At 29.0% G+C, this 126,583-nt stretch overlaps 1 protein-coding gene across 7 annotated transcripts; it reads left to right on the forward strand.

Moving 5' to 3' along the window:
• The first annotated feature begins 38,050 nt into the window (after positions 1–38,050).
• LOC129915428 (uncharacterized) lies at positions 38,051–121,210 on the forward strand. Of its 7 annotated transcripts, none has more exons than XR_008772302.1 (13): positions 38,052–38,480; positions 73,706–73,743; positions 102,796–103,024; positions 103,098–103,552; positions 107,275–107,393; positions 107,509–107,729; positions 107,802–108,238; positions 114,373–114,792; positions 114,859–117,543; positions 117,599–117,775; positions 117,836–118,003; positions 118,305–118,475; positions 120,725–120,866. XR_008772302.1 is itself a non-coding variant. In XM_055994961.1 (13 exons), exons 4-13 carry the CDS (start codon positions 102,850–102,852, stop codon positions 120,897–120,899), a joined length of 5,043 nt encoding a protein of 1,680 aa, XP_055850936.1. In that variant the 5' UTR covers positions 38,361–38,480; positions 73,706–73,743; positions 88,663–88,879; positions 102,796–102,849; the 3' UTR covers positions 120,900–121,209. The 7 variants fall into 7 exon arrangements, 5 of the variants coding, with proteins under 5 accessions (XP_055850931.1, XP_055850934.1, XP_055850936.1 ...); XR_008772303.1 differs by having other exon boundaries at positions 38,053–38,480; positions 117,836–118,014; XM_055994961.1 differs by lacking the exon at positions 118,305–118,475 and adding an exon at positions 88,663–88,879 and having other exon boundaries at positions 38,361–38,480; positions 117,836–118,014; positions 120,725–121,209.
• The last annotated feature ends 5,373 nt before the right edge of the window (positions 121,211–126,583 follow it).

Raw genomic sequence — 126,583 nt, forward strand, 5'->3', positions numbered from 1 at the left:
GCGTCCACAACGCGTTCAAAACGCATCCAAAACACGTCTGAAACGCGTCCCAAACGCGTCCCAAACGCGTGCAAAACGCGTCCCAAACGGGTCCCAAACGCGTCCGAAACGCATCCAAAACGCTTCCAAAACGCGTCTGAAACGCCCAAAATGCGCCCAAAACGCGTCTAAAAGGCGTTCGAAACACGTCCGAAACGCGTCAAAAACGCCCAAAAAACGCGCCCAAAACGCTTCAAAACACGTCCGAAACAAGCCGCGTCTAAAGCGCTTCCCAAACGTTTCCCAAACGCTTCGAAAACCAGGCCAAAACGCGTTTAAGACGACCCAACTAATATTTTTGCTTCCGAGTTTCGATCCCAAAGGGCTATTTGCACCTATAAAGCTGGTGTACTACCCACGGTAAAAAATTATCAGTAAACGCTGATTTTTATACTTCTAAGAAATTTCTTAGAAGTATCTTCAAAAACTAGTCCATTAAACAGCTATATTTTAAAATATATGTGTTGTGCAAAATGTTCGCTTCACTAAGCTCTTTCAAATGTTAGTCACACCTTATGCGAATCACCCTGTCTCGCCACATTTGATTTAAGATTTTTTTCCTTAAACCAAAATCAACCTTCCCAATAACTCTTAACGACGAATAAATTTACACAAAAATTTTGTTAAATATTTAAATTTGTCTAAAACGGCTTATGTTACGCACATTTACAGTAAATATTTTGATGGGTTTGGCGAGCGCGCACTTAAAAAAACTTCTGCTATTACAATACAAGTAATTTGGTGATTTTTTTTTTTGTTTTGTTTTCATTCTTTTTTTTTTCTTCGTTTCTTTTTGAAATACTCAATTTTACTAATATACCCGCTAAGTAAAAAAGAAGTAAAACAAAAAAAAATTAAAAGGTATAACAGCGGGAAAGTTTTTTAAAGCAATAATTACAATGCCTGCGTGGCGTTGTTGGTGGTGGTAAGAAAATGAATGAAAAACCGAAGACAAACGAGAGAGGGTACCGGTGCGGTGGTGTAAGGAGATCTACTTAACTTTTAAATCAACAAGATGGCGGTAAGTTGTACTGCTAAATAAGAAAAGTTTTGTATTTTTTTTTTTAACTGTTTGTTGAAGTAGACTATTTAATGCGTTTCGCATTTGGTTTCATTTTAACTTTATCTAAAGGTCAAGTAATGGTTTTATGAAAATTTGAAGGGGATGCACTTTAAATTCAGGAAGAAACTAAAATATCCTTCCAAAGAAAATGATAGAAAAATGAGATTTTGAAGAAGAAAAACTACCATTTTTTGAAATTGGGTAATTTTTCGAAGAACTTTAAAAAGGTTTAAATCTTCATGAGCAAGTCCTTGCAACCTTAACATCCATCTACCCTGTTTCCTGTGTGTCTTTGTGTGCATTTCAAGGTGTTCCTTATTACACCCGGCGCTATTCAACGCAGCACAATAAGGCAGCCATGGTGATGATGATGATGGGGGTGAAGAAGACTTTAAATCTTAAAATTGTTTCGTCCTCTCAGGATGTTCCTGTGATGACGAAGGAAAAAACGAAACCATAAAAAAAGTAGAAATGAAAAAATTAAAAAAAAAGGAATACGAACAAAAATAAAGTGTTCCTCATGTCCTCCGCGACAGCCAGCGTTAGCTCTCGAGAAAGTCGTTAAAAGTTTTTGCCTCCTGTAGTGATTTATATTCTTTTTCTTTTCAGCTCTTACTTATACTCTGTATATTGTAGGAATAAAGTCTGTATAGTGAGTGTGAGATCTAGAAATGGAACTGAAACTGGACAAGTCATTCTAACATTAAGGTGCATTTCATTTTTAACTTTTTTTTTTTTCTATGCGATGTTGTCGTTTCATCGTCATAGTCCTTCGTTTGCTATATTGCTACAAAAAAGCTTGTACAATGAGAAAGCATTATCTTTAATTCGAAAATTAATTTGAATAAAAAAATATATATAATGAAATGAGACATTTCGCGCATTGAGAATATGTCCGGCACAGGACAGATCTAAGTGCGAACGTTGTACGGAAACGGAAATGATTCGGAAAGAAATTTTTGAATTAACTTGAGTTTTTCTTGTCGCTAATGTGTGGACTTGAACAAAGCTATATAATAATATTCAAATGAATATTAAAAGACAAACTTTTCATTTTTTTTTTTTGTTAATTTCAGTTTATTCAACAATTTGAATTGGAATTTATTTTTATTGTTTTTTATTTGTCTTTTGTGGTATAAGACAATTTATAATCATGAAGAAGCTAATTTTTTTTTTTTGTTTCAAATTTGGTATTGTCTTGGAAGATTAATAAATTTCAAACAATTTTTTGCAGAATTTTACTTTTAAATGGGCATCATGATTAGACACAATTTTGAGGTGCAAGAAAGGGATTACCTCAATGACCATTATTCAACATTTTTGTTTTAATATAGAAAATATAAAAAAGTTATAGATTTCAAAATTAAGGATTATATTCACATAGAAAAAATTTTAGGTGCAAAATATTGTTAATAAAGACTGAAAATATACTAAAAGAATTCAAAGTCGTATTCATTTAAATTTACCTCAATCTGTACAACGGATATCAACTTTGCGTTTATCAAGTTTACCAAAAGACTATGAAGTAAATAAAAACTTTTAAATCTTTGTCACCTCAAAATCAAAAAATAATTAAAATTTATATGTATATACCAGGGATGGCGAACCTTTTTAGAGCCTCGTGCCATTTAATAAAAAATATTTATTTAAGGTGGCTTCGGCGTGCCTACAGTTTTGATCTAGTTTTTTTTTGTGACCACTATCAGCAAAAATAATTAATTTTAAACTACGCAGCGTTTTATTTATAAACACACCTATCAATTTAAATTTGAAAATAAAAGATTACACTGGTTAACAAGGGTTCTGTTGCCGAAACAAAAAATACTTTTCTGAAGGTTTTCGGTTTGCTGAACTCGAATCCGTAGTCAGAAAAAATTGATCAGCTCCCGTTTTTGAAATATTACCGTTAGAAAATGCAAAAAAATTCAGCACACCGAAAACCTTTAAAAAATGTTTTTTTTTTTTTTTCCGGCAACAAAAAAAAGTTTAATTTGTTAACCAGTGTTATTATTGTAGTTCGTTTTAATAAAAAAAAAAAACAACATTTCAGATTAAAGGTATAACTTATTGCCACTTTTTGCAAAAAGTGGCAGATTTACAAAATTATTATTTCTTTATAGGGCTATTTGTTTTGAAAAAAACTACAAAAATTGTTTTTGGAACCAAAAAATAAGCTTTCTGCATCATTGTTTCAAATTTTACGTTCGGAAAAACTGAGTTTGAAAAAATGAATTTGAAATTTTTCAATTTTCAATTTTTAGATGTACCTCAACAAAATTAAACAAAGAAATAAAAAGTGAAAGAAATATTAGGGGTATTCACGATCCGGTGCAACAAAAAGGTGTAAAAATGCGAAATTTTGTTTTCTACTACTACAACTACAATAAACAAATTTTGCACCATTCTAAAAAAAATTTAGTTTGTATATTTGGTTGTTTTATTTTAAGAAAATTTTACACTTTTGCACTTTTACAACGATACAAGACCATTTGCATCGAATTGTTAATACCCCTATTGTAGTATGATTTCTCTTGTTGTGAACTCGATGCCAAGTAGTTTATATCAGGACTACGTTTCGTCACTTTAAGCAAAATGCAGGCTGAACTGAAAGATAAAGTCGGAATCATCTGACAATATACTTCTAAGCGAATCTTTAATGTTATTCAGTTGGACAAATTATGGCTCACAGGCGTAAGTAGGTGAAATTTGGAATTGTTCTTCGTATTGCCCTCCACCCTCTCTAGTTTGATTGATTCCAACTCTTTCCTCGCTTCGACTAATTTTTGAGTCGATATCGGACAAATTCGTTCAGCTACATTTCAATTTCTTACCAGTAAAATTTAGACATGTTAAGTTTATCAAATAATGTCGTATCAGGGTCCATAGTAGACCAAGCATTTCCGATAATTCTTTAACTTGTGAAAACCTAATTACCTACCGATAAAAAAATGTTCAGTTAATTTTACTTCGTCTGGTTTTTTATGTAAATTCAATCCGTTCTTCAGAACGTGAGTATATTCTTCTGAGAAAAGAAGAGATTTTTACAGTTTTACAAAATCTCCAGAAAAAATTTACTGGAAAAATTGTTGAATGTCGCTCAAATGGCAATTGAATTACTTAATTGGTGGCGTGTCGGAAATATTTTATGGCGTGCCACCAATGGCACGCGTGCCATTGGTTCGCCATCCCTGGTATATACCATTCCGAATCAAGTAGTTCCGGAAAATTCTAGGAAAACGAAAACGCTTTGAGTATTAGCTGCACATCATCAATTGCAGTTTTCATATCGTTGGAAACTTACAAGATTGAGTTAATGCACATTGATTTAAAACCAATATCAATTTAACATTTTTTAAATATCAAATTAACATTTTTTAAATATCAGCCAAAAATGCTCTATAAAAAGTGTTTTATGGTACCTATTAAAAATGTTAAAACAATATTTTTGTCACATTTTGGAAATTTTTTTTGATATTTTATTATCATTTTTTCATACCAATTTCTCATTCCAAATTATTGAAAAATATTAAATAAAAAATTCTTAATGTGTACTAATTTAAAGGCGCTTTGTGTTTTTTCGAAGTAAAATGTATAATTTACTGAGAAAATTTGATCGGCAATAAGATTTTACTTCACATATTTTGGGAGAAAAATAACAAAACAATTATATCACCTATAATAGAAAAAATAATATCACCACTATTTTGTTAAGAATATTCACTTTCAGTAATGTTTTGAAAAAAGAAAGAAAATACTTAAAATAATAAAAATAATAAAAAAGAAAAAGAAAGAAATAGGTTTCATTAAAATAAACTAAAACGTAAAATCTAGTCAACATTTATATTTTAATTGTCAAAGTGAAATTTTCACTATCCATTTAAACTTAAAAAAATGTCAAAATGATATTATAAAATATTAAAATTGATATTTTAATTGTTGGACGACTTTTGTCACTCAAAAATGTTAATTTGATTTTTGATAGCTGTTAATATCATTTTTTTTTCGGTGCAACTGTGATGCTGTCTAAAATAGGATTTTTAGAGGCTTAAAAGTTTGTTTACCCCTAAGAAAACTGGAATTTAGTTATTAAGGATCTTTTCAAGCGCTTTTTAAAAACCACAAAATATTAATCTCATTAATTGTAGCTAATTATATGTTAGTTTGTTGCGCAAACCAAAAATATATAGCTTGCATAGGAAAATTATACATTTTTTGATGTCCAAAATTAAAGCTAATTAAATCCTAATTTGTTACACAAAAATTAATATTGTAGCTCGCACCAGTCATGTTCTATTTCAACTTAAAGTTTCAGAAGTGCACTTCCAGTTTGATCAGGCCAGTGGAAACATTTAAAAAAAAAAACAACTTTTTTCTTTCTCCAGTAATTGTAGCTTTTGAAAAACAAAAATGTTGATGCAAACTTAAATTTTTAAGTTCCAACACTTTTCAAAATATTCAAGGTTTTGTTTTAAAAAGCTCAAAGCAAAGTTTTCAAATTAAAAAAAATGCGAAGTTCAAAGTTTTTTTTTGCAGAAATTTGAGGTAATCAAGACTCAGATCAAACATCAAATCTCGATTTTATAGTTCGATCAGTTTTCTTGTTATTCAAGATTCCGCTAACATAAGACTCAACCTCATGTTTAACGGTAATAATTTTCAAAAACATCAAATTAAAATAGAAAATGACTGAGGAGTTACAAATTAATTTTTGACCAAAAAATTAAAATTTAAATAGCTTCAATTTTGGACATCAAAAAATAATATCTGCTAACTTCAGTTTTATTTAAGCGGTATTTTGAATAACAAAAAAACTGTTGAGGCTATAAGAACTAAATTTTGAGAATTAAAAAGCATTTAAAAAGCTACAAACTTGGAGGTCAGCCAAACTGATTGTTTTTCAATAATTTCAGATTTTGTCCGCTAACTTTAGACTTATTTTGGCCAAAAATTCAATAACTCAAAAACAGCGTTGTTCTTGGAAAATAAATATAAGGGGCCACTTTCGGGGCCATTTCAACATTTTAGGGGCCATTTCATTTTTCATGTAAAAATTTTTTTTTAAAACACATATCTAAACACATAAACCAGGTATATTTTGTTTATTTAATTATTTTTTCTAATAAGTTAAACACAAACTAAATATATACATACATAAGTAGGTACTATAGTCTATAGATACAAGTAAGCAGTGTCAGCGTTACCGTTTATATTTTTAAAAGGTCGCTAAAAAAGTCGCTAATCTAAAAAATTGAAAAAAAGTAGCTTTTTTGTCGAAGAATTCGCTATTTAAAAAAGAAGGTCACTAAACGGTTTTCATATGTTTTTACATAGAAAAATAAACTCAAGTTGTCTTGAAACAAAGTTTTTATTAACAACAAAAAAATAACAAAATTAGAAACAAAAAAAAAAACAGTCTTCATTTTAGGAACTTAAATTTAGTTCGACGCTACGCTTGGACCGTTAAGATTTGAAGTATGAAACATTTAATTTGAACAATGATAAAATATTAAATGAAAAAAGACTTTCAAGTTTCCCAATATATTTTTTTCCCTTTCCAATTTCACTGAAAATTCCATCTTTTTGTTCTTTGAGTTTGAATTGAAGTTGTGGGTAGGTAAAATGGATGAGTTTATGGGTAGGCGTTTTTCTTTTTCAATTCAGAAAAAAGCTCTGAACAGAACCAGAACATTCGGAGCACGCTCTGAATAGCCTCTGAACATTTGTCTATTTACCTTAAATTTTCTTTTACAGAAACAAGAAATTAAATTTAAAACTTAAATTAAAATAAAAAAAAAACTAGACCGACTACTGCACTTTTGCACCATTATTTTATTTGTTTGAAATTCTTTTTTTCAATATCACTTGCTAAATGCTTGTGTTCAGCATTCAACTCGGTCTGCTCAGTTATTTTATTCGCGCTCTGAACAAGTTCAGAATACTTTCGTAACGAAAAAAGAAATTGAAGCTCTAAATATTCAGAGGTAAAAAGAAATACAATTTCTAGAAAAAAAAGTCGCTATTATGAAATTGGTGAAAAGGTCGCTTTGAATAAAAAGTCGTCGCTTGGTCGCTAAGGCTTCAAAAAGGTCGCTTATAGCGACTAAAGTCGCTTAGCGGTAACGCTGAGCAGTGTTGCCGTTGGGAAACTCAAAACGGTCGCAAAAAAGGGTCACTAAATAATAATAGTCTAATAAAAGGAAGGTAATAGAAAAACTAAAGCCTTGGTCTTTGGATCATTTCATCACCAAATGGCGAATTCCGCAATGTTGGAAAACTGTAATTGATCTATAACTCGCAGCCTATTGGTTTGACCGAATAAGTTATTTGATCCAAACTGTTTCTTCTATGTTAGATATAACTTTATAAATAAAGTCCCCAAATTTGTTTTCATGAAGATCGAACAACCGGGGCTTCCGAACTACCGAACTAGGCCAGGAAAATTGGTTCTTAACAATCTAATATATTTAATTTATTTTGGATTTTATTAAATGTTTTTGTTTTTTTTTTTGGCCATAAACTTTTTAAAATCATTTTAGTCTTTTTCCCAATGAAATAAAAATAACAGTGGACTGAATACTTCAGAAGCCTTTATCAATCAGGTTTAAACTAGATATAAAGATAAAGGAAAACAAATATCATTTGTCGTCCTTTCTCTTCAGTGAATGCATTCGCAAAATATTTTGACAATCGATCTTTAGTCGATAACTACTTAAAAAATCATCAAATTGTTAATACAACTAATTTATTTTGTAAAAATCCCTGTATTAATTAAAGAATTTCATTAAATGGGGCCATTTGCTGTTGGCCCTGGGCACGGGGCCAAAATATAAATTCTTGGGCCAAATGGCCCAATTGGGCACATTTGCACAACGCTGCTCAAAAACTATGCGAGCTACAAATGTTTGATAACGAAGAAAAAAATAACAAAAATAATAAAAAATTATTAAAATTATTTTTATTTTAAGTGGAGTGATTGAATATAATCTAATATAAGTTCAAGTGACCTCAACTCCAAAAATTTTTAAAGCGTTTCGCCCAGGTACGACAGTGGTTAGATCTGTCGTACCCTTACTAAGACGCCTTATTTTGGTCGATGTTTATCTACACTATATGAAACTCACAGCATGAATATACTGTGAATTATATTGGATTACAAATGTTTGATTTGTGCAAAAAATTAGCATTTAATTAGCCACATTTAATGAAATTAATTTTTGTATTCTGCCACAAAAGGTCCGCCAAAGTATATTCTTAAAATTATTATGTTCCTTTCTTCTAAACTTAAATTTTTCTAAATTTGATGCCTAAAACCCAGCTGCGATTGCAAGTCAAACAATTGTTCAATTCAAAGAAAATAAAACCCTGACACTTTTTCTGTAAATTTTTAAATTTATAGTCCAAAGCGCACCAGTGTGTTCAGTTCACAACTAACTCTTAACAAACATTTTACACACCATAAGTTATCAATAATTTATTACCTTTCGCCCAGTATAAAGTCAAAAAGTATTGCAAGTATTATGGTATATCTTTAAAGTCTTTCACTGCGTATGTGTACCTACTATAGTTAGTTGAGTTTTTCCAATACTAAAAAAACTTTTTTATCCTACAAAAGCCTTGTTAAATTCTTCTTACCTGAGTTTCCACTCTATTTAAACCCCAAAGCTCCAATATCATCGGCGTAGTGTGTCACTCCCTTTTTACACGAAAAAAGGAAGAACAAAAAAAAAAAAAAAAAAACCAAAAGAAAAGAAATATAGAAAGGAAAGAAACTTTCTTTACGAAAAACCAATTCCAATAAGTTATTTGATAGTCCATTTTGTCACAGGCAGTTTCACAAAACTACAATCTATAAGTTCTGCCAAAAACCATTCCAAAAGGATACCTTTTAGTGCGTATATACTATATAAAAGTATACATATATGTCTGGGATACATACACCCTCTGGCTTCATTTTTCCATTCAATTTGTCCTTTCAAATTCAATGAATCCATAGGTGCTTCGAAGTCGGTTGCCTTCATTTGGCAATCCTTCTTCAAAGAATTATACGCCCGTTTTCGTCGACCACCCACTTTTGTTGATTTCGGTAGGGGTTAAATGTACAATATTTCCAACTTTCTTCTTTGTCATGTTTGAATGCCAATGTCTGCAGGATATTCTATACTCGATCTCTCTCTCTCTCTGGTACACCCGCATACACCATAACCATAACCTTCGTGCGTAAAGTACCCTTCAACTGGAATAGTTTCGAAGGCACGTACTCTGTGGGAACGCTGTGCTACTGTGTGCTGACTCTGAACGTGATTGATTTCTTTCAAAAAAAAAAAAAACTGTAAGCCCTTCTTCTATATACCAAATACAAATACAAAAAGTCCTAAATTTCATGTAAATGTTATAAGTCCTCTTGCATAAAGGATATACCTGTTATACACATTTCTTGCACTCTTATGCTTGCCTCTTAACATTTTGCAATTTTCCCAAGAACAAAATTGCTTTACTTCAGAATATTGGAATATTATATAGATGAAGCCTTTAATGCAGAGCTCTATGGCTTTGTGTGCTTGGGATTTCAGATATTTCTCAAGGCCAATTTGCTTGAACAACTCTTTTGTAAAATCAATAATAATTAATTAAATGCGAAAACGGTCCCGATAAATAGTTAATTATAAGTAATTTACCAATACCAATCAGTTGGATTAAGGAAATCGGTTCAGATCAGGTCGTGAAAGGAGGGAGGGGGGCTTGACATAAAAGCTACAAGTCCTTGTTGTGCTGTGAACTCGGCACTTAAGCAGTGTTCGTTATGGGTAAAATGCTACTATTTCGGAGACATTCAGCAAAATTGTGGTCGTTAAGTCAATGGTTTGCTGCATGCCAGACGAGATTGGGGATGACGATGACGACCAATGACGACGTCAACAACACGATGTCAAACAAATAGACGAACTAAAAAACTCTACAAAATTATATGTGACGAAGGTAAAAGTTAGAAATGTGATTTTGTTTTGAGAGTTGAAAAACAGAGAGGATAACAAGCTAAACCACCACATCCCCCAATTTCATTCAACATCATCCACTTCTCTATGCATGCATGGTTGACATGAAAGCCAGAGTCCTGGGAACCTACACTCATTAAGAATGTCCTGTCCAACGCCATCAGTAGCCAATAGACCAAACCAGACCATACCCATATCAGAACAGACCAGACCAGACCATATACCGCCTGTAGATTAGAACAAGAGTGTATTCGAGTTTTAGTAGCAAAACCACCACATCGCTATATCGCCATCGCTATTGCTATCGTTGCCATCACACAGGACCTTTGCTTAGCTTGGGTCAATTTGTGAAATTCTGAATCCGAACACCTGCTGCTCCTAATCCCATTATTTATTTTTGTTGATTGGGGTAAAATGTTGTTGTGGCTGCCTTCAGGAGGGGCGGCGACTGGTCGGATTTAATGCTCCTCTCTCAGGTATTCACTGTGTACTACTGTGTACCCAGCTAGGAATCTCTTTCGGTGAAGGTTAATTCGATGTTAGAGCGTCACCATATTCAATGTGCCAGAAGCGAGTTTGTTGTTAAAGCTAAATATACGGTGTACCTAGTTTAAAAACCACTAAACGGGTACTTGCTTATAATGACCTTTGATTTTACTAAACAAAACATCATCAGCCAATATGTAAATTTTGGTTAAACATGTGGGACTATAACGATTTGACGTTTTATAGAAGCCATTTATTTTAAGTGCTTATGGATGCATAATGTTTACTGTCAAAAAGGATGAAAACTGGATTGAATTGCTGTTTCAAAGTGATAATTTTGTTAGTTCACAGTTTTTAGGCCAAAAATCGCTTAGAAATGTAAAAAAAAACAGGAATTCATTTTTGCTTAAGACTTTTATAGGTCAAATTCTTTTAAAAATCGATTTGGTCACTGTGGCGTATGTGTAACATTTTTTTTTAAATTTTTGTTGGTTAGGTATATTTGTCGCTTGCTAAACAACAAAGCAGCAGGAAAGCAGGAAAAGAAGTTACATCTATGTAGGTCACAAACAACAAGATGACCCAAATAAATTGTTAAAAACATAAAACTTTCCTAATCATCCTGGACAAAGCAGAAATGCTTGCGTTAGAGATATTCGGATATCGGGAACTAGCATATTGAAATAATGCAGATTTGACTGATTGAAGCTTCAGGCTTGAAAAGATGCTGAAAAAGAAGTCTAGTGGACATTCTGTTTGTTAAAAAACGAAATGGCGAAATACGGGAAATCGAGCTTGTTTTGCATACTTATACAAAAACCTGTAAGATGTTTTGCTATGGAACGGAAAAGAGTAAAAACAACTTATAAACGTGTCGGTAGATTTTGAAAAATCGATTGACAAGATATATGATATGGGGAGCCCTCATGGATATTTAAGCTAGAAAAGCAAAAAAATACAAAAAGTATAAAAAGTACAAAATAAACGAATGAAAACCCTCCATCTCTACAACGAGCCAATAGGTTCCCATTTTTTGCTTCAAAGCAGGACTATTCCAGAATTTATTTGAACGAAGTTGTGTTTCCCAAGTGTGCAAAATTTTAATATCTAGTATCTATGATCAACAGCGATACTACTTGTAATCAAGATATTTTTATCATCGCGTAAGTGACGAGAAAACTGCGTTATTTTTTGTATGATTTAAGTACAAACCATTTGGTTTCGTGAATAAAGAGGAAACAAAAATTGAATAACCTTTTTTTAAAAAAATCATTTTTTTATAGAAAATAATAAAATTGCCATTTTAAAGGAAATGTTATTCAACGCATAAAAACAAAATATCGAAAAAAATCAAAAAATTGATTTAAAAAGAAAACATTTGAAGCATTTTTAAAAAATCCAAAATTCTGTTTTCTAAAAATTGTATACAATTTTAACTGAAGGTATTCTACCTTCGAAGTACCTAGTACCTAGGTAGTGTGTAAATATTAACACTTTTGTTTATTTTTTTAACGACATCGAAATTCAGAAATCAAAAATTTTATATGGCAGGTAGCGTAAAAACAGTTAATTTGTGTTCAAAACATGTAATGTAATGGTCATCTTTAAAGAAAAAACTGAAAAATTTCACACTTTTTAGGCCAAGTTAAAATACAGCTTAATGTGAATAAAAATGGAAGGCAAGCCTAAAAACTACTGGTAAATAAAAATCTTAAAACACCATGGGCCAAATCAGTGGTAATCGATAGTTGATATAAAAAACCGAAAATTTATGCAGCCTTATGTAATGTTTTTCATTTTTTATTGCGAAGGTATTTGAATTCTTATTTTTCATTAAATCATAGATTGTGTTTTCGTTTCATTAATTAATATTAACATTGGAGATGATTCTCTACTGAAAAGTCATGGCTTCAAGCTTTTGAGATCACAACGATGTCTGCATAAGTAGAAAAGAGGCCATCAAAGAGAACAGAAGAAAAAAAAAATCATGTGTTCAATTCACACGTGGTAGAAGTGAAACCTCTTTTTACAGTTATCTCAGGATTTTAAATATTAAATTAAATGGAATCTTGCACAATAATAGTTTATTTAATTACCTATCTACAGTAAAAATTTCATTCATCTATCTATTAAAACAAAAAAGTTATAATCAATTGATTTTTCCTACCGCTTTTTCGTTTCATCTTGTTTCAAATCACTACGATACTAAAAAAGTTGTCACTCCAAAAAATTACACCATTAAAAAGCTTATACAATTTTCTGAAGAATAAAGCCATACTTAAATTTTTATAATGCACAAAAAGTATAAAAATAATTTATTGAAAACTATCATTTTCATCAAAAAAAGCGAAAAAACACGTAATTTTATCTTCTCACGCTATTAAATGCATTTTTCCCTAACAACCTATAAACAATCTGAAAGCTTATTGTTTCACCTTTCATATGACTTATCAATTTCATTTCAAAGATGCCTACAAGAGAAGTTAGCATTTTTTAAAGTCAACCATGTCGAATTTCCAGACTGAGATTACGGTACATCGCCAACAGATCTCCACAGGTGTTTTGAGGTATTTTTAAATTGTTTTCAATTTAAGATTGTGTAACTTGTAGAGCACGTACCGTTATGTGTGATATATCAAATAAAAGGTTATGTTATCAGCATGCGTATTAAAGTTAAATCAAATTTGTATGTGCACTAGATCAAAAGATATAACGTGTGTAGGAAAAGAACATCTTTTTACAGTTATCTCAGAATTTTGAATATGAAATTAATTGAAATTTCGTACAATTATAATTTATTTAATTACCTATCTACAGTACAAATTTCATCTATATATTTATTAACACAAAAAAGTTATAACAAGTTGAAGTCGTGTCGCGTTTTCGTTTCATCTTGTTTCAAATCACTACGATTCTAAAGAAGTTTTCACTTCAAAAAGTTTACAAAAGGGGACCTGGTTTTGCAAGATAACGCTTCAATTCTCAGGAGCCCTTTGGCGACGACTGCCTTTTAGACATATGGATTTGGTATATTCAATCACCCACTCTAGAATTCAAATATGGGTTTTCTGATTATGTTTTATTCCAAAAACTTTAAAAAAAAACTTCAAAAAAAATTGGTTCAAAATTGCCGAAATAACAAAATCTTATCAATTTTTGAAATTACTCACTTTTAAGGCTTCAGTTGAAACAGGATATTAGACTTGGAACATTCAACTTTATAACTTATTTTCATCGTTTGCTAGAATTCATGGTTCTTGATTTGTGTCGGTCCGCGATGAGTGTATGTAGCTCTTTTTTCGAGGTGATAACGGCTTGATTTGTTTTATATTTGATTTAAAGGCGCAACAACCAATTAGGTTGCATACTCATTTTACGAATAACACAAATATATGAATATTTATTAATTAGGAATTTAGTTCAGCCAAATAAAATTTAATTTTATAATTTATAAAAATATTTTAATTTAGAATAATAAAATATGAAAAGTTCAATGAGTTATAAAGAATGTACTACAAAACTTTTTTCAAGCTAAATAACAAGTGTTTTCCGTGAAGTATTAAAAAAATTCAACTTAATTTATTTAATCCCCTTCTTTGCCTATTTCAACTAAAATACATTTTCTTTCAAAACTTCTCAAGTACATACAATTTACGACTTCAATCAACAAAACAAAACCATTAAAACTTATCCTGGTCATTATTTGTACGTTTTGTCATGTAAATCTTTCAAATAGATTCCAATTTTTCGTTCCCTAAACTTATTTTCACACCTTATCGGCGGACATTATTTCCATCAGTGAGAGCGGCTATTGTCTATATCGCATTGACATTATTCGTGAACCTCTATTTAAATCCACTCTAATTCAAAGTTATTTAAACTAAAATCCCTTTTTTATCGTCTGTCACTAATACATTCAGGGATCGATTCAAGAAAATTTAATCGAATTAATTTTAGTACCGAACCGAAACTTTTTTTTCCAATTTTTTTTTCTTTTCATTTTTCTATATCATCAGCAGAAGAAAAACAAAACAAAGCAGCAAACAAAAAAATTACCTTCACAGTCTCATTAACTTTGTATCCAATTTTCATTTTTGAGCCAGTGTTTCTGTCACCTTTTTGCCAGGAGGCATGTTTTCAGTTTTTGGACATTAATTAATTTGGACTCGCGCGTAGTGCCTTTAGGCTTCTAGAAAAAAGTTGTGTGTATATATTCGCAATCTGTGAGAATGTGAATGAAATTTAAAATAGTTAGTTAGAGAGAAAGGAAACAGAAATGTGTTTGATTGCCTCAAAGTTATGGTTTGGTGGTTAATTAATTAATATTAAAAATCTAAAATAGGAAAATGAATCAACTTTTTTTGTGTGTGTTTAGTTGCCTTTGCAGAATGAATCAGAGAGATGAATATTTTACTCATGTCTAACATCTTAATTTGATGCGGTAGAATATTATTTTTTGTCATAGAATAGAAACTGACAAAGTTTCTTAAAATAAAATGATTCACACAATGTCTGATTAAAAGAACATATTTTAATTCTGTTATACGCATTGATTAACTTTATTAACTTTTACATGGTTTTTATTTTTATTTTTTTTTTTTTAAATAAAATAAACCACTTGTCATTCTTGTTTGTAAAATACAAGCAACAATATGCAAAGTAGCAATTAAAGGGCACTCTAGAAGTTGTACACATTTGAAGAAAATAGTATTTCAGATTTCGGAAGATTTATCAGCTGGGATATATAAAAGTATGCTGCAAGAAGATCTTGAAAAACGTTTGGGTCATGATGAGGCAATAACGGGCACAAATAATGGTTTCTAGCAAATCTAACAAATTCTTCTAAATCCCATGACCTTCTAAAAAAACCTACAACCTTCCTATATGACTAATTCCTCCAAGAATAAATTTAAAATTCTTTTGTCAGATTTGGATTCAATGCCACAATTGGTAAAGGAATATAAGATTCTTTTAGTGCGACAGTCGTTAAACGACATCGCTTCCGGAACTCAAACTTTTTTACTTTGTAGTTGGGAAGAAAACGGTGCTTAGGAGCGTTAGATTATCCGATCCTGATAATCCTGCATTTGGCTGACCCTGATGCTAAATAAACGTAAACTGAAAAGACAGTTTTATCTTGAGAGAAATCCTACGAAGGAAGAAATGGATCCAATAGGTGTTGGTGACGAAGTATCAGGATTCACAGAACCACCACCAAAAAAGCTTTAATTGACTCAAGATCTTTTCCAGAAAGTGACTTAAAAACATCGCTTTTCCGACAGTTCTATGTAGATAAAAGGATAGAAGACATTGTCACGTAGAGGAAGAAACTAATACGAAAGAATGCATTCGAAGATATACAGAAATGTTTTAACAAAAATCAGTTGCGAAATTAGGGAACTAATTCCACTGGAAATAAGTCCACTGAAGGTTCAAAGTCACGTCTCTCAATACGACCTTCCGCAGTCCCTTACTTTGGCGGACACTTTGTAACGGAATCAAAAAAAATGTATCTCATTAATTGTAGCTAATTAAATGCTAATTTGTTGGGCAAACCAAAAATTTGTAGCTCGCATAGTTTTTGAATTATTGAATTTTCCGCTAAAATAAGTCTGAAGTTAGCGGACAAAATCTGAAATGATTGAAACTAATGAGTTTAGTTGACCTCCAAATTTGTAGCTTTTTAAAGACTTTCCAATTACATTAACTTGGGTTTTGTAGCTTGAACAGTTTTTTTGTTATTAAAAATTCCGCTAAAATAAGACTGAAGTTAGCGGACGAAAGTAGGAAAATTAATATTTTTTTAATGTCCAAAATTGTAGCTAATTAAATGCTAATTTGTTGCGCAAAAATTAATTTTGTAGCTGCACCCAGTCATTTTTTATTTCAATTTAAAGTTCCAGAAGTGCACTTCAGGTTTGATGAGGCCAGTGGAGACTTTTAAAAAAAAAAAACTTTTTTAAGTTTTTTCTTTTTTCATTAATTGTAGCTTTTGAATACATTATTTTTGATACAAACCCCAATTTTGTAGCTCAAACCGTTTTTGAAATATTCAAGATTTTGTTTTAAAAACATAGCTCAAAAGTAACCTTCCAAAATCCAAAAAATGCGAAATTTAAAAAAAATTTTTTTGCACAAATTTGAAGTAACCTAGACTAAGACGAAAGCCAAAAACCTCGATTTTGTAGCTCGATTAGTTTTTTTTTGTTATTCAATATTCCGCTACAATAAGACTCAATTTCATATGTAACGGTCAAAATTGTCAAAAAAGTTGAATTTTCAAATTTTTTTCTTTTCTAGAAATTGTAACTTTGCAAAACAAAATTTGTCTTATTTGAGTCTTATTTTAGCGGAATTTTGAATAACAAAAAAACTGTTTAAGCTACAAAAACCAAGTTAATGTAATTGAAAAGCATTTAAAAAGCTACAAATTTGGAGGTCAACTAAACTCATTAATTTCAATCATTTCAGATTTTGTCCGCTAACTTCAGACTTATTTTAGCGAAAAATTCAATAATTCAAAAACTATGCGAGCTACAAATTTTTGGTTTACGCAACAAATTAGCATTTAATTAGCTACAATTAATGAGATAAATTTTTTTTGATTCCGCCACAAAGTTTCCTTCCGAAAAAGGAATAAACCCTCCAAAGGAAAGACTTTTGAGGGTTATCCATGGAAGTCGGTTTTGTTTTTTGATAAAAAAGATTATTTATTGTTAAGAAAATAAAATAGCATAACATTTTTTCTATTGAATTTTGTGCCTCCTTTATTATTTTTGTTTTTTAAACAAATTAAAGCATAAAATTACGGTAATTTAAAATGTTTAAAATGTACTAAATAAATTGATTTCAAAGAAGAACTGATGATTTGCCTTCGCCATGTACTTTTAAGCTGGGCGACATTCAAGACATCCACCCAAAACGAAAATAAAAACGAAGTCAATGTTATTGCTTCGGACTTCAGCAAGGCATTTGATAGAATCTAACATTAAATATTGTGACCTAAAACGTGGTCATTAATCTAATTTCTCAATTTTGCCCTTCAGAATTAAGCTTATGTCCCATAACAGTCCCATGAAGTCTATCTATAAATTAGTCAACCCATTTCGCCACACCATCAGTTGCAAGTTTCACTATTTGGGTAAACACGAATTTTTTTTCTAAATTTCATCCTTAAATCTTAATTTCTCAAAAACTACTCAATGAAACAACTTGAGTCAAAAAGCAAAATAAAGAATAAACTACCAGCTTTAAGAAAAGTTATAGCACCGGACTGTACATTTTTTGATTATTAATCATTTTTTTTTCATGCCTAATCGGGAGGTAAGCAATTAAGTGGGTTTTACTGTACCAAGAAAATGAAAAATTTTCTTCCCAAATAACTTTTTAGTCATTTGGTACCTATTTGAGGTGAAAAATGTGCAAATATTTTTGCTCAGGTTTTAGCCCAAAATACCGCACTGTGCTGCGTAGTATAATTATTTAGAACTCCATTTGTCTTGTCTGAAAAAAAACAAATGCAATAAGAACCTTATGCTGTCAATTTAAGGGTTTATTTAAATATTTTCAATGAAAACTAAAATTAAACATTCATTAACATGCCAAAGGCCTAAATAAGCTCATCAGAATTTCATCATCAATTCATACTGATGGTAAGGATCATAGAACTGTGTAACAAACATTTTCTTTGAAATAGCATTCCTGGAAATGCAATTAGTTGATTGAGAGATAGAAAATAGTTTTCTTGTATTGAAACTGAATTTTAATACTTGGCTGCTATATAACCTACTCTTGGTAAAGACAGCTCTTTGAAACAACAACTAGATTAAAATAAAAATTAAATAAAAAATATCATTCTACATTCCATTGGAAATGGAGGTTTGTATATTATTCTGTGACAATGTTAACAGTCCTTAAACAACGTAAGTATCTTTATTGTAATTAAAAACAAACTATACTTATAGAAATGTCAAAGCATGCATATTTGAATAGTTTTAAAAGAAAAGTACTGTCTCTGAAAATAAACTAACATAATTAATGCTGGCTCACAGACACAATGCATTTTATTTTTATTTTTATTTATATTTTTTTTTTTTTTGGCTTCTTTCAAAACAAACACATTTTGTTTCTAAGAAAATTAAAATAGAACTAATAATTAGTATTGTAAATGTCTTTCAAAGTTGTTCACTTTTCTTGACTTGAATATTTCTATGCAGTCATTAAAATGTGTAAATAGATATAAATTCGTCCTGCATTTTGCATATATTTTGTTGTTTTCTTTTAAAAATTAATGAACAACAATCTTGAAGAGTCATTAATTGATTTATAGTTACAATTAAATTCTAAAAAAATTATAAATGCAACATTGTCAAGATTATGTTTTAATTTAATTGTGAATAATTGCTCCTCTTGAAGGTTAATTATTATTTTATATTTTGTTTTAACAAAGGAAGGAGATTCTTCCTTATAGATTCAAAGTTGATTTTATTTGTTCTATAACAAGTTGTTTTATGGTATTTTTTAGGGAGGAAACATTTATTGTTAAGGTATAGAGCATATATAAAATTATTCAATTTCTTAAAAATGATTCTTTGATATTTTTATTATTTGTCATTAATTCATTTATTCTTGTTTGAATCTTAACAAATACAAAATTGAACTTCTTTTACAGACATTTATATATTATTTTCTCAATTATTTTGTATTCCGAAAGTATTTCGGATGTATTTTGTTGCCGTTTTAAGGAAAATATATTTTTTCTTACTGTGTTCTTGACATTTAAGTATTGTTTTCTGCCTTCTCTTGACAATTTTAACAGGTATTCTCAAGTAGAAGAAATCGCACAGCATGATTTCTACTCAGCTTCACAGTAGGTTTTCGCACAAGAAATGAAGAATATTTTTGCCCTTACTTGCAAACATTTAGGTATAGGTAAATGAGAAGTTATGATCCTGTATTTAGGGTAAAGGGTTTGGAGAGATAAATTTGTATCCTGTTGAAGTACAATGATGTCACATTCAGTTATTTGGAAAAGTATAAAGAAGAAATAAATTATTGAAATTGTTCATTTTTGTTTAAAATTGACTTGTAATATGAATATCGAGCACATATGAAAACTATGGATTCCTGCGGTTATTTTAAGGGGAACGGGTCAAAATTCTGGCTTCAAAATTCTGATTTACAAAATTCTGCTTTTTTTCAAGAAAATTCTGCTTTTTTTCTTTGCTGTCTTTCAAAATTCTGCTTTTCAAAATTCTGCCAGCACTTTTTTTTAATAAAAAAATTCTGCTAATTCTGCTTTTTTTCATAGCATATGCGTTTACTAAGCCAAAATGCACCTTATTAATATTTTTTTAGGTTGGTATTTTTTTAACTGCTTGCTGTTTAACCATCACAAATAATTTTCAATAATTTTATTTGGCTAATTTAATAATGTTCAATTATTATTTTTCGGAAATATTTATCATTAAAAACTTTTTCTCAATATTTTTAAATGTATCGATTTATTTTTAATAATAATATGTATAAATATTACAAAAAAACGATAAAATACTTTAAGTAAGTAAGCTCAAATAGGCAGCAAATTTGCTAGAAGATAGTTTTACAAAATACTGCCAAAAATTAAAAAAGGGTTTGGAAAATGTTAAAAAGCGCGCGCTTTTTAACATTTTCCAAAACCTATTTTAATTTTTGGCAGAATTTTGTAAAACAGAATTATGAAAAGCAGAATTTTGAAAAACAGAATTTAAAAAGCAGAATTATGAAAAGCAGAATTTTGATAAAAGAATTTTGACCCCGGCAGAATTTTGACCCCAACCCTATTTTAAGTCGAAAAACTTAAGGGGTAATTTTCTAGTTTTCGTCCCATTTTCGAGTTATGACGGTTTTTATGATTTTTGCTCTCCTTTCTTTTAACCAATCAAGGATTTATTACAGTTTTAGTTTGTCTCAAAACTTTTTTCTGCGGACAATCGTTTCTCCGCAATTTCAGATCAAATTGTTTTTTTTTTTTTTTCACTTTCATATCATTTTACTCAAAAAGCACGTAAATTAGTATTAATTTTTTCGCTATGGTTTTAATTAACAAAAATATGTTAAATTTTATTTTATTAAAAAAAAATTTATTCTCTTATAAAAAAAAAATACTGAAATAATTTAAAAAAATAAACAAACTGAATGATTTAAAAAAAAAAACTAATTTTTAAATACAAAATTAATTCAAATGAATTAAAAAATGTTTATAGCTTCATTTAATTATTCTTTTCTTAACCACAAAAGCTCAGAAAAAAATTATATTTTTAGTAATTAAATAAGAAATGCCATTTTCGAATCTTTACCATATAAATATAAAACAGAATAGTACATAAATTTAATAAAAATTGTCAGAAAAAAATTCGAATAATATCCAATTAAAAAATAGATACAAAATACTTTTATCTTCCACCCCAGTTTAGGTTAACTAGATTCTTCTTTCGAAGGTTGCCAGCCCGCTCATTTGTTGGTGCCGTGAACCAAATTGGGAAGGCTTACCTCGGTTTTCACTGTTAGCTACACTCCATCAGGAAGTAGAATTGTGATGCTTCTACTATCCATAGCTGATCTTGAGCATCTTACCATTGATCCTGTTCATCTAAAGCAGACTTATTCATTTGGCTTTAGTACCCCTTCGCGCAGTAATTAGTATGATGGACTTCCGGAGGTTCCATTCCAGCTTTTATCACCTATAAAAAAACATTTCAGGCTTACTACCTTTTGCAACGAATTGTAACAAGTGTATCATTGACTTCGGACTTGTTGGTAAACTGTAGGGCCCTTCCATTCTTAAATTACGCGTATAATAATGGTTGGGAGTTGTTGTCACTAGTCGTTAGTCCTTCATGTTGTGTCGTTACACAAATTTATTTATTAATTTTTTAAGTTTTGATTTAACATAGTTTATTTTAAAGCCCTAATGATCAAGTTGTAGCAAGGATCGGAAAAAAAGGTTTGACGTATACATATCGTCGGCCTCATAAGGAAACCTCGTAACTCCCAAATCAAAATTTTACAGGAGAGACAAAAGAGTAGAGAGACTCAAGAGTAGTTTGGGGGTAACGTGCAAAATTTGAATTTAAGTCAATTAGAGTTTTCGGAATGACCTCAAATTTTTTGGGTTGCTCCGCTGACATATTTTCTAAAAAATGTCATTCAAAAGTCATTTTCGAAAAGAGGTGCAGTCAAGAGGTTTCCTTATGAGACTGACGATATTTCATTCTTGTGAAATTTTGGCCGTAAAAATACCTTTGAAATTAAGGAAGTTGTTAATTGTTTTGATAATAGGTTATGAGAAAATTAAAGATGGTAGAGATGGTGAATTATTTATTTCATGCAAACACTGTCGAATGCATTCGAGATATCAAGATTGTATTCAACATGTGCCGTTCGAAAAATGTTGGTCAAACTTTTTTTTGGTTCTTTTCAGGCGCAGTTTTTGGAATCCATGAGGAAAAGTAATTTTGTCAAGCTCTGAAAGGAAAAAGCTTATGACAATTGAACACGTTTGCGAGGAATCGAAGTTGAAGCTGTATTTGAGTGATGCGATAGAGTGAAAAATGAAGGTACGATGGTCTCGAAATATTTGTCTGGAAATTAAAAGATAGAATGGTCTGGTGCTCCTAGAATTGAAAGTAACTATACTAATATATCTACGGGTCTTGGAATTGAATTCGTGACAATAAAAAACTTTTTTTCAAAACAGAATCGGAAGAAATTATGATTTTTTTTCCTGTGAATAAGTCGTTAGTTTAAAACCGTGGTTTGTTTGCCCAAGGTTAGTCCAGGATAGCCCATTTCTAATTTTCGCTATCCTACCCTTCGTTTAAAAATTATATAGAAGCATTATTTTTTATTCACCTAAAAAAATAGTACGCACAGTGACCTTTTTAATTTATAAATAGGAAAAAGTAAATCTGCTCCACAAATGTTTTTGATTTGACTAAGAATTCTTACTTGATTGAATGTAGTTCATATAACATTCCTGTTAAGTAGCTTAAGTTTATTTGTTTTATTTTACATTAAAAGCACAAAAAATCATAGATATTTTTGATTTGCCAAATGAGCACCTAGAAAATATACATACTTTTAGATAGTATTATCTATCCAAACTTTTTTTTCAAAAGTAACAGCAAATAATATGAAATGGGGTGTGAGGTGATTTCTGTTTTTTTTTTTTTTTTTTTTTCAAATTACCAACTTCTTAAAAATCAAAATTAGCTTTTTTTAACCCTCTACCGCATACTAACCCATATATGGTTTATCGACTTCATATCGATTTATTCCCGTTATATTGCACCAAATGTCAAAAAGAAAAAACTTTAATAAAACTATGTCTATTTTTTTATAATTAACCGGTTTTTATTATCAGTAAGAGAGTCGTGATTCTGAAATAAACTCATTGTTTCAAGAGCATGTCTAAAGTGCAAATGAGTGAATAAAAGTGTGAACTTTTCAAGTGTTTTTTTATAATAAATAAGTAAGTTGCATCCAATTAAAAATAAGTTTCGTATGAATTTATTATACTTTTATATGTTTACGAAGTTTGTTTTTTGTTTTTTTAATAATTTTTGTCTTTTTTTTGCGTTTTTTCCAAAACACCATATATGGGTTATCATGCGTTGGCGACTTACATTACTGATTTTTGTGGGAATTTAATTTTTTTTGTAAAATGAATTCGAAGACTTTCTATGGAAAAAATAAGTGTGATAATGCTAAAACTGGTGATGGCTTTCGAAGTGATGACGATCTAGCTTCAGATTCTGACCCTTTTTAACATCAAACAAGCCATCTCCGAGCATTTTTGCAAATCTGTAACACCTACAATGTCACGAAAAAGGGGAGGCCCTTCAGCTTTGGCAGGTGATCAAAGCAGAGATGGAACAAAACAAAGCTGAGGGAGTTATATACAAGTCACGGAAGTCCAGCCCCATCTAATCCCGAAATTTCAATTCACTCACAACAACCAAGGGCCAAAGCCGTTGAATTCAATGCTAACTGAAAGCATCGACCATATCCCTGAATGGCAAACAAAAACACCGATATGTCAAATTTGCGGACTGAAATCGTTTTGTGTGCGTGTAGAAAATGGAAGGTGTTCTTCTGCAACAATGATAAAAGAAAGACTTTGAATAAATTCCATGAATAAGGAAAGTCCAATGTAATAAAAACATACTTTACAAAATATACCTTGAATGCATACTAAACCATATATGGGTTATTAATTGTTTGCTGGAAATCGACTTGCTGCATACTAACCCATATATGGTTTATGTTTCTAAAAATTTATATATATGTAAAAAAATAAAAAAAATTATGTAATACCTTTTTTCAACTCCTAATAAACCTAAAAAGTTGTTAAAAAATTTTTTATTTCATTTCGTTCATAATTCATGCAGTAGAGGGTTAATGTAAAAATTGTTGGGAGGAACGAAAAAGTTGTTGTAAAGGTGAATTGTTGAGAGTGAGAAGGACAAATAATTTAAATGGCTAAAATTTTCTTTTACAGTTAATCCTGTAAGAATAGACGAAAAACTCGTTAAGGAAAGAAAGGATTATTCACAGCACAGGCTAAAAATTCCTTATTTATTTAAGGGCCAATATACATAGGTCATATTTTTAGGATTTTCAAAATTAGTAAAATCTTATGTTTTTGACTTTTAACATAAAAATATAAAAATGAAAACACTGTCTATTTTTTAATGCAAAATTTTTCTCATTTCTTAGATCATTGTTTTTATTAGCTTTTTACAACAAAAGCAGTGGTCGAACTACGGCATACGTACGTTAACGTATTGACGCTTTATTGAATAAATGATAATGAAATTTGGAAGTGGACAGGTATAATTTTTTTTTTTTTTTGAAAATAACAAAATAAATTAAAGTTTTGCCTTTTTCAGGTTAAAAAAAAAATATTTGTTGAGTTGGAAACAGAAAAAAATTTTATTTCCATGTTTCTTGAAGAAAAAAAAAAAAATAAAAACAGTAAATTTTTTAACAAACAATAATCAGATCAAACCTCTTCACCTCCAAAAGAATTCATGTCGATAACGAGAAAGAATGAATGAAAAAAATTCCTTTTCCTAACTTTTAACATCAAAGCAAACAAAAACCCATAATTTTTTTTTTTTTATTTTTTTTTCTCTGTAAAAGGTCATTTGATCAGAATTCTGGTTTGATTTCAATCATGGTATTTGTTTTTGCCTCCTAACTAATTGCCAAGCATGTTAAAAACCACCTCTCTCCTCGCTACTATAAACATTTTCATTAAAATTGAAAATTAAAATCATTCCTCTCTGATACCTTCCTTCTCCCTCAATCATCTCCCCCTCTTTTTTTTTTTTCATACAATAAAACACAAAATATATGCTCTCTCACTCTTCACCATCCCCTCTTCTATACTCTGCAATTAATTCAAATATAAAAATCAATACCAAATATACCATAGCAAAAATTTTAGCAAAAGTAACTACATTAAAGGGTCCTTCGCTTCCTAACCAATTCAAACAAACAACCAACTATTACATAAAAGTAATAGAGAGGGAGAAAAAAGAGGGGTTAGAAGAGTGAGAGAAGCGACCGAATGAATTGTAAATAATGTTCCAATTAATTACAATTATTGTTTTTATGTGCGGTGCACTGTACTATGAAAGCTTAAGTGGATTATTTAATTTGTTAACTATGTAACATTGGCATTTTTATTTGTACTAATTTTATATGTTTTTGTGGTTGTTTTTTTTTTTATTTTTATTTTTTTTTTTTTTTTTTTGTTAAAAATAAAAATAAAAAAAATAAAAATTTATGATGAAATTAATTAAAAACTAATGAAAACCTCGTGTGTATGTCATCTACCTGGTAAAATGATAATTAAAAAAATTCCTACAACATAATTTGTTTGAAGATTAATAACTAAACCACTTCATATTGGATTTCAAAAAAAAAAAAAAAATAAAATAAAAAAAAAAAACAATAAAAAATAAATTCTCTCTAAAATTAAATTTAAACAAAAAAAAAAAAAACATCTGTGAGATAAATTTAAAAACAAAATAACGACCACAAATAAATGACATTTGCCGTTTGATATTTTTAATAAAAAAAAAAAAACGATGTTTTTAGTATTTTTTTTTTTTAGTTTGGCGCCCTTGTGTTAGATTATTTTTGGAGTTTTTTTTAATTTTTTTTTTATTTCTAAATTAATTAATGTTTTATTTTCGCATTTTGGAATGTGAATGTGAAAGAGTTCTCCATGTTTAAAAAAAAAAAAATGTATTAGGAAAGCAAAATGCCCACAGTCAACATTTTTGTAAAAATAGACCACATGCGTAGGAGCTAATAATTTATTACAAAATGTTTGACAAAAAAAACTTAATTTATAAAAAAAAATAAAACTTTGGAGAAACAACTTAAAATAAAAAAAAAAAAATAGTCAAAACAATTAAGTTAAATGTCGTCGGTCGATGATGATGATGCTAATTAATATTTTTTTTTTTTTGTATTCTTGTGGTCGACCATAAATAACGTCTGTAATTGCCACAATTCACAATAGAAAAGAATGTCAACGCTAATGGAAAGTGAGCTCCCGTTGACGTTTTAAAGTTAAATTTACTTTAAGATAAAAAATAACAAAAAAAAAAATAAACATCATTTTCTAATGATGTCGTCCTTCAGCAAAGATACCGACAGAGTAGAGTAAATCTATGAGGCGTGGGTCATTCTCATCCTTCTAATAAATGTGGTACTTGTCTTTTTGATTTTTAATGTCCTTCGAAATGGCAAAACCAAACAAAGCATTCAACGCTCAACACACCACAGCATCACACAGCACAGTATAGCATAACAAAACCATCCATCCATCCATCTACTATCCATCTACAACCAACAATCCCGCACCCAAAAAACTCTGACTCTAAGCAAAAGAAAAGCCTTCAGAGTATAACCAACCAACCCAACATACCCTACATTCTACATACATATCTTTATATCTGGTCCTGAAAAAACAACAACGTTTCTTTGAGATTTTTGTTATGATTTCGAAAGAGTTGAACATTTTTCCACTCCAATGGCTTTTCACAAGTGAATGACTTTAATGGAAATATTTACTCAGATACACTATACACAATAAAAGGGGTGAAGAGGGGGAACAGGGTTATACCTACTACATATCTTTAGAGAGGGTGTGTGGGGGAGGGAGGGGGTGGAGATGATATTTCACTTTCAAGGATTGCTGAGCAAAAAAAAAAAAACATAATAAATAATAAGAGAAAGGATGAAGCAAAAAAAAAAAATATTATAACGGGTGTGCAGAATCCTTTTTCTTAATTTGCCCTATGATGACACTTTTTGTGCTAGGGGTATTGATTTTCTATGGCAAAATTCATCTCATTTTTTTTGTTGTTTTTTTTTTTTTAGACCGGATTCAGATCTCAAAGAATCTTTTTTACCTTTTGTTATGCTGGAAAGATTAGAGGAATTCTGTAAGGGCATGTTTTGCATTTGTGAAAAAAAAAATTAAACTTTTTTCAAGAGGGTGAATGAGGGTGTACTGAACTATTTTTTTCACGGGATTCGTCAATTATTTCAATTTGGGCGGTTTTTATCTTTTGAAAAGCATCAATAACTTTTAAAGCAGTGGTCATCTTGTAAAACTTTAAGATCGAGGGTGGAAAAATTTTAGACTTTGAAATTTCCATCAAAAAGTAAAAATGTTGCATTTGAAAACCATGACATGGATCTGTCTTTATCAATCTGTTGTCTATATTATTTTTAAAAAATTATTGAAAAATGTCAATCTTCTCAGGGGTTATGCATAAATAAAAACACTTAACAAAAATTTGTTTTGTTTTCGCAATAATTTATATATTATTTATGTTTTGAAATTTTTGAGATTTTTTTTTGACAAGCAAATTAGTTTTATTTTTAATTGTGTGAAAGAATGTATTGAAATTTATGTGATCAGCCTTTTTGTGGTTTGGTGTCCAATGAATTACTGCTTGAAATATAAATATTTGCATCATGAAGAAATTTGATTGAAGATAAGCTAAATAAAACCAAGACAAAAAAAAGGGTAAGTTTTTTGTTTTTTTTTTTAAATTTATTTTTTGAAATTATGCTTTTGGTATACGGACTTTTGGTTATTTTGTTATATGAGCCCACCTACCTACAAAAATTCTATATGTATGTATGTACCTACATGATAAATGCGATTTAAAGATGAAATTAATTTAAAATTGTTGGGGGATTTTATGCAATATTCTGTTATATGTACCTGCCTATAGTCTGAAATTTTGCAATAGAGCTGTAAAAATAATAGTTAAAGTTGATTTTTTTTTAACTTGCCATTGCGGCTATTTAATTTAATATTAAAAATGCATTCCATTTTTAGAAGATTAATATGAACATGAACAAATCTAAAAAAAGTTTTTAAACGATTTTTTTTTTATCCAAAACCATATCAAGATGATATGACGCTTTAAATAAATTTCATTTTAAATTGTTATAGTTTTAAAAGTCTCTTTCAAACATTGTACTCCAATTGGAAATTGAAATCAGAATTAACGCTATTTGCTATTATCAAAATACAAAAGTTTGTTTTATATTGAGAAAAGGCTCAGATTTCCATTTTTTTAAATGTGTATGTGTCCCACTTATGAAATAAAACGAATACTTTTTAACAATGGCTATGTTCCTTTGGGCTCAGCAAAGTACTTTTAAGTACTTCTGAATCCATTCAAAGACATTTTTTTTATAGAAGAATTGGAGTTGAATACAACCAGAAGTACTTAGCAGTAGATACTTTACAAAGGAACACCAGGTAATAATTAAAATTCTTGTCATTAAACCGTTTTCTTGATTTCTGACTTTCTCGTATACCATTTGACCCATTTCTGACGAAAACTTATTAGACCCATTTGATCAAACGAAACTTAAGAATTTAAGCTATACATAAAACGCTATGTGACAGTTGTTAACGCAAATAAAAAATATAGACAAAAAGATTATAGCATATTTAACTTTTTTAGTTTCAGCTTAAAAATTAAAAAGAATTAAAAAAAAAAATCAATTTTTTTTTGGGAAAAATATTTTTTCAAGACACATTAATGCACTCTCTGGAAATTTTGATTTAATATGTGGACAAATATGTTCTTCGAAATGCATACATTTTTTTTTTTAATATATTTGAAATTTTGTATACTAATATAAAAATATATTTAAAAAAAAAGCTCTAAAAATGTTCAAAAAAAAAATCATGAAATTCTTTAACAAAAGTTAAATGGCATACTTTGTTTGGAGATTAAAACCATTTAAAAGGAGGTTTTCGCAATTGAAATAGGAAATACATAATACATAGCTTATAAAATAAATTTAATTTAAGATAAGTAGGTAAGGCGAGCATTTAACTTTTTAAACTTTTGTTGGCACGAAAATTAATAAAATTTAATTTTGTTTATCGAATGTGTTTACAATTGATAATATATTTTTTTAGCCAGTTTTTTTTTTAACCTTTGTCCCCTGAAAACTCAACCAAAGCACACTTTTTTTTGGTTATTTTATTTATATTCTTTTTCATTTTCTTTTCCATCGATTTATGCAAAACAATGTGAACTATAGAGGTTCTTTGCTGATGCTGTAATTTTTGAATTCATTTTTGGCATTTTTGAAGCTTTCTGCACAGTAGTTTTGTCATTGAACTGTAATATAAACATTTCAAACACTTCATACCTTATTTTCCAGTTTTGTTCTGCATCTAAACGAAATTATTTATCTTCAGCAATATTGCATTTGCAGATTCAACATTAGCTGGAATCAAATCTCCTTATGACAAGTTTGAGTCTGGCTAAATTCCATGGTATTCATGTCATTTTCAAACTAATTTTATTTTTCTTGTCTATGACAAGCAGTGTTGCCGGAGAGAAATATTAGAAGGTAGTACGGCAGAAAAAAAAGGGGAGTATTTTGAACAAAATAGGAGTACAGCCATTTTTTTGTCTTGAAACTTTTTTTTAGTTTTATTTTTAATAAAATATATTAAGTTAAACATAAAAAACAAAACATAAATAAATAAATTATTAATTCAAATAACAAAAGTAATAAAATATATGTCTTATGGTAGATAGCTTAATCTATACCTATTAATATTATTTTTTTAGAATAAAAATTAGGAACTTAGATATTGTAATCGCAAGATATGTATTAAATACATTAAATAGAAGTGGTTTTGCAAAAATCAAGGTATTTTGATTATATGGTACCTAAGTATTTTTTATACGCTTTTAAAAGTTGTTTTGAAGGATTCCATTTGTGGCAATCAATTCTATTTAACAATTCCTTGCAACTCATAATTGCATTTATTGTATTTACTTCCAATCTGTTTCGTTTTTTATCTCTGATGATAAAGAGTTGGGAAAAAACTCGTTCTGCCGCTGCGCTGCTAGACTTAATAAAGCACTAACAAAATCCTTTGTCAGATGGAAAAGTGTTTAATTAAGAGCATTTTTTTTTTTAAATATTTCTGACCAAAAATCTTCTATTTCTAATGAATTCGAAACCATAGTTTGGCTAAGTAGTGTTCGCCATTCCATGTCGAGGTTTTCAATTTCATTTTCGCTAATCAAATCGGGAATGGAAGAAATTATTGAAGTTGCACTTTCTGCTAAATTTAAAGGGTCAATGCCTTGAATATGTTTCAGAATTTCGTCATCAAAATCGATTCGGTGTGAAATTTGAGCACACAGGGTCTTATAACATTCTCGGCAAACACCTTTAAACTCAATTATTTCATTTATTTCAATTTTGTTTGTTTTAATAAAAAGTTCAGCTTTAGCCCCAACGTATACAGAGTTAATATTTTTTAAATAAATTTCAGAATAATTCGGATTGGAGAGAAACTCGTCGCTTAACACATCCGATTTGATTTGCCAAATTTGCATTAAATTTAAAGTAAATTAAATTTATTAAGGCTGACACTTTGCTACAAGTGTAAAATATTTTATGTCATTAAAAAAAATAGGAGTACGAATGTGAAAGGAGGAGTACGGGAGTACGGAGGTTCTGAAAGTAGCACAATACTCCTATGGGAGTACTTTCGGCAACACTGATGACAAGGCTGCAGATGGCGCCAGTTAGGTATGATCCGTATTTGAACCATAGCTATATAAAATTATTTTTTGTAATGCATTTGCTTACCATTACAAATTTAAAACAATATTTCTTGAAAATAAAAAAACTTTAATACAAAAATTGCAACAAAAATATACTTTTCTAATAGATTTTAATGTTCTAAATTCAAATCTGAAGTCGAAAAAACCTACGACATCACGTTTTTGAGATATAAGTAGTTCAAAATAAATTTTTATCTACGAAAAGTGACGTCATAGATTTTTTTCGACTTCAGATTTGAATTAAGAATATTAAAATCTATTAAAAAAGTATATTTTTGTTCACAGAAAAAATTAATTCTCAGTTTTATTGAACATTGAAACTCTTCATTATATCATGTTTTCTAATATTTACTTAAAAACATAGTTGGCAACCATATAGCAGCAATATTTTCAATTTTCTTATGAAACATAAATAGAAGAGATCTCAAAATTGTGCTAATTAAAAAAAAAAAAAAATCCATGAAATAGCGTAATAAGGGGTCTTAAAATGTGTTTTACTAATTTGGCATTTTTTGGATTTTGTTTTTAAAATTTTTGATTTTTGTTAAAAGAATATGAATCTATGAATCCTAAATCTAAGATCTGACACCTTTTTGTTATGAATTTAGCCCAATTTCTAGCTTATATACTGTTTTGAGAATGAAAATTATATTTTAACGCCCATTCTTTCCGCCATTTTTGAGCCGCCATTTTGAATACAAAAAAAATTTGGCAGCTTTTTCTTATTCTCCACACTATTATCATTCAGTGTACCAAATTTCATAACTTTTCGTCCAGAAATGGCCGTGCAAATGAATTTTGACGCCAAAAAAGACCGATGGCACCACTGTCCATTGTTATATTCCCTTTTAATTCATGGTTTTAAACAAAATGTAGTGATTTTCAATAATGTGTGTATTGCATTTTATTTATAGGGTGTTTCGGTTCTAGGTCCTATTTCGTTCCAAAACTTAAAAAAATATATTTCTGTATTGAAGGATATTCTTTCTCTGCGTAAGCTATTACTGAAGGGCTTATGTTGCCTATGAATTACACTTTCTTTGTTTCAAAAACTGCTCTTTGTTTGTAGTTTATTTGATCACAAGTACAGTCAGAAGTGTTGAAACAATTTCTTAGGATTATGAGAACACCGAAATCAGGAGTAAAATTTGAAAATATTCTACAAGATACCTTTTCCGTTAAAAGATCAAAATCGTGCGACCCATCTTTGGACTTGTGTTATCTTAAAGGTACACATTATATCCAACACGTTGAAAAATTGGGTATTTCTTTCTTTCATCTCACTTCGTTTCAAGATGAGCTGAGCCATAGCGATCCAAAGGAAACGTCTGGCAGCAGAAAGCAAATAAAACAATATTATATCCTTTATTGCATGCACGAATTTGCCTCACTTGAGCTAATGTAAATTCAGGATAACATTTTGTTTTGTGCACATTTGGTTTTCAGGTAACGTCTTTGCTTCAGCTTCGTCACGTCTATTAAAAAGTTTTTCCTTGAGAACGTGCTCGATTTGTTTAGTTTGAGTTGGCCTGACTGACATTTTTGGTGTTTTTTGTTGTTGTTGTTGTGTTTGTTGCTTTTTAGTATAGCATCCAACTGTCGAAAGTTTTCCTTCTTCTTCTTCTTCATCGTCCTTATTATATGGCATCGGCTATACGGTTTCTTATGATGATGGTCTCTTCTTTCCAAGATGATAGTCTTAAATTTTTGTATTTTTATTTATACATTTTTCACCATCCATTTAAGGAGGGATGTTGCATAATATACTTAACGGAGAGTTTGTAATTTGTGGTCTAGTTTTAATGGGTCTACTGGTCTGTGAGAAGTATTAAATTGAAAATACATAAAACATACAAACAAAAAACAAGAAGAAGAAGAAAGAAATGTTAATATTTATCCTTAAGAGGTTTTTAAAACTTTTTTATTAGCATCAAAATTGAAAAAATGAAGAACACAAAAAAAAAATAAAGAAAAAAAAGTCGTTAATAAATCATTTTGGGGAAAATAAATTAAGGTCAGTTGGAAAGTATTTTATTCTCACGATTTAAGAATGGTTAAAGCTATCAATCAATATCTTTTTTTTTTATTTTTTTTAAGTTAAAAAATTATATTAGTTCTTTTTTTTCCAGGGGAGATACATAATTCTTTAAGGAGATACCTAGGTTTTTTTTTTTGTTGGAAGATTAGTCACCTTTCAAAGCAAAAAGTCAGACAGAATTGTTAAGTAAACAAAGTCGTTACCCTTAAAATTCATGGCGAATATACAAGTATTCTAGTTAAATTTACTGACATCTAAGTAATTGGATGTTTTTTGAGGAGGCATTCAATTTGATTAAAAAGTATGTAACATCGTTGGTTTAAGTATTTTTTCAAAAATAAAATAACTGATTAAATCATTACTTTATTTTGACAAGGACATGACCGATATTTTGTCTTAGATTAAACATTCTTAAATTTTGTTTAAACAGTTGAATTTGTATGGTAATAAACCATAAATTAGGGATCAGGATGTATTAAAATTACTGCCGCAAAGGACAATGGTTATTTTGACCCTGAGACCAATATCGATGAGTCATATGTCATTGGAAAGGTATTTTTGCTTAGATCAATTGTTTGTATAGCGCCAAGACTCAATTCGCTGTGATAAAAAAGTTATAGCCATAACAGCTAAAAGTCAGTTACGACCGTCGAGTTACAAAGCCCATAAGTTTAGAGGTTGTAATTGGTGTCGAATGAGAGATTAGTTAATTGTGAATATGAAAAAAATAAAGTTGATACTTTAAAAATGGGAACTTCTATGTGGCAACTCTATTGCAAATAAAAAAATGATAAATAACTAATACCGTCATATCTTTGAAGTAATATCAAATAAGAACATTTTTGAAATGCCAATCAAAAGCCTAATAGTGTAACAAATAAATAAAATAATATAAGGAATTTAGGCCTACAAATGTGGCAATCCTATATTTAACTATAATTTTTAAATAGATAAAAAAAAATACATACAAAAATCTTCTTTGAATAAAAGAGAATAATTTTGTATGCACTATGCTTATACACCAAACTTTAGCTGACACATTCTTAAAATTGTCGGGTAACACCTCAAAAACACTGACAAGTACTCGGCAACCCTATGCAAATGCTAAGAAACACTAAAAATAGTATTTATTTTAATCGAAATGTATGATTAGAGCTACTATTTACGAATGCTGCAACAATATGTATGCACAACAAATTATATAAAAAAACTCTCTTCTTCTATGAAAAAAATTTAAGGCCAACAAAAGTCAAAATTTTCGAATTCAATTCTATGCCAATATCTCAAATAAAATCATTTGTAGCTACTTTTTTTTTCGAATTATGTGTAATGTTTTTCACAACATCAATTATATTTTGGATGAAAAGAGTACACAGAGTATTATAACCTTAAAATATCTTAAAAACGGCAGGACCTCCTTCTCAAACACAATTCTTGGCGAAACTATACTGAGTTCTAACATTGCTGTGATTAAGTTAATAGTCTGCGTGGTTAGTTGATGAGTTTTTTTGTATTGTCTTGAAAAAGTTGCAAAATAACAGAGGAAACGTCGGGAAAAGTTTTAAAAATGGTTTAATTTTTTATTAATCGCATACAAAATAACAGATCAAAGAGCCCAATGAATATACTTAGTGTAGTTGATTTCAAATCAATTGATCAATTTTTGTTATAGCTATAGCAGGTACCTATAACACAAGTAAAATGTTACGCATACGCCACAGTGATCCTTGAAATTTAACTTTAAAATTTGATAAGAAATTTGTGACCCTGCTAATTGTTTGTATTCTCATGGCATTTAATTAAAGAGCGAAATGTGAAATTAAAAGAATGGAGTGATATGTTGTCAGAAAAATTAACTATATTCAATATAATGTCGTTTTCGATTGGCTCTCCGGAAGCGTCCGGAATCATTCAGAAGACTTCTGAAACCGTTTTATTGGCATGAAAATGACAGCCAGAACGCTTCTCAGAAAAGAAATTCTCTTCTTGATTTCAAATCAGAATCAAATTCAAGAAGCACTAATACATGAATACTCACATGTCAAAGATACACTCAATTATTGTTTATTATTATTTTTCATTCAAATTTTTTTCGTTTTCTGAAATTAATTTGTTTATTTATTTTCAAACAAATAAAGAAAGCTTTTAAAATATTTTGCAAAACGAATTCCCGATTAATTTGTTGAATATTAGGTACTATTTTCTTCACATATTAATTATTTTTCAAGTCTTATGCCATATTTGACATTTTAAATTTCACAGAAAAACAAACACAAACACAAAAAAAATAGAATTGAGTGGAAGCAATTCAAACTGTTTTATTGGATTTCAGAATGAGTGAATCCTTGAGTGATTCCAATCGAAAACGACATAAATAAATAATAAAATAAATGGCATACAATTCTGACGAGTGGCGTAATTGTCTGCAAATGACAAGCTTAAAACAGCTTACAAATTAATGATAAGTTACTTACAAGTCTTTATTATTAACACCAACTTGTTTTAAGATGGATTTTAGATAATTTTCAGGAACAGTTTTTTTTTTATACTACACATGTTTCAATCCCATCAAAGGGGTATTATACAATCTGACGTTACTAAAAGTTACTAAGCTTGAAGTTCATTCCCAATAATTTGGTACATCTATCACCCAGATAAACTGATTTCATATTTGTTTTTTTAAGCAAACAAAAATTATTAAAAAAAAAAGTTACACATACACCACAGTGCATGTTGAAATCTAAACTTTGCTAATTGATACAAAATGTGACTTTTTTGTCAACTCCAATATCCACAAAAAAATCTATTGTAAATAAACACATTAACATTTCCATTTAAAAAACAATCAATTGATGATGACAATTATTTCATAATAAAACAAAATTCTCGAGGGCATTTTAAACCACACAAAAAAAAAACGACACCTCCGTGGGGAAAGCGACCGAATCAATTTATTTAATTTTCGTCTAGGGAATTTTTAATTCTTGCCCTTGAACACATAAATCAACACAAAATTCAATTAGTCACTGGGACATCAGACGTAGACAAAATGTGACGACTCTTCTTCACATTTTGTCAATATAAAAAAATAAACTTTTAAAATATTAAAATTAATAACAATAATTATCTTAATCATTTTGATTATATTATTAAAAAAAACTAAAAATCGTTTAGAAATTAGAAAAAGAAAAAAAAAACCTAAACAACAACTTAATAATTTTTCTAATATAAAACATAAATTCCCCACCAAGCAATTTTTATACTCATTTAACTTGTTAAAAAATATGTTAGTTTGACATTTATAGTGGTTTTTATTTAGATTTATTATTATAAATTGAAAAATTCTTTTAGTTATTCAACAACAAAATAACTTAAACATATTGTTGTGATTAATATGACAATATTGTTAAAAAATAAATCATTCACAAAAAAACAAAAATAACAAAAGAAAAGAAAATAATAAAAAAAAAATTAAGAAGAAAAACCAATATATTTAATCTTATTATTTAAAAAAAATTTAAAAATATAAAACAATAAAATAATAGATTTGTCATATATGGACTATTAAAAATGTGATGGAACATCTTTTTCTTTTTTTAAATTTAAACCAACAAATATTATTTATAAAATTCTCTTTTTGTGTTTTTCTTTTCTTTTGTTGGTACTTTGTACATATTTGTTTCTTTAATTAATTAAAACATAACCAAAATGACTATATCCTACCATATTACACACTTTTTTTTTTATTTTTAATGAAAATATCCTTCCCTCTTATAAAAGATCTCTCTTTCTACAATATTTTACACAGCAAAAAAAAAAAAAAATAAACGTTTTTTTTTATTTATCATGTAGTACGAAGAATACAAAAAAAAGAAGAAAATTATTCACATCAAAAGCTCTTTAAAAACACTTTAACATGTTTTAATCGTGTGCTATCAAAAATTATAAAATGAAATTTCCTCTCACTCTCTTTTTTTTTTGTACTATAGTTTCTCTTTCAATTACAAGCGCGCACATCACGATTCATGAACCATCTGAAACACCACCAGCCTCAAAAATCTTCTACCATCCCCTTCTTACTACCCCCCTAATATTGACAATCCCCCTAAGGGAATTCTATACATTTCACAATAGCACAATATTTCGACAACAAACCGTGTAACCTATTTATATCTTTATATCTCTCTATACACAAAATATACACCAACCATCAGCAAAAAAAAAAGAGATAGTGACAGAAAGAGAAAGAGAGAAAACGTATTTCTACGTTATACAAAAAAAAAATCGAAAAAAAAAAAAATACTTTCCTCGTGTGTTATCTGTAGAAAAGGTACAACTTTCTAGATATTCAAAACATCAATCTGCTCGAAAACTACCCGAAAATTTCGAAAAGATAAAAAACACACCACAAAGATACATTTTCTCAAAACATCATCATTCTCGATAAACAGCTGAATAAAATTTCTCTCGAGAGAGGTTCTCATTTGATGATAAAGAGAGAAGGAAAATGTTCGAGATGAAAATCTCCACAGTTGGAAAATTCAGTTTTTCCTCCCATTCAGCAGCACAGTGGTCCACCATCATCGTGTGAATACAACACAGTATTGTATCTCTCCTCATGTGCTCCGTCGCGCCGTGACTAAAAAAAAAAAAAAACACCAAAAAAAAAAAAGAAAATTTCAAAAGAGATTTTCTCTCTTTCCCCATTGTTGTGCCATGGTCTAGTGTCCTATCGCAGTTGGTTCGCATGCATACGCAACATACCAACATTTTTTGCACGGCGCGTTTTATTTTAATTTTTTTTTACTATATCAAAAATTAAAAAAAAATTATGTGTATAAAATATATATATATTTTTTTCCTTTAAAAAATAATTAAAATATAAATAATTTACTTTGCAAAAATCAAAAAAAAAATATTAAATTATTTGTTAAATTAAAAAATAAAAATTGTATATAAAAAATTAAAAAAGAAATAAAAAATAAATAAATACACAACACCCAACAGTGCTCTTTAATCGTCGATTTTCGTGTCTTATTTGTGTTGAAAGTCTTTCAAAATGAAAATATAATAAATTTGCAAATGAAAATAATGAAAAAATTGCAATTGTGAAAAAAAAAATATATAAGAAAAAAATCCTTATAGAAAAAAATTAAAAGGAGTAATCTAAAAAAAAAATAAAAACGAGACAAAAATGCTTTAAAATCGTTTCGCAGAAAAAATATTTTTTTTTTATTTAAGTTTAAAACTTAATAATAAATTATTTATCTATCACTTTTCACTTATCAAAAAATCTAGTTTATCTCGTTGTTGTCGTCGTTTAAAATCCGTCGGTAGTCTTCATTTTCTTCCTTCAAAAGTTTTTTGCATTTAATTTAAATTAATTTTTTTCATCAAGAAAAAAAAAATAAAAAAAAAATTATAATAATAAGGAAAATGTGAAAAAAAATACATATATGTATCTATAAGATGTGTTAGTGAGGATGTGGATACCTGAAAGCAGCAATTAAGTTCTCAAAAAAAAAAAATTGATGGTTTATGCAGGATACTATATCAATTAAATCATATTCAAATACACAGAGAAAAAAAAAAAGAGTTTTTAATTTTAACATCACAACATCTCAACATGGATATGGATAACGATTTTAATATGCATACATGGATAAATCGAGGTGTGTATAGTAAAAAAAAAAGAGATGAAAAAAAAAACAAGTTAAAATGTCGCAATTTAATATTGCAACATCAATAAAACAGGATCAGAGTAAAAAGGAGAGGGTTGGTGTTGGTTGGGTTGATTTTTATGGTTGTTGAACGAAGAGGACATAACACAGGACACCATTGTATGGCGATGTATTAAAAAATCCGACCTTCACCTATTTTTGTTTCCTTGGGTGGCATTGCTATGCTCATGATGATGATGCTGTGTATGTCCTCCGAAATGTATCCATGTGTGTATGTATGTGTGTTTGTGTGCGTACTTTTTATACTACACCTCTCTGTTACATTCCTTTACATTACTGAGTTTTATTTTATTTTTTTTTTTTATATCCTTGTAACAGTAAAAATATTGTTATAGATACATCAATTATTACTACCAAAAGAGGTCCTTAGAAAATGAATTTGAATTTAAGCCCACAAAAACAATAAAAAAAAGAAGGATTTTTTTTTTAGTTGTTGTTATTGTGTTGGTATATCCTTTTTAGAATGAGATGTATATTGTATGATTTTGCGCGCCATCTTTATCGCACTTGTGCTATCCTGTAGTAGCATCCTTATGGAGCATCGAATTCACCATCATCATATCAACATCGATGAAACGGGTGAATTGTGACACTATTACCTTTGATTGTAAATGTGTGTTAGTGTGTGTGTGTGTTTAGTGCAAGCAAGTGCAATCGATGTTTGTTCGACAATAATGAATTAACCATATTCAAACATGTGTCTGTGTAGCTGCTGCCAAGAAAAGGAGAAGAAGATAATGATGATAATTATGATGATGATGATAATGAGTGATTCACTGTTGATGATGGATGAATTAATGGAAGAAATTTAAAGGAAAAGAAAAGGATTTAAGGATATATTTTTTTTTTTCATCTGTCTAAAGCAAGTGTATATGTGCACATGTCATAACTTTTATAAATGCACACTGAAAAGCGAGACAAAAAGAGAGACTTAGACAACACAGAATTTTGATGAAGGAAAGAGAGAAGGAGAGAAACATAGAGAAGCGAGTCTGTCTGTCTACCTGTGAGATGATGATAAAATGTAGTTTGGGGAAGTTATTGATTTTTTTTTTCTATTTATTTTTTTTTTTTGCTTTATTTTTGAGATAATATTTTATGTGTGTATAGGATACTCTCTTTTGCATCATCAATTAATGATTTTTTCGTAGGTACATCATAACATCTACATCAAAATATAGAGCCCCAAAAAAAAAAAACAACAACAACAAGAAAACACCAACAAGAATAAAAAAGAGATGTAATTTTATCCATTGTAAAACCAGCCATGGGCATGCTGCCAATTAATTGATGTATTTACTTAAGACTTGCAAAAGACTGATGATAATGATGATGATGATGATGATGACGATGGTGGTGCAGAAGAGAAAGAGTGCAAATGGGGGGTTTTAGGTACATATAAAATTAGAGGGAATATTGATATTTATAATAAATGCATAACAAGAAGAGAAATAATAATGATAATAAAAATAAAATTTAATTTTAATGCACGCAAAGTAGTGGGTATCTATAGAATAAATAGAAGGTCTTGAGTTTGGTTTATTATGCAAAATTAATTTAAAAAAAGAATATTTTCATGTTTTTTATTTTTTTTTTTTGATGGCGAGATGGCGCTCGCGCCATGTCGAGACACACATGTGCGACAATTTGTCATTTTTTTAATATTATGAAATTGCACAAATTTAATGTATGCAAAATCGCAAATCATCAATTTTGATGAGATGAGATTGGTTGGTGGTGATGGTGTGGTAGCGCCTTAAATTCTTATTCAATTACGATATAATTTTTTTTTTATTTAAATTTTTTTTATTGAATTTTGTGGGGAGGAAGAATTATTTATGAAGAAAAAAAAAAAATATTACGCATACGCCCGAGTGAGCTATATAATAAATCAATAAATTAATATATTTCTTTATCATTTTTCATTCATGAAAATTATTTTGATGATCAGTGAAGATTTTGTTTGTTTATTTTTTTTTTTGTTGATATTCATGGTAAATAATTGATGTGCGTAGAATTTTTATGAAAAACACAATACAGATTATAAGAATGAGTTTGTATTTTTTTTTTCTTTTTATTTTGTTCAAATTATTTACTTTTTTTTTTCTAAAGTCCTTTTTCTTTTTTTTTTTATTCTTTATTTTCTAAGAAGTCACGAAGTATGGTGTGATGATGTTGAAATTGAACCCTTAGTTTATCTCTTTACGTGTCGTTAAATTTTCCAATTGACTTCATTTTCTCGCCAAAGTATGGAAGATGGTTGATATGGGATATTTTATTATAAAATCATTCATACATACTCCAGATATAGGTATATTTATGTATATCTTTATTCTCGTTATACACTTTTTGAAGTGTTGGATGGATGGAAGAGGATGTGATTATTATGATGGTATCATTTTATTTGATTAAATATATCTATCTATATATCTTCTTAGCACCTTTCAACTGTGTGTTTAAAGATATATAGGGGAGGTATAGAAAATTAATACTTCTTAATGGATATCAGGTATACTTACTCTCTTATTATACACCTCCTGTCTCTATTGATGATGATTATGGAGGAGGAAGAAGTTCAAAATTGAGGTGTTTTGAAGTTTGTATTTTTTTTTTTTTTTTGTTTTTTGTTTAATAAATTTAATTGAGATAGGAAGGTTAAGATGAGTTCACGGAAGTAATATGGGAAATACTCGTATAAGTATATTGAATTACTTTTGTATTCACTTTTGGTAAAATTAATTTTAAGAAACTTGGAGGTTTGAATATTAGTTACAGTTTCTTTGAGTTAATGTATCTTTTACTGAAAATTTTCATTTGAAGTTTTTCTTTTTTGTGTGAATTTGTGCCAAGTTTTTAAATATTTTTAAAATTTAGAAATTTATTGAAAAATAAATATTATTTCAATGAGATATTAAATTTTGTTTTTATGGAAAATATTTGAGTTGTTAGCTAAGTTAAATACCTATGTGATTTATTACATTTTTGTACATATTTTTTTAATTTCACAAATAGAACTCAAATTATAATTTTTAAATGACTCTCCGTCGGCAAACGAAAAATTCTTTTTTCTTATTTCTATTGTATATTTATTTTTTTTTTATACAAAATTGTATTAAATAGCATAGAAAAAATATTCTTTTCTGTTATAGTTACTCCAAAGTACCTCAAAATCATACACAAATTATGTTTTATTTAAATCCGTCGGAAAATTGTTCCTAACAAGTAATTTCAAAAGATTTAACTATTTGTTTTGTTTTTTTTTTTTTTTTCATTTTTCTATTATGCATAACTCATTTCTGTTTGAAGGGATGTTGGAATTACAGTGAACTCCCTTCTTTTTACTTTTATATCCAAATACTATTTAGAAATCTCGAATCGATGATTGATAATTTAACATACCTAAGTAAATTATTTTATTTTTTCTAACGTGGGACCAAAACCGCTATAATTTTTAATAGGCTACCGATTTGTACGTTGCTAAGAAATATTGATCGTGTAAAAAATTAGACCATATGATTTGCTATTGCAAAATTAAGAGTTAGTCATCAGCTAGGTACTACAACAGAATTTACTCCATCCTCGAAAAAAAAAATACCCTTTCATACAAAATATTTACTCCATCCTCGAAAAAAAAAATACCCTTTCACCCAAAAATAAGTCCTTTATTCTTGGTTTCTCTCCCAAATGCAACGTTGTTACAAAATTTCGTTAGTAAAATTTTTAATAAATTTCGCTACAATTCTTAGGTTTTTAACGATTTATCGCAAAATTTCCCCTTTTATCGAAATTTATGCAAAAGTTGTAGAAAAATGTCATGTTTTTTTTATTATCTTGAACGAAATTAATTGAAAAATAACGAAGGTTTGTAAAAATGTACGTTTTTATGTTGCAATTAAGCTTGAATTTTAATCAATGATATTAATTTTTTGATACAGCATTTTTGTTGATAACAAACCGGGATGTACTTGAACTTTAAGATCTTATTTTTAATTAATATATTTAAACAATATTTATTTTAAAATTATACGATACCTAAATTTTTTATTAAAAATTAGTTGAAAATTGGTTTAAAAAATTTTTATTCAATTTTGACCGAGAATTTCCAATATTTTGGTAAGAAAATCAAATATTAGTTTCGTTCAACAAACGATTGGGTGGTAGTTTCATACCGAAATTCAGCAGTTTATCCATTTTCAAATTTTCAAAATTCAAACATTTTTTCATCAACTTTTTCAATTTTTTTTTTTTATTTCTTTTTATTTTTTAATTAGTATTTTGCTTTAAACAAAATTCAAACTTACTTAAAAATATAAACGAAGTTTTTAATACTACATCTTTAATTTTTCACATACCCATTTTCTGCTAATTACTTAATTAATTATATTGCCCTCCGAAATTCTCTTTGACACTGATCTATTGGCTTAGCGAGTGATCAAAAGTTTATTAATTGGAATTTAATCAGCAACTCAAGGATTAAGTCAAAAATCAATAAATTTCTGAGTAGAGAAACATAAATCTGAGATATTTGTTTTAGAAAATTAGAAAATACAATTCTCTGTTAATTGTTAAATTGTTGGCTACAAAATTTTAAGGAATAAAGTTATTTCATATAATTTCAAATAACGTTCATATATTTAAAAGGAACACATTTAATTAATTATCTTAAGAGAATTCGTTAAGTGTGTGTGGCCGATAAACTATCGTTTGGCTGGTTCGATTTTGGTAATTTTTTTTGTGTTTGAAAGGTATTTATACGTAGATGGTTTGTATCAAAAAAAAAAAAAAAAAAATACCTTTTTCCCCATTTTTACATATCTGACAATTTGTACGAGTAAAGAAACACTCTGGCTTTTTAAAATTTTTAACTTAGCTTAATTTGTTAACAAATTTATTGAGACAGGCTTTCAAAATAATTATTTCAAAAATTTCGGCAATGGCAAAAGTATTACAAAAGTGTCAGATTATTGTGTGGGATTAGAGCACAATGGTGAACAAAAAGTAACTTGAAGCCTTAGATCGCACCTTGAAGGATTTGCGAGGAAAAATCCTGTATGATTCTTTTGGCTGGTGACTTTTGACAAACTTTGTTGGTTATACCAAGTTCCACTGCTGCAGACGAATTGAATGCCTGCTTAAAATCTTCGATTTTGTGGCGATACGTCAGAAAGTTTACGTTGACCACAAAGGTTCGTGTGCAGTTACAAAACGATATATCTGCACAAATCGGTTGACACAATCACAAAATGAAAGCGATGTAGTGAACTATCCAACTGAGTTTTTGAATTCATTGGATATATCAGGACTACCGTCACATAATTTTTGTAATGGTACAAGACTTGCCGTGAAGAAGTTAATGGCAAATCAAATTGAATCTACCATTTTTTGTGGAAAATTCAAAGGCAAAGATGTTTTGATTCCTCCAACTCCAATGATTCCCTCAGATTTGCCAGTTGTTTGATTTTGATCACTTTCTGTTTAAACTGTCATTAATATAGGTAGAAATATCATTCCAAACATATCGGTGCAAATGTTATTTTATAATAGATTAAAGTATAACCATTCTACGTCAACTAAAATATATGAAAATATATTGATAAAAATGTCCATATTTTTTTTCAAGATTCACTATCTAAAGGGACAACTTTTTAGATGTATTTTGGCCCGTATATTAAAAAGCATTACAATCAATTGGTTAATGTTCACTACAATAAACAAGTTCTTTTTTTCGGTTTTAATTTATTTTCAGATAGGTTCAATTTTTTCAAGAGTGGGGGTTAGCTAGTATTTTAATAAGCAAAGGTATTTACACACGGTTTAAAAAATTAATTGTTTCTTTATAAGTTACTTACCGTAATTTTGAGTTCGTCCCTATAACGCCTTTGGGTCAATTTTTTTTCTAATTTAATTCCATTGTTCTTAATTTTTTTTTTTAAATTAAATTACTAATCATCTTAAAATTACAGTATTTATTCCAGAATCAATTTGAAATTCCCTGAAATATGTATATAAATTTTCTTTTCTGATAGCATTACAAAATAACAATGCAAATTAAAACAAGCTCCATCCATGTGCAATAAAATTTCTCAGAAAATATGTGTACTACAGGTACAAATATTTTCAAAGAAACATTTTGTAAACTACGAGAAATAACAAAAATCAATTTAACTCCTGTCATGCATTTTATTCAAAAATAGATTTCCATGTAAATTAAATTTATTTCTGAAAAATAGTATATATCCACCTGCTAGAGAGATTTTTCTAGGATATAAAAAAAACCCTTTTTACTATCTTCACTAAAGAATAAAAAAAATATGTTTTTTTTTATGAAAGGATTACATAATTTTCAATGAAAAAAAAAAAAAAAATAAATAAAGAAAAGTTGTATGATTTCAATAAACTTGGTAAACTAATGGATATTGATAACCTACACAAAAAAAAAATAATATTTTTTATTTTTGTAATCCCTTTTTAAGTTTGTGAAAAAAAAAGTTTCTTTTCATTTCAAGTTTTCATTAAAAACTTTTAATTTCAAGTCCTATTTTTCATTCAATTCCATAATATAGTTCTTATTGCTGACTATAATGTGTCTCTCTCTTTTGCCTTCTCTCATTTTTCGCAAACTTACAAACAAAAAATTTTTTCTTCTTCCTTTTTCTTGCAGCACTCAGCGGAGAAAATCGTTTCCATCTAAAATAAATTTAAATTCCACAAAAAAAAAAAAAAAACAAATCTAAAAAAAAAAATGATAAGAACTTGAAAATAACAAAAAAATCCCAAATCAAAATATTCATATAAATTAAAATAAAAAGAATATAAATCAAATAACAGTGGTTGTGTCTTACAAGCAAATATATATAAAAAAATAAAAAAAAAAAAAACAATTTAAGAATGTTTATTTATTCATGACGACAAAAGAATTGAAAATTAAGTTACGAAAAAATATTATGTGTAGAGATACAAATCAAAAAATAAAAAAAAAATATATAAGAAAAGTTTTTTCATTGCGCAGCACTACAGTGACAAGCAAATCCACCTTTTTATAAGTGAAAATAAAAAAAAAAATAAATAAAATTAAAACTAAATTACAAAATAATATTATATTCTAGATATAAATGTAATAATATTAACACACACTCCAAACTAATCTTTTACTAACTGTCTTTGAATATAATAAATAAAAAAATAAATTCTGAATCTCTCGTGTGGTTGTGAAAATAAGTTGTATAGAAAAATAAAACAAAAAATACATATTACTAACAAATAAAATTAATAAAACATCTAAAAAAAAATATATATACATATATATTTTTAAATGCAGTCATAAAATTTTATTATACATAAATATATATATATAAATATATCTATATACATATAGAGAAATGAAACTATAAGAAGTGTTATATACGTATGTAATATATATTACCATGTGCTATAACTGCTCCATGATTAGAATATAGTATTTAAATTAAAAAAAAAAAAACAAAAAAACGAATTGTTGTTGAAGTAATAGTTTTAAAATTATTAATTAAAAAAATAAAATAAAAAAACACATCTCAATCAACCGTCCTCTATACAAAGTGTTTAATTTAATTTTTTTTTTGACAAAAAAAAAATCAAGTTATTTAATGGCAGTAATAAAAAAATAAACGTTACTAATAAAAAAATAATATGCAAATAAAATTTAAGAAATCACATTTTCTATTATAATAAATATTCTCAATAACCTAAAAATCTAGAAATAAATGTTTACAAAATAATAAATATATATATATTTCATATGTGTGTAAAAAACAAAAAAAAAAAAAAAATAAAAACTGTAGATAAAAGTAGTGCTCATGTTACATAAATTTTCATTGAATGTTGCGTATAAAATACACCACATTTGGATTATCAACAAGAATAAATTCAATAGAAATATAAAACAAAAACCTGATTGACTTCAATGTTGAGAATCAAATGGATAATAGATAAGGAGTAAAATTAATTTACATTTTATTTGAGGAAAACAAAGGTATGTTACAAATTTTGTTTTAATATTTCAAGTAGAAAGTAGCTTTATGTAGTGTAATATCTCCATAATATTGTTTATGCAATTGTATTGGAAATGATTTTATCAGGGGCTTATTCATTTGCCCTTTGGAATAATTGCAACAAAAAAATTTAAAAAAAATTTGAAACCTTACCTCTCCAAAATTACGATCTAGAAAGTATGAAACAAGAAAATATTGTTATCTAAAACTGGCATCAATTTCATGCAACGTCATAGAGCTTATAACTTGTGGACAAGCAAGACGCTTCTAAAGATATCTAATTTGTCAGATTACGATAAGTAGCTTAGAAGCTATAATGCCGCATTAAATACATATCGGTTAAGCACAAAACCTTGATTTTGACTTTGGCGTAGTCAGGTAAAAATGAGTTATGTTTTTGTTTATTTTTTTTTTTGCGAAAGAGCATTTTCACTATATGAACAATTTATTAACAAAATTTACAAAAAAAAAAAACAAAAAGAAATGAAACAATTCGAAAAATTACTTTTGAAACATATTTTGGCCTCTAATTTTTTAGTCACAGAAATTGCGATCACTTCCAAAAATTTATAATGACAATAAAAAAATAAAATGGGTTAAAAAAGACGGGGCTGCAAATAATTAATTATTTTGATCTTTACAACATTGTATTTAAACTTAGCAGAAAAGGAGGTTAGGTATGAGCACAGTAAACCGATTTTTCATTAAAGGATGATATTTTAAAACTATTATAAAAATGATAATTTCACAAACCATTACCACCAATAAACAATAATTTTCAAGTATGTATCGCTAAATGAAAATTCCGGTCACTGCGGCGTATGCGTAACATTTTTTCTAGTGAACAAAATTTTCTTTATCTTACCAAACTAATGCAACATTTTATGGTACTTTTGAAAACCTGCATCAAGTTAAATTTTCCAAAATGTTTGTTTTTATTTCCTTCAAAAAGATAAGAATACAATAATTTCTTATTATATTATATTTCTAATTCTCTTCATATGCTTACGGGATATACAAATTTTCAAACATTTTTGTAAAGAAAAGGAGACTGGGCATTTTGGCCCATTGGTGTAACACATTGATACATACATCAAATAAAAGGTCTCGATGAGTGTACTATTTTTTTTGTATGGGCACAAGTCTGTATCTCGTGCAGGGAAAGTGCAGTGATGCATTTTATGTTCAAAAGTGTATGAAATAAAATTCAGAAAAGTATACATTTTGATTAGACGCTCGATTAAATTGTTTCAAAAACATTACATAACTGTGTTGGAAGTTCAATTGGGCTATTCCATCACCAGTTTTCACCCATGACGCAATACATTTTTCGGTTTTTAGAACACTTTTGTATGGGACGTGGCTCATTTGTGTAACACATTGAGACATACTTCAAATAAAAGGTCTCGATGAGTGTATTATTTTTTTATATGGGCAAAAGTCTGTATCCCGTGCAGGGAAAGTGCATTATCTAATAAAATTCCGAAAGGCATACATTTTGACTAGATGCTCGATTGATTTGATTCAAAAACATTATAATAACAGTGTTCTATTGGACTAATCCCTCACCTGCTTTTATTTTCAAAAAAATGCATTTATCGATTTTTATGGGTTTATGAAATTGAGTAATTAAATGATTTTCAGTACTTTGAAGTCGTGTGCGAAACTACCTTGTTGGTTTTAAAATAATTTAAATATACGAAGGTTGTGACTAATTTTTCAAAAATGCAACTCAAACTATAAGTTTTATTACTAATAAAATGTTGGTATATATTATGAATTTAAACGGCATGGATTTAGTCTTTTCTTCACCTTTTTTTGTTCTAAAAACACAAACATTGTAAAATAACCTTGAATACTTTTTGAACATAAAATGCACCACTGCACTTTCCCTGTACGAGATAGAATCTTTTGTCCATACAAAGAAATAATAAGCTCATTGAAATCTTTCATCTGATGTATGTCTCAATGTGTTACACCAATGAGTCACGTCCCATACAAATGTGTTCTAAAAACCGAAAAATTCAAACTGGTGATGGAATATTCCAATTGAATTTCCAACACCGTTATTATAATGTTTTTGAATCAAGTTAATCGAGCATCTAGTCGAAATGTATACTTTTCTGAATTTTATTACATACATTTTTGAATAAAAAATGCATCACTGCACTTTAACTGCACGAGATACAAACTTTTCCCCATATAAAAAATAATACACTCAACGAAAACGGCAAAAATTTCAAAAAAAAAATTTAAAAAAATAAAATTTTTGATTTATGCACAAATTTTTGAATGCAATATTTGAAAAGAATTAAAAACCAATAAAACTGCATTTAAAATTATGTGATAGGTGAAAGCAAAAACTACGAAAACAGCTAATAATTTCAAAAACCGAAAAAAAATATAAAAAAATTTTTTAACGGGAAATTTTGAATGTAGTCTTTTAAAGGAACTATTTTCCAACCAGAAACAACACACATTTTAAAAATAGATGATTTAACTCGAGAGAAAAAAAATTTTGTGTATGAGTTAAAAATTTCCCATACAAATTTGTATGGGGAAAGTATGACCTTAGAGGCACGGGTTAATGACCTCCAAAAAATTTATTTTTGCTAAATTCCCCGTATTTAGGCCCTAAACTTTCGATCTGGGGGGTGTCACCCCCGAAAACATCACTTTGGGAAATAACGGACACCCTAATATGTATCCTTTAAAAAAATTTTAAAATTAAAATATTGTAAAAAAACTAACGAAAAACTATTCGATAAAGAGAAAAACATGACATTTTTGGTGTTTTTACTAAATAGTCCATTTTTATCCTTTAGGCATTAATAGATATTGAAAATGTAACGGAAAAAAGAAAATACTTTATTTTTCAACATAATGGTCAAAAATTGAATACGGCTAAAATTGGATAAAATATGGACTTTCAAAATCTACTGTTTTTGGTCTCTTTGAGCCATTTTTCTATGAATTTGCAAAACGAGTAAAATTTTCACTGCTCTCGATTACAACAGTTTTATGGACCGTTTACTGTCATTCCGTATGAAAGCGTAGGGATGTTCTCTAGAACTGTAAGGAAGCAAATCCATGATGATTTAATTTTAAGTTGCGTGGTTTCCCCGCTACCAGCTTTTGAACTTTTGCAAAACGTCATTTTCATGTTACTATATTTTGGCGTATTCATCGACTTTCCCTGGATTCCGAGATTTTACATATTTTATGCTTAATTTGACTCGACTAAATAGGAACTAACATAAATAAATTAATAATTTTAATATAATTTTTTTTTTGTTTTTTTGACTGTCAATATTTTTTTAAATTATAAATTTCTTGAGCCCAAACTCTATACTATTTTTGAGCCCGTGCTAATTTGACAACCGATTTAGTGAACAGACAAATAAAATATTTCTTTTTCACTATTAGCTTAAATTAAAAAAAAAAAACATCACAAAAAATAAGAATTTAGCAAATAAAATACCAAAAGAGAATCAAAAATTTCTTCAGTGAAATGACGCATGGACTATGTATTTAATATCAAACAAAAAAATCTAATGATTAATCTAAGATTCTTAATTTTGCTAACACATTATTCTTTAACTATGTGATTTTTCTTCTTTAACATGATTTTTTTTTTCTTCCTCAATAACATCATTGCGTGCGTTAGTTAAAGCTTTTGGCCATTTTCATTGCTTAAAAAATCTATTTGACGGCAAGTGTATGACATGCCATCCCATCTCATTTGTCTTAAAGTCCTTGTTTCTTTTTCTTCTTTTCGTCTTTTTTTTTCTATTCATAAAAGAGGCTTGTTTTTATATTAAATTTAATAATAAAACCCATTCATTCATTTATTATAATATAGAATGTCACAAGAAGAAAATTTTTTGTTGTTGATTTATTCCTTCTTGCTAAAATGATAATTCCAAAATAGCAAACCCACGCAAAAATCATCAACTCGGAAATTATAAACGAAACCAGCTGTGCAAAGGAAGATTTTCCGCATGTATCTGTCAGATTACAGAACAAGTAACATCAATTTTTGCTTCAAGAATTACGTAAAACAAATAACCAAAAAAAAAAAAACAAAAAAATATATACAAAATTACAAAAAAATGAAATCCAAGTGACAGTGCGGTTTGTCAAATGCAGATTTGTATTTCTAACCTAACTCCAGGGATGCTTTTGCTCTGCTCTGATCCTTGCAAAAGGTGAAATTAGAATGAAGTTTAATACTTTGATTGATGTGACACATTTTATATATATACGAAAGGTATAGTGTACCTGTATTTCCACCACATATGCATTGAATCCCATGGCAATTTATATCTTTACGTAACGTATATTTTGTTTACTCTAAGCTGATTGATGTTTATACAAAATGAAATGAAAAACAACATAAAACAGCGAGTGGGTTAGGTACCACTTCTCTTTAAAAAAAAAAATGTTTATTCCAATTTAATTACAGTAAACACCTTTCTTCTGCTCCTCAAAACCTCAACAAAAAAAAATTCTCGTCACATGGACGATAAAGAGACTGTTGATGACATTTAAAAAAAATATATCAGAAAACACCAAATCTAACATTATTGTTTGTTTGTTCAACACTCAAAAGATGATTTTAATTAAAATGTGTTGTAAAATTTGAACGAAAACACACGAAAGCATCAGAAAGTCGTTAACATTATTTGATTGTGTTTTTATTGATGTCACTCAGCAGAGTTTTTGGTTTGAAATTAAACAAAAAAAAATTGAATTTTTAAATGTATTTACATGACAACACGTTTGTAGTTTAATTAATTGTTTCTCTTTTTTTTCAAATATCAACAACGGCGATAAAAATTAAAGTTAAATGGAAAGACTTTTAGAAAGAAAATTCAAATAAATTTTTGGTTGAAAATTCACACAGTAAACTTAGAAAATAATGGGAAGTTATTAATATACTATTGTTGAACTGAAGTCAAAATACCGTAAAGATTAAATTGCATTTGCAAATAAAAATGATAACGTAACGGTTCCTGCTGCAGTTGCAAACATTTTTAACAACTATTTTACATATATATGTGTAAGGTCTCATAAGAAAACCTCGTAACTCCACTTTTTTTCAAAAATGACTTTTGAATGCCATTCTTTAGAAAATATGTCAGCGGAGCAACCCAAAAAATTTGGGGTCATTCCGAAAACTGTAAATAGACTTAAATTCAAATTTTGCACAGCGCGTTTCTTTCCAACTACTCTCCTGTAAAATTTTGATTTTGGGAGTTACGAGGTTTTCTCATGAGACCGACGATATGTATGTCTTTCAATCGTAGTGATTTTCCAATGTCTTGTGATTTATGCTCAAAATCAGTAGGTAGCTAATTCCTGAGTTTAGGTACTTAAAGAAAAAATAGAAATAAATATATTAAATTCCCTAGAAATTTCCAATTCTTCTGCAGACGATAGAATTAACTTTTCGAAAAAACTTACCTACTTTTTATTTTTAATGTGTTGAAGGATGCTTTTCCTTAGTCACTTAAAATTGCTTATGTTATTTCTGCCTTCAAAAATGGAAATCGTAAAAATATACGCGAGCGGAGATCTATCATGTTTTGTAGAGCTGGTCGCACTGATTACGAAACGGTATTTAAAAAGTCTCAAACACCCCCAAAATCTGGAGTTAGGGGTAAAAAACGGTTTTTTTGACCTTCACCCTTTGAAAAAAATCTAGCTTCGTCAAATTTTTACCCATTTTCGATTTTACAGTTTCTGATAGGAGATAAATATACATTTTCAACAATGTATAAAACATGAAACTCGGTTAAACCACCTAGAATTTATAAGCTCTCAAAGTTCAAAAATTCCATTTTTTTCGACATCAAATTAAAGTATATATTTTCACAACAACATGCTGTTTTAAAAATACACTGCCGGTCACTTGAATACGTCCACATTTTAGTTCAATTTTTGTCCCAATGCATCGTTGATTTCGGCCTAATTCAAAGACTTCTTTTATTTTCGCCATTTTTTCCGCGCCTAATGATTTTTTCCGACCCGTTTTCGTCCTTACAGGTTATACACAATCAGATTTATTGCCAGTCACAATTTTGAGACCAACAGACCCACGCAACTCATCATTTATTAACATTTTTGCTTATGAACGTATTCAGATGAGCCATAAAATATGCTTGTTTTTTATGAATAGATTTGGTCTAGCTACCGTGTGAGAAGAACGGTAGGTCCCAAGACAATTTTTTTTCTCCTAAACTAAGCGCATAAAGATGTTCTCTCGTTACGAATGTAAAAAAGATCTACCATTGCAATAAATACCAAGACAGGCTAAAAATAAGATGAAATAAAATGTGGACGTATTCAAGTGACCGGCAGTGTATATTCTAAAATAACACTGGTCAACAAGGTTTTTGTCACAACAATCAAAATATACTTTTCTAGTAGTTTTTGATGTGCTGAACTCGAAAAATTTAAATAGCGGTCTTTGAATCAGAAACAACACTGGCCAACCAAATTAAACTTTTTTTGCCACAAAAATCAAAATATACTTCTGATACTTCCGCAATCAGAAAAATTTTATTAGCCTTAGTTCTTGAAATATTACCGTTATAGAATGCAAAATAAAGGTTTTTTTTACAACGGTTATATTTCCAGAACGGAGGCTAATAGAATTTTTCTGATTGCGGATTCGAGCTCAGCTACCCAAAAACCTTCAGAAAAGTATATTGTGGTTCTTGTGGCAAAAATTCTGTGACCAGTGACTTAATCTTTAAATTAAGTTTAGTTTCTCTTTGGCTTATTAACTGAAACTTACGATATCTCGAGCAATAAAAGAGATATCAGGAAAATTTAAACAGTTTTTGTTCTTATAATCACCGTTACAAATTTTTTTGTAAAACATATCCTCGAAAAAAGCCTAAATAACGTTTTTTAGCATTTTATAACGGTAATATTTCAAAAACGGAGGCCAATCAAATTTTTCTGACTTCAGATTCGGATTCAGCACCCCAAAAATAAGAAGTAAAATTTTGTTAAAGAGTGTAATATTTATTTCCAAATCAAACGAGGTATTTTTTTATGAAAATCAGTTTAAAATTGGCTTAGAAAAAAAAAATTTACGATTTCAACCCAGATACAGAAATTCGAGCTTTTAGGTATAAAACAGAAATGCTGTTTTGGCACGAAGGTAGGATAACTTGGGCGCCAGGATTTGATAACGGGTTTTTGTAGAGGAGTTCAATACAAACATTTTTTCCCCCCGTTTAGGTGAGAGGGGCAGTTTTCTGAAAAAAAAAAATAATCAAAACAAAAAAAAAATATTAAAAAACAACGACAACACTTACAGTAATAAATGATACCATCGAAAGGCGAAATTGTACTTTTAATTCTAATTTTTAAATCAATACAATATAACCAATAGTTTTTATAATAATCTATTTCAAAGTTAAAAATATAGGCGAATTTTTTTTTTAAACTCATTTTATACTATTTTTGTCCAGACTGTGAATTTTAATTAAAAAATTACTCACACAAAAAACTGCCTAAATTGATTCCTTATCGAACAGTGAAAACTATATGATTCAATGTCTTCTAGTTTTTTAGAAAATTGAAAAATAAAAACAAAAAAATATTTTGAAAAAAGAAAAATCTGGTAAAATAATTTTTCAATTTTCTCAAAAACTAGAAGACATAGAAACATAATAGTTTTCACTGTTCGATAAGGAATCAATTGAGGCAGTTTTTTGTGTTAGTAATTTTTTTATTAAAATTCACAGTCTGGACAAAAATAGTATAAAATGAGTAAAAATTTGACGAAGCTAAATTTTTTTCAATGGGTGAAGGTTCAAAAAACCGTTTTTTGCCCCTAACTCTAGATTTTGGTGGTGTAAGGGACTTTTTAAATACCGTTTCGTATTCAGTGCGACTAGCTGTACAAAACGTAAAAGGTCTCCGCCCGCGTATATTTTGAGTGTTACACCGTGATTATCGACCGATCTCTTTACTGTATACCTTGTCAAAGTTATTTGAATAAGCTATGACCTATGAAGAGCAAGATTTTGAAATATCTCACTAAACTATATAGAGAAATTTGGTTTCAGACAAAACTGTTTCACTGAAGATGCTTTCCTCAATTTTTGTGAAAATATTTCTTAACCGCCGGGTACAAAGGGATTAAGTCATAAATGATAGTTTGCCAGAAAATGCGAAGTTGAGCTAATCGATGAATTTTATTTTTATAGGAAAGAGTTATTGTAAATTTATGTTTTTGATACCAAAGAAAAAAGAGGTTATTCTTATTAAATCGAAAACCGAAAAGTGCAATTTTGTGACTTTACCCCTTTGTGTACCCGGAGCAAAGATTTGTAAAGGTCTTGATGACAAAAAAACACTGTGCGAAGACTTTTTGTCAAGATAACCAAAGCTTTTGATACGATTGATCATGATATTCTATTGAGTAAACTGTATTGGTAGGGTTTTGCTTGCTTCGTTCTAGCATGCTTTTATTCTTTCCTAATAACAGAACTCAAAAAGTTTAAATTTTAAACAGTGTTTAAGTGATTCCATGATCGTAAGTCTCAGTTTTCCATAAGGATCTGTGTTCGCAGCGATTTTGTTTCTGATTTATGTCAACATAGTTTTTGAACTTTCTTTTGTTGGCAAGGCCAAGGCCAAGGCTTTTGCGTATGATCTAGTGTTTTACTTTTGTTTCAACTCACTTTTTGGAATTATGTAGTTATTAATATTGTTTACTTATACTCGATTTCTTAACAAAGTTCTAGGTTTTGAATCTACGATTAAAAGTGCATTTTAGTTCTAATTTATCTTTTAAGAGCTAGAACTTTGTGAAGTCTTTCAAAAAGTTTGGGATTTCTACAAATATGTCCAGATGCGATATTATTCCCGAGTTCGATCAATTTGAGTCTAATAGCTCAAGAAAATGGATGATTTAAAAATAAAAATTAAGTTCAGGAAGTGTAACTGCATAGACTTAAAACTAGTGTCATATCAACTTTGATTCGCCAAACATCTAATTTTCATGAATATTTGACCCAAGTTTCAAATAATAACTCATTCCCTATAAATTCGAACTGAAAAAGCCACAATCAGAGATGAAAATTTACAAGTCATTTCGAAGTAAACTTTTAAACATAAATTTTCTGCGAAATCACGTGCCAAAATACATATAAATAGCAATAAAAAGCATAAAAGTCTTTTTTAGAGATGTCATTCCAATAAATGATAAATAAATCATCATGACAGAAATATTCGTCATAATTCTTTTTAAAAAGTATAAATTCAAACCAAAAAAAAAAAACCCCTAACATAATACCCTGAGATCCCTCATACACAGAAACAAGGAACACAAAAAGTAGTACCTCTAAATCAAGCCCAAATTGTGCAAACTTAACAATAATATATACCCTCAATAAAAGAACTTGAATGGCGGTAAAAATTGTGTTGCCCTCTCTTACATCGATATAAGCGAACACACATTCTGCATTTATTATTTAGGGGCAAAAAAAAAGGGAAGAAGAAAAAAAATACCACCGTGAAAATACTGAAAAACCCCACAGTTTATGAGAATTGGAGCTGAGGGGTCATTCGTTTTATTTTTTTCTAAAACATTCATGCACAACGAATTCCATATTTCATTCTTCGATACGAACTTTTTTAATACTATACAACTCGGGTAATTTTTTTTTTCTCTCACGATACTTTTATCCTTACAAAAAGGAACCTTTTGCGTTGATATACTGTTTGCCAATTTTCGGTATATATTTCCAAGGTGGAGTTTTTTGGTTGTATGTATTTTTGTCAGAATTAATGGCTCTGGTTTTAGAGACGTTTCAATATTTTGTTTTTCCAACAAAAAAAATTTTTTTTTTGAGGTTTGAGGAAATTAAATTCGTTTCGATTTTGTATTCGTATTGATTCATAGTCACGTCGGTTGCTCTCGTAGAATTGGTAAGCCGTGTGGCCGTTTCGCTTGTCAACATGAACAATTTTGTAATGGTAAAACTCTAATGGATCCCTATGGAGAATACTAAAATACCTCAGGGTCGCTTATATCATTTTTATCTGACAGAATTTTCACTTTCGATAAAGAAATTATTTTAAGGGCAAGTTATTGGTTGCTAAAAAGCAAACGAAATTTTGTACTGAGGTAAATGGAGGGATAAAACTTTACTTCTAATGTATTTAATTATAAAATAGTTAAATTTACCAGAAATTAGTTAAATATACAAGAATTAAAGTTAAATATACCAGATGTAAGATGTTATCCCTTCGTTATATTCGCTATGTGTGTTTAAAAAAAATCTTTTGTCCTTCGAATACTTTAGAAAATGGATAGAATAAAATTTGTTCAATCCAAATACATTCTAGTAATAAATTCTACCAACTGCTAATTTATTGTTTGTTTAGGAGTTGGAGGTAACACAGTTATTAGCATTTGGAGAATAAACAAAACATGTTCCAATTTCCATGTTTAAACTCCCCAAGTTGGTTATTAATAAAACTTTCTAGAAATTAAAAATGTTAATGACACAAATACAATCACATTGTGAACATTTACAAATATTAACAAACATTCAAAATGTTTCCAATGTCCACCATTTTAAATTCTGAAAAATTTTCGATTCACTGCTTTGTGTTAAGCACTTTATTCATGGTTTATTTTTTCCTTAATTTATGTTTGTGATTTGTGAAGTTCAAAAAGAAGGCAATTTATCGATGCCATGAGCAAGAAGAAATCTCAACATAAAGATGATGATTTTCAATTAAATGAAAAATAACCCTCCTTGTTATGATTGAGGGCTGTGTTGAAAAGAGAAATGAGTAAATGAGTATCTTTCAATCTTTCATCGATTAGTGGTTCATATAAAAACCTCGAAAAATTAATTATTTCTCATTATTTCTTAAGCATAACCCATCGATTTGATTTTTTTTTTTTGTTGCTTGCTGTTGTTTTTGTATTCTGTAATAAAAATTAATTACTCTGAAGTAAAATTTTGGTCTGGATACATTTCTGATTTTTCGTGGAAGCTTAAATGGAAAAACCAAACTGTATCATGTTACATTGATCGAATAGGAAATTAACGTGAATGAAACTTTGATGAAAAGCATTCATTATATAGAAGAATTCTGAGAACTGCACTCTTTTTGGTACGAATAAATTCAATTTTGGTTAAAGGTTATATAGGATTAATTGATTTAATATAGATTTTTATGACCTTAAGTTTATATAAAAAATGTTTGACATTTCATCAAGATGGAGTTCACTTGAACTCATAAGTTGACTTATCTAGAGATACCTCCTATGTCAGTGTTCAGCTTAACATAGAAGGATTTTTTTTTGACAAATATTTAATGTGAACTACATTAACCCAAAAAATTAAGGGAACAAAAAAAAATCGTGATTATTTAGTGATTTTTTGATATCTCAGTAACAAATGGTCGTATCATAACAAAACAAAAAGCTACATTCCTCTTATTTTAGGATTTTATGACTAAATATTTTATAACAGTTGAATTGTGGGAATTGTTCAAAAATCCAAATTTTCCAATTTTTTTTTTGTCTTTACTTTTCTCTTAAAAAAGTGGGAAAATTTTTTTGTGATAAAATGATTATTATTTCTAGAAAGGTTTATTTATTTGGCTTCAAGATTCTTTTTGTTTCAAACTTCTACGATTTTTTCAGTCATCAAACCAAAAACCATACATTTGACTTTGACTGTCAATATCTCAACAACGGATCTTTTTTACAGTAAATTCAAGGATTCATTTAAAAATGATATTCGATTCTCTACAAAGAAATTAAGCTTACTTTGTAAAGAAAAGTGTTTTCTTACATTTGAAATCAACTTAGAAAAGCTATGAAAATAAGCATTTTTATGGTTTTTTAGAAAATGTACCCCTATCTTATAAATATGGGCGATAAGGTAAAACTGAGGCTTAATTATTGAAGCTTTATATAACTGAAATTTATCTGCAAAGTTTTTATCTTATTCATTAAACAGTTTTTCTGTTATGAGGGTTTGAACTTTTGAGATAAAGTTGAGTTGTTGTAAATTACTTCCTTTTAATCACTAAATTTTATGAGCAAAATCAAACTCTTATGAGTTTATTTGAGCATTTATTTATAAATATCGTTTAAATTTTAGTTAAACAAAAATAAAAAAAAAAACGTAAAAATAAGGATATAATATCCAAATGGTATGAAATGAAGACTTGATCTCGTTCGTGAACGCAACAAAGTGGATTTAAGACTTGTTTTTCCGCTTTTTAAAACAGATTTGAATTTTATTTAAATGAATCCAGTTATCACTCACGGGCTTCATGAGTTTCGGTATCAAAACGGCGTATTCTGCGCTAATTGGATCATCAAGCTCGGTTTGAAAACTTTTTATTTTTCTTTGCTTTATCAAAAATGTTCTATAATCAGGCCCTGAGGCGCTGCACCCAATGTGGAAGACTCCGTTTTACTATTAAAATGTTAAAAATTGACAAAGAATTCCAACTTCCCTGGATTATTTGTGCATAAACATTTTTTTTAAACAAAAAAAATTACGCATACACCACAGTGACCCTCGAAATTAAAAAGTAAAAAAAAAACAAAAATCTCTGTTCAAGTTTTAACTATTTTTTTTAGGTAATCTGACAGCTAGAATTTAAAGTTAATCTATAATTGAAGGTAACGCCTGAGGGCAAATTCACCAGCTCAGAACTAACTCTCGTTTAAAGAAACTATTGCTAGCGAAAGTGCCATTTTCATAGTTTCATCAGTGAAGTCGTAGATTGTATTGAGTGTAATTGTTAACTGAATATTGTAGCATAAAAATTAAAAAAAAAAAACATGAAGATAAGAGTGCAGTCATCTAAGTTTTTAATTTGGAAAACATAGCTAAAAAGTTAGTTGTTATTTGTTTCTCGAAAAAATCCATATTTCGCTGTTATCTTCCAGCCAATGATGATACAAAGCAGTAAATTGTTTTTTTTTTTTTTTTCACTTAAACCTATTCCTTGCTTCTACATTTCCACTTTCGCAAAATTTATTTCTTCAATTAATATCAATCTGCCCCTTATTTCTACCTATAAAATAATTACAACAAAAGACATCTGCAATTTTTCCTTAAAGACATTTCAAATATCACCACCATCATGTTGAATCATATTCGAAAATGCCAAGAGAGTAAAATTTATTGGTTGGTGCCTAACAATTCCCATATCTTCAATAATTTACCCAAAATTATATACTCTACGAAAATGAACCCCATTAATGTCAGCACCCGAAAGCACGTTTTGAAAATCACCATCTGTCAGTTGTATCTAAATAAAATTATACATATTAACGTGGTGTGTAGGATGGGTAAATATATTTGATTTAAATGTTGAATTGGCATAATATAAATATATTTTGCGCGTACAACAAAATATATAAATGAATGTGTGAGTGTGTGTTGCCTGATTAAATTAGTTTTCCGATCAAACTCAATAGAATTGGCAATTAAATTAAGAACGTGTCATGTTCGATTTACCTACCAGCCCATAAAAGATTCACTGATTCAATTAGGGATCATAAAACAATTAATTATTATTTTTTTGCCATCGCCAATCGCACAAAAATTTGACTAGTTGGCTGCTGGTTGGTTGGCTGTTTTGGCCTTTTCTCTTCTCTGTTGCGGTTTCCTGAATTTTTATTTTGTTCTGTTTTTGGTTGTTGTTCAGAATAAAAACATAAAATAAAAATACCAAATAACAACAACAACACGCTTTTCTTCCGCAATTCATTCATTAATAAAATTATGAAAACAATATTACCTTCAGCCCTCCTCTCTCAACCATAAACCAAAAAATCTGTGTAGACCATAGAACTGACACAGAAACAAGGCACATCCTTGCTCCGCAACAACTGACACACAATGACGCAAATTACAACAAGCCACGTTCCTAAGTTGTAACAACAAGCGGTATGCCATGGTGCCATCGTCCATCAGCAACCGGCAGCGGCAGATACGCAAGAACAGCCCCAACAAACTTACAGCACGCCCAGACTTATAATTAAGCATTTGGAGCAAAATATCTTACGTGAGACGTCACCTATTGCAAAACATTTTGAACCGAATTATACATATTTTGCCCGATGCTGTGAGAATCTGTAATGGCCCCGAATCAGATCGTTACAAATCGTTGTCCGCCAGTTTACTTATTTTTTTTTTTTGCTTTGCTCTGAAAATCTTCGCACTGTTTGATTCTGAGAAAATATTTATTTTTTTTTTTTTTTGTACATTGCATCGCTGCAAGAATGCAATTTGTAGATGCTTTTGCAAATATACTTACAATTTGTGGTGCGTCATCTCTATTCGTCGTCTGTCACCGCTACCGCGCCATCGCATTGCCAGCAGCAGCCGGCTGGCCAAATTATATTGCAGCATTGCACCGCGACTCAAGGAAACTAATCAAATTGCCGAACCACACGACCCGACCATTCCACACACATGAAGTACTTATATTATGCGAAGCCTCTCAACGGACAGCGACAGGTGGCCCCACATACATATTATATTGAAGATGCTCAAGATAGTCCATCAGTTCAGACCTACTAAATTATTTAGAAAAAAAAAATAAAATAAAAACACACAAAAATAAAAACACTCATGTTAATGACAGAAATAGAATGTTTAATACAGTGGTAGTTAAATGTTTTCTGTTTCTAATTAATTAGTCTGAAAGTTTTAGTTTTTAGTTTTTTTTTTTTCTAGTGTAAATCAGATTGAATTTGAAAAAAGATACAAGCCATCGTATTTGCCGCAATCCATTATTCATTTTGTTTCTTGTTAATGATTTTTTTTGGTAGGTGACACAAAATGATGAGAATCAACAAGAACGAACATTTTTTTTTTTTAATAGGATGCAAATGATTTGGTTGTGATGTTGAGTTTTTTTTGTTCCAGACTAATGCTTTTCGTTTAAATTTTGTTTCTTTTATAGAAATATGTAAATTGAATATATGTACCGTTATGTTGTTATATTAATTGACGAGCAGTATTGATGGCTTTGAAAATCATACTATATACTAAATGCAAAATAAAGTCAAAATATTAGAAAGAAGCATTTGGGATGCAATGACCAATGAATAGAAAGTAAAGTAGTTTTCAAATCACAAAGGTGCTTGTATGTGTTCCATTCGAAAATCAGTTTATAACCATATTAACTATGTGCATTCAAGTTATGAAAACAAACTTAAAAACACCGTTCAAAGGCATAGCGTGCCACACAGAAAAGAAGAAATTACTATCGTGATCAAAATGGACAATCAAATAGCTCATTCACTCTTAGTGAGTGTTTGGGACTCAGATTGTTTTTCATTTCAAAGAAGATAATGATGATAAATAAAATAGTGCTAAAACTAGAAAGCATGCAACCAATTGCAAAGAAAATGGTTTTATATACATATGACTCAGTAAAAATTGATTTTTTCCAGAAAAAAAAAAATAGTAGCTGATTGATTTTTGCAACACAGGTTGATATTGATTTGCTTTTTTGATTTTAGTGAAAAAAGATCAGTTGTGAGTAGTCACTTATTTTGTATGACGCCAAAAAATGCTTCTTTACTCGAATTTGATATAAAAACATAGGTTTTTATATCATACATTTAAATATTGCAAGTCTGTTTAACTAACTGAGATCTCAGTTTTCTCTTAGAACCCAAACCTACAGATAATAACAACAGAACACTCAAATAAGTAAAAAAGAAAAGTTTTTGAGCTTTACTAATCTATATTTTTGCCATAAGGTCTCAAAAACTAGTTTTCAATGAAATTCTTTATTATGTTTCATGCAAAATATATATTTTCCGTAATATTTTCCAAAATTTAATATTCACCATTCAAATTATGAAGCGTCATAAATTTCTATTTTAAATATCTTTGAGAAAAAATTAATTTTGAAAAAAAATACATACATATAGTTGACAATACATTATGGCTTTTTGAGTAGGGGAGAGTGGGGCCAAATGTAACACTTTTTTCTAAAATCGATGGTTCTCCTACAAATTTGAAAGTGGGTCAACCAGACCTTTTTTAAATTAAAGACCCATGTTTTAGCTCCAAGATCCATCATAAAAATTTAGCAAAACATAACGGTAATGTTGAAAAATAAAGCTTCCAAAAAAAAAATCGTGTTGTTTCAACTTACCCCACATACGGGGCAAAGTGTAACACATACCAGGGTAGATTGTACCAAGAACTAAAAATAATAGAAAAATACCTTTATTTGTTTATATTTATTTATTTTTAATTAATAACAATAAAAACAAACCTCAGTCATGAAATTTTGGTGCAAATTTGTAAAAAGTGGAGCAAATCCAAGATTTCCAGAGAAAATTTGACAGTAGTCTTAAATAAAAGTTATTAAAATTCATAAATTGTTTTATAAGCTTTATGAATTCAAGTGGTGGTTCAAAAATGTGTTTCCAATTTCAAAATAAATACAAATTCAATTACAAGCATTCATATTCAGGGTTGTAAATTATATTAGGTAAACAATTTTTCAGTATAGGTAGGTTTTTACATGGTACAACTTGCCCCGGAAAAATGTTACAACTAGCCCCAGCATGAAATTTGGCACATAAAATCAATTAAAAAAAAAGCGAAACTGATATAGACATAACATATACACGCAATTTGAGCCAAAACACAGTTGCATATAACAAAAAAACACTTAGCACTCTATCTTTTTCGGGTAAAGAGGTAGACCAAAAATAAAATTTAAAAAAAAAGTTACAAACATGCATTTTTTGGGCACCACTAGTGTAACTTCTAACCCTGTCGTCTAATCTTCATTTGAAGAAAATGTGCCGGTAGATATGCAAAAATTGAGCATTTTTCTCCTTTACGCGTTTCTTAATATTGAAAGGAACATCGCTTTTTTTAGCTGTTAATTCTTACCCCTGTTACATTTAGCCCCACTCTCCCCTACCCAAAAACAGCGTTTTCGACCTGTTAATATTCAAGCATTTCAAAAATTTGACATGCCCATGAAATTTTGACTTTGTATTCGGAACCAGCACATACAAATGCTTTAGGAACATATTCAATCAGATCAGTTTAGTGTACACATAACGAGCCCTTACCGCCAAACTATCGTAAGCACCTTAATTATGAAAAATTTCTAAACTAAGAACGAAAAATATATAACTTTTTTGTCTTAAGCAACTCAAGAAAACAATCATATGAGCATACATATATGTACAAAAACCAAATAATAAGGATTTTTCTGTAAACAAAAACATCGTAAGCCAAGTCGCTTACAATAATTCAGCGAGAAGGTTACGAAACAAATTGATGTCTTTTTTTTTCTTCCAATATACCTTTGCATTTGTCATAAGTTTCAAAGTTAAAAAATAGGACAAAATTATAGGGTAACAAGGGATAAGAAAGTGTACCTTTTTTGTTTTTCCATATTTTTCAAAATAAAACACACTTACATTAGACTTAACATTAACTTTAAACTCTCAAAATTTCAGGATTCAACTAAAAATTTAACGTAAAACTAGGATGATTTCGAAGTGACAAACAGAATCAAATAGCATTTTACAACATCTTGTCATAATCATAAATAAGACTTTGCATTTTCATTTAAATTTTTAAGAGGCCCTGTTCTAAACCTTGTACATCAGGCCGTGCGCCAAATCCGGTATTTCTGCATTTTTCTGAAATGGATATCAAAGAAGAGCTCGATTCAACATTTTTAAATTAAGTGGAATTTGTCAAATAAGCATAATATATGTACTTCTTTTGATATCAAAATTACGTTGCAAACAATATTTCCACTTAAACAAAAACAATTTTTGAAACAAATTATTTTATTTCGATGAAATTGATGATAATGAAAAGCCAATTCCCACAATGACGGTTTTTATGTTTTAATTATTGGAAAATTCATAAGCTTCAAAACCCTTATACATCGTTTGTACCAAAAATTACTCTTTACGGGTAGAAATCAACAAGGGCTGATACAATTTGTGTGTTTTTTACATTTTTGTTAATTTGGTTTTAAATATTAAAACCGCTAAAAATGACCGACAGCTTTTTTCTACAAAATCGGCTTATATATACATATATTTATTATTCTTTTTTGTTGTGAAGCCTTAGCATATTGACGATTAACAGGATCAAATACAACACCTGTGATATAATCAGTTTTTGTTTTAAAAGTATGTTAATATTAAATTTTTTGCCCAAAATACAACGTTCGTTTTGAGAATCAAAACCTGGGCTTTATACTTTTAAAGCTATACACGCACACTCACGCATTTTTGCTGGCTTTATTAACTGCTTACTCCCCTGCAAATATACTTCTTAGTAGGCTTTTGCGCTTAAAGTGCGTTAAAATAATAATTAAAAAAAAATACGGAAAAAAGTACGTATACACCACAGTGACCATTTTAATATGGCTTTAAAATTCTCATTAAATTGGCTATCATAGCAAATCTATTGTTAATATTTTTAATAAACTCATTGAAAAAGTCATTTAATATTACCCACCAATAACTTCTTGTTTCTACTGTTTTTAAAAAAGTTAAAAAAAAGTAAAATTGTATTGCTGCCTTGCCCATGGGCCAGTGTTTTTTCGTTGACCATCTTCTTAAATGAATCGTTGATTCCGAAATTTCCGAAATATTCTCTAATTCTTATTTTTTTTTCTTCTACACATCATGTTATTATTAGTGGCATCGCTGATGGATGCAACACGAGTTTCAATCCAACGACTGTGCCTGACACTCATATAGTTATTTTTTGTTTTTTTTTTTTTTTTTAGATGTTGCACTTTGCAAATGCTTTTAGTAAATATACATACTTTAAACAAAAATTTCAATTTAGAGGAAGAAGAACAGCAGCATGTGCCGAAATTAGAAGCAGACACTGTCGATGCAAATAGACAACAAAAACAGAAAAAAAAAAATTAAAATAAAAACAAATCCTCAAAAACTACACGAAAACAACGAATGGGCGGTAAGGTGCGGAGTGTCAGCGGCAACAACGACACTATCTAGGCTAGGGGATGAAGACAATATGTGTTGGGGAAAGATGAAGATGAAATAATGCAAAACACAGATACTTTCAGAACTATACAACAATATAAATCCTTTGAATAATTTTAATTCCATTGTTTTGTGTGCCAGTGACTGTTTGAAAACTATGCATTATTATTCTTGCATTTTTAAATTTATTTTGTGTTTCAGTTGGTGTGTTGTTTTTGTTTTGAGGCTCATTAATTTGTTTAATTAATTCGGCATTACTAAGAATGTTAAGAAACAATTTATTTATTTTTCATGTTTTTTTTTTTTATTTCTTTCAGTTTATATTGTTTGTGACAAGCAACTACAATAGGATTGATGAAATTTATTCATCTAGTTTTAGACACAGTCCTTCGGACTAAATTCAATTTTATTTTAGGATTTTTTTCTAAAATGTTTTTAAAATAATAAGTTGATGTGTGTCTTAATGTTAGGAAGGCGCTGCCAATATTAGTCATAGTGTTTTAATGAAAACTTAGGTATACACTAGAGCTGTAGCAAATCGTATGTATTAGTTACTAAAATGCGGGTATTCACTTCAGTAACGAGTAACGAAACGTTACTTTCTAAACAGTATCGTTACTCGTATGTTTCGTTACTGGGTACTGAAGTAACGAAACATACGAAACGTACGAGATACGAAACATACGAGTAACGACGCGATTTCAATGCTAACTGCAGATAATTATCTGGAGTTTACTTTTGTCTCAATTAAAACAGTAGTGCCAAGGTTCAATAAAATCATTGTGTTATCGATAATTTATACAGAAATATCAAAAGAGACGTTTTTGTATTTTCTCTAATTGGCCGAAATATGGACGCAACCAATCTGTTTATGGCCTTGGTGTAATATTATTGATATTTAGCTTAAGAATGTAGAAAATTTTTTTGGTTTTTCAAAAAATTTTCAACACAAAAAAAATCAGAGAAAACGAGGTTTGAAAATCACTCTCAATAGAAAAAATAAATGAAAAATTGTTCGACATGGTTGTATTGAAGTGTTAATATTTCGAGATCTGCGCGTTTCACTTTTGAAATAAAGGTCTCTAAAGAATTGTGATAAAATTACTGAAAGACTATAAACAAAAAATTACCAAAGTTTTTTAAAAATTTGGAAAACAAATCAAAAAAGTTTCCACGTTTGATTAAAAAAAAACGAAAAAAATTCAATATAGCTAACTTTAAACTCTTATTACATGAAAATGCCGCAACTAATTTTAATGTTTATGACCTTAAAATGTCATAAAAAAAAAAATTTACAACCTCATACCAATGTACGAAACATACTTAAAATACCAAACATACGAAACGTATCAAATACATGAAATATACGAAATGTACGAAACACACGAAGCATGCGAAAGTAACGAAAGTAACGAAACATGCGAAACACACGAAACATACGAAATATGCGAAAAATGCGAAACATACGAAAGTAACGAGTAACGATATTATTGATGCGGGTACTAGTATCAAAAGTAACGTATACATGCGGGTACTCATTTTGTCGTTACTTTTACAGCCCTAGTATACACTTTCAGAAAAAATGAAATATAGAATTTTCTTAACTAAATTTACTTTGCTGTGTAACTTAGTCATTGAGCAGATGAGCATATGGATACTGTTTCTCTGATCAACTTCATTAGAATGTTGTTTAAATTCAAAACGATGAGATCAATTACATTTTGTTTGTATAGCAAGTGAGCCGATGAATCCAAATTTTACTTGACAATGTCACTGGTGTACAACTGTTTAAGCTAGTCTTTATATCTTATCTTCCAGAGCCCATGAATCGTAGTATTTAAATTCTTGTTTATTCCCAAAGCAAAAATTTTTAGTTTACATGTCTCTTGTGTTATTGAACTTGCCGCTTAAATAAGTCAGAAATTAACGGACAAAATCTGAAATGATTAAAAACTATAGATTTGGCTCGCATGCAAATTTGTACCTGTTTTATTAATGTTTTTAAACTCCATGAACTTTGTTTTTATAGCATCAACGGGTTTTTTTTTTTCAAAATAAGATTGAAATTAGCGGACGAAAATAAGACCACATTTTTTAATGTCAAAGAATTGTGGCTAATCACATACTAATTTGTTGCACAAAAATAAATTTTGCAACTCCTATTTTTAAGTCTCTGGTAAATGAAGACATTTTTAAAATTGAAGCGTTGAGAATGAGAAAACGTTTTAAAAATTAATTTATCAAAAAGTCCAACGACGTTAAAACAATAAATACATAAAGAGGTTTCTTAGAAAAAAAATTGTTTTTGTTTTTTGTTAATATCTTGAAAATGACAAGTTTTTTTTGGATACGGTTTCCTGATTTGTTTAAAAACAAATAAGAGCATTGAATTTTAAAAACTAAATTAGCAATTAATTACATAAAATTTTGAACAAAATTAGTTTGAAATTTTTTTTCCAATTTTGTTTCCAAAATTTTGATTTTGAAAATTAATTTTTCAAAACGTATGCCATGAAATAGCTTTACTTAAATTTTGGTAAAAAAAGAGGTTTTTGGGCTGTACAAAAATGTATAGCATGTTATTGTTGGTGCGACTCTTGATTTTTAATAATTTTTTTTCCAAATTAAGTCAATTTCTTTTTTTTAATTAATTTCTAAACGAGGGGGAATAGACCACCCTTTTTACTCTGCAAAATCTCTTGCCTAACTTCTACTTTTTTCGAAAGTTAAAAAGTGGCACTAAGTCGAGGGACAAGCAAATCTATTCATCACAGAGCAAATAACTGCTAGTTATGCACTCTTTGGATCTTATTTTTCTTAGCCTTTTCCAAACGAGGTTCAAAACTTTACCACAATCGCCACAATTGTGGGAGCACCGCGACTAAAAAATAAGAAAACTTGATATTAGGACTAGAATAACGATTTTGTTTAAAAAATTCAAATGTTAGTTTTAAGCTAAGGTCTATCTTTTAATGAAAAAAAAATTTTTTTTTTGGAAAATCATTATTAACGGTACCATAGAACCGTTTTTTTTTTCAAATCCGATTATCTCCGAAACTGCTTATTCGATTTCAACGAAACTTTTTGTAAGGAAGCATTTATACAATTTGAATATAAGCCAAAAAACAAATATCCAAAAAAAATAATTTTTGGATTAAAAAAAAAAAATTTGAAATTTTTATTTTGAAAAATCAAATTTTCGAAACAGGATATTGAATTTTTTTGAAATTTTGTTTTTAGATTTTGATTAGTGATTTCTACAAAATGGCATACTAATTTTATTTTAAAACATTTTTTTCAAAAAATTATTTATAAAAAATTAGTTTTTTTTAAAAAACGGCTCTAATGATTTAGAATTTTTTTTTTTCTAAAAATGCATCTTAACATATCAATCAAAACTGCATACCTACTTGTTTTGGAGGGCAATTTGATTTCAGATTTTATTTTATTTTTTTTTTAAACGATTTAAAATATTTTTTAAGTTTTATAGGATAACAAGATTTTAGATTTAAATCTAAGTCCTTTAAGTATAACAATTATGCATTTATATTCTTAGGCATAATATAAACCCTGTTGATATTAACCTATATCATATTCTTAAAATACAATACAATGTCACGCAGCCTCTACTTGCAAAAAGCACTGACATGAGTTAAACCTAAAAATTCCTGCAATGTTACCACATAGAAAGCCTATTTTGACAATTGCATATCCGCAATCACAATCAAATTAAATATTAAGATTTTTATTTCAATAAAAAAAAATATTGGCAATATGTTTCTTTAAAAGAATATACACAAAAAAAAAAAATAGAATGTATCTGTTTGCCGCAGATACCATTTTTGTATGTGATATTCTTTTGTTCAAAATTGGAAGATTGTTTTCCTTAAGTGAAATCGTGTTTTTTTATTTCACACCCGTGCTTGCTCTTCAAAAAGAGCGAATGGCATATTGACAACACCGATTTGTAAACATAATAGTCTCCCCATTCTCGTGTTGACTTAACACAATGTAACCAAAGTAAAATACGAAAAGAATTTACCTACTACAACCCCTCGCTGTCTTTGATGACATTCCCTCTGTGTGTCTGCAGCAGCAGTTAGCCCCCCTATGAATGGCGATGGCGGATTATTCTATTGTCGATGTTTACTATAGAACCTATAATTGAGGTGACCATATTTTTGTATAAAGTTATAAAAAGTCTGTGAAAGTTTGAAAATTCTTAAAAGGACTCTTTGCTTCTTGCAAGTAAACTGTTCAAGAAAACAAAGTTTACTTAAATATTTCAAATAAAATTTCTAACTTAAATTTTATCCTTAGAATCTGTGGATTTATAAAAAAAAAAACTTTAAAAAAGTTTAACAAAAAATTTCAAAAAAAAATAAGGTTGGTCACCATAAAACTTTACAATACCTTCAATTTCAAGCTATCTTTTTCGTTTGTTTTTTTGTTTCCTTTTCCTTTTATTTTTTTTTTTTTTATATGTATACTCGACTCGTACATATATATTGTTTAGTGAAAAATTCTTGCATACAATACAATGCTTTTTTATTGTGTACATTCAATTGTTCGGTTAACATTTTTGGCAAGCAGCCAGGTGATAAAACATTTCATCGTAACCCTGATATGGCCTCTTGAATGACGATCAAATAGTTTATATCGTTCCACCTCTCTTCTGTTTGTTATTTTTTATTTTATTTTTTTTTTTTCCTTTTATTATTTTAAGAGCATTTTTTTATGTTTTCGCATTATTCTGGTATGAATGACTTTGTGTCCAGGAAGGTAGTAAAATAAAGAAGAGAAAAAAAAAAAAATAGAAATAATGGGTACCTATACTATTGAAGGGCAGGTACTGGTGATGTAATTATGAAATAGAGTGAATGTGAATTATTATTAATTTCCTTAACTGTCATTAATTTAAAATTTATGGCCTCGTTTTACATTTTAGTTTAGTTTTTTTTTTTTTTTAATGTTTTAAAAGGAAGTTTTCAATCACTTGTGCTGTGTTGAGTTTTGGTCTTCCGGAAATGTGGAAAGAAGAAAGCTGTAGCAACTATCATTTACCTTACTCGTATGTGCAAATTGATATTCTTATGGTAAAAGAAATTTTAATCGGTTAAATGGCCTTTCAATTTATCAAATTGTTCGGTTCTTTCAAGACCACTGTTACCTTAGTACACAGATGAAACTGATATTGTAAATGGTGAATTGGAGTAAAGACCAATTAGTTCATCTCGGTACTGCCGAATCAATGTAGAGCATGTCCCGTCGTTAGCCGAATGTTTGGTGAGAAAAAAGAAGGCAAGTAAAAGTTCCGTTACTAGACGCATTACCTGCTTTATATTATGGGACAGGAGCTACTTTAAACTAAGTTCAACGAGTTAAAGAAGACATTCAAACTCAGTTTAATGTTCAGTAATGGTACGAAATTGGACCTAAAAGAATACCTTGTGGTACCTCAGACACTATACAAGTTACCATGCCTAATTTTTTAAGTAGGATGTAGGACTTTTATTTTAAATTCGACGCCTTTATGTCTTTACTTTTATACTAAACAAATCGCTAACTCAAAAGTTCTGGCCCTCCAAATTTTTGATGCAGAAGTATATCTTAGGGTTTTATTAATGCTTTTTTTAAATCTGTTATCTTGCTATTTGGTTTTGCGAGCCTTAGGGCCAATTTTTCAATAGTCAGATAAACCTCACATAGAGCTTATTCTTAGGAATAAAAGTTTTTTTTTATATTGACATTTATTCTTCTGATAGTCGAACAGATGATTGAAAAATCAGGGCTTAGAAGTATAAAAAGGGCTTACTTTTAGCTCTTGGAATTGAATATTTGAACATTCAAAAATGATATCAAGTTTTTTGAAACTTACATTTGAAGGCTTATAAAAAACAAGTTGTGAATGTGGTCATTATCCTAGTAGTTATCGTTGATTAGACTTCCTCACTCCACAACTATATTTCTGTGTTGATTTGCTATTTTCGAATGGGCTGGTCTACTTAAAACTTGGTATGTAGGAATTTTTAGGCCCTGTACAGAGTTGGTTTTAAATAAATTTTTATTTTTTTTTTACCAAAAATAACGGTACCTACCTGTCATATACCTACCTAGAAATGTTTAATTTTCTCAAAATATGTTTTTAATGAAAAAAGTTTTTATTTTTCAAAAATCGTTGTTACGGGAGGTACCTCAGAACTATTTTTTTTTTTTTTTTTTTTTTTATTTAATTACAAAATTTAAATTTGTTTTTTGAAAAATCAAAATTTCGAAAATGGGGCATTGTTTTTTTTTGAAATTTTTAATTTTCGGTTTTTTCGGTAACTTTAACAATTGCTAGAGTATGTCATATTTTTTCAATAACTTATTTATAAAAAATTACTTTAAAAAAAACGCCCTTAAAAATTTTTTCCTAAAAATGCATCTTACTATAAAAAAAATCAGATTGCATACTTTTTTGGAGCTCAAATTTTTAATTTTGATTTTTTCCTGTGAAAGACGAATTTTATAAAGTTTAAAAATGTTAAGTAACTTGAACTCTGCACTCATAGTTGTGAAAATTGTTGCTTTTGCATATTTGTGTTCATAATAGAGATAAAAATGCTCTTCCTACTTCAAATTGTACCACATTACTCCCCAGGAAGCCCCCTTCTTTGTTTACTCGTCATTTTCTTCACCTCACAAGATTCTTTTAGTAGAAGACGACTTCATGAACATGGATACCATATGGCGCCAATCTGAGTTTAATTTTTATAAATGATATGGTTACGGCTTTGTTTGATGAACACAGTATTTACCACAGTAAAACCATGAGACCTTAGCATGTTTAGAATATCTTTCTTCCAATCCCAAATCGCCTTGGCAGTCCTCATGTCCAATAAAATCTCCAGTTTAAAAAATATAAAATTAATTTTGAAAAATTTTAAATATTATAATTGTTGAGATTCTGGTTTCTAACAGAGATTACCTAATAAATTGGAAATATAAAATATGAAGTTTATAACAAATATAATAATCACACAATACCTACAGTAGCGAGCAAAAAAAATGCAAACAATAAAAACATTTGCATTTTTTTGCTCGTCTAAAAACGCGTATTTAGGTAGACTTTTGACCAAATAATGGTTTTGGAGTAAAATATTCCACAAATTGACTCTGTTTAATGAAAATAAAACAGTTTCAATATGCCAAATTTGGTAACTTATTTCTTATTCAAAAATCTTTTAACCTTTTTTGTTTGCATTTTTTTTGCTCGCTACTGTACTTTCATTAAAAACTGAGTGTGAATTATATTTTTCAGAAAAACAATTTTTTGTAAACTAAATTTTCAAAGGGGTCCAGTCCTATATTAGAAGGAAAATCTGGTTGTTGTTTTTATTTTTGTTACTATAATATTTCTCTTGATAAAGAGTTTTGAAGACAAACGTAAATTAAAATGTGTTTTATTCGTAGCAAAAAAACGAAATACCAGTGTCAACTGAAAATTCTTGAATATTCATATGCATATTGCATATATACGAAAAATGTTTTGAAAATATTTTATTATTTAATCCTTCACCAGAAACAAACAGTAGATTTTTTTTTAATAACAATATCTTGTTTTATGCAAAACAATGAGAGCCCTTAAACCACAAAGTACAAAAGAACTTTATTATTCGTAAAAAGAGACCATTTTTATATTATTTCCTTCCATTTCTCCATCCAAGTCCATTTAATTTTCCAAAATTATGTACATCTATTAAAACCCTTTGAAATTAAGTACTAGAACGTGGCAGTGTCCCTCTCACATTGTGCTCATTTAAATTTTATTATAATTTTCTTCTTTTTTTTTTGTTTTGAAAATATTTTAAGAACGTCCTTTTTAAAAGCAAAAATCCAAACCTTTCAAAATATTTTAAATTGTACACCTTTTATAACCCAGTAAATATAATTTTTATTGAAATGTAGCCCGTTGGAAATAAAAAAAAAGTATAAAAATACTTTTGCAAAGCTATTTCATCCTTTTAACTTTGATTTAGTCTGAAAAAATATTATTTTATTAACCATTTAAATTAACCTTCATTTATTTTCTGTTTTGTTTTTGTTTTCAGATATTTATCCAAATATTAATATGGCTGCTGTTAATTCTGTAAGTACGGATGCTGTTGTTGTTGTCTTTATGTTTATATGTATTTGCAAAAAACCACCATATTTTATTAATCAAAAAGAAGTTTAAGGCAAGAAAACAAAAAGAGAGAAAAAAAAGGTTGCCTATAAACAAGCATTTTCCAAATTAAATTGGTTTTATGTTGGAGTTGGAGTTCAGAGATCAAGAGAAAAAAAGAGAATTTTTCAAAAAAAAAAAAGCAAACACAAGTCCATAATAAACAGAAAAACACAACTTGCCTCCTTCATAAAATCATTAATAAGTTTGCTAGCTGCTGCTTGCTGCTGCGATGTTCTCTTTTTGTGAATATTTTCTTGAATTTCGCTCTAGGGATTTTTCATTTCGACACACACACACACACACACAAGTCCCGGCACCGCCATTTTATACTCCCTAATGAGTTGTTTCAGAATGTTTAAAATTCTGCTCGAAATGGAAACATGTTTGTGCACATTATCTTTCAGATAAAATGATTGAATGCTCCTTTGGGATTGGCATAGCAGTCGTTATGTAGTAGTGCCAAGTCGAACCAAAACATCTATAAGGCTCATCCTTTAATAAATTTTATTCTCGCTCGTCCTCTCGTCTTCGTCCTCAGAGCCAACAGCATCAGAGCGTTAAAGTAAATTTAAATAAGTTTTTCAAATTCTCAAAGTTTATTTAATATTTTTTTTTTTTTTGCATCTTTACTCATCTTAAATGAAAATGGAAAAAAGATAACGACTGTGTCGTATGTTTTTGCTTTATTAATTTTAATGAAAGAGGATGTGATAAATCTAGTTGGTAATTTGATTAGGCCTTATTGAGTAAGAGTCATCAACTAGTAATCAATCATTCAAAATATAACTTTAGTCGTTATGACCGAATTCAAGAAGTTTTTTAAATCAAATATTCATTGTCAAATCAAGATTTTTCTGAAGTGAACGTTAAAACATTTTTGGCAATTTGATTAACTCGTTACGTAACGTAACGAGAAAACTTAAACTGCTTAAATCTTAATTTACGAAAAGACCTAGAAAATCCTGAATTTAATCCTTTGGCATTCTCTTATTTTATTTTACTCCTTTTTCCAATAAATATGTACGTTTCAGCAATCAGATCGAGTAGTTAGGTCTAAGACATTTCTGAAAATTTTTCAACAACTTTGTTGTCTTACATTCATTTTATTGAGACACATTTGCAGAATACCTATAAATATTTTATAATAAGAATTTAAAAAGGATATTCTTCTATAAAATTGGATATCACAAACAAGCTTCCTTTTTTTTTAATCGGAAAAATAATATTATTCATTAAATAAATTCCCGTGGAATCTGGCCAGTTTCTAACATCTTGTTGAATTGCATGGTAAGCCTGTTGATTAGTTCGCTGGTTCTTTAGTTACAAAAAATCCGCTAATTTTTCAATCAGTCATTTTGTTCGCCTTTACTACTTCGTTGATTTTATCTAAGCTCAATACTTTATTATAAATGCCCTTAGGCTCAAAATTGATATTGAAAAAGGTTTAGTAGATTTTTTTAAATGGTCTGTCAAAAGAGTAGGGCCTAGCTTGGACATTTAGATTTTTTCTAATTTGCAGATAAACTTCTAGTTTCTGACTCAATTTTTTTTTTTTTTTTCAAGAACACAATGACTTGTAATTGCTGTCTGCTTGCAGATACCAACTTTTAAACGATAAATAATTAACAACTTTAATTATAATAATGTGCTACAAAAAGTGATCGGATAAAACTATCACTAGATTAGAGTTATGTTGAACGTTCAATGGTTTAAATTCAGTCAATTTAAATTCTGTGATACAATATTTTCAGTAAAATAGTAGGTTTTATCAGCATTATCTGAATTACGTAGCACTTGATAAGAGAATTTAAGTGCAAAATATTTTCAACTATCTATCCAGGTACTGCTTTTTTGGCATTCCTTCATAAATCAATCGGATTTAGTTTCCTGTGCTAGAATTTTTAAAAAGAAAATGTTATTGTCATCTTGATCCAATACTTAAAAAATAATTCATTTTTACCCTTCTTAAGAAGAAATATTTTACTTTAAGGGGGAAATCCTTTGGATTTTTTTATTTTTGCATTATTAATATTTTGCCTAAACAAATCATTTATCAACCGAAGAAACTATTTTAGTGGTCTTAGCCTTAAATTAAGCTTCAAAGTACCCAGATAGTCCTGAAACCCATGCGTCCCGAGCCTACCACAGTACAAAAATGAAAACTTTAAACGAATTTTTCTCGAAACACGTTTTTTTCCGAGCCGTGCAACGTAACTCAAAAACTATTAAAGCTATCGACTTGAAATAAAGTGCAAATTACTCGTTAAATTATTTGTCATTGCAGGAACCTAAAAGTTTAATATAATTTTTACAATAAATATTTTTTTTAACAATTTGTTTATAAAAAAACATTGTGTTTTTTCGTTTTTTTGGTCTCTAATTTTTATTTTACACTTTTTTTGCTAAATTTAGGTTCATGCAATGCGTATAAATTTATTTTAATGGAAAAAAATTTCTCTTTTGATTATAAATAATTAACTGGACCTGGGCATTGCACGGCGCAAACGCGAGGCATCAACTTTAAACGGCTGTAGAGCCGCCATTTTGTTTTTTTATTACTTCAAAAAAATTGTGTTAACACTTCATGATGTCAATAATATCATGTATTTTTCCAAATTTTAATTAATGCTTTCAGTTTTCCAAAAAAAATTCTTGAAAAACCCGTCGTCGTGTAGAGGGATTTCATATCTTAAGGAAATATTGGTGCTATTTAAAAATTATGTTAAAGATTCATCATTAATAGCAGCAATGATTTAATTTAAACGATTTTATTCCCTAATACCTTTTTTTTAAAATTTTTACAAAATATATATGAAAAGAATATAAGATGAAAAAAAACACGTATACGCCACAGTGACCATTGATTTTTCTTGATTTTTTAATGCACATTTTTGAATCGATGATTGTTAAAACAACATTAGTGAAATACAATTTTTTTATAGAAGGGACGAAAAACAGAAATTACTCACCTTTACAAAATTTTGTTGAGGTATAATTTCCTAATTAATTCGATAAAACTAAAGAAATTCAAATTTGAATTTATGAAGTTTAATTTTTTTCGTTTGTATATAAATTTCTATTTTTTGTTTATTTCAATTGCTTTAAAGTCAATCATATTGTTCATTGCCATCATTTTAAATTTGTTTATATATCGACGGTTAAACTCCATAACCTCGTAAGTCTAAAAATTCGAAAAAATATTATTAATGCAAACAATTCAGAAAATTCAGAGCTATCTTTTGGTATATTCAGCTTAACAATGTTGTTCTGAACATTTTTCAGGAATGACAAAATTCAAACACTCGTATTGATAGATAACATACAAAAACAAGAAACACAACATTTTGTTTTTTGATTTCTGAAAAACTTGCAAAAACGACCTACGAGGTTATGAAGTTTAACCGTCGATATTTTGCCAACAATGTCAAAGATGTGGCATAAGTTTTATGGAAGTTATGCGTGCAGATATAGAGATATACTATTGCTTAAAGTTCGGTGCAGGGAAAGAATTTCCTAGAATCTAAAGCTTTCTGCGGTACCTAGTTCCTACTTAATTGATCTACAATCTCTTTACTAAATTAAACTTCCTTCTCATGCGAGGCGCAAAAAAATACTTTCAATTATCTCTTAATGAGTGTAGTTAATTCACACTTCCTCCAACGAACAGAAACGAACATATTGAAAGTATTTATTATGATATAAACGCGAAAAAAGGTAAGGTAGGTGTCTGTTGTTGCCCTTGAAAGCTCCGTTCTTTCCGCTTTACTAAAATCGTTATCTCTGATTGGTTTATTGTCCTAACAGTAGAATCAGCTTTTTTTTTATCGAAATCAAGTGTCATTTTTATCAAAGTATAAAACAGAGGAGAAACATTATTTTCTGGATGATAAAAAACTCTTTTTTCCATGGGTGACCAAATAACTTCTATATTTTTTATAATCCATTGATATTTGTTGGATCTAATTGAAAAAGAATTAAAAAAAAAATACGTATACGCCATGGTGAACCTTTTTCAAAATTCGTTTTTGTTACTAGTTTTGGTTAGAGTAAAAATGCAAAAAAATTTTTCTCCGAGAAGAAAGACACTCAGATCCTGTTTGAGACTTGTAGTCAGAACTGCACACATTTTTGAATGATAATACTGTTTTATGTAGTTACACATGGAGACGTTTGTTTTTCAAACGTTGTCAAAAAATCATTCTCATTGATCTTTGAAATAAGTTATTAACCCATTTCCGGAGGCTACCAGTTATAGTTGACTTAGAAACTTGAAATTTTACACACTTATTGTTTTTAATCTAATTAGAAGAAATGTGAAAAAAAAATTTTCTGGTTTTCCGGAAAATTCATGTTGCGTTTTCGCAGCGCTCACCGAAAATGGACCTTATCAAAATTATTTTTAAACTAATTTCTTACATAGAATATAAATCAGTTTTATTTGAATATTTTCATGAAGAAATGAACTAGATATAAATACACTAAGCATTGAAAAATTGTTGAAAACAAAATGACAAATTGCGTTCAAAAATTCTACCTCAAATTTTTCAGGAGCTCGAATTTTGAAAGTCCTAAAAAAGCACGAAAAATTTTTTTCACAACAAAATCCAAAAACAGGTCGATTAGATAATTGAACTGTCTTTCAAAATCTATTTTTAGTTTATTTTAAATTATAATCAGTTAGGTTTCAGAAGTCTTCAAACATGACGTTGCGAAAACGCAACGTTAGTCGGAAATGGGTTAACAACAAAGAAAGCTTTGTAACAGGTTATTATCAATTTGATCTGTTGATATTAATTTTAGCCTTAGGAAGATTTCAAGCCAATACTCTGTAATCTTTATTCTAATATTAAAATACTTTATCCTTTGGAAGTTATAGATATTTTAAATTAGACTTCCAACACATTCAAAAATGAATTTACCTTTTCAAAACAATAGTTTATGACTTCTTTCAGTTTCAAGAATTTTTATTTATTGGGAATCACGGTACTTTTTTTGAATTACAATATTCAAATTTCAGAAATCGCACAGTAAAATTTTAACTTAAAATTTCGTTACAGTTATGCGTTTCCCAATTTTACTGTTTTTTTTTTAAGGATATCTAAAGATTAACGTACAACCTGTAATAACCTATATGTGTTGAGTTCCCTCCTTGTCGTAATGATATGATTGAATAAAACCTGTGAATACACTTTTTTTTAAATAGGTTCATGAAACCAATACTTGTGCTATAGAAAAAGATTAAAAAAATGACTACACATTGTAGAACGTGCAAGGACTTTTCTATATATTTTTTTTTTTGTTGTAGTTGTTATTTGTGGAAACCGCAATAAATTAAAATCTATACACGTTTCACTGATTTTCAATAGAAAGAAAATTGCGAATAGGTCAGCGATAAATTTACGAGAATATTATACTCCAACAATATTCCCTGGGCGGTTTTATTTGTTAAAGAAATGAAATGCACCACATAAAGGTGATGTCGTCATCAAATAAGGATATTATTATGAAGGTACATACATATATTCGTACATATGTAGGTAAACAGTAAATGTATACACGAAGGACACAAATACACGTGTATAGATAATGAAATACCCTGCAGGGCATTAAATGGATCCATAACGAATGTGACACAATCGTCATTTTCATAGTCGGGTCACGTACGTTTAAACAGTTTAGCGTAACGATGACTTTATCAGTGCTGGCAGGCATGAGTCCAGTGGATAAAGTATACATAGTATATGGTATTTATTAGCTCCATTTATGGGTCAAATTTCTTTTATATACATATTTAGTTTTTTTTTTGTTCTTCTCTTTTGTATTATGTACACATACTTATATTCGTGACGTGGTAGCATAAAAGGGGATTGGGTGAGTTAAAAGAAGGCAAATAAATGTCCTCGTTTAAGTTTCTAGTTTGCATTTTAAGTTTTACGTGAATGAAGATTTTTTTGAGCAGGAATTTAAGTAGATGCTAGATGTCGCAAATAATAACTGAGATACTTTGCCTTGAATGATTTTGTCCTAGGATATTTTTTTGGAAATCTAGTCATGAATAATCATGTGCTTAATTTTTTCTAAATTGTTTGAAGAACATGTTTTTTTTTAAAGCACTTCACTTGATTTCTTCTTTCAACATGCTTGACAAATGTTTAATATTAAAAAAATATTTTTTCCAATTTTAGCAGTTTTTAATCAACTACTAAAACTAAAGTTAAAAAAAAAAAAAATAACTGCACGATTGGGTCCCACAAACTTGCTCTTTATATAAAAGTTTGATAAATTTACATTGAAAAAAAAAATGTTGAAATATCTTGAAATTCGTTATTCAAAAGAAAAAACAAAAACAATGTCTGAATTGAGTTCAGTTCCAAAAAAGGTAACCGATTTGATTTTTAGGAAAAATTTCAAAATCAAAATCAAAAAAATGAAATAATAAATAAATAATTAAAAAAAAAATTAAAATAAAATTGTTATACCATATCGAATTTAGTATTAATCATTACCAAACACCAAAATTTCAAAAAAAATCAATGTCCTGTTTTTAAAATTTGTTTTTCAAAAAAAAAAAAAAAAACAGTTTTCAAAAATATAAACATTGCTTTTCTTTCTTTATTTTATTGTTTTTTATTTTTTTGTGAAACTATAAAAATGCTTTTGTAAACACAATTTCTAGCACAGTTAAAATAGTAGGTACAAAAATCAGCAAGTACAAAAAAAAAATTGTTGCCGTCATGAAACTTTGGGGATAAAAACTAATAATAAAAAAGTATATAAAAAAAATTAGGTATGTTTAAAGTGGAAGGGTGTTTATTTCAAAGAGACAGTAAAATCTGTTAATTGGTCCTAAAAAGCCAATGAATTTGTGTATAACGTCTAAGAATTTAAGAACACTCGATTTGTCATCAAAACAAAAAATTAAAGAGTCATTGGCTTTTTAAGACCAAATACAAAAAAATCGAAAAAAAAACACCCTTTCTGTTTTATGAAAACTCTTTATTATCGCTTTAAATCCAAATTTTATTAGGGTGGCCCATCAATTTTGATTTCACTTGCTTCGAATCTAAAAAATAACTAAATTTCTGAGTTTCAATAGGATACTACTATTATTACTTAGATTTTCTAATACACCAACATTTTCTATACACATAAATAATACAATTTCACCTAAAATATTTTTATAGTCAGTTTAGATTTTTTGTTTCTGTTATATATGAAACATTTGTACCAATTTTCATTCGGGTAACATTATTCATCGTTTCTTCACAAAAAAAAACCCTTTCACTCAAGATAGTTTTGTAGACTCTGTAGAATCTTATTTCTTATAACAAACAAATCTTTTTGGCCAAGTTTAAAAAATTAACAAAATTTATGTCAGCTGTTATGATACCTTTCTTTTCCCAGAAAAAAAACACCCTTCTACCCAATTTTTTAATAGAATTTTTGATCCTTTGTTCTTATCACAAGCAAACTTTTTGCCAAGTTTTATAAGGGTATCAATTTTTTTAATTCCGATTTTACCTGTGCTATTTGGAGAAATTCAGAATTTAAAAATTAATTCTATGATAGGCACCGTTAATATTATTTGTATTTGTATCGTTGGAGCCTCTACATTTCCTTGTCCAAACAATTATTAAAAAAACTGAAAATTGGTGTAAAATTTAATATTTAACCCTCTGTAGGCACACCTCTTTTTTGCAAATTCGGTTTATACTTTTTCATGTCGCTGGAACATTTTTCGGTCTCACTATTTTATAGAGAATCATACATGAAATTAATGTAGAATTTTCCAAGGAATTCGAATATTGTATTTGCAATTCCAAAAAAAATTTATTTTCACCCTTACAAAGACACTTTTTTGTGACCACTTTTTATTTTTGTTCTGCCAAATTCGCACCCGTGTGCCGACAGAGGGTTAACTATATTTTTGTTAACAATGAACACATTAACAAGCTTGAAAAATCAAAAAAAAAAAACCATTTATTTAGGATAGGTTCTGAATGTGTTAACGCAAAAGGATAGAAATTTAAATTCTCACTTTTCGCGATATATCTAAGCAAAAAGTCTAGCGGATGCTTTTGAAGAGTGAAAAGCATTGATAACGCCTTGCTCGTGCTTCAAAGATGTTACAGAAGTAGAACGAAAAAGGATACAAATTCACTTATGGTTATTCCTCAATCCTTTAGTTATTCAGCAGAAAACATTAATATGTTCCGGTTCCCCCTATCTTTAATAACATACACTTGATAATTTATAGTAAATACTTTAAAAATATTCGTTCAATCATAACTCAACGCTTACCACCCATGCACTTTTATCTCCCAATGATTTAATTTCAATTTAAAAACAAAATAAATTTGTATCAAAACTATATTGTCCTTGACTCGGCGAAATGTTCTTGAAAAAAATAAAAACTGCGCATTCTCTTCCTCCATGAAAATGAATATAGCGCTAATCTCATAACTCAAAAAATTATAAATAAAAATATACTCATTCTATAAATTGCATTGTTTCATGAAAGAAAAAATATATAGAAACTAAACTCATAAAATTTATCATCTCTCCATTCCAACAATAGTTCCTGCTTGCTTGCAACACGACGCAACAACAAAATGATAGAAAAAAAAAACATCTCACAAACAAGCGAGTTGACAATCAGCTGTTAATTGTTTTATATGATTTTAAAAGCTTCTCTGCCTCCAAACAAAAAAAAAATCTTATATTTAATTTTGTTAGAAAAAAAAAACATACAAAAATATATAAATAACATCACACACACGAATTCTATGCGTGGTTGCTATTCTTGACTTCCATTTCATTTTTAATTAGATTTTATTTTAGCGCAACCTTTGGTGACAGGTTGCGCAGTGAAGTAGGTTGTGGAATTGGATCCAAAATATTTTTTTTGTCCATGGTTTTTATTATTATTTTTAAGGAGTGACTCGTGCTCATGAGTGCCTCGGTTTTTCTCTTTCAACGATGCTTATGCAACATTCTTACTAGACCTTGAACCGAATCATAAGAAATGATATATGTTTATGTCGAAAAGGCTGGAAAGAAGAACCAGAACCCTATATGAAATATCAAACGTTAGTTTTGTTTTATGATGAGTTTTGTGGCACCATATGTTCTGCGGTAAAATCATACCTATACACAAAATAATTACGGTCCAACGATCAACAAATGTTTCAAATTAAATATTAAAACAAGAAGAATATACACAAAATACTTTGTACCTTTGCCAAGTAGAGGCGACAAAATCAGTTATAATTAAAAACAGAACATAGATAATATTGACGGAAAGCTTTTGGGACAAGAGAAAAGACTAATTTCAACCTCGGAAGCAAGTCACAGTACTTTGCAAGTAGTAATTTGGATTTTAGAACTGTTTTTGTTTCCAAATATCATATATTCACAATGTTTGGTTGGAATAAAGTCGAATTTTGGTTCCACCACACAACCACAATAACCGCATTCATATGTTCGAAATATACGGAATAGTGCGTCAGAAGTTGAAAGTTATTTTAGAATTTTTAGTTTTTTTTTTTTTTTTTTTTTTTAATTTTGCTTGTTTTTGAGGATAGGCGATCTCGTAACTGAAAAACACACAAACAAAAAAAAATAGAAAATAACAAAATGACATTTGATTGATGTGTCAGACAGATGGAGACCTAGAGAATAGGAAATTCTTACTAAATGAACACAAAAACACACAAAACGAAAAAAAAAAACATGACAAACTGGAGCAAACTAGAAAAAAAAAATATACTCGCTGGTACTGGTTAGTTGATTTAGAGAAAAAACACAAAACGCCCACCCTCGATGTTAAACCACGGGAAGATATTTTATCTCTAATTCATTAGCACTTTATCACTTTATGTGAAATGAAACTCACCTTTTATTCATTAAATTTAATAAAAAAAAAAAAAAACAGATGATTGAATTTGGTTTTCAGTTTTTTTTTGTATTTTAATTTTATTAATGTTTTTGTTGATTTTATATTTTAGGACTCTTGTCTGCTAAAAAATTGGTTAGGTCTTGTTGGAGAAATGGCGCCAAAATATAGTAGAATTGATTATTTGTTTGTATTTATTTATTTGCTTTTACGTTTTTGGAAATTTTTTTCAGTAATAACACCACAACCATGTTTTTTTTCGACTGATTTCCTAGTAGTGATTTTAATTGCAATATCCAATTAGGAGAAAATTTTAACTTCCAAACTCTGGCTTTCAAAATTCTGCTTTTTAAAATTCTTTCAGCACTTATTTGAAAAAAAAATTCTGCTTAGTAAACGAAAATATGTACATTTCATAAATAATGAGGTGTAATTTTGCCACTAATTATATTGAAATTTAGTACCTACTTTAATAAATGTTTGTTGTTTTATTGTAGCAAATATTTTCCAAATTGCGTAGACTGACTTTCTTGCAATATCTTTTAACTTTTTTTTAAACTATTGCAAACTTTTAAAAACAAAATTATGAAAAACAGAATTTAAAAAAAAAAAACAGAATTTTTAAAGCAGAGTAGAATTTTGTCCTCAGTCCAGGGCAAGAGTACATATTTTGTACTCTGCATATACTGAAGTCCATTAAGGTTTCCTATTACTAATTGCAAGTTTTACTTGATATCTCAAGAATTCTGCTTGTTTGATTTTCTTCCTCACCTCTATAATTAATTTTTGGGTTGGAGTCAAAACTCTTTAAAAAAAATTTTTGATTTCAAAATTTAGTTTTTCAAAGTTCTGCATTTTGTGATTAATTTTTTCGGTTTTTTTATATCAAATCACGAGGTAAAGGAGATTCTTCCTCAACCTCTTATTACCGATTACCCTAACGTCCATTTTTTCCAAGTTCATCGTTACCTATAAAGCAATTCTTCGTTGGATTAGAAATTACCTCAATAAAAGTCGTATTTGATGGTTTTAAATAAAGGCTTCTTTCATTCTCCTACTTTTTTTTCATTTTTATTAAGGATCTTCTGTCTTAAACTTATACTTTCTATACTCTAGTATTATTGTTACACCACTTGTAGAATGATAACATATCGATGTCGATAAAAACGCTGCGATATCTTTAGGTTTCCTCCGAAGGTTTGAAATTCCTCCCATTTTCTGAATCTATTCTTAATATATAGAAATGCATCGTCCTAAACTTGAGGAAAGTTTTCACATCTGGGTGGGTGCTCCGTTATCGAATTTGGATTTCATAGACAGAGTACAAAATTAGGCTCCTAAATGATAGATGAAAAATCGATTATTTAAACAATTGCGTCTTTCGACCACTAGCGTATTTTTTCATGTACCTCATTGTCTTTTCCCTATTTCTTAAAACAGTATTCAGATGAAATAGCCAGTTGCAATCTTCCACTGAAGATTGAACCGAACTTCGAACAAATAGTAGCCGGCCCCTGAAGGATTCTGTCTCATAAAATAAAGCACAGAAACGTCAAATATCAGCATTTTCGAATAATTCTTGAAATAAAATGTACTTTATTTATTAATTATTCGGTATGGATAAAAAAAAAGTTAATAATAGTTCCCCACAATATTTTATTCAAGTTTTTGTATAAAAAAGTCCGATTCTCCTAAATCCGGCCTTTGTTTCCTATTTTCGGCCATCTAGTGTCCCATTTCCGGCCACTGACTTTATTAGGTCAAGCTTAAATAAATTGAATGTTTTTTGTTTAAATTTTTGTGAATTAAGAATTTAGAAACAATTTTGATTGTTAATAAGTTATAACATCAAATGATTGAAAAATGTATTTATTTTTCCCCATTTTTTAAACTTTTATCAATAAAAGGGTACCGAATACAGGAAACTCTTGAATTTCAAAGCTTTTTTTGTGTTCTATCTCCGGCCCCCCTTAAGATTACCAAAATTCACATTTTTTTTTTTTCTATTTAAAACCTATTTCATTTGAAGAATAATAATATATATTTAATAAGAAAAACAACATTTAAAAGAATTAGCTCTGAAATTGTTTCCACAAAACACTAATTACGATATTAGGTTTCGGCAGTAAAATTACAAAAAAAAAACCATACCCGATTGGATCACTTCACAAAAATCTATTTTTTCTTTTACGTTTTGTATCTTTCTTCTTTCAGAAGATATTCGTATCTAATTTAATGCCCACTGATTTCAATAGTTTTCTTATGACCCGTATGCATTGTGATTTGGATACGAATATCTTCTAAACGGTTAAAGCAATCAATTTGATGCCAACTAATTTTTTGTAGAACGTTTAAGCTCCTACAAGAATACATCTTGCTTGTTTGAAAATAATAAATTTTCAGTAAACTGGAAAAATTTTAAAAGTAAAAAATTTAGGTATTTATAATTTATTTTAACTTTGACCTCGAATATCTTTAGAATGGTTAGATTAATGAAAAAGTTAACTGAACCTTTTTTGTGGAGCAATCTGTTTCCTACAAGAATATGTCTTGCGCGTTTGATTATTATAATTTTTCAATTTGTTACAAAATTAAGAACAAAAAACGATTTTTTAAAGATTTTCTCGATTTTTGGACCTCAAATATCTATTAAACGGTTAGATAAACAAAAAAACCTTTTTTGTAGAGCGTTCAATTTCCTAAAAGATTATGTAAAGAAATTTGCTAAGAAGTCAATTAATAAAAGAATGATTTTTTTCTAGTAGAAACTTGATGTAAAATTGGAAAATTGCGAAGCGAAAGACTTTCCCATTAATATAAAGAGTTCATATTTGGTGTGTATATTTTATAAGTGTCTAGCAATCGATTTTTTGGAGCACAAAATCAAAAACGTGAATTTAGATTTTTTTTGACCCACCCTAATACACATCCAAATCCACAAAAATGTTAAAAAAATGATGTCTTTACAACCAAATTACCAATAAAAACAATTTTTTTGACACTAGATCAAAAAAAATTCAAACTTCACATTGAATGCATACATTCATTCAACTTCAAGCTGTGATTCTTGAATTTTATCTTATCATGTCCTTTTTCTTGAATTTTTAAATCGTCCAAAAGTAAGTTTTCAATAGTTAAGTGTAGAATTGTTTCATTTAACCGACGCACAGAGGAGTATTCGACCCCAAAATCCGGTCATAAGTGAAAAAAATAAAAATCGCATTCGACCCGTTATTTTTTGCTTTTCGCATTCCTCAATACCCATGCTAACTAAAACCGGTTTCAAATAATAACTGTTGACCCCCTAATTCCCAAGATCTTAGTCTAAATCTAGTCGATTTTATAAGCTCACGTCACAAAAGCTTATTTTATATACAGAAATTTCCATATATTCCATTGAAAATATATTAAAAATCGAGATGACGAGAGTGCATAGAAAAAAGTGAAAATTAATGAAATTTGCGGCAGAAAAAAAAAGTGTTTTTGTTGTAGTCTCGGGTACGATCGAGCGAAAATTTTTCTTATATAATTAACTGTACATCTTTGTCATCTCATGCACATAAAAAAAATTTCCACATATTTCCACCTTTTTTTTTAATGGAGTTTTTTAGTCTCGATGTATTTTTAGTAAAATTGGCTTTTGTTGCTTAAAAAACTACTTATTTTCAAATTTTTGTTTTCTTCAACCTGAAATATTAACAATATTTAAAAATTTCATGTAAAAATTAATAATATGAATTAAATAAAATTGAAAAAAAAAATTACTTAATTACATTTTTTTTTTAACTAACCCGAAAATTTTTTTCAGTGTGACTTTTAAATACATTTTAAGTTATAAAACAATACTTAAGGACAATTCCAATAAGAAAAACATTAAAAATATTTTTGACCGGATTTTGAGGTCGAATACTCCTCTGTGCGACGGTCATTTTTTAATTGAATAGTTGCCTTTCGTATTTATTTAAGATAAAAGCAAATGGTGTTTTAGAACAATATATTTTTGAAGGTTGTCGAAGGCATTTGATGACGTCAAAGTTATTGAACTCATCAATTATTCTGATACCACAACCAGGATTGGAAAACAACAATTTTACTCTTAATGTTGCTCTGGATTGAATTTCGAATTAAAGCTTTATTTGTCTACTTTAGAAAACCACGACTATCATACATATGTACATATATTCGCTACACAGATTTAATATTAAAATAAATGGCCATTGAATTATGGTTTCAAAATAAACTCAAAAATAATAGATGTCATTTTGGTTACAAATACAAAATTCGATCGATTTAAAATATCATAAAATTCATGTGTAAAACATCGCATATATTATATATTTTTTTATTTTTATTATTATATCGTTATGACAACGAATCATTAATTTTATGATAAGTCATTAAATACAGCTTTTTCTCTTGTACATGGATTTGCCAGGGATAACTCTCAATATTATTTAATTTGAATAAATAAAAAAAAATTATAGTCTATTAAAATGATACTATTTTAAGAACTAAATGATTATTATTATTCGAAATAATCAAATAATAATAACTTTTATTCAACAGAAATTTATTATTATTAGTTTTCACTTAAAAGAAAAATATCATCAAAAGCATTTTTATTTTATTTTATTTAAAATAAAAAACCTTTTCATGGAGAACTTTGTTTACCTTCCGAAACACAAAATTTCAATCAAAAATATTTTATTATGTTCAAAACCAATAATCAAATAAAAAAAAAATATTTCAATAACATCCTCCTTTCTGAAATTCATCAAAAATTAATTTGAAATCAAACAAAACTCATTTCATTTTAATATAACATTTCAATTCAATGCCATTTATTATTGTCTCACTAATATCTCAATAAAATTCTTTGCTTTTCAACAAACTAATGCATATTTTTTTTCCTTAAAATAAAAAATTTGTTTTTTGCATTTTTTCAGTGTCTAAACTGACTGAAAGTCGTCAGCAAAGACTTCGACACTGATCTGATGGGTTAAACATGATAGCATCATGCAAATAAAGTAATAAGCATCAAACTCTTAAAAAAAAAAAATCAGTTCAAAAAACAGAAAAAAAGAAATAATAAAAAAAACAAGAACTTTTACTTCAAATCGCGCAGAATCCCCACATTTGGAAATCAATATCCTTTTATAAAAGGTATGGATACAATATATTTTTATCTGTGTTTTGATGTTCCATAAAAATACAAAAAAAAAAACAAAAAAAACATTAAAGTTCTCTGTTCAATTTGAATGATATGTTCCCTATACATCCCTTTTGTTTCAGTTTTAACCCTTTTAGCTTTTACAATAATTGGCATTCTTTTGTGTCTCTGTTTTTTTCGGAAATTGTTTTTTAAATGGAATGTTTTGAAATTAAAATTTAATTTCTTGTGTTTTTTTTTTTATTTTATTTTTTTCGTTGCAAAAGTTTTATATATAGAATTTTTCTCTAAAGTTTGTGTTAATCAAAAAAAATGCTATGTGTGTATATGCCTAACTGAGGTGGCTAAGTGTAAACAAACATTTAACAAAAGCAATTAGTCTTCGACTTTCGAGGACACAACGACCGACTACGGCTATAAAACAGAAGAATACCCACTCTCTACTCCACTCTACACAAAACAGAGGTGAAAACAAATAAATCCACGTGCTTTTGACAACTACAAAGTGGAACTGGATTATATAGACTATCTTAATTTTATAGCCATTGCTGACACCACCACGGCGAATCCGACAGGGTTGGATTTACTATCAGACTCTGAAGCCCGTTGTTGTCCATGCTTGGTTTCAGTTTGTTAACACAGACATTTTATTTGATAACAATGTTAAAGCACAAAAAGAATCAAATGCAAAATGCTCCAAACTTTTTTAGATAGACGAATTCCAACACTTAGGCTAGGCGCACACATGCGATTTTAGTCGCGCGATTATTCAGTCGCAAAAATGGATCACAAGGATTTCAATGCCTGTGAATAACTGAACACACATGCTTCCCGCGATTAAAAATTTGAAAATTGTGTCTACAGTCATTGAAATTGTTGTCATCTAATTTGCGACTGAATAATCGTGCGATCAAAATCGCATGTGTGCGCCTAGCCTTAATACTATTAAGTGTCGGAAGTTATACGTAAATTTTCAAAATATTATGAATTAATTTATTTTTGCATCCTTATAGGGTTGGGGTCGAAATTCTGTATGTGACAAAATTCGGATTCCAAAATTCTGTATTCCAAAATTCTGTATTTTAAAATGCTGTAAATTCAAAACTCTGGATTTTAAAATTCTGTAAATTCAAAAATCTGTATTCTAAAATTCTGTAAATACAAAATTCTGGATTTCAAAATTCTGTAAATTATCAAAACAATTTTTCTTTTATCATTTACAGAATTTTGAAGTACAGATTTTCGGTATTTTTTTGAAGAAAATGTTGAAGTAAAGTACCTCCCCAATTTATTTGCAAATGACTTACAGCTATTGGATTGAACTTAAATAACATATCTTGAATACCAAAATACTAGTAATAATTAGCTAAGAATCTTCATACATATTTCACCATTTTGTTTTTTTGTTATTTTTTATTTGTTTTTCTCTTTTTTGTAAGGTCTGAAACGAAACTTAAATATTTATATAGAACATAATTTCGTATTCCTTAATTTTTCCTCTGCGTAAACTGTCACATGAGGTTTTATGTAGAACATAAATCCTTAAGTTTCGCTTTACCGAACAGCTTTTATACACTGTTATACTTAATTTGTTAATTGAATAAAAATTGTTTAAAAGTTTAGACAAAAAGGTATAGGTTTGGAATATACAGAATTCCAAAAAGCAGAATAATGGATTTCGAGAATTTTGAAAACAGAATTTTGGATTTACAGAATTTTGAAATACAGAAAAATAGAAAAGCAGAATAATGGAATACAGAATTATGTTCATACAGAATTTTTTATGGATATACAGAATTTTGGTCATACAAATTTAGGAATACAGAATAACGACCCGTTCCCCTTAATATATTATAAGTTGTAACACAGACAAGTTGGTTAAGATAAATTAAAGTTTTTCAAACGGTACGAGACGGTATAATTAAATTGATAAAAAAAATCATAAGAAGAAAAAAAAAAACAGAAAACTTAAATAACGAAAAAAAAAATAAATAAAAAATCTTCATATATTATGTACATACAATCCATGCATTTCAAATGTTCATAAATCAGAGGATTTTTTGAAAAATGTGATACAGTTTTGTTGTTCATTGTAACTTTTTTTTAGCTGTTATTAGTTTTTTTTTTACTAATGGAGCTCATTTTAAGCTGTTCTTATGTTTAAGAATTAATTTACAAGATTTTTTTTTTTCAATGGCATAATTCGAATAATAGTTTCAAGCTTGAAAATCTTATATAAAAATTTATTCAGATAACAAAAATGACTAACATTGTTGATTATAAAATTTTCCAAACACATTTTGGTTTTTTCTGGGTGTCCAAATGAAAATAGTGACATACAATTAAATCAATCAAAATAGATTCAAGAAATCTAGATATTTTTACAGAATTTTGAAAATCATAGGATTAACAGAATTTTAAAATACATAATTTTGGACCAGTGGAATTTTGGAATACAGGACATTGAACTCACAGAAATGTCAAAATATTATGTAAATTTTTTAGTAAGCAAGGCAAAGTAAATATTTGTTAAATTAATTGTCAAAATTTAAATATAAGCGGTCACTGGGGTGTATGTGTAAGTTTTTCTGTAAACAAAGTTTTTAATTTGTTTTCCCATTTTTAGATTATATAGCAAAATCTTTAAAGTCTTAACAAAACTAAAATTAAAATTCTCAAGAATAATTTGAAAAGTTATAAACCAAAAATATGATATATGAAGTAAAATTCAATGAATGCATCCAGAATGTTTTCTCAAATATATCTTTGGTCGAAAAGTGGTTCTAAAAATTTGTGAAATCTTCGAATGATTTATTTTTGTTCATATTTTTTGTACTATTAATGTAAAATTCTCCAAATGGAGCTAATAATTTAGGCTTATTACGATGGGGAAAAAATGCAACGTAAAATGTAATAACTTATAAACGTTGATTTAATGTTGAAAAAACTAACATGGAACATTTGTAAATTAAAATTGAAACAACGTAGAAAATTTGTCCCTGGAAGACTTATGGCATAACTAAGCAGTATTTATTTATTCACATAGTTGAGTGCAAACATCATTTTAATATAAAGCGATTTTGTTTAAAAATATTTTCATACCATAAAATCAACAATATATATCCATCATCTATTTTAAAGGAAGTATTTCACATTTATATGAAAAATTCTTGACGGACATTTTTTCTAACCAATAAAAATTCAACTGTCTAATAACAATATTTTGAGGCCTAAACTTCAAAATCTGTGATGCAAACAACTTTCATGCATAGATATCGAAAATGACTCGATTTTGAATTATTTTCAATTTGCAGAAAAAATTTGTTGAATAGGCATCAACAATAAATAAAAACATATCAAATTTTTCGTAAGTGCCAAAAAAAAACAAAAGGCAAGGAAGCATTGACATTGTTCTAATCGATTTTCATGAAAAAGAGTCACTAATTCTAATTCAAGAATTCTTAAATGAACCAAGAACGATTTTTAATTCATTTTTGATGTTTATTATTCTTTCAAAAAGGCCCCATTACAACAAAGTCCAACCGTTCTCCTTCCTCAAACAATAAATCATCCTTTTCCCCATTCCGTTTATATGAAAACAACATAAAAGTCTGTTTAATACCATATAATATTATATCTACAGATACAGCGACGGAAATAATATTTCAATTATATGCCTTAAATAATTCAACAAACTATTTTTCTATAAAAATAAACGTTTTTTTTTTTTCCTATAATAAATTATTGAAAAATATTCTAACTTGGCTATAAATATCATCGATCATCATATATAGCGTTGTAAAAATTTATAATTGAGTTTATAATTAACCAAATTGAATTGTGTTTTATTTTTTTGTGAGCTCGCTCGCATCGTGTCTTGTTTGCCGTTTTATCCAAGTGGCGCACCCCCCACGCATGTTTTTATGAACCTAAAATATTTTCATTAACATTTAAAATAAAAAGATAAATAAACTTTAATATTCCTTTCCACATAAATACACGAGTCGAGTGTATCTATAGTTTTTTTATTTGATTTGGATTCATAGAAAAAAACTGAAATCATTTTTAAGCGAGACAAAAAAAAAACCAATCCAATAGAATTTTTTTTTTATTTTTTTCTGTAAAATCACTTAAAAACAAAATGTCGACGGTTCCGCCACTTTGCATTGTTACGCCTCCGCGTCCGTGTATGTCCGTTTGGTCGTTCGAAAAAAAAATGTATTTTCATTTTCTAGCATTATTCATCAACAAAATGCTCTTAGCTCCTATTGAAGCCTATAAAGCTGCTATATGGCATTCTATCTCGAGTGAATAGATATTGTGTAGAAGTTTATGAAACAATTTCGATTTTCGTAGGCTAAAGAGGAGATGAATAAAATTCTATCAAAAAGTTCTTTCACAAAAAAAAAATGTATTTAAATTGTTTTGCCAACCAAGAAATGACAGTTTTAGTTTTTTTATTAGGTGACCTTGAAAGAGGCCATTAGTTTATGGTGAAATTAATGTTTAAATTGGTTGTTAAAAAATATAAGTCACACACCGGGTGGATTAATATGTGAACGTGCGGATGCTTTTGAAAATCCTTCATCATATTAATATAATTTGATAAATTAGTTTGATCAAATAGTTTTTAAGTGTGGACAAGTTGTATGACAAGTTGTTATAACTTCGATGAGTAATCAATTTTTCTTTTGATGTTTTATAATGTTTTCATCGTTAAACTTGATATTAAGTTAAATATGTATAAATTAGAAACAGAATTATGATTCAGTGTTCTTTTTTAATTTAGTGTTTCGAGAACACCATATTTTAGGTGTTTGAACAAAATTTCAAAAACTTGTAAGTTTTACCTACTAAACTCATCAATTTTGGAAATAGTTCAATTTTGGCTTAAGTAGCTCATTATGAAATACTTTTTTCTTTAAAGTGTAGGGTTTGAGGTAGAGAATTAGTTGGATTAATTTTAGTTGAGCATTTTTAGGCTAATAACTGCATGGCTGTACTGTACTTGTACTTACAGTAAACATATACGACTTTTTTCTTGTTGCTTCACTTAAGGGGTTTTTATGTTTTCTTAAAATACTGATGGTTCAAAAATTCATCGGAGTAAGTTCATTTTAGGTCACGTGCACCAGGTTGCGTGTTGCGATTCTTTGATCGTCATTGGTTTGTTCTTAGAGCAAGAAATTGTATTTTTTTTATGTTTGTAACCTCATAACTTTGGACTGGGTAAACCAATTTTCATAATTCTTTTTTGTATTCGAAAGCCAGTGCCTGCAGTGCGGTCCAATTTCATTTTCATCCAGTTCTGAGTATAAAATCCATGAGAATACCATAAATCCAAATATCGATCCCAGAAATATTATTTTTTTTTTTCTTTTGATAAAAATGATTATTCAATATATTTTTCGTTTCGGATTTTGAACCAGAATTGGACCCATGACTTCACTAGCTTTTATAGTTTTTTTATTTGATCAATGTGACAAACTTTACAAAAGTGATAGGTCTCCGCCCGCGTAAATTTTAATTGTCACACAGTGTATTTTCTACATTTAAAAGGTCAATTTAAAACAATTTGTACCTGTACCTCACGCGTGGAGTAACCAAAACAAACCCTTTCGGCTGACGGTTTTTTTCCATTTCAATAAATTTTAGTTAAATTTTTTACCAATTTCAACTAACATTTACCCAACTTTTGTTTTAACAACAACATATTGTTTTCAATATTATATTCTAATATATGTAATATTATTTATTTCCAAACCAAACGAGGTATTTCTTTATGTAAATCGATTGAAAATTGACTGGAAGACCTCTATCTAAATTCGATATATTAAAAAATTTGAAAATAAGGTCTCAATTTTTGGTTATTTATTGGAAATTTAGCTCAAATTAATGTTGTCGACTCAAGGTCTACAAAGATTTAAATCCAGTACATATAGGCGAAAATTGATATACTGTCCAATTCATTTAGCGGTGTCGTAATTCTTTGAAAGCTTTCTATCATCATAATGACACCCAAAATGTTTCAAAACAAATAATTAAACAATTTAATCTATTTTGTTTTTACTTTCAGGTGAATTTTTAAAATTCTTGTTTTTAAGCATTTCCAATGTTATTAAAAACTTAATGGAATGTACTAAATCTACTAGAGCGATTCTCTTCAAACTTTATAGTTAACAGTCTTGGGTGATTCCCTAGAGGTTAAATTGGTTTTTTTTTAAGACCAAAACTAACGGTACCTGCCATATAACGGAAATAGAAAAGCAAATTTTTTTTCGAAAACAGCTCTTACGATTTTAATTAAAATTTTTTGTGTATAGTACCTAAGAGCCAACTTTTGAAATAAAAAAATTTTTTTTTACACCGTTATTAACGGTACCTGCCATACAATGGGTTTTTTGCTTTCTAAAAAGCAAACAAATTTTAGAAAATTTTCAAAAAACACAATTTTGGATTTAATAAAATATTTCAAATTTTCTTTTGAAAAATCAATTTTTTGATAACGCGTTTGTGAAAAATTTTGAAATTTCGTTTTTATATGTAATTTAATTATTTCTTCAAAATGGCCTACCACCTTTTTCTTGAAAAATGTTAGAAAATTTGTACATATATAAAAATTTATTTTTTACTTGCTCTATAGGGCAAGTATTGGTTTCGTGTCGAAAAAAAAAAATTGAGGTTTTAATCAAAACCAACATTACGATGATGGAGAATTCCGAAAAAGTGGGTCTCGCAATTCCGTCCGTGCGTCTGTGCGGTTGTGCGGTTGTGCGTCCATCTGTACACATTTCCACAGCCTAAACGGGTGGACGGATTTTCTTCAAATTTGGTACAGATGATTTTTATGGAATTCTGAAAGTTGGTTTTTTTTTGTTTTTTTCTATCTCGTATAGAACGTATACCTCCCATACAAAAAAATACGATATTGCAAATTTCTCGAAAACGGCTCTAACGATTTTGATTAAACTTTGTTTGTATACGTAATATTTAAAGCAGTGGAAATAAAACTGCATTTTTATTTTTTCTCAAAAAAGTCAAATAACAAAAAAAAATTTTTTCATTTTACAAAATTTTGCCCTAAATGTCGGCTCCTCCCCAATATCTTTTTTTTTTTAATTTAGAGGCAGCTTTTAAAATCTACAAGTAGACTAACATAAAAGTGCTTTGAACTGCAAGAGCAAGTACGTGCGACCCCAGTCGTGCATTTTATTTAAAAAACGATTCCAACGATTTTCGAAAAAAATTTTCTAAAAATTCCTTTTAATTTCATTTAAAACGCTGTTTAATTAATTATAAAAACAGATTTAATTTTTTATTTTTTTTTTTTTTATTTCTTGAAAACTATCTAATTTTTAATAATTTTCTTGAATAAAAAGCTTTAACATAAAAGTTTCTTTAATCATAAGAGCAAGTACGTGCAACCCCAGTCGTTCATTTTAATTTTTGCTTTCTTCCTTCTTGATGTTTATTCATATTAATGTTTTCAATGTAATGGTACCTATTGAATTGAACGGTTTGATTTGAATGTTTCTGTAAGTTAGTGGCACCTTTATGCCACTTTTGTTAAAATATCCTTATTTTCAACGTTTTTTCAATACATTTCTTAAAGCTTTTTAAATTTATGTTTTCGTTTGTTAATCTGGTAGTTATTAGCTTGTTTTGCTCATACAATGATCTATTTTTGTGTTTATTTCTAATTGAACGACGAATTCGTTTCACCAAACTAATTTCAATTTAAGTGTTATAAAGATTAGTTAACGAATAATCCTCTAAGAACCTGAATTAAAAAAAAAATGAATACCTAGTACTAAACATAGCCGTTAGTAAAATTTATGACATTCTTCAATTTTTCGTGTTATTTGATATTGTCAAGTAAAACATTTTTGTTTCAAATCAAATGAAAAACGTCCTTTGAAGAATTATAAGATTTATTTATTTTTTTTTTTTCTTGTATTATCCTCAACATCATATTTACTTGGCTTGTTCTTGTCATATACCTTCATTCCACGCATTATTGTGTTTCAAAATTCTAACATTTTCAAAAACCTTATATTTTAATATATCTCGCAATATCGATTTAAGGAATTCAACATCCCTTAAATCCCTCCTAAAGCTTTTCTGTTATATATATTTTTTTTTTTTATTTACTTAAACTCCAACATGAACAGAAAAAAAAATTGATAAAATTCAAATTGTATCCATTATTCAAACAGTCAAATGTCATGTCGAAATCTTACTTCCTGCTTTTGAGGTAGGTATGAGTATACAAAAGAAAAACAAAAAAAATGAAAAAACATGATGTACAAGGAGCTTATCGCTGTTGTAGCTGCTCTTCATACATAAATTTATTGTGTGTATGGAGGTTGTGTAGCAAGGTATATATACCTAAAGGCATAAAGAAACAAATCTAACCAACCACTCTCTGCCAAAAAGAATTCCTCCTCGTTACTTTTATGCAAGAAAATAAAGCAACAAAAAAAAAAAAAAAGAAGAAACAAAAATTCCTAAAGCCAATTTAAATTTTGGCAAAAACCATCGAAAGTCAGTCAGTTTTCGGCTCACGATGCCATGTAAATCTGCGTTTTCTCGTAGGTATATCCTCGTATTTTGCTCGTAGATATTAACGCCACACATTTTTGTATTGAATTAAGCATAATATTCACTCTCAATGTTGTATGTTTGTATGTCGACATACCAACATATAAATATGTGTGTATTCTAACCGAATTACAAAAGACAAACAAAAATGAAAAATTAGAAAACAACGAAGGCAAAAAAAATATGCAAAAATAAAAAAAAAATAAACCAAACCTATCTTTCGGTATGCATTCAAATTCAAAATCAGTGAAAAGAAATGAACAGCAACTAGGTACAACAACAACAACAAAGAATGAAAACGAAGAACCGAGAGACAAAACTTTCAATTTTTCATCTAGCAAAGTGCCAACATTCTAGTTCCGCCGCCGCCATTGTAAAATATTTGTTTGTACTATTTTCTATTTTTTTTTTATTTTTTTTGGTCTGTTTGTCTGGCAGGGACATGCACATGATTCATGTTTGTAGCCAAAGGATAGCCGGTAGTGGCCTACATAAACATACATAAGTACACTACAAACTTTATGTACCTATATTTTATACTTGTTTTTTTTTTGTGTTTTGATAAATTTCTAGATTTAATTTAAGAATTTTAAATTTTGAAAAAAAAAAATTTTTTAATATTATGGTGGATTGAGAGAATTACTTAAAGCAATTTGAAAATGATTAATGTTGTAATAATTTTCGATTAACCAAGAAAATACTATAAACAAATAAACAAAAGCATCATTTATTTCAATGAACACAATAACGGATTTAAGTTTGCCTTAACAGGAATCCCGAAGGATTTTAATCCTTGTGCGAAATTTTTATTTCCCGGAAGTGTGATTTATATCATGAATCATGGATATAATGAATGGAATGTTTTTCTTGGATTTTGTTTTGAATTAATGAAACTATATATACGCTCAATTAGAGAGTATTAGTTATATGTCTCTATTTTCGATTTTAAAGTTTAGCAATAATTTAATAATAAACTGTCCGTAATTATTGTACAGAATTTACTCAGACTTTTATAACACCAAGAGTAGAATTTGTCTATTTATTAAACTGTTCATAGAAAATATGCCAACTCCATTAAAAGTAAAGTAGTTTCTGCGAATATATTTCAAATTTTTATTTATTTTCTTTAGTTTCCTCAATAGAAAAATGGCTATCCATAAAAAAGGAGCCATGGATTGGAAATTTTTTTTCCACGGGTGGGGCACTACGAAAATTTCGAATTAGTTATTAATTTTATCGAAACAAAAAACAATTCTAGCAACATTAGCATTAAAACAAAACTGGAGTGAAACAACAAATTGGTTCAGTCTTTGACGAGATTAACTAAAAATATGTCAATTTTCGCAAAAAAAAAAAACGGAAACGCTATATTTCCGCTATCCGATTTTGTTTAGGAACATTGAAAACATCACTTATCAAACTACCTACATCAAATTTAATCAAAATCGTTTTCTAAAAAGTTGCAATATTTCGAAAAGTCATATGGGAGTTATCTACCTGCTCCCAGATAGATATTCCAATTTTTTTTAAATCAACTTTTTGAATTTTTGAATGCTAATTGTGATTCGTTTGTGACAGTAATAAAAAGTTTAGTGACTCGCTAGTTTTTTAGTTTTTAACAAATTAAAAAAAAAGTGAAAGTAAGCCATTTTTTTTTTCAAAACTGAAGTAGTATAGTTTTTTTTTTATATTCATTCGATTAGAAATCTTTTGTGACCTGAATATATCAATAAAGTCGTTTGTGACAACTTAGTTTTCGAGAAAAATAAGAAAAACTAATTAAATTTCACCACACTTTTTTTTAAATATGTTAATAACTAAAAACCAGCGAGTCACAAAACTTTTTAATGCTGTCACAAACGAGTCACAAATGATTGGCATAAAAAATTCAAAAAGTAGATTTAAAAAAAATTGGAATGGCTATTCGGGAGCAGCTGAGTTATCAGCTTAAAAGTAGATATTAAAAAATAAAAAAATTTGTCTTCGAAATCGCACCAGTTTCAATCTAACCCATCAATCCGTTTAGTCCCTAGCTCGATGTACAGATGAATGCAAAAACAGAAAACCATTTTTTTTAAAACATCTTCTTGATTATAACATCAAAATTTTTTATACGCGAAGCCCATTCTTGTTCTATAGAGCAAGTAAAAATAAAATAAAAAATCATTCGATTTTTTTCTTTTTTTTTAACTTTTTGTTGGTGAAAATAGGATCTAAATTTCACATTCAGTAAGAATACAAAACACACTACTTTATTTCGAAATTAGATGCCCAGCTTCCATTTCAATAAAGTACACTTTAGTAAAATTGATTTGGTTCCCGCTGAGTTAGAACTAAGGCCCTCAGTGGACTAAGTTCTCGGGGACATTATTTCTTTACACTGCCTATGTCAGACCTGGATATAAAATAAAGTTATTTTTATGAATGTGTCTGGTTTGTTAATATAATAATTCTCATCCGTTAAACATAAAAATAAGGTTTTCCATTATTTCCTGATTAAAAATAATTTTCCAAAATGCACATCAATTTCAATACACAATTTCTATTCTGAAACAAAAACCTCTCAAAATTATATTAGGCAACAAAACAAAAGTTTAGTTTTATTTAACTACTAAAAAACTGTAACTATCAACGTCAAGCACAAATAATCACACATGCTACAAAAAAACATGGTTTTCCTCCTTTGCAGATAAAAACCACCTTTTTGGTTTTGAAAAATTCTATGATTTATGTGCGGTTTTCGTCAATGTGATGATGGCCAAACAAAAACATCTGGCGAGTAAGACGAAATAACAAACTATTCATCAGTCTGCATCAGCATGTTTTTTTGCTCATAAAACTATATGTTCATACTTCATAAAGATTTTAAGATGACTTTGCCTGTGTGTAGGTGGAAGGTGTCGCACCTGTGATCACTTAATTAATCTATTCTAAACATTAAAGTCTCTGAAATTGGCATTCCATTTAAATTTAGTTCGTTAAACCCAAACACGAGAAATTGTCTTAAAATATAAGTATACGCATGTTTGAACAATAAACTTAAAAATAATTGAGGTATTAAGGGCCAATTTTTCAATAGTCAGTTAAACAGTCAGTTAGTACTTATTCCTAAGGATAGAGAAAAAATCAATTTTTCAACAGGCAGATATAGCTTATTCCTAAGAATAAATATATCTGCTTCTTTCAGAGACGAATAAAATTATTCTAAGGAATAATCTCAATAAAAATATTGTGTCAGTTGTCAAAGCTGTTTTGAAAGAATTTTGAAAAAAATACAGTGGACAACAAGAAAACAAAAACAATCATGTATAAAAATGACGTTTAATTTTAAATATTTTTGAATTTGACAATTTTTTTTCGTTATTCTGTAGAATAAATTATTCTTGATTGAAAAATTCAATATTTTTATCTGATTGTTTATGAGCCTAATAAGTTTATTCGTCGAACAGTTAACTGACTGTTTATTAGAAGATTGAAAAATTGGCTCTAAATCAAATAAATAATTAATACTAAGGATGAATCATTTTTGTATGAGAACGAATAATTTTAAAAATAAAAATAATATTTACTGGTTTCTAAACATAAAATTTTAAAATAGTCCTTGAATTTTAAGTTTAGTTATCAGAGTTTACGATATTTTTATATTTCAGTCATTAGGTATTTGATAGTTTTACCTGGAATGTTTTCTGGGAGTTTTGAAATTAGTGACTCATAGATTTTTACATTGTATTTCAAAATTTTAACTTTTCCAACATTTTTTCGAAATGGTGAATTTGGTTGGAAGATGTTTTTGTGCTTCAAGGAGGAAAAACTCTACAATTTTGTATTTAACAAAAAGTGTTTATAGCTGACCCTTTTTTCAATCTAAAAATTTTCATCTCTAAAATACAAATAAGTACTCGGCAACCCTGTTCAATTGCTAAGAAAAAGCAAAAAAACACTTATTTTTCTGCCGAAATGTATTATATTTGATCAAGTAATAAACATCAGAATGTAGCTTTATTTAGAAAATGTCTGGTTACATCTCTTAAAACTGAAGTACTCGGTAACCCGACATAGCTTGAATTTTTCAAACATTTGAGTATGGTGGTTGCTGGTGGTTGCTGTTTTCACACTTCTTGTATGAAACCAAATAAATAAATACCTACCTTGTTAAAGCTGGAAAAAGGGATTCTTCACTATAAACTCATTAAACACTGAATTAAATTTCTTTCAACCTCCTCTTACTTTTTATTTAACTCGAAATGTACCAACCAATTTCTTGCATTACTGAAATTCTCACCAACATTTAATTCAATAAAAGAATTTATCTCCTTTCCACCAATTCTATTAAACACAATTTTTGTCCATCAATTTGAATTCCTTAAAATCAGTGGTCACTGGGGCGTATGAGTAACTTTTTTTTTATTGACAATTTCCAATAACTTTTTCTACAATACTTTTATTCGAAATTTCATGCATAAAGTGGTGAAATATTGAAAGCCTTAATTGTAGATATGATTTAAGTTCTTATTCCAAATGGAAGTAAAAAAAAAAAATTAAAGAATAAAAGAATTTTGAAAATGGACAGTAAATTTTGTTTGTGAAAAACTAACAAGGAACACATACCCATTTCCAAAAAACAGCAGCAAAAATAATTAATTTATAGGTATCCTTTTTAACTTTTATGTTTCACTACCTCTTTTATTTGTTTTGTAGTTTTTCATAGATATCTACTACAGATTCTCCAATAAACTATCAAAATTGCATTCAAGGAATGTTTCAACTATTTTTTTTTTTTGCAAAACATTTTGTTTTTCTTTTTTTTTTTTTGTTGGTTGTTTCTGTTTTATTTAGTTAGCAAATACGAAAAAGTGTTTTATTATTTTCATGTTCTTGTATCTGACGGACGCAATCATATATACCCCAGTTGAAGGGTGCCCCGAATCCGTATATCTCGGAATATATGTTTGCTTCTCGAGATTATGCTCGTTGCACAGGCACACACATGTTTCAACACTAATGAAATTTCACTTTAATTAATGCAAAACATCCATGTTACTATACAACTAGTTTTTATTTTATTATTTTTTTTGCAAATTTTTCCTATGAAAAAATATACAGAGTCTATATACTACCCCTCTCCTATTTGAAAATAAACAAAATTAGATTTTATTTTCAGAAAAAAAAAATTCTGTTTTTTTTTTTATTTTTCATTTATTTTAGATGTAAAAACTACAAACTATCTTACATGTGAAATTTAATTAATTTACAATCTCTGGTTGTGTGTTTGTATTTTGTCTATTTTTTGTTTCTATTTGAAATGTAGGTTCAAAGTGGCCTTCATTTGCCATTGGCTGGACTCTCGCCACCCAGAGTTTTGATGTGTAGTGCCTCTATGGGTGCAGAAGGATCAGTTACATTGCAATTAAGAGAAGCTATTCATTCGTCAGATTCCTCATCGGTCGATGGTTATTCATCTTTAGACAATGCCCTCACAATTGGTTATCCCGATCCGGACATGCTAGCCGATGTTCTAGGTTCGCTACAAACCGCCTGTAAGTATTTTATAACAATTCAATTATAATAGACAAAGTATTTTGGAATAAATCCTTTGTGTATCCTTTGCAGCCCTTAATAATAACTCAAATAGTAATAACACAATGATTAGTGCCATTACTTTGGAGAATGTGGATGGTAGTAAACTCAATGATATCGGTTCAGCAATCAGCAGTACCCCAAATAATAATAATAACAATAGCAATGGTGGCAAGAGCAGCAATAGCAACAGTAGCAACAGCAATAACAACAGTAAGACCTTCAACAATAACAGCCTTATTAGCTGTAGCAGTAATATATCGCTGAATAGTCCGATTAGTGGACAGATAATCAGCATTACTGGTGGTAGTAGTAGTGGAAGCAGTGGCAGTAGCAGTAATTGTAGTACAACCAGTAATAGCAGTTGTAGTAGTAGCAGTAATGAGAGTATATCAAATGTATCAGTTCCTGGATCTAATCCACCGATTGTAAAGAAACAAAGACCCAAAACATCATCCCCCACACGACATGGACCCCAACAATGTCAGGTAAAATTCAAATGATTTTTTTTTTTTTTTTTTTGTTTATTTGGTGATTGTTTGTGATAATTTGTTGATGCAGCAGGTAAATACCTATCAAACTGTGTGTCATTGATTATATTAAATGTGTTTGAAAGCAATTAGAAGCAAATAAAAAGTTTGTGCGCTAGTCTTTAGTAGTAGTAATGACCATTTTGTACATAAATATTTTGAAGGATTTGGCAAAAGTTTAGATTAGCATAAATTTTCCAAACGTTGGAAAATTAACTATCTGAAAACATTTTTAGCAAAAAAATAAGGCAGGACATTGTAAGTGTTTCCGTTATTTTAAATTTTTTGTTCTAGTGTAAGTCATTTTTTACCGACTTCCAAAAAGGAGGAGGTTTTCAATTCGCCTGTATTTTTTTTTTTAATGTTTTTTTTTATGTTTGTTACCTCATAACTTTGGACTGAGTTAACCAATTTTGATAATTCTTTTTGTATTGGAAAGCTGGTGGATGCAATGTGGTCCCATTTTTTTTTTTCGTTCAGTTATAGCTATAGGAACTATTAGAAAAACCATAAAACCCAGTTTTGATCCATGGAAGTCGGTTTTGTTTTTTGATAAAAAAGATTATTATAACAATCCCCTTCCCGTTTCAACTTTATATTGCTTATGTTCCATTTTTTAGGGCGCCATCCACTTCATGTCGAAATCCACCATTTTAACTTGTTTGCGTTTAGGTCTTTATATCCGATATTATTTCTTTAAACGAAAAAGTTGTTAGATCAGAGTTGTAAGAAATATTTTTAACTTTTTTTCTCAAAGTTAATGTTCATTTTTTTAACGTTTTTTTACCTAATTCCTGGTATCTTTCTCAGTGCTTAGGAAAGTTACATAATCTGTTGTGATCATAAATATTGTAGAGCATCGAATTTTAAAATAATCTTTTAAAAATCATGTTATTTTCTGAACAAAGTATATTGGAGCTTAAGAAAAAAAGTCCATTAGTAGGTATGTTTCAGCAAAATTTTGCAAAAATTAATTTACAAACTCAAAATTTTGATTATAAAAATAATTTCAAAAATCTAGATTGAACAGTTTTTTTTGTTAGAATTTTACGTTATTGGTTTTTATTTTTGTTTTAGTAGAATCATTTGATCCCAAAAATCTTCCCAAACACCTTGTTTTTAGTTCTAAAAAAAATCATACTTGCTGTATTTCGTTCCATAAGCCGCTTGTTTTTCATTACATTTTATATTATTATAATTGCGTACATATTATTTTTGAACTGTGAATATTTTTAAACTTGGTAAAAATTCAAAATTTGATTTTTTTTTCTCTTAAAAACGAAGTTATAGTAAAATATTGCAAATTTGTTTAATAAACTTTAGCCGTGTTTTATTAGTAACGCAGTATAAAGCCTGCACTATAAACAACAACAAATGATTACTAAGGATAAACAAAGTATTCAATTGTTGTGGTTTACAAAGAAATTTTTTTGTTAACTTAAACATTTTTGACTCTTCAACAACAAATGATTTTATTAATAAATAAATAAAAAATTGTAGGTATGCTGTCGTTTAGTGCATGGAATTTTTACTCATAAAAATACTGAGTTGCCACAAAATCACTGCTTTTGATGTTTTTAGTAAATAAACTCTTGAGGGATGATTTTTGTTAGGTGCAATAGTTTCAAAAGATATTGCGTTTCAAAGAAAGGTTGGTTTGGTAAATATGAGTGTTTTTTTAGTTCATTTATCTTCTTCCCCATAAAGTCTGGTATTTTGTTTTGTTTTCAATTTTCAAATTAATTTTGTTCGTAAAAAATATGTAAAAGGAGTAGATTCACAAGTGAAAGAGATTTCCGTACATTTTGCACGTGAACTTTTTCACGTCGTGAAGCAAAACTCTCACTTTTTTTCAATACGAAGGTTCGCAGGAACGTTCACGGGTGACCAAAAGAAAATGTATGGATTTTTTGCACGACTTACATTTTGATTATAAAATAAAGGAATTCCGCCGTCCTGTGATTCGTGTAATCAAAGCATCAAACGTTAAATATTAAAGTTTGTAAAAATCAAAACATTTATTCATTACAAGGCTCCTTCACATTTACTCATATTATCATATTTTACCAAAAAATAGAAGGGAACAAAGTTTCAGATATCAGTTTTTGTAGATTTCACGTTTTTTTTTACTTGTATTTTTTGTGTGCTGATTTTTTGAAGAAAGTTCTTTCGTTTTAACAATACATTATCTGATAATTACAAAGTAGCAGAAATCACATGTTAGCGCCAAAAACTTGTTCTTATTTAGGGTTGAAATTGATTTACGCTGCTTTCAACTGCGTCATTTAACTTGTTATCGGTCCCTCTGTTCACTGCGTCGACCCCAATCCTCCATCTGTTGCCTAGCAGCCTAAAATATCAATGTCCGTTGTACAATTTTACATGAGTTTGCATGATTTTCCATGATTTGAAGCCGTTTTTATAAATACCACAATTTTTCAGATTCGTAGTTTTGGCTTTGTGCCGACGATATATACCTACTATGAAATGCGGTGAAGCAATTGCTTTTAGGGCTCTTAGCTGACACCGGACTAGAAATTTCAGTAAAGCATGCGCTCATTCCGAGAATAATTTCTTGAAGAACTTTTTAAATTCTTATTTACGGATATTGACCTATACTTGAAAATAAAGTTGTTAGTGAATGAAAGTAGCATCAGTTTGAAAGTAGTATTTCTTGATGATTATAAGAAATTTTACTACTTCTTGTGCAATCCTTTTTAGGATAAAGTTTACATCCGATTAGGCGAAGGTTAGAGAGTCAAATTTACTAGAGCTCTGAAAGAGGTCTTCTCCTAAAAATCTTTAGTTCCTCAACTATTTTTCGATATTAGTTTTAATGCCAGAAAACATATTAAGGAAAGTGCCAATTTTTCGACTGTGAAATATTTATTGTTTACACTATTCAGAGTGCTCTTTAATTTTAAACTTTATATTTTGTAAATCTTCAATCATTGCATAAATTCTGTTATAATAAATGTTTAAAAACAATAAATGCTGTGGCGTCCATAAGTTTACAGCTTAATCCGAAACTATTCGTTCAAAACACGTGTAAGACCATTAAAAAATATGCCAAATGTTCATACTCAAATATTTATTTCTGATTCACTTTAATTGTCCTTAGCTAAATCAACAATTTTCCAACTATAAATCTCATTTTTATCATCGAATTTTTAGTGTTTGTAGTAGAGGTCCATTAATTGCGCATTACTTACGTTGTTGTCCTACAAAATTTAATGACTTTGTCGACTGTTTACAAAATATCTCGCAATCAAACACACTATTAAGTATATTTTTCCACATCTGTGTTATTATTTCTTTCGACTTTTATTACTTTACTCAAAAATAAGTAAAAAAAAATAATTATATGATTCCGTGTGAATGTTCAACGAACTCAAAGCAAAATACTCATCAAAGTCGCCCCCTCCTCCTCCTCCTCATCTTATAGATTTTCATAAAAACCTTATACAATTGACGCAGAGGTATAGACGTTACATAAATACATTGCAGATAAAATATTTTTAAAAGTTCAAACAAAAATATTGAGCCAAAAATAGTGGCAATATGTACGTTTTACGTATACGAAAAAAAGCATTGCACAATTTTGCAAAAACGTTCTCGCGCGCCCATCAACCGTCCAGTCCAATCCATCAATTTTATCTTTCAACTATTTGCATTTTCAGGTTTGCAGTAAAGTATTCGGAAATGCATCTGCCTTGGCCAAGCACAAATTAACGCATAGCGATGAGAGAAAGTATGTCTGTGTGATGTGTTCAAAAGCGTTCAAAAGACAGGACCATTTGTGAGTACACACAAACAATTATATTGCATTGATGCGCCACGTGCTGAACTCAAAATTCATGCCAAATTAATAATCAAAAATTTTTTTCTTTTATTGTTGTCTAATAATAAATTAGAAATGGTCATATGATGACTCATAGAAATAAGAAACCATACGAATGCAAGGCTGAAGGTTGTGGCAAGTCATATTGTGACGCAAGATCATTGAGACGACACACTGAGAACCACCATAGTGGACTGGCGGCGGCTGCAACTACCCCACAGAATCAATCATCATCCCTATCGCCGTCAACAGGACCGCCAACAGGACTAAGTTTGTCACCAGCAACTGCCAGTGGTAAAGTTAAAAACACCTTACTTTCATTCTTAGAAAAGTTATATTAATGATTTCCTTTTTTTTCTTTCAAAGGAGACGCAAGTTCACCCCACGGAGCAAACTGTATTCAGTACACAACTATGGGGGGCGGTGACGATGGCAGTGGCAGCAATAGCAACAGCTCTGTTAAACAATCCTCGTCAGCTGTAAATGTATCAGTTGTGTCATCATCGACACAAGCTAATTCTTCATCTTCGCAATGTTATTCAGTGACGTCTTCACCTGCTTCTTCACCATCGTCGAATGCTTCTTCAGTAAAATCAATTGCTGCTAGTGAAGGACTCACCAGGCAGCAACTAGATCTCATTAGCCAAATTATGCAACAGACGAAGCAGGGCAACACCCAATTGACTGTTGCATCAACGAGTGCGAATTTGAAAATAACTAATCAACCACCGTCACCCCATCAGAGCAGCCAGGCCCAAAGTACTCAGCATCAATTGCAGAGGCCACGGACATGGAATATGCAGGTAAAGTTGTGGTTATTGATGCATTTAGTTTACAAAATTTCAGCTATGCGGAAGACAATTTCTTCTCGGAATTTCTCAATTGGTTCTCAAAGACATCTCGAAAAAAACATACCAATTTGTTAACAAAAATTTATGTATTGAATATTAGGTAGTTTTCAGGTTAACAGGTTTCTAAAATGACCTTATGCGGTATGACCTTCCATGAACTAAACTCAATCAACCTTCTTTCCATTTATTATCTCCCGAATGAAATCTCAAGCACTTTTCGTTTCCACAAATTGTTCCTGGAAAAAGATGTAATCAATATGAATTGGATTCAATTGGCAAGCTTAGACAAAGACAACCATCAACCGCTACCTACATATAGCCTGAAAAATTCTTAATTCAATTCTTCTTTTCTGCATGCTTTTCAAAAAATATTTGGGATCCCATTACAAGAAAAAAATCGTTTTTGGGTTACCTTTCATTCTTTTTTAAATTTTCTTAAGAAATCCAGTTGAAGATGTTCGCTTTTATAGAAAAGAAGCTTGAAGGTTGATTTATTTAAACAAAGAAATATACTTCAGGTAATTCTGGAGAATTTAAAACCTACAATATAGAACACATGACAAATGTCACAGTAAAACTGAGCGTTTTATGAGCTGTTGATTAAAAAAAACCTCTTAACCGAGTGTATTTTGATAATTCTTCTATCGATTACGGAATGTCAAAATAAATTTACAAAGTGATAAAACTGTGACTGTCAGGGGCGTACACTCCCTTGGGGCAAGCGGGGCGACGCGTCGCACACTGGGGATTTTGCGGAAAAAAGTCCAAAATTTAATGTTCCTCGGAGAATATTTCAATAGTATTTCTAAATTCTAGAATAAAATCTGAATCAAAATCAGAAAGAATTACTAAAATCGGACTTGTAGTTTACTTTTTAGAGCTTTGTAAAGGGACAAGTTGTTGAAAGTATAAAAAACGAAGTGAAAATACCCTCAAATTAAAGCTGTGTAATTTTTTTTAGCTTGAGCCGACTCATACATTTTTATTATTCCGTAAAGAAGCCATCGTTTGTCTATTGTAAATCGAAGAAATTATTAATTTTAAAGATGTTAATTATTTTATATAATTATTTAAAGAAAAGAGAAAAATATGGCTTGATTTTTTCATATTTTTGTATATATAATTTTAGCTACACTTGCCTACAGTTAGAGACTATTAAAAATTTTTTCCTTATGAAATTCCCTTTCGATGAAGACCAAATTTGGGTGCCACCAGGTGCCACTGCGTTTTTTATTGGTAATTGAAAACTTCATTTGGTCGCAAAAATCATTTTCTTAAAAATTACTTAAAATAACAAAAAAATATTAAAAATCAATGGTAATACTTACAGTTATAAATGACACTTTTTTTAAAAGCCAAAATATTAGGCTTAATTTGAACTTTTAAATTAAGTTCTTTAAGTGAATTGTTTTTGAAATAATCGATTTCAAAGTCAAAATTTTGAAAAAAAAATTTAAAAAAACATATCCAATACTATTTTTGACAAGGCTGGGGATTTGAATTCAATTTGAATAATGAAGAACACTGCCTTAATTAATTCCTTACCAAACACTGAAAACCATATGTTTCTATGCCTTCTAGTTTTCGAGAAAATTGAAAAGTAAAAAATCTCCTTTTTGTCAGATTTTTGTTTTTTTGGCTGCAAGCTTGAAATTCTTATCCGAAAAGACAAATAGAGAAAATAAAATTAATTCGTAACACATTTTTTTACAAATCTACTACAATAAAATTACATTCGATTTTTTGAACTTGGCTCAGAAAAATTAATTTTCGTTATATGTAACTGAAATGTATGTACATAATATATTGAAAACTATTCAAAATAAAAACGAGTGAAAAGGGATTATGCGTCTTATTATTATACATTTTATTAATAATGGGAATTTTAAGCATTTCATGCGAAGATCTAAGCAGAAATCTAATGGAATGTCTCAAGATTTAAATTGAAATTATTATTGAAAAATACAGATCATCTGACCCATTCCTTTATTAAGAAGAATCAGAGTCATTTAATTGAGGAAAAAATGGCTCTCTTAAAAGAATAAACTTTTGAAAAATTTGTATAAAAAAATGAAAAAAGTGTGTTTTTTTTTTTAATAATTTTTAACTATAATTTGGGTTTTTTATTTTGCGTGGACGTGGACCTCGACAACAGTACTACTATGAGTTATTCTTTTCCATTTAATAAATCGGTGAGGTGGTTCCAATAATACAAAAAAATTTTAAAAAAATGCTATAAGTACAAGTAAATTGAGAATCGGAATTCTTTATTACTCTCACAATTTTTTTTAAAAGGGCGTGGCAGTGGGCGGAAATGAATAATAATAATTTCTTACGACGAAAACTGTCATCCCTGAAAATTTCATCCAAATCTATTCAGTGGTTCAGTTTTTATTTAATTTTTTCCGCACTCCCATACAAATTTCCCCAGTGTGCCCCGGGACAAGACTTAATTTTGGGGCCCCTTTGATATTTGGGGGCCCCTTAGATACAAAAAAAGTACGTATACGCCATACATTTTTTTTGTATGGCTTATTTATTTTTAGGTTTATTTTAATGTATTAATATGTTCGTAACGCACTTTGCTATACTTACTTAAAATTTCTATCATAAAAGTAGTAAAAACTTGTTCTAGATATTTAGCGGCCCCTAAAATAAAATTTTTGGAAGCTTAGAATTGATAGTTCTTGGGGCCTCTGTTCTGAAGTAATGTGTTCACATTTGATTTTCCATCATCAAACATAGTTTATTTCTTTTGGGGCCCCTGGGAAATTGTTTTTGGGGCCTCAAAATTAAGTGCTTAGAGGCCCCTAAATTGATATTTAATTTTCCATTTGGTTGTTTTGAACCACTGAAGTAATAGCTTTTCAGGTTCCTCAAATAATATTTGTGATGTCATTAGAAAATTTGATGAATATTTTTGTTCTCCTTAGTATCTAAAAGATTTTGAGGCCCCCAAATTAATATTTGATTGCCTTTCAACTAAAGGGTTCCTGAAAAATTATTTTTCATATAATATTTGTGGATCCCCGAAGTCATATTTTTTGGGGCCGTATAAAGTCATATCTAGTAATCCATCCTTAGATAAAATTATAATTTTTTATCAGATCAATATACATATGTATATTGTGTAGCTACCAATGCATTATACATTACACTACACGACATAATTTGTCTCCCTTGTATCCGAAGTGATTCAAATACATTTCAATTTACTTCGTAACTCAATTTATGCTAACAGTTTCCTTCTCTGCATTGTCTCCAGTGGGGGCCCTGAGGTCGGTCGGGGGCCCCGGGGCGTCGCGGGGCCCCCACAACTCAACGTACGCCACTGGTGACTGTCTAACACCAAAATTCAATCAAAATATTTGCTGCGTTCTTTTAGAGGTGATAGACTACCTATGAAAACGATAATCTACTACAAACAATTAAATATTTCTATCTTCTCTACCAAAATAAATTTATAAAGCATTTTAACATAAAATAAACTCAATTTTTCACAGTTGACCTTATTTCACTTTGGTAGAGAGATGGGGACAAGTTGGTGTTATTACACGTTTATCCGATTGTTTTCAATTATTAGTCTCTTAAACAGCCATAAGTTAAAAATATGTCCTTAAGAAAGTAGGTAATAATCTAAGATCGAATTTTGTATTTATCCGTTTTGAACGTTTTTATTTTCAAAATTTGCGTTTGACATAAGTTTTTTTTAGCAAAATAAAAATTTACTTAAAAAAGGAATTAATTCAAAGCTTCATATGTAGTTATAAGAATACATGATTTGGGGAACAATTACGCAAACAACGTGGACAAATGAATGACAAAAACAAATGAAACCCACATTTTGTAAATGGAAAGAGTTATTCACACATATATTTAATTTCCACAACCCCCAAGCTCCAAACATGTAACGGAAAATCAATTTTACCTACAGGAGAATCAATTTTGAGGTGTGGAATATTTTAAACATCTTAAGAGATGCGAACACTTTAGCAATTTTTTTTTTCAAAATACATTGGTTTACATATTTCATTAATGAAAGTGAAATAAAGCAAACTGTTGAGATTTGGTTTGTATGTCCTTTAAAAAGTAGATTTAATAAAAGCAATTATTTTTTAGTTAGTCTTATTTCACTGTGCCTAACTTCATGGCACCGAAATGGGATTCTGTGTCGCCTATTTCATTACATATTTTGGACAAAAATTATTTTTTTTGGACACACTGTGCATTCACTACAAACTACACAATTTTAAATAAAAAAACTTGCTAGATATCTCAAAATACCTCCGGAGATCTGTTGATCGTGAACAGCCACCAGTGTAGAAAGTACCGTAATCTCAGTTTGGAATTTCGACATGGTTGGCTTTAAAAAATTCTAACTTTTTTTCTAGGCATCGCAGAAATAAGATTGAAACGTCATATGAAAGGTGAAATAATGAGCTTTCACATGATGTAATTTTTTTTTAGGTTGTCATTGAAAAAAATTGATTCAATAGCGTGAGAAGATAAAATTATATTTTTTTTTTTTTTTTTTGATGAAAATTGATCGAGTTCAAAAAATTCTAGTTCTTTTTGTAGATGTCTAATAGACATGATAGATATATTTATATTTTGAGCTGAAGCAATTCGGTTTCAGGTGGTATACAATTTATTATAGGTTGTTATATCAAAAAAATGGATTTTTGGGTGATGGAAGTGATTTTTTTCAATTTTTTCATATGAAATGATTGTTTTTAATAAATTATTTTAATACTTTTTGCGCATTGTAAAAATTTAAAAATGGTTTTAGAAAAAATATTTGGTTTTTTTATGGTATAATTTTTTTTGTAAGCTTTTAAAATAAAAAAAATAATATAATGAGAATAGAAAAAATGTATCTTTCTCTTGTAAATTATGATTGTTTGAAATATATAAACGCTTCAATTGACTCATTACAAAAGCACCCAACCTGTTTTCTTCCGACGTTATTACGTTAAATCATCGTCCGTAAACCGGCTTTACAGACAACCTCTTTTTTTCTCCAAATGTTACGTTTCTATCAAATTTCATTAAGGTGGCCTATCAATTTTTTTTTTTTTTTTCAATCATAAAAACACTCTTTGATATTTGTTTACTCTTGCTTCCAACTTTAAAAAATGTTATATTTGCTGAATTTCAACTCTCAAAAACTTTCTAAGCTTACCATTTATACCATTGATTTTATCGGACTTATTCTATATTTCCCAAAAAAAAAAAAAAAACACCCTTCAACCCAAAATATTTTTAAAAACTTTATGGATTCTTTTTCCCCTGCTTCATCTAAAACTTCCATTTTCAAGTCCATCAGTGTATCAAGTTTTTTTCAAATGGGATTCGGTTCGGAATTCTACCGTTTGTAGACAAAAAAAAAAAAAACAATCATACTTGCGTTAAATCGGATGGGTTTTGATGTCATTACATTCAGCATCAAAAAATAACTTAAAACATGTGTCCTGTTTTTTTTAACCTTCTCTCTCTCCGGCAAAAAATTACCCTTCCACCATATTTTGGTAAAGACTCTTTTGATAGTTGGTTCTTATTTCAAAATCAAGTTTCATGAGGGTAACAATTTGTTTTTATTTATTGATTTAGCTTTAAACCCTGGTAGCCAGAGATTAATTGTATTATTGATTATGATTATGTAATTTACTTATGTATAAATAAAGTTATAAAGATTTTTTATATCAATATAATATAGTTAAAAATTCAAAAAGATTTTATGCTTCAATTTGTCCAATATTGTAATGTATTTTTGAGCCGATCTTCTTTAATTTTGGCTTTTACATTAAAAAAAAGGTTAAAACTACGGTTTTCCTAAAAAAAAAATTAAAAAAACTTAAAATTTTCTTTACCCTTTTCAAAAGCCTTTTAAAAAGCTTAAACAAAGCGGAAATATTCTAAATACTGACCCTACTTAAGTTCAACAATATCTAAAATGAATTTTGGACTCCGTCGTTGTCAGTCAAATCCAACAAATGACTTCAAATTGATTTATAACCATTGACAACCCATTAATTCGTATAAAAACCATTACATCACTTTTCTATTTTTCAAAAACTATCTTCCAGACCCAATTACAACAAACACAATCAAAAGTTTCCGTAATAGAAAATTCCACATCACCAATAACATCAATTTCCATAAATGAATTACTCAACGGTAGTGGTCCCCATTCACAACAACAACAACAGCAGCAACAACAACAACAACATTTATCCAGTGCTGCTGCAATAAATCAACAAATTTTAAATATTGTAAAATTAGAACAAAAACCTGTAGAGTGCAATCTATGTCATAGAAAATTTAAGAACGTTCCAGCCCTCAACGGACACATGCGTCTGCATGGTGGCTATTTTAAAAAAGAAGCCGAAACAAAAAAATGCGATCGTAAAGACGGCCTCGGCGGGCCACCCTTACAAACAGCAAGTATTGGAGTGAGGGCTTTGATTGAAGAAAAAATTATAAGTAAACGATGTAAGGATTTGAAGGTTAGTTTTAAAATGGTTTCTTTTGATTTTCGAATTAGTATAAATTTGTTTTTTTTTTTTTATTAGGGTGCCTTTGTAGTTCCTGCCCCACCCATAACAGCTGCAATTAGACGAACAGCAAGTGACCTGGAAAACTTTTTAACCCCCAAGTCACCCATTGTCCTTCAATCAGGCAACTCCCCATCCGAACGGAATAACAACCTCCCAGACATTGGCAACGCTATTCTTCCATCCGGACTGCAAATCCAAAAACAGCCAATACCAGTCCAACAAAAACCATCAAACGTCAGTGTTGGAACAGCAACCGTATCCACCAACACTTCCAAAGCCACATCCACCATGGATCACAAAGACGCTACCCTAATCGAGCTCCTCAAACGTGGCACCAAAGTGGCAGTGAGAAAAACATCGAACTCCGATTCCAGCCAGATATTCACCACTAGCAGTGGCACCCTAATGCTGCCCTCTGAACTGTCACTTTCCACCACCTCGGGCACATCCACCAACCCACCACTCGCAATAACTCTTCCAAATGGCGAAACCACACCCGTCTCACTAACCATATCCCAAGCCTCCAATGGATCCGGTGACGTCTACACACTCACCTATTCCACAGATTCAGCAGCGTCCTTTTTTGAGGACAGTGATGTCTATAGTGTATCGGAGACCGACATGCTTCTACAAACGGTCGATTCGATACAATTACTCAACGAATCAGAAGAACCAGATCACTTGGATGAGATAAACTCACTTAGCGACTTCCACAATGACACCAATAGCTCTTCTTCCAATCTTGTCGTGAGTAGAAATAACAACAACAACAAGGATATGCAAACGGTGTTCAGTTCCCCATTGCAAGATGCATTGCCCGACTTTCAAACTCTTCATTCCAAGGATTTTGTCCTGTACAACAATGGCACATGTAAGGCTATAAATAATGGTGGCAACCATACCACCGCTAGTAAGTCTTTGGCCACTGTGATTAAACAGTCAATATCTCCACTTCCCTCGCCGTTGGCTTATCCCACCCCACCGGCAAGTCACGAAACCGTAGCACAAGCTTCGCCATTCCTGGATGATTCCCACCACTTTTCGGATGCAGCGAACTCCTTCTTCCAGGAGAAGTCCACATCTGATTTTATTGATGATGCTGGTGGAACTTTCTTCAAAGATTGTTCCAATGAAGCTCTCACCGAAAGTCAGAAAATCCTTAAACTTAAGAGTGTTTTAGAAGATAGTGGGCAATTTTTCAAGTCTGGCGATGACAATTCGAATGATGTATTCGATACATCGGTGGTGAAAGTGGAAGACCTGCTAAATGAATCCAACGATGGGGCAAACTGTGATCTCAAAGACTTTGCCGAGCAAAATCTGTCCTTTTTGGAAGATGCTCAAGGATTCCTCGATGATTCACGCAATGCAACTTCTCCGCTTTCGGAGTCATTCTTTACCAGTGGTATTGGCACCGCTGAAGAAGTTAAAGAAGTATTGCGTGATGTTCTGCCTGATGAATCTCTTAATTGTGACCCGCAAAATTCAACTGATATTGACCTGTACTATTTACCAGGGTTAGGTCTTCAATCCCAAATGATGCCGAATTCCGAAGATCCATTATTATCGTCTTCACCAAGAGATTTCGGTCATAGATTGAGTGTTCAACCACATCATCAGCAAACACAAATGATCCGTATAGAACAACAACAGACAACAACCATGCAGGGACAACTCATCCCCAAAAAACCAGACGCCTCCGAACAAAGTTATCCCTTATTAATGGCCACAAGTACGTCCAGAGATGGAAGCACTGAATTCCATTTCACAATTCAGCAGCAGGATATTAAGCAAGACAACGAAACGCCAGATGTTAAGCCAGATTTATCGTCGGTAGGTCAGATGTGTGTGGACAATCAGCAGCTGGTAGTAGCAGCACAACAACTGCCACCCCCACCGTTTAAAGAAAGTTCTTCGTCAGTTTCCATAAAGACGCAACAGTACTTTGGAGTAAATGAGATTTCTGCGCAAAATCTTCTTCAGCCCCAACCCCAAAACATTCTAGCCGCAGCTGCAACAGCTTCACCATTGACAAGTTCAATTCTGAAAAGACGTTTACGTCAAGGTTCCCTCTGTGGAGACAGCAATTCCCATCACTCGAATAGTATTCCTCGAAAATATGAACTTTACAAGTCAAAACTGCGAAAACCATCAACTACCCATTACACTCCCCAACCAATCCTAAATCCCGGCCGAAAAGGTACCGGTTTGTATTCCAATCTGCCCAAACCACCCACATTTGCCCAGGACACTTTGCATTTGGATGATGAATTCGAAGAGGCTGCCAGTATTATGGCTTTCCTTGATGAATCCAAAGTCAATATTGGTACAGCATATCAAGCTACTATTCCTCCGCTAGAAACAACTCGAGACCCTCATCCAGCAATGGATGGTGGACAGCTATTTGAGTTGACTGATCATGAAGAAATGATGTGGGATCCAAGTGTGGCAACGGATGAGAAAATTCTAACGCGTTACATTGAGCTGAGCAAGTCTTCAGCTATTCCACTTGGTTATCATTCGGAAGAGGTTGCTCTCAAGGCGTTGTTAGAAGTTCATGGTGATACACCGATAGCTGTGTTGAATTTGCTTAAATCGCAGTCGAATCCTTTCCAATTAAAATGGTCGTCGTTAGAAGTCGAAATGTTCCTTAGGGGTCTGGAAAAATATGGCAAAGACTTTTATAGTATCTCAAGAGAGGTATGTGATGGTTTTCTCTTCTATCATTTCTCTTCTTTCAATTACTCTTTTTCAGATTATAACTAAATCCACAAGTGAATGTATACAACTTTACTACTTTTGGAAGAAGCTTTGTGTGGATTATAAGATGACTCATTTGAAGGTTGAAACAGACGATGTTACCCAATCGCAGTTTTCTTCGCAAGTCTCTGAGCATCGTCCTCATGTTTGTGAGATGCCTGATTGCTCAGCTGTAAGACCATTATTTTTTTCTTTTTTTCTTTAAAATTCTTATTTGACTATCTTTTTGAAGAGTTTCACATCAAAAGCAGCTTTACATGGACACACTAGAATCCATTGTATTGGCAGGAATATGAATCAAGTCAATCACAATAACAACAATAATAACACTTCGATGATATTAACAAACAATGGACAATTGCAGTCACATTCAAATCTTAAAGATGACTTCCCCTGCAAGGTGTGCGGCAAGTAAGACCTCCCCATAAGTCCTTACAGAGACACACACAAGACAACCAAAAAAACATATTCAAAAAAACGCACGCCTTTATACCTGTTACAAAAAAAATTAAATTTACCTATACTAAAAAAAACTCTGTACTCTTTATACTCTATTTTCCTTAAAAATGTGGACAATTTTATTTTATTGTTCCTTATAGAATCAATGTTGTAATGTTAATTATTTTATTGTTTTCTTTTTTCATTGTTATTATTGTTACATGTTCCATAATTTACGTACACTTAAAAAAAAAAAAATAAAGCATCACAAATTATCGTTAGAACGTTTGTTGTAAACAAGCAAGCTCTATAAAATTAGAGAACAAAAGTGCCATGATTGATACCTGTAAATGTTGTACGTGTGTATGAATTGAACTGCATTCAAATTTTCCGTTTCATCTGTAATATCGTTATAATGTTCTTTTGGATTATATGTAAGTTTTTTTTTATTTTCTTTAATTTTTTATATCGTCCCGTTTCTGCTTGAACCTCGTAAGTACATTTTTTTAAAAGATTTAATTTTCTGTTAAACATTGTTCTAAAACTTACAGAAATAATAGTTATAAAGGTTTAAGTGTAGAAACAACTCAATCAATATGTCTTAAACATAACTTGATTTCCTTTTGTTCAATTCATATTTCTAATTTCAAGAAAAATTTATATTTCTTTTAAGAACTGAACAAAATTTGCTTTGTAGATACGTGGTTCACGCAGAAACGGGACGATATATTTTTCTTCTTTTTCTTCATGGTTTTGAACTTAGAAAAGCTAGCTAAGGCAATCGGAAAAATTTTGTACTAAAATGTAGGAATATTCGCTTTGCTTTAGCTACGTTTTGGAATCATTATTTAATTAAACATAATATTTACTTTTAGTTTTCATATTTTATCTTATTTAATAATATATTAAGAAACATTTTATAAGTAGGATAATCTTAACGTCTAATACACAGAAGCAATCTTTATCGGTAAAATTACACGAGAAAAGTTCGTTCTTGTTGATTCTCATGATTTCTAGGGACCCTCATATTTTCTATTCTCATGCATTTTATGTACTTTAAATCGAGATTTGATTTCCCACAGAAAATAAAATCAGTCAGTTGCTTATTTTCCGGGAAATAAATCGTGATTCTAAATAATATTATTTAAGTTAATACAATTTTTTCTTGTAAAATTTTGCACACTATAATCACCGATTCTGGTTAGCAATTATTTTTAACTAAAGAAAGAAAAATTAAAAAAAAAAATGTTAGCCCCGTTAGCACACAGCTTCATATGCATTACATAATAATTTGTTCATATCGACCTCTTTATCCCAGAAGCAAGAATGTGCAAAACTGAAAGTTTTGAGAGGTCGCTGTGAATTATAATAACTGCTTAAGAGCAGTTTTCTCAATAGTAATATAAAAATTTGTGTTTAACACATTATTGCGTAAATTTACGTGAAAAAAAGTTTGTGTCCGTTCAACTGAAATATTTTTGTTTCGTTTCAGCAAAGTTTTATTTGTTTATTTTTCTTTTATTAACGACAAAAATACAAAAATGCCAGTTTTTTAGACAGCTTTACACTTAATAATAATAAAATAACAAACCGTAAATTGTTCTGATATGTGCATTGAAACTGGAATATTTTTTTTCTACAAAAAAAAAAAAAAAAAAAAACAAATGGAAACATTCATAGTTCACTATTTAGTGTAGGCTCTATAAAATTGTGTGGTTCACCAGATAGAATAGTTAGGCCTTTTCTCCTATAGCTATAAGTCATATGTTTCAATCTTCAGACAGCATCTTCTTCTTCTCCATCTGAAAATCTTTTTTTTTTTTTTATAAGAGATGGACCGTACACCGAAATAGAGAGCTGAATTTTTACACTTTTCAGGTTTTGAGTGAATATCAAAAACTTGTGTCTTACGAAAACTTGAGGCTTAGCAAAAAATGCATGGAAAAACTTGTGTTTTGGACGTGGCTTTGGGCTTTTTTCGCGAAAACCTGGTTTTGGTTCCGTGCGTGAAAAAGCTATAAGAAATTAGTTTTTCTAAGCGCTCTGCAACCTTCTACTTTATACAAGTAAAACAAAAATGATAAAACTATTTTTCGTAATGATTTTGCGTTCTCCTACATTCAAACCAAAGCCGAATGACTTTAATTTTGTTTGGTTTAATAAACGAAAAGCATCGTTTAATCAAAGTTGTTCGAAGTTTGAAAAAAAAAAAAACTCTTAAAAAAATAATAATTTGATCCATCCGAGCAATTTTTCATATATTTAAAAAACAAAATTAAAAAAAAGTCAAGCAACCAAAGATCGTGTTAATTTTTTTACAAAATAAGCAATATTTTAAAGTATATTGTTAAGTTTTTTTTTTCAAACTTTTGCTTGTTATGAGCAATGTTCAAAGTGGTTAAAGTAAAACCAAGTTTTTCAAAAACAATCGTTTTGAGTGATTCAAATTAGGTATAAAAATAATTAAATGGTTTAATGGGTTTCTTGGGAATGAGTTTGGAACTGATTTTCTTTTTCGACTTGTTAAAAAATTTTTGTTTAGTAAATGTTAATTATATTTTTATTTATAGTTACTGCATGTTAATTAAGTTACGTGTATACGTATTAAAATTCACCTTTCAATCAAAACTTTATACAGAAAAGAAAAATCCCTAATCATATTTAAAATCACAAATATTTTCAGAGTTTTCAACAAAGTCAAAAGCAGAAGTGCTCATATGAAATCGCATCGTCCTCAGGAAAATGATTCAAATAATCTCCAACAGCAGCAAACGCAGCAGCAACATCCACCAACACCACAGCAACAACAACAACAATTACAACAACAATCTCAAATACAAAATACAAATTCATTATAAAGCCAAATACAAAACCAAATTAAGAACAATTTGAATCAAATTACCTACAACATTACTCCAATTATTTGGAATACCAGAGTCAAGTGTTTAAATGGATCGATTAAAATCAAAAATCAATAATTATAATCTCCAAAATGTGAAAAAAAAAACAACAAAAACAACAAAATATAAAAACCATCATGATGCCAAGACACTTTCTAATATTTAAATTTAATAATAGTTTAACTTATTATAAAAATAAGAGAACATTAAAAAAAAAATCAATAATAAAATATTAAAAAAAAAATATTAATTTATAAAATTGACAATCGAAAAATATGTATTATTCAAAAAATTATTTAAACAAAAATGAAAAAAAAAAACAACAAAATGTGCATTAAAAAATTTTCAAAAACCAAAAAAGCAACATTTTGCAAGCATATAAACGTCCTAATATTTTTTTACTTCTTTTTCTATAAAAAATACGTATGTTTCTTTTTTTCTGTTCTTGTTCTTGAATTTTAAAATATTTATTATTCTTTTCTGTTTAATTAATTTCTATTTCGTTAAGAAAATTAGAAACAAAAAAAAAATAATTATTTTGTTTTTTAGTAAAAAAAAGTGATAATGAGTGAGATAAAAACGACATTAATTTAGCTACAAGTTAAACAAAAAAAAATAAAAAAACATTAAAAAAAGTAACACGCATCTATACAAGCACATGAAAACTATTAGTTTTATTCATAAATATAATATAAATATATATATACGTGTACTAACAATTAATTTATTAAAAAGAAAATTTAATGTTAATTTGTTCATTTTTGTTGTTTCTGTTAAAATAAATTAATTAAGTTTTCCTTTTCTACATTTAATAAATCTATGATAAAAAAACTATGAGTGAAAATGTTTAATTGTTTTGTTTTTTTAAATAATAATTTATAAAAAAAAACATACATTTGCTCATTAAATATAGGTAATAAATTATATAAAATATATTTAGTAATATGGTTGTATTGTAGTCTTAAGTGTTTGTTATAATAATTAATTAAAAAAAAATTAAAATATATTTATGCATATACCCGTAGAATAAAACAAGAAAAAAAAAACCTGTAATTGTATCTTCTCAAATTTAAGAGCGTCCACAAAAAAAAACACACACATTTCATTGAAATTAATAATTTAATCCCATAATGTGCACATCTCTTTTAGACAAAAAAAAAAGATAAATAAAAAAAAGAAAAAACTCACTCTTTCTCTCTCTCTCTATCTCTATCTATCTCTCTATCTTAAGCTATCTCTCTACCTATCATCATCTCTCTCTCTCTATCAGTCTTTGTTAGCCTATAAGCCAGGAGAAACTAGTTGAAATTAGAAAATAATAAACATGAAGTTTTTAATTGTTAATAATTTATTTGTTTAAACTTTTTAAAAAATAATTATGTTTCTTAGAAATATAAAAAAAAAACAAAAACTTTCTTTGGAAATAAAAAAAATTATATACGTACGATGATTTTGTATTAAGTACCTTAAAAGATGCTAAACTTAATAATGTATTTATTTCTTAAATAATGTTTATGTTAATAAAATGCAATTTTTAATTTAATTTTGTTTTGTTTTATTTTTTGTTTCTTTGTTTTTGTTTTAATAAAATTTATCTATTTAAAATATTTTTTAATAATAATTCCTATCTTCGTGACCTTATTTTTGAAAACAAATTCAATCCTAAGTGGGCTTTAGGTCTGGTTTATAATTTTTTTTTCTATTTTGTCTCCGACGTTTCGACCGTGTTTACAGTCTTCTTCAGGGCTAATTATTTTTAAAAAATAAAAAATTATATGTAATAAATGCTAAAAATCTATTATCTATACTTACAGATTATTCTATCTTCTAATTTTAAGAATTTAATCTTAAAATTTTTAAAGGTTTTGTTTGTTTTGTTTTTATTTTTAAATATTTTAAAATTCAAAAAATTCGAAGTCTTGAAAAAGACGTTTCAAATCATTGAAATTTCAAAATATAAAAAAAATTTTTTAATTATTTGATAAGAAATTCAAACTTTCTTATCAAATCTAGCCTACAGAATCAAGTTGAACATAAATTCAACCTAAAATATTTCTTTGAAGAAACTGACTATAAATATTGCTGAGGATTGAATTTGTTTTTAAAATATTTTTTATTAGATCACAATAATTGTTATTGATACCAACCAGTATTCAAGATCCATTTATGTTGTTTTTTTTGTTTTTATTTAATTACCTGATTTTAAAGACTATTAAAACAATTTTAGGTCAATATTCTTTGACGAAAAATTTATTCTGATTTTTTTGGGACGTTCTCGGAATGAATAACAATAAAACCGATTTTGCAACTTCGAAAAATATGGGCATATAAGCAGATATTCTTTACCAAATTACTAGACAAAGATAACTTAAACTTCAAACTCGAAGTGTTTGTTAAAAAGCTAAGACTCTAAGAAAACATCACTCTAAGGCACTAAACTTCTAGATCAGACATTTTAAACGTTATTAATGATATCACACACTAGCTTGGATGTTGATCACTACCAGTCTATTTTATGAAAGCGTTCAAAACTAAGGATCAGTTGATCTTTCTTTCTCACAAGCTATTTGTAGATTTTGGTTTTTCTTGCTAAGAAACTAAGTATGTCGAATTTCCTTCCTACAACTAGAAGAGTTCCTTAGGATTCAATATTAGGAGCACTTCTGTACTTTTCATATACATCTCTAATAAGATTACAGATCATCTATACAAATGTATGACGACGATGTTCAATTATACAAAATCTGCCCACTTGGCCTTATCGAAGACTGTGCTTGCAAAATCAGTAAGACCCTTGGAAAAATGGTTTGTTCCTAAATCTTAAAAATTATATTTTCGTTTTTGAGCCTTTCTATAAGTGGAGGTAGATTCAAGAAAATAATAAAAACTATAATTACCACGTGCAACTGTAAAATGGAAAGACATAGGGTAGGGTGGTATAAGAGTGCGCATTTTAGACAAAACACCAAATAAAACAATAACAAAAAGAATTTAACTACTTTTTTTTATATATTGTTCTTAGTTTATAATCAAAGCAACGAAAAAAAATTAAAACTTGTAACAAAAAAGTATTAATTCAAAAGTTATAAACAAAATACCAGGTCATTTGCGCACTCTTATACATACTATTGTGTAAGAGTGCGCGGCTTAGTTTGTAAGAGTGCGCAGCTGCGTACAGGTGTAAGTTCGCACAAAAGTCGCAAATAAAACTGTCTATATGTAAATAAACAGAGTATTTTTCAACCCATCACTGCTTGCATGAGGAACAATCATTTAGTCTTCGATTAATGGTTCCGAAAAAATTTCAATATTTCCTAGTTACTTTCATTCGCTTGTTTTTTTGTAAATCTTGTATTTGGTTTTTTTTTGGTTGGAATTGCTTTTTCTAGCTGCTGTTTGCTGGTATATGGACAAATGCCAGTTATTTTGCTCTTATAACCCGCGCACTCTTATACATCATCATGGTGCGCACTCTTACACGTTCAGACATGTAATCGAAGAATATATATGTATTTCACAATGTACTTTATGACCAATCTTACGTGTTCCTCAAATGTTTCTTTTTGTCGACTTTTCAATGTCCCATACTTTGTTTATTTTTATTTTTTGTTGTTAAGCGGAAAATTTAATTTGTTTGACAAGAAAAATTGGAAAAAACAGTGCTAAAAAACTTAAACTTAACTAGCACCTCTGTTTACAAACACATTTGCATGAAATTTTGACAGCAGATCAAACTCATTTAGATCTTTCCAAAATAAGTGCATTCTGTCTTATATTCCCTTTCAAACCGTAGAAAATGGCCTTGCGCACTCTTATCAACCGCGCACTCTTATACCATCCTACCCTAATATTGCCATGTATGTATTTGAATATAGTTTATGGTTACGTTCACGAAATGTGTAAAAAGTAGGTACATTTATTTTTAGTTATTTTTATTATTTCGTTGATATAATTGTTTTTTTTTTTTAAGTTGCTTTTTCCACAATTTTCTTTAACATCTATTTTATTTTAATTCGCATGTTTAAAATAAAAAAATAAAAACTAATAAAAAAAATTAAACTTAAGAAATAAATTTAAAACAAAAAAAAATCATCAAAGTTGCCTCTTTGTCTCAGATTGGCAAAAATATTATAATAAAAAATGAGTATCTCTTTAAAGAAAAGAAATTAAAAACAAAAAATAATAATACTTTCCCCTTTTTATACGCACACATAACATAAATAAATAAAAAGAAAAAATACAATTTCAACCAAAAATTGACTAGCATATTTCTAAGAAATATTTAATATTACTTTGTTGCACCAACCTTTGGTGTCTAGTGTATAATACTAAAAAAAAAAAAAATAATAACTTACTTATTATATACACACGTTATATATTTGATATATAAATTGACAATCCAAACTTCTAAGCAATACACGTATTTTAATTTTTTTTTTTTTTTTTTGTGATTTCTTAAGACGATCGGAACCTTAACCAAATGCAAATATTAAAGATTTATTTTTAATTTTATAAAAAATTATATACACGCCGTATTTTTTTTACAACTCAGTTGTTACTCATTTTTCATTTTGAAAGCAAAAAAATAAAAATAAAATGAAGTAAATACTGAACGGTACAAAAACGATTGCTAGGTTTGCTTTTTTTAACAGACATTATTATATAATTAAAAAGGATCAAATTTAAAATTTAAAATTAAGAAAATGTTTGAGTTTATTTTTGAAAATGTCCATAAAAAAGAAAAAATAATTAATTTTATTTAAATTATCAAGAAATTTAAGAATGTTACTATTTTAACCAGGAACTAGTAGGTTACGCATTAGTAACTTACCCAGTCCCTATTTTTTAACCATATAATTTTTACTATTTTTTAAACCAATTACTAGCCATTTTACCGACATTAAAACTACGTTTTTATCATTTTTTTTTTTTTGAATTCTTAATAAATAAATAAACGCTGGTGTTTCTGCATTTCCTTTGTGCCCGGAATTTTAAGGCCAGACTTTATTCTTACTTCGCGGTCGTATGTGGTTATAAGAGGTGGACTGGGGGTCAAAGGGCCTCCCGGGACTTTTAGGAAAAGGGCCACAAATACATAATTTACTCTCAAAATTTTTTAAAAGAAAAGTTATATACATATCTAATATAAGGTCTTTATATATCAATATATCGAATGTCACTTTTCATAAATGTCCACCTCTTCCAAAAATACAAATACAAATCGAAAAAGTCGTCATCTTAATTTTTTTATTATTATTTGATCTCAACACAACGTGCTATTATAGCCCAGGCAAATTAGGTAAATCAAATCGCATTTTTCGCAGGACTAAATTTTTTTCGTGGAATGTATTTGGATGAATGTCCTTATCATAAAAGTCAATTTTTTGGGATGATAGGATGTCGAAAGCAGCCGCCATCTTGGAAAAGAGGTTGGTACCATTTATATTTAATAGCTCCATTTTTACTCATTTTAACCAAAAATATCCAAAGACAGTCTTATTCACAATAAAATTATCTAAAAAAATGATGTTCTAACGAATTCCGTGGCTATATTAAATTCAATTTTATAACTGGTCCCGGTTTGTCTTGAAAGGTGGGGATAAATTGACATTTTTACTTGCGATATTGTTACTATAGCTAAA

The sequence above is a fragment of the Episyrphus balteatus genome, chromosome 3 (genome assembly GCF_945859705.1).
Source record: "Episyrphus balteatus chromosome 3, idEpiBalt1.1, whole genome shotgun sequence".
In the NCBI taxonomy this organism is placed as follows: Eukaryota; Metazoa; Arthropoda; class Insecta; order Diptera; family Syrphidae; genus Episyrphus; species Episyrphus balteatus.

Coding starts and splice junctions, on each gene's coding strand:
- LOC129915428 (XM_055994956.1), top strand. CDS start 38,435: ATGGATATGGATAACGATTTTAATATGCATACATGGATAAATCGAG. Junction 103,553..107,274: donor ATGGACCCCAACAATGTCAG/GTAAAATTCAAA, acceptor TTGCATTTTCAG/GTTTGCAGTAAAGTATTCGG. Junction 117,544..117,598: donor TTTATAGTATCTCAAGAGAG/GTATGTGATGGT, acceptor ACTCTTTTTCAG/ATTATAACTAAATCCACAAG.